This window comes from Bos javanicus, chromosome 23, assembly GCF_032452875.1.
Source record: "Bos javanicus breed banteng chromosome 23, ARS-OSU_banteng_1.0, whole genome shotgun sequence".
Taxonomy (NCBI): domain Eukaryota; kingdom Metazoa; phylum Chordata; class Mammalia; order Artiodactyla; family Bovidae; genus Bos; species Bos javanicus.
Window position 1 is genome coordinate 14,234,375 of NC_083890.1, and position 103,412 is coordinate 14,337,786.

The 103,412-nt window shown below is 49.3% G+C and overlaps 1 long non-coding RNA gene across 1 annotated transcript; it reads right to left on the reverse strand.

The window, feature by feature from the left end:
- Positions 1 to 1,329: 1,329 nt before the first annotated feature.
- Positions 1,330 to 64,246, reverse strand: LOC133236219 (uncharacterized). The gene is made up of 6 exons (XR_009732790.1): positions 64,084 to 64,246; positions 44,196 to 44,292; positions 38,969 to 40,672; positions 38,318 to 38,427; positions 4,383 to 4,611; positions 1,330 to 3,404 (listed from the first exon to the last, which is right to left on the reverse strand). It is a non-coding gene; the product is annotated as an uncharacterized LOC133236219 (long non-coding RNA).
- Positions 64,247 to 103,412: the final 39,166 nt, after the last annotated feature.

The following is a 103,412-nucleotide window of genomic DNA, read 5'->3' on the forward strand; positions in this document are numbered from 1 at the left end:
CAGGTGAGGAAAAAGAATTGGTTTAGAAGGATATATTGCACAGCATGGGGAATAGAGCCAATATTTTATAATAACTCTAAATGGAGTAAAACCTTTAAAAATTGTGACTCACTATATTTTACACCTGTAACTTATACAATATTTTACAGCTACTATACTTTATTTAAAAAATAACTGGTCACAGAAACTTTCTCCAAATTCTGGACTAGAACTTGAATCAGGTGGCCACTGACCCCACTTGTAGCACCCAGACCAAGTCCCCTTTGCTTTGGGGACCCTTGACTCTCACATGGAAGTGGCCACAAGATGGTCATCCCCTTACTAAACAGATTCTCCCTCTTACTCCTGGCCCTTTTCAAGGCTGCCACTTACTCTTCCACTCACGAATGGCACAGCCAGGGTTGATGGAAGCCGCGCTCCTCGGGGCTGGAAGGAGCCCAAGTAATCACTCAGCCCACGCCTCTCATTTTACAGGTGAGGAAGTATGTCACCTAAAATACAGCTCGCCACTAAATCAGCACAGGCTTGATGCACGGCACAGTGGCTGAGGCCCAACGATAGAGAGAAAAGTCCGCACGCTTACAGCAAAGGCAGAACCACAGAGTGCCGTCTTCAGCACGTGCAGTCAGGGAGCACCCCGGCGGGTCAGGAGGCCCCCACCATGGCCTCCAACACCTTCCAAAGGCCACAGAATCAGGAGGAATTCACGGTGGAGGGAAAGGAAGCCTGAGGTTTTACCTGATTGTAAGCTCTGGGTTCCCTCCTGAGAATCAGCATTTGCCAGCTGGAACCGAGGACGCAGAGGGGGACGAGGTGAGAAGGACCCGTAGTGAAAGTCGCTCAGTCGTGTCTGACCCTCTGTGACCCTGTGGACTGCAGCCTGCCAGGCTCCTCTGTCCATGGGAGTCTCCAGGCAAGAATACTGGAGTGGACGGCCATAACCTTCTCCAGGGGATCTTCCCAACCCAGGGACTGAACCCAGGTCTCTCGCATTGCAGGCAGATTCTTTACCATCTGAGCCACCAGGGAAGCCTGAAGGGCCCATAAGGGGAGATGATTCCTGTCTTTGAAACTAAGCAGGACCCTGTGGGGCACCTAGCCATGAAAGCTTTCAAACAGTTCCTAATCAGGGAAGGGAGGGAGGCAGGGACGAGGGAGAAGCGGCCAAGAAACCACATTGCAGCCTTGGGGCAGCGTCCTGGTTCACTCAAGGGATACACATAATCCTTGCTCTTTACAGAAATAAAACACCCGACAAATGGAAGATGTTAGCGTCCTTCATTCCAGAGAAGACCACAGTTTGATAACCCAGAGACGCTCATCAGGAGACCACCTGAGACCAGATTAAAGGCGTGCAGGCCCTGCTCCAGGTGGCGCTAGTGGTAAAGGAACCCATAAGAGATGCGGGTTCGGTCCCTGAGTTGGGAAGATCCCCCAGAGAAGGGAACGGCAACCCACTCCAGTATTCTTGCCTGGAGAATCCCACGGACAGAGGAGCCTGGCAGGCTATAGTCCATGGAGTCGCACAGAGTCGGACACGACTGAAGTGACTTAGCACAGCACACGCACACAGGCCCTGCACACACCTCAGTCCTTATCAGCAACTCCATCCTTGAACCATCGCTATAAAACTCCTCACCAAATCCCCCTGGGGTGGGACACACAGTTTTTCAGGGTTCTAGTCTGCTGTGTTCCTCTTCGCGTGGCAAAGCAATAAAGCTGTTCTTTTCTATTTCACCCCAAATTCTGCCTCTGAGATTCGATTTGGCACCAGAGCACAGAGGCTGAGTTTCTAGCTTCTTCTCAGTGGCTAAATCTCCTTTCCCAGTCCCTCTGGCCATGACCTCCAAAGTGGGGAGCATGGAGGATTAGAACACAGAATTGAGGGAGCAGGAGGGAAGAATTACAATTTCTATCTGTGTTTATTTTTATCCTTAAAAAATGTTTTCCTATTATTTAATATCCTGGATTTCAGGATTACATGTATAAAACTTACACGTTAATACCCTTATTTTGAGGGTGAGAAGTAAAATGTGTTCATCCTTGGGATACAAATCCGCACAGGTTCCAGGTCGCTGCTCTGGAGAACCGGGGGCTCTCAGAGTGTGGGCTGGGTCACCATCACCTGGGGAGCTCTGTTCAGGGCCCAGGTCAAACCCGCTTCAGCAGCTTCACTGGACCAGGAATCTGCATGTTAAGCAAGCTCCTCTGGGAAATCCATGGCCATGAGCCTTTCTTTGTTGAGGGTCACTCTGGGCTTTGCCTCTGCAGCAGTGGGAAGAACCCACTTAGTCCACAGCAGTCCTCTGTCTTCCCTCCCCAGGGCTGCGTCTCACAGAGAAATCGGTCCTGGCAGCCCCAACTTCCACATGCGCGTGCAGGGTGTCTGGCCAAGCGGGGAGCCCGGGGACAATGAAGTCCTCAGAATATGTGCCCTGACATGGGAGCCGCCTCTGTCTCCTTTAGCTCACGTTTACCCAGAGCTGCCCTGTGGCCTGGCGGTGGCTCTGGAAGGCTCTCAATCTGCCTGCTGGAGGAGCCTGGCCTTTTACTGGGACCAGGTTGGGAACTTCAGGATGACAGCCCCTGTGAGGGCAGGAGGGGAAGGCCCCAGGACTGGCCTAAAGTTAGGGAAGTAACCCCCAAGACTGGCCCAGGGTTAGGGAGGACTTTCTGATGTGAGGATATTGAAGTGGAAAGTTACGAAGGACCCACCTCGGGGAAATGAAGAGAGAGAAAAAGAGGAGGGGAGAAAGTGTGACAGAGAAAAAAACAGATGAGAGAGAATAAGACAGGCAGAGACTGGAAGAGGAGAAGAGAGAAACGGACAGACAGCTGCTCTTGAGAGGGGGCACGGTGAGGGGTGGGGAGTAGGCACCATAGCACACCCGCCCAACAGAGCTGGGGAGAGGGCAGGATCTGGCTCATTTTAGGAAAGAAACTGTCCCCTGCAACCTGTTAGTCTCCATATTCCTTTACAGTGGCCCCAACAATGGCTGCAGGAGAGAGGAAGGCTCTCTGACCAGCGATGCTCAGTGTTTCTGGGACTTTTCCTGGAGAAGGTGAGGAAAAGCATTTTGCACTACCGATGCTTTTGCATCGGAGCCTGTTTACATTCGCGTTTTAGCATCTGAGCCATAAACCAGCAAATTACCTGTTGGGCTGTTGTGGCCAGGATGCTTGCTGCTGATGGCATTTGCACGGGTGAGAAGCACCAGGTGGGATTCTCCAGGGTGACTGCTATTATCGCAACATCAGGAGTTTATCTTGGGAGCGTTTGGGTTTTGCTGATTTAATAACCAAGGCCTGGAGCCTGTGCTGTGGGGGAAATGTTTCTTCTGATGAAGGGAATTGGCGAGTCCAGCGTCTCCTCCACGGGTCAGGCCAGAGCTTATTTAAGAGAGCTAAAGGAAAAGGTGCGGAGAAACATTTGCTTGTTTAATTGGCCATAGATTCCCTGGCAATAACTTGCAGCAAGATAAGGGACCTCTTCAAGGTCATGTATCTAGGCTGGCTGGGTGAGGAACAGGAAATTCTGGGTGCTTGGTTTTTTAAATGAGTTTGCTGATTTCTCTCGGACTCATCCATCAGCTGATGAATGTCTATTGTTTACCCGAAGGTTCCTGCCTGGCTGGCCTGGCTCTCTGCCTGGACCCAGTGTGTCTGCATGAAGGCAAAGTTGAAGGACTTACCCTGGGGTTTGGCGTGTCAAAGGCCTTATATCCAGACCCCAAGGCACAAACCCCACCCCAAGGTCAGTCAGCCACTGAGCCTTGAAGTGGAGAGACAGCTCTGCAGAAGAGTGATGGGCAGCAGTGCCCGTGTCACAGCTTGCACAGGTCCAGGCTGGGTCTCTCCCTGGACCTACACCCTAGTCCCAGACTGGTGATCTGCTGGAGCAGATTCTGTATTTCCAGGGTCTTAGCACATGACTTGACACTCAGCAAAGGCTCAGTAAGTGCTGGAACGAATGAATGATGTAGCAACTTGCCCAAGGACATCTAGCTGGTAGAGGCAGAGCCAGGATACCCAAGACTAGTGCTGTGTTCCTCATACTCCCGCCTCCCTCCTCCACACTGTCCACCAAGGCGTACAGCAAGAAAATATACAGACATCTGGCCCCAAACCCCTGGGGTCTAAATCCTGATTTACTTCCTAGCTGTGAAATGGCCTTAGAGGCACACCTCTCAGATCCTTCTTCAAGGAGGAATTCCCTGTTCAGTGACAAGGAGGGCAGTTAGCTGACAGCCTCTGGTTATACACCTTCAGGGGGCCATCCCAGCTCTGGAGCCCAGGCCAGTTCCTCCCAGTCAGGCCCAGTCAATGAATGACAGCATGGCAGGTGTTGGGGCCCGGTCTTTTCCACCCAGAGCCAGACTTACCTAATGGGCATTCTGGTCCAGAGCTCCTCACTGGGCTGCCCGAGATGCTGCCGTAGTGCATGACCTGGTGCAGTGGTCTGGGACATTCCGACTCCGTTCCCCGTCTCAGCTCGCAGGTCTGCATTGTGTTCTGAAGACTCTCTCTGCCCTCGGACCATAGTTTACTGTGTAATAAATACGATGATACTGTCCAGGGATAACTATACCATCACCTGGACCACAGTGATTGCTGAAGGAGGAAAATGATGGGAACACATTATCCAGTTTTGGTCAACGAGTTATGAGATGTTTGGGGTTGGGGGGCTTCTTCAAAGCTACTTCTTGTATAGGAACCTCTTAGAGAGAAGCTATTTATCTACAGGTGGTTCTGTAGCCACCAGTGTGATAGGGGCTGGTGGGCAGGTGGTCAAAAAACCCATGTAGGAGTGGAGCTGAGCCCAGGGAATCACAACGAAATGGAGCCAGAGTCCCGTTGACAGTGGGAACCCCTGGATCAAAGCATGCTGGAAGCCAGCAGAACTATCTCTGAACTTTTCAATAACTAATTCATTCAATTATATTACCTAACACTAAGCTAAGTGTTCTGCCTATCATTTATAATAAAAAATAATCCTGATGTAATTAGGGGGAAAAAAAGAGGGAATCAACCACCCATCCACTGACCTACCCCAGGCCAGGTCACAAAGCAATGAAATCTCTTATGGTAAAATTTCAAGCACATGGCAAGGAAATCTCAGGAAGAGGTTTGGGAACAGAGGATTCAGCTGGTGTTCTCCAACTCAGATTACATAGAGAATGGATGCTCCAGAACCCACGTGTGGCCTGAGAGCTGGATAGACAGAAGCCAGGGTTACAGTGGTGGTATTTCCACCAGGTGGGATACAAACCAACCCCTGGGGCAAGAAGAGAAGAGAGCCAGTCCACCTGCCCACACATATACACACACCCCCAAAGTGAGAGGAAGGTTCAGGAGCTGATCTGTGTTGGGAACCAGAGTAAGCCCTAAGGTACACCTGATATCCAGGCTGAGGCCAGGGTTAAACAGAGCTATGACAACCCATAGCTGCCCGAATCCAGGGCTTAATCTTTGCCCCTCTGCCCCCAACTCCCAGGGCCCAGCACCCTCACCCCTTGGCTCAGCTTCCTCTCCCAAATGCCATGCAAATTGCCCTGTACAAGCCACTGACGGGTCCTGCCGAGCTAACTGCACTGCAAACGCCTAGAGCATGGATTGTCTCAATCAAAAGGAGAAAAGACGCACAGCCAGTCAGGCCCTGCGTTATTTGACTAAGTGTACCAGCTTAATGGCAATTATTAATGACACCGTAGGGAGGGCAGAAATGTAATTACCATCATCGACAACTTCTTTTTGTCAGAGGTGGCTGTGGGTGATGGGAATCTGAGAAACCCATCAAAGAAACCCAACCAAGTTCATCTTTCAAGCCAGGGCTGGGAAAGGTGTCAAAGGCCACAGCCAGTGGCTTTTGAGGGACACACCAGCCCAGGGCGGCCATCTGGCCTGACCCTGAAGGTGGTTGAGATTTTGGTGTGGGTTCTGTATGGTGAAGTGATGGTCAAGGTGAGGATGTGGCTGTGGTCCTAGCTCTGCCCTGATGCACCAGGTGAGCCTGGACTAGTCACCTTTCTTACCAGGGACTCAGTCTTGAATTTATCAAAGAGGGGTTGTTCTAGAATTAGTGTTTCTCAAAACAGGAGTCCGTTGGCACTTGAGGGGGTCAGTTCTTCCCGTATAGGACTATTCCACACGCTGCCCCATGGGGATCCCCATATTCACTAGAAACACCCACTTCCCCACCCCCTCATGGCCCCAGCCACTGTGACAATCAAAATCCTATATCTCAACATATTCCCTTGGGAGACTGTCACCCTGGCTAAGAACCTTTTCCAAGAGCTGGGGCGGGGGGCTTCCCTGTACCTCAGGGTCCTCTCATGAACAGTGGGGATTATGGTGCCTTCCTCACTGGGCTATGAAGATGAAATGAGATACTGCTTATAAAAGTGCAGCCCAGTGCCTGGCACAGAGAACAGTAACTGTTACCATGGTGACACACAGAGCCCCCTCCCAAGTATCTACTGTCTAATGTCAACTCTGCAAAGTACATGCCATTATTCCCATTTTAGAGCTAGGGAAACCAAGGGCTTGAGAGGTTATATAACTCAACTGGTTTCAACAAAGGCTCAGGTTGACTTCCCAGCCTGGCCTCTTAAGAGCCCATCTGGAGGGCACGTGACAAGGCCAGGTACTCACTGGTGTGTGTTATAGGATGTCTGCATTGTGGGGTGGAGACAGGATGAGGCTTGGGGCTGATCACTGTCGGTCCCTGAAGACGGACTGGAGGCAAAGCCTTGCTGAATTTGCCCAACTACACGCTTCTCCTGCCCTGGTTTGTGAATTCCAAGTTCAGGTCAAGGAGATTTTCTCCTTGCTGACTTAAGATGGTTCTAAGGAATAGGAAGCGAGGGGCTAGGCTCCAGAGCCAAGGTCTGCAAGAGCAAAGCCAGGGCAGGGAGTTCACAGACTGGATGGTGGTGGGGGAGGGGGTGGGGGTCAGAGGTGGCTGCAGGAAGGCATTGCACTGGCAGGACACCCCCTCCATGATATTCTGGAGTGACAGAGGAAGGTGGCAGGGGACGGAGCTCAGAGCCCCGAGTTGGTATCACGGAGAAGCCACAAAAATCTCAGGGACATCCATGGGATGGTAGTCAGCACCCCTGAATAGTCATTGGAAGGACTGATGCTGAAGCTGAAGCTCCAATACTTTGCCACCTGATGCGAAGAGCAGACTCATTGGATAAGACCTTGATGCAGGGAAAGATTGAAGGAGGGAGAAGGGGATGACAGAGGATGAGATGGTTGGATGGCATCACTGACTCAATGTACATGAGTTTGAGCAAGCTCCGGGGGATGGTGAAGGACAGGGAAGCCTGGTGTGCTGCAGTCCAAGGGGTCACAGAGAGTCAGGAATGACTGAGCGGCTGAGCAATAGCAACCCCATGACCTCCCACTCCTCACGGTATCTATGAGGCCCTGTGTCATCCCCACGTGTCCTCCTCCCCAACCTCTGACCTCATCTTGTGCTACTGTGTCCAGATACACAGACCATTCTGTTCTTCCCCACTCAGGGCCTTTGTACTGTGGCTGGTTCTGGCTGGAATGCTTCTCACCCAGACCTTCCCATGGCTGATTCCTCATTATCTGATTTCTTGGCTCAGAAAGGCCTTCCTGGAACACCTCAGCTGAAAGAGTCAGAAACTCCACCCTACAGAATCGTCCACTCTGCTTTTCATTTGCTTCTTAGCGTTTAGCAATGGTAAGCTTTGTTATCTTACACTGTTTGCTATTTATCAGTGTAATATTCTGAGAGCCTAGAACAGTGTCTGGCACTAAATAGGTCCTCAGCAAATGCCAAATGAAGGACAGAGACACAGTTTCTGATGGCAGGGTTCCGAGTCTGAGGGGAGACACAGCCCTGCCTCAGGGAGCCCCAGTCTGAGGGGAGACACAGCCCAGCCTCAGGGAGCCCCAGTCTGAGGGGAGACACAGCCCCTCCTCAGGGAGCCCCAGTCTGAGGGGAGACACAGCCCTGCCTCAGGGAGCCCCAGTCTGAGGGGAGACACAGTTGCTTTTCTTGAGGCAGTGCAATAGCTACCAGCAAGTACTGTCCAAATACGTAAGCCCTGGAGGAAGTGTGGCCGAGGAGCCATGTGCTTACGGACTACCTGGAAGGCTTCCCACAGGAAGCCACCTCTGAAAACTGGAGGCCCCACACGTTAGACCCCTAGTGAACCAACTCCATCCTTTTAAATCAGAGCCAAATAAAAGTGGTTGTACTCAGGGCAACTTCCTGGAGGTCCAGTGGTTGGAACTCCAGGCTCTCACTGCTGGGGACCCAGGTTCGATCCCTGGTCAGGAAACTAAAATCCTACAAGCCACATGGTGCAGTCGGAGAATAAACAGCAAAGCACAGCGTGGTCCTGCTTAGACGCAGGCCGCGAGTGTGACTAGTGACAGACCCCTCGGATCTCTGACCACAGGTCCTGACACACCTACCTGACTAGTCCTTTTTGTGGTCTAAATACTTGTCTGCATCTTGATCGGAGAAGAAGTGGTCACAGGCCACCATCTGCTTGGAACTTCTCCCCTCTTCTCTGCGCTCTGGTGCTTTCAGTCTGTATCCCCACTTACAGATTCCAGGACCACAGAGCGGGATGCAGTGCCCAGCTTACACCACAGTCTACAAGGGGCGCCTATGTGGCGTTGTGCGGTTCACAGCCTGTTTAGCTGTGCAGCAGCCCTGGTAAATTCCCAGTCTCAGGGCTGACGGGAACCTCAGAAAGCTTAGAGTGCAGTCACTCAACTTTAAAATGAAGAAACCAAGGCTCCTGGTAGACACAAGGCTTTCCCGGGGCCATGCAGTGCTGCCTCAATGAAATGGCTGGGCTGCGTGTACCCATAGCTCTTGGCTCTGAGAGCAGCACCATGAGATGTCCCTTCCTCAAGGACTGTCAGAGTACCCCCTTCCCTCCCCTGCAGCACACCCTTGAGCCTAGCCTCTGCTCTCATTCAGACTCAGTACACGCCATGCTTGGGGTCTTGCTCCATGAACCACACCACCAACCTGTGACCCCCACCATTGGTCTACTCAGAGAGGCGGGCCCCAACAGAGTGGGATCCTCATCTGTATGTGGGGTGAAGGGAGCAACAGGGAGGCAGAGAGGGCCCCAGTCCTCCTGGCAGAGTAAAAACACATAGTCAGACACACTTGGATAGGAACTGCTCTGCACCACCCCTATCTCTGCCCCTGCCAGGGGTATGACTTTGGTGGTTCACTCAGCCTTTCTGGGCTCCAGATTTCTTGACTATAAAGGGGGGTAAAGATAACCCTGGTTTCTCCCCTCATCTCTCACCCCAGTGCAGTGAGGAAATTACACAAGGTAAATGATGTGTGGGACCGAGTGTGGCCCACACCACGGCTCTGCCTGCCCCTTAGAAACAAGCCCTCCTTCCGGACGACTTTCTCAGCCTCTGTTCTGCACGTGTGTGTTATGGCTCTTTCCCGCGGAAGCTGTTTAAAGGCAGGAACTGTTACTGGGAAGAGATAAAATCCTTGGCACAGCTCAACCATTACCAGAGATGTTTAACCAGCCCGTGTTCAAGGCAGGAGGACACGCATGGAAGCGTTTTATCTTCCTCCCACAAAGGGAGAGCAGAGCCCCGCGCCAAGCTGAGATGAAGGCTTGATTTCTTTTTAAAATAGACGTTTAGGATTCTACTGATGCTTTGCTAACTCCCAGTCAAATCACGACATCAAGGAAAGAAAAACTCCATTTTCTGTTAAGATGTTGAAATGGCCCTTTCTAATTAGGCAGTGGGCTCTGGGAGGGGGAGCCCAGGAAGGTGGCCCAGAGCTGGGTCCACTCATCATACATTTCTGGGTCTGTGAGCCCCTCGGAGCTGAGCCTGCAAGTGCTGAGTGAGGGGACTGGCCTCCTAGCCATCCCGCCCTCTGAGTCTCCCACCAGACTAGGCTCCTGGTTGTCCCCCCGGAGGGATGTGAAGTCTGTTAATTACTAATCAGATACATGTTTTGCATATGTCAGTTGGTCTGATCATCTACTTTGAATTAACAGAGACAAAATTGCCCGCAAAATGCAACTATGTGCAAATAACACCATGCATCTGGCCCACTGCTCCCGAGCTCCTTGTCTACCCGGAGGACATAGACTCATCTATTAAAGCTCAGCTCAACGCTGGTGGTAACAGCAACAACGAGCACTGCAGGTCTCTTTTGCTGTCAGTCACCACACTAGCTGCTGTCCACGTGTTAACTCGTTTCATCGTCACATAACTGTGGTGCTTAAGAATGGCCACAAATTCTTCCCACTGGAGAGTTTTGAGTCTAAGTATTTTCACCTTGAATCTGGACAGACCCTGGGTCCACTTGACCAGTCCAATGTTGGGGAAGTAATACCATGCCAGTTTCTAGACCCAGTCTAAAGACGCAGCCTCCACCAACATCTCTAGGCACGCTTTCTTTGGCAGCCTCAGGCAGTGGTGGCAGGAGTCTGAGTAGCCCAAGACTGCCACCCTGGAGGGGCCACATCCGTGCACTCTTGTGAACAGTTCCAGCTGGACCCAGCCTTTCGGCCATCCTGGCCAAGGTGCCGGGCATGAGACCCTTGAGCTGAATAACCACTGAGTGACCTCAGCTGATGCCAGGTGGGGCAAAAGCACCAAGCAGCCAAGCCATGAGTAACTGACCCCCAAATTGTGAGGTATAATAAAATGGCAGGAGAACTTTGTTATGCAGCAGTAGATAACAGAACAACCTTCTGAGATAGGTCCAATGGAATACCGTTTGACAACGGAGGAAATTTAGACACAGGGAAGTTATGTAGTTTGTCCAAGGTCACACAGCTCATAAGTGCTGGAGCCAGGATATAAAACCCAGACATCCTGGTACCAAAGCCCAGGCTCCCTTTTCTCTGAACCTTGAATGGATTACTGCTCCATTGTCTGAGCATCTCTTGAACTTCCCCACTGGCAGGTCTTCTCCCCTACTGGATATAAGGCTGCTGGCAGGCAGATACCAGCTCTGAGTCAGTGCACAGCTCTGTCCTTGCACAGAGGAAGAACAGTCAGTGTTTGCTGAGAGTGGAGGCTGTAGCAGGGAGGATGGATGGATGGATGGAGCGATGAACAGGTGAATGGACCTGAATGGGATAGAGCCTAGAGTATGTGGAGCTAGAATTGTTTGGGATATGAGTTTATTAGAGGTGCTATGTGAGAATCAGCATGAGAAGGGCAGAGAGAAGCTAATCGTGTGGTTCTTCACACATTCTTCTCCAGGGTCTCATGAAGAGTCACTCTTTGAGGCTAAAGATTAATTTTTAAAAAACACTTCTACTTTAGTGTTGCCTCCGTTATTTTTTTTTTCTTTCTTTCTTTTTCTAGCACAGTTTTAACAAGGACCAAAACCAGATTCACTAAGAACTAGATGTCAGGAGCCTGAAATGTCTAGTCACTATTTGCACACTAATTTTGCTTCTGAATGTCCTGGTAGCCCAGGTTAAAGGGAAAATGCATTGAGTTCTTGTTTGGGGGAGATTGGCTGGTCTCTTAGTTCCAGAATCAGAAGCCCCAATAACTGCCTTGCAGAAGGCTCACCTCCAACCCTCAGGCAGGGAGCCCCTCCACACTCAGCCTCCAGACACATGCACCCCATGTGTTCACTGCCAGTCCACCATGAATGCAGTGGTGCTTATTCTGACTCTTCCTCTGCTGCTCTCATGGACACTGGCTGGAGTCCATTCATCTCTCAACCATGAATCCTCAGTACTCCAGGTCCTGTGCTTATTGCCAGAATAGTCCATGACCTTCAGATCTTCCAAACCTTCTGGAGAAACAAGAGTCCCTGGGCTCCTTTCTTCAGCACTCTTTTAAGAGTCCAGGAAAACGAGAAGATTTCTATTAGTGTCCAAGAGTATTTTTTCAGGAAGAATGGTTACTCTGAACCTCAATGGAAATTTCCACTGGGGCTTTTCTGTTTTCTAAAGCCCATTACACACACAGAGCAGCATGAAATTTACAGGATGCAATCTCTTAGATATTGATGGTTAGGTTATACAGTTCACACGAACAGATAAAAAGAGGCCGAGATTCATCTGGTGAGATGAAATCTCTCCTGCAAAGAGGGTGGTCTCTGCTCAGAGTTCAGAAAGAGAAGTCTGCACTTCCTGGAGGGATCTATTGCATAAATGGCTCTTACAAAGTATAACTGGATAACAGACCAGTTGACTCAGAGACGTTCATTATCTCATCAACCTCCTGAGAGTGACCGGGACAGCAGATTCTGAGCTCCTAGAGAAAGGGACGAGGACAACCACGCACAGTGCTCATCCCTCCTGCCCTGCTGCCACCAGCCTCTGCCACGTAGCCTTGCTCAAGGCAGACAATTAACAGACCCCAGGAAAATGCTTAATCCTAGACCCGAGTCTCTCTACCCAGTCTCCTGTCTGGCACCCCCCACCCCAACACATACACACACCTTCCCCAGTCTCTGTGTTCATGGAACTAATCCATTGTACTACCACCTTGAGGAACATGTGAATCATCGAGCAAAGACATACACAAAGCTGAAGATAAGTTATTTTTGAAAACTCATTTTGAGGCCCCAAAAGCAGGCTTCTCCAGGGTCAGGGAGGCTGCGGAAGATGACAGCCAGACGGGGCCATTGGCTGTTTCCTGCATGCATCCCTTTCTCCCCGACTCTCTGGGCCTTTGCACTGTCTGTTCCCTCCACCTGGGATGTCCTTTTCAATTCCATCTCTTTCCGGCAAAATGCCATCTGTCCCTCAAAGCCCAGATATTCTCAATCTCCCCACCCCAGCATAAGCTTTTTGAGTTTAGGGCCCTCACCTCTCATGTCATAAAGTTGCTTCATGGTAAGTAGTGTGGACTCTAGAGCCAGTAGCCTGGGCTCCACTTAAGGCTGCTACTTAGTAGCTGTGTCAGAGGGAAGAACAAATCTGACTCCATATTGAGTCTATTTCTTTTATTTTAACCTTTGTATTCTATTGCTTTGGCTACAAGAATGTTGCCTCTAGCCTGAAATATACAGGACAGCCCTTTCTCAAGGCTCTTACCTTTAAAGGTATATAACACTTTGCCATTCACATAGAGATAAAAGTTGCAGAACAAACATTCTCGTTGTTGTAGGTTTATAGGAACATAGCGACCAGACCTACAGCGATAGCTGCAGGAACAAAGGATTTTGACACCGAGCAGTCTGCAATAGCTAACCACACCCCTCTCCTTTTACTATAAAAGAAGCCTGAATTCCAACTGGGGTAAGATGGGTCTTTGCAATACTAGCCCACCATCTCTTCATCTGCTGGCTGTTCCTTGCCCCAACACCTCATCACTCAGTTTACTGGCCTGTCATGCAGTGAGTAGTACTAACTTGGATTTGGTACCAGGTGTGCAACTTTGCACAAGTTACTAAAGCTCTCTGTGCTTTAGATTCCCTTTCCATGAGATGAGGAAGATGACAATGTCTACCTGATCAAGGTTGTTGAGAGAATTTTAAAAGCAATGAATGTAAATTGCTACATTATCACCACCCCTGGGAGGCTGCAGGCATGGGGCTGGGCACTCCAAGGAGTTCAGACTGCCTCCTGAGCTGCAGTGTGGGATAACGAGTTGGCTGCTGTTCACTCTGGAGGGAGGACAGACAAGCATGCAGTCAGGGCGGCTCCAGGGCTGGAGACCCTGCCCAGCATACCCTAACTGCCTCTGCCAGGCCCTGACATTGTCCTCAGCACCAACTCCCATCTCCCCCTCCTCCAGACTCAGAGGCCATCTGAGAGCAGACTAGAAAGGGAGCTCCTGCCTCAGATCCACTCTGCAGGGGGCTGCCGGCATTGGTAGGCTGGCAGTCCACTCTTTGGAAGAGGGGAGGACCAATTGTGATTTACAGTGTTTGTCAATTTCCAAGGTATAAATATTCCCAGCAGGGCCAGTTTCAAGCTCCTGATATGATGCCGTTGACTGCAGAGTGGAGAAGAGGCAGTTGCCTTCTATCATACGGCAGTTCCACTCTGTGCCTATGGTAGATGTAAATAACTGGAAGAGCATGGATCAGAGTGAAACACACAGAATTAGCTGAATAATTAGAAAGGGATAAGGTGTTAAAGTGAAACTTCCCTGGTGGCTCAGATGGTAAAGAATCTGCCTTCAATGCAGGAGATCCAGGTTTGATCCCTGGGTCAGGAAGATCCCCTGGAGAAGGAAATGGCAACCCACTCCAGTGTTCTTGCCTGGAGAATCCCACAGACGGAGGAGCCTGGTGCGCTATAGTCCAGAGAGTTGCAGAGAGCTGGACACAACTGAGCGACTGAGCAGGCACACACGCAAAGTATCTACAGCTGTTTCTAGTCTGCCAGGTGCAGCCACAGAGATCTCATTGGCAGAGTGTTTATGATGACCCCTAGTTTACAGAGAACTCCCGCCCCCACACACCACAGAAGGTATGAGGCTTCAGGATAAAGTGACTCCTCCAAGATCGCAGCTAATCAGACCACCCTGCCAGACCAGTGTTCCATTCCTTTGATGACAAACCTGGGTTTCACCCTCAACCCTGCAGGGACCTCCCTTCCCTGTCAGTCCTGAGTTAATGGGTCTGCCTCAGAATTCAAAAACAAGTTGAAAGGGGAAGAGAGGGAGCGGTTCACTTTTCTGATGACTGGTGGGCCCAGAGCGTGCTCAGCTCTCCTTGTTATTCTTAGCGGGGATGCTCTCGCCTGGCAGCGGGGAAAGCAGGAGAGTGGGAGCTGGTGGGGAGGGGCGGGGAAGCCGGGCTCCACGGGTCGGCTTCCAGAAAATGAGATGTCAGCTGGCAGGAAAGAATTAATAAAAGGAAGTAGCCCCTGCTGACCCAGGCTCATTCATAGTAAATTTTGGATTCTGGAAGTTTCTCCATGGCCTCTGCTGCTTCTTAGGGGAGCACTGGGAGCCAGGTATGGAAAAGTGGTTGTTGTGAGCAGGTTGTGAGGTGGGGGTTTCAATTACCGGGTCCCCAGCTCTTTTGAAAATTACTTGCTTGTAAAAGGGAAATCAGTGACTGTTTATTGGATACCCTTTTTCTGGAGAAGACCAAAGGCAAGCTGAGGAGTAGCCACGCCTTTTGGGAACCTTGGGCAACAGGAGCTGGATGAACCTCGGTGATTGCAAGTCTTCCCAACCCTGTCCAATGCTACCAACCACCTGCTGTTGTCATTAAGCAATTCAAATCCTGGGCCACGGCTGTCATGTTAGCAGGCATCAGACTCACCTGGAGAGCTTGTTCAAGCAAATGAGGGCCCTGGCCCTGGAGATTGAGCCTCAGGAGCCAAGTGTGGGACCTGGCATTGTGCAAGTGTAACAAATCCCCAGGTGTGCCGGCTCCTATTGCAGCCGGACTCCACTTTGAGAGTCCCAAGGCCAACTCCCCAGACCCGAGCCTCCAGGGAAGAGATCTGTGCTTTTCACAACTCCCCAGGTGGTTCTTCACATCAAGACAGCTCAGGAAGCTGCTCATATGAGGGCCACCTGTGGCTGAAGCCCCCCCGGACCCTTGTTACATGGCAGGTTCCCAGGCTTTGCCTTGATTCTGAGGACTTAGAACCTCTGGGGCTGGGGCCCAGGAATCAGCATTTAACCATATCTCTGTGTGATTCTGAGCTAATTACAGCTTGAGAGTCCTGACCCTGTATGCAGAGGAGAAAACTGAGGCCCAGAGGGGTGAACTGGCTGGAAAAAGCCCTTGCTACCACTTAGAAATCAAAGTGAACCCCAAACCAGGTTGTTTTCCAATAGAAGAACAATAATTCAAGGTTCAGGCGAGCTCAAGTTTGCCCTGGAAATCTCAACATCTGCCCCTGAAGCCTGGACAGGTTGGCCAGAGCCCTCTGGATCCTGGAGTTCTCTCTTCTTAGGAGCAAGAGTCACGGGGCACCAGCCCCCAAACACACCACCGGCCCTCACGTTGCCAAGCACTGTGGCCATGCCCTTACACCTGTGCACAACCTGAGGTCTTAGCCTTAGGTTCCCTCTCTGCCTGGGATCTCTCACATCTCAGCCCTCACTCACCCTCCATTGAAGCTCCGTCACCTCCAGCCAGCAGTAACGCCCTCCCCTGGACTCACACTGATTTTGCACAATTGTCCACTGCTGCTCTCGCTGCGATGGCAGGGCCAGCCTACTGAAGGATCACAGCTGTCCCCACCTTCCAGAGGTTTGTCCTGCTTGCTGATGCCTCTGTCGTCCTGGCCATAGTAACAGGTGGAGAGGAATACTGGAATGGTGCTACCGATCTGGTAGTTAAATCCCCTTCATCTGCCTTCACTTATCCAGGTTGTTTTAAGACTTACCTGTCCTCCAAGCAGCAGGTATCCTAAAAGATAAGATATCATCAAACTGTTTCCCAGGAACTTGGAATCAGTTGCCTATCTCAAGCTGAACAGTTTAAGATCGAATGGGATTCCTGACCCTTCAACTGGGCATGCACCAGCGTCCTTAGAGCACTTTGCACATGTGAAGCCCTGTTCTTTAGTTACACCTGGGCAGAAGGTAATTACTGCACCTTTTTCCAATCACCTTGCCCCAACGGCCCCATGTCCACAGGCCTGAGACTGCCCTGCTTACTTTTTCTTTATCCCATAAACACCCGAGGCCCTTGCCTTGAGAGAGGAGGATTTGAGATTTCTCCTCCTGTCTCCTTGAATGGCTGACTTGCAAATAAACCCTCTATTTGCTGCAAATCCTGGTGTCTCAGCGTTTTGGTTTGCTGCGCATTTGACAAAACAAACGTGGCTTAGTAGCACTACCCGTGGAAGCATCGTGGAGGCATGACACAGGTGGGCTAGAGCTCTGGAAAAAGCAGAGACATCTAGAGAGCAATTTTTAGAAGGAAGAGGAGGTTAAAGGAGATTTTTAAGGAGTTTGGGTCTGTGTGCTGAGTTGCTTCAGTTGTGTCCCACTCTTTGTGACCCCGTGGACTGTAGCCCACCAGCGTCCTCTGTCTATGGGATTCTCCAGGCAAGAATACTGGAGTGGGTTGCCATGCCCCTCCTCCAAGGGATCTTCCCAACCCAGGGATCTAACCCAGGTCTCCTGCATTGCAGGTGTATTCTTTACCATCTGAGCCACCAGGGAAGCCCAAGAATATTGGAGTGGATTGCCATGGCCTCCTCTAGGGGATCTTCCCAACCCAGGGATTGGACCTGCATCTCCACCGTTGGCAGGCGGGTTCTTTACTACTGGCACCACCTGGAAAGCCCTTGGGCCTCTTCTGTGAGATATAATTCTTACCTTACTCCTCTCCCAGAGAATTTTCAGCAAAACTGCCCAGTATTTCAGAGAAGGCAATGGCACCCCACTCCAGTACTCTTGCCTCGAAAATCCCATGGACGGAGGAGCCTGGAAGGCTGCAGTCCATGGGGTCGCTGAGGGTCAGACACGCCTGAGCAACTTCACTTTCACTTTCATGCATTGGAGAAGGCAATGGCAACCCACTCCAGTGTTCTTGCCTGGAGAATCCCAGGGACGGCGGAGCCTGGTGGGCTGCTGTCTATGGGGTCGCACAGAGTCGGACACGACTGAAGCGACTTAGCAGCCCAGTATTTGCAAAAACTTCCGGATACAATTTATTCTGTATCATTAGTGTGATGCTGATGTGATTCCTTAGATAGAAAAAAGAAGGCCCATTTTTAATAGGTCCTGACACTCGGTCCTGTCCTGTATTATTAGTTATTGCTGCTTGATGAGTTACTTGAAGACTTGGTGGCTTAAAACAATAGGGGCTTCCCTAGTAGTCCACTAGCTAAGACTCTACACTCTTCTAAGTTCGGTCCCTGGTCAGGGAACTAGATCCGACATGCCACAACTAAAAGATCAAAGATCCTACATGCCACAATTAAATAAATAAATGAAAATAAAATAAGTAAAAAATAAAGTAACAATGAGTACCTACGGTTTCTGGTTCAGAAACTTGGCTGCAGCTTAGCTGGGTAGTACTGGCTAGAGATCTCTCACGAGGCTGTCTGTAAGACACTGGCCAAGGATGTTTTCACTGAAAGGCCTGGCTGGGGCTGGAGGAGCCTGGGAGGAGAAGCAGCAGCTTCCAGCATGGCTCCCTCATGAGGCTGCTGCGCTGATGCTGCGCTTGGCAGGAGGCATTGTTCTTCCTCAGGGCAGCCTCTTTCTGGCCGCATGAGTGCCTCGAAGCTGGCTGGCTTTCCCCAGAGTGAGCAACTCAAGACAGTGAGGCAGACAGAACTAGCAATATCTTTATGACCTAGCTTTGGAAATTATAAAGTTATTGGCACTTCCACTACAGTTCTACTGACCAGGAAAGAAGAATCACGAAGTACAACCCCCCTTCAAGGGAATTTGGCTCCTCCTCTTGAAAGGAGGGGTGCTAATGATTACTTGGGCAGATATAAAAAAATCCCCCGGTTGTAGTATATGGGACACTGGGTGGCTGAGTCTGGTACTTAGGAGATGCTAACTAAATGTCTGGTGAACTGGACAGACAGTCACTCTTTCTCTGATGCCACTCTGCAGCTGAGATGGGACAGGAGGCAGCAGTGACTGGTGTGGGGCATCTCTAGCTGTCTGATGCCGCTCTTGGCTGCTGACCTATGCTGACATATGGAGCCACCCTTCTTGGTCTGGGTCTCTGACCAACGGTGTCCTTCCTGCCCTGTGCATCCTTCTGGCTCCCAGCCTCCTGTGTATTGCCTCCTACGTGACTCCTGTTGACTCTAAAAGGCCAATATGGGCAGTCACTTCCACATGGGCTTGCTGCTAGGCCTGGATTCCTTCCTTCTAGAGGGAAACTCAAGAATTCCCATATGACGTGGGGTGGGAATGACCTTCCTCCAAGGCTACAATAACATGGCTGTTAATCAAACCAGCTCCTTCCCTTATCATCTTGACATGTCCATTTCAGCGAAGACTGTTTGTTGCTCTTCTCCCACCCGGAATGCCCTTCATCGTCCTCTCTGCCCTACTAGCTCCTACCCTTTGGGAGACAGTGTGGTGTCATGGAGAGAACACAGGCATTAAAATCTAAAGCCAGCAACTCAAGACTCTGTTTCTCTACATTGTACTTGAGCACCTTGGACAAATCAGCCCAGGACCTTTCTGAGCCTCAGTTTTTCTCATTTATAAAATGGGTATATTATACCACCTTAGGCTGTCATGTTAAGGCTTAAACGAGAAAACAGATGGGAGTCTGGTTTTAGTGCAGCACTATAGGGAAGGAATTTTTACTTTTTCTTCTCATCTTCCTGAGCCCAAGTCAGTTTTCTCTCCCCCAGGAGACATTCTTCACATTTATGAACCTTTCCAGTCATCACAGTAAAGAATCTGCCTGCAATGTGGGAGACACAGGTTTGATCCCTGGGTCTGGAAGACCCCTTGGAGAAGGGAATGGCTACCCATTCCAGTATTCTTGCTTGGAGAATCCCAAGGATGGAGGAGCCTTGTGGGCTAGAGTGCATGGGGTCACAAAGAGTCAGACACAACTGAATGACTTTCACTTTCACTTCTTCCAGTCATCACATTTCAACCACTCAATTCTGCATTTAATCTGGGCACCCTCCCGTTTTTCTTTTCACTGGCGTTAGGTGAGTTTCTGACATGGAATGTTGATTCCTGTGTCTCTACCACAGCACGGGATACAGTGCTGAGTCTACACGGGTGCTTGGAGAATCCTCACCCACAGACCACACATGGGCATGCTGACTTCTGGGGGCTCCATTTTCTATTCTGTTGACCCCCATTTAGTGGAGATTCTGTGCAGCCAGACTCCAGCTTCTATTTAGTTTTTTTTTTTAATTAATGTATCTGTGTCTGGCTGTGCTGGGTCTCTGTTGCTGCGTGCTGGCTTTCTCAAGTTGCAGCAACCTGTGGCTCCTGTCCAGATGTGCTGCTCAGCCTTCTCATGGCGGTGGCTTCTCTTGCTGCAGAGCACCAGCTCTAGGCACACGGGCTTAGCTGCCCCACAGCATGTAGGATCTTCCCCAAGCAGAGATCAATCCATGTCCCCTGCATTGGCAGGCGGATTCTCAACCACTGAACCAACAGCGAAGTCCAATGTAGCCTCTAATGGCCCATGTCTGCTATTCTCATCAAAGACCTTCCTTTGGGAATTGCTTGGTTCACCCTACAGTCAGCAGTCAAGTGCCCAGGAGTTTACACCATTTCTGGCTCCCAGCAGTCTTTAGCCAATGACTGACCCGTGCAGAAGTCTGAAAACCCACCTCCCTTGCCTTAGAGAAGTGAAGGTGTCACTTGTTCTTTAGAGCTCCCTGTGGGATCAGGCTGAGGCTGGGATGTGCCCTGAAATCGCACCTTGCCTTGCCTTCCTTGTTTCCCTGATACGCTTCCAGTTTCCTAATTAGATCTTTTGCGTCTGAATCCTCAGTTCCAGATCTACTTCTAAGGAATCCACCTAAGAGATCCCCATCCGTAAGAATGAGCAAGGCAGCACGGATAAGCCATGTGCACCAAGCTCTGCAGAGAGGAAAGGGAGGGAAGAAAAACACATCCCTTTCCCTCCTTTTGGTTGCTTCTTGATCACCACCACCACCACAACTCGGGGAAGAAAAAGTGATTCATTTGCAGTTTACCTTTTCTTTAACATAATAAACTTCCATGTTTGGAGGCTTAATTGGATCTATTCTTGGATGTGACAAAAAGTTAGTGGGAGATGAAAGGGGCACATCAAGAAAAAAAAAAAATCCAAGTGAATAATTTAAGATCACATCCATAATTAATGGCATTTGGCATGTTTCCCCTGGAAGCCTAATCACAGCATGGAAGTGCTAATTAGAGTCGTTTGGTGCAAATCAGTCATTGCAGGTGTGGAGAAGCTGCCTCTGTTCTTTCCAGCACCAGTGGAGGCTGAGGTGCTGGCTCCTCAAATAGGGCGGGGCTTGAATAAATGATAGGCCTCCAGGATGGATGAGCTTCAGCAAATGATGGAGCTCCATTTGGAAGCATTTAATGGTGTGAAATTAGTTTATCTTCTTGTTGAGGAGAGGGACACATACATGGTGTGTGTGTGTGTGTGTGATGGTGGTACACAGTGGGTTGGAGCTGGAGAGACATTTTCTGTGACTTCTTTCCTTCTCTTGTCTTTGGGGAAGACTAGGGAATGAAACAGGGCTGGAGCTGGAAGGAGGGGAGTGAGGAGAGGAGGCAACCTCTCCGCCAGCCCCTGCACCCACCCAACACCCAGCAGGATGGGCGAGGTGACCTGTCGCAAAGACAGGTGCATCTGGGAAAGGGAAGGCACCAGAGTGTCTTCAGTTTACTCTTCCGTGTCCACTCTCCTCCCCAGGAGGGTGAAACCATGCACTCAGCCCTCCCTGGTGTGGTTACTGGTTGGATTCAACACATGGGGAGCACCTACTAGAGACGGGCAGGGAGGAAGGAAGAGAGAGCAAGCTCAGGTGACTTACTTCCCCTCTCCTTCCTCTCCTTTGCAGGGGTCTCCCTGCCCCACTAGGACTGAGATTCCACTTCTTGTAGGGCAGCGCTCTACTCACAGCCCTCAGATCTCAGGGCCCAGGTGACCTGGGGCTTCGGGGCCTGGGGCACCCACCCCACCCTCCCCCTGCCTGGGCTACAGTGTTCCCCCTTGTGGTTCCCTCCCTACCTGCACCTTTGTAAAGTGAAGTGAACTGAAGTCGCTCAGTTGTGTCCGACTCTGCGACTCCATGGACTGTAGCTGGCCAGTCCATGGGATTTTCCAGGCAAGAATACTGGAGTGGGTTGCCATGCCCACCTCCACGGGATCTTCCTGACCCAGGGATTGAACCTGGGTAACACTCCTTTATTAAAGTTGCCTCAAATGACCCTAATTTGAGACTGACATTGCTTAACAGCTCTGTCAAGACTCTGAAAAAGAACTCCTTCACAAGAGTGACATTCTTTTAAAATGGAACTCTCTCCCTGAAAAGCCAACATTTTCGCCAATATTCTTTGGCAGTCTTTATAAAATGCATCCATCATTTCCCTGCCATCTTAAAGAGAAGTAACTTCACATGATTGAAAGCCACTCTTGCTAATTCTTTATGAACATCAACTGTTGTCCTGTGCTAGGCACTGCAGACTTGGATGACTGTTACGGGCTGAATAGTGTCCCCACCCAAATTCATATGTTGAAGCCTTAATCCCAACTCACCGTATCCAAGTCTAGAACCTTTAAGGAGGCAGTTAAGGTTAACAATGTCATCAGAGTGGGTCTCCATGCGGTAGAACTGGTTTTCTTACAAACAGAAGGGCACCAGAGCTTTCTGTCTCCCCCTGCGCCCACAGAGAAAAGGCCGTGTGAAGACACAGCGCTGGGACTTCCCTGGCGGCCCAGTAGCTGAGGTGCTGTGCTCCCCATGCAGGGGGCTGGGTTCAATCCCTAGTCAGGGAACTAGATCCCACATGCCACAACTAAGGGTTCACAGGCAGCAACTAAAGACCCTGCAGGCCACAACTAAAGCAGATGCGATGCAGCTGTTGCAGGGAGGAAGCCAACTCTGACTCCAGGTTGGAAACTGTTTCTCTGACTTGCTTTTAGTTGCTTTTGTGATTATAATCATGATTACTGGCTCGCCTGGAGGACCCTGCCCCTCTGCCTGCCTGTGAACTACAGTGCCCTTGTTCAGCTCTTAGAGAGATGGTTTGTCCCTGCCCACCTGTGATCAGGACATGAGTTTGAGTGAACTCCGGGAGTTGGTGATGGACAGGGACGGCTGGTGTGCTGCAGTCCATGAGGTAGCAAAGAGTCAGACACAACAGAGTGACCAAACTGAACTAAACTGACCTTGTGAACAGGAGAGGTTAACACACCCCTTCCAAACGCTGGCCATTCCCTTGGAGATGTTTTGCAAGACTGAAGACCCTTTCACTTTACTTCCCCACTGCCCCTTCCTCTCTATTCTGTCTTCTGACTTTAGTTCCTCATTGCTTCTTTCTCTCTGATCTATAAAAGAACCTTGTATCCAGACCCCAATAAGTTGGCTATTTTGAGGTGCTAGCCTTCCATCTTCTCAGTCTGCAGGCTCCCCAATTAAAGTCTCTCCCTTGCCTCCACACCTCATCTGTCGGATTCATTGGCCTGTCATGGGGCTAGCAGAGTGAGCTTGGACTTCGTAACACAGCCAAATAAATAAATAGATAAATACTAAAAAAAAAAAAAAGTATGGAGACCGCAATCTATAAGCCAAGAAGAGAATCCTCACCACAAGCCAATCCTTCTCACACCCTGATCTTGGACTTTCAGCTTCCAAACTTATGAGAAAAATCAGTGTCAGTTTAAGCCACCCAGTCTACGGTGTTTTGCTTTAGCAGCCTGAGCACAGACTCATACAGAGACTCCAGAATGTAGAGAGGTTTGCCCTTATCCGAGTGACTCCAAATTTCAGTGTCCACCCCACTCTGGTTTTATAGTCTCTTTGCCTCAGCTCTTAGCTATTACCTCTCGCCACCAATAAGGTCATTCCCTTTAGCACAGCCACCCGTTCCTCACTTAAATCTTACTCGTTTTCTAGTATTAAACTGTCCTGTGCGATCAGAAAAAGAAAGCTTGTTAGAAGTGTGGATAAAGCGAGAGTTCATAGGTTCCGAGTGAGGGTCTGAATTCCTCTCCCTGAAGAGTACATGTGTTTTAATGCAGAGACTTTATCGCGAGGACTTTTTAGATGCCTGGAAGCCATTGCTTTCTTACTCTGGCGTCCTTGTTATACTCTTGTAAAGCTGAGGTTGCCGAACGGTGGCCTAAGAAAAAACGCGGCATCATAGTAACGTCTCACTTTCCTGAACTGGATAGAACTCAGTGAAATTTCTTGTAAAATCAGGTCTTCACCTCACACCTGAGGATCCTCTGGCTTGAAATTATTAGAAACTTGGCTTCTGGCCCCTGCTACAGGCCCCCTGGTAAGAGAGTGGCCTCCGGATTCATTTGGCCAAGTGGGTTCCTGGGGTGTTTGCTTAGCTTGCAGGCCCCACAGTAGCCATGCTTTGTCTGGGCTGAGACGGCCCTGCAGCCATCGATGGGCCGATTTTATGAGGGGCCGCCTGTGGAACGGCGTGTACGACTCCCCTCCAGCCTCCTCGGCTTGTAATGCTCATTGACCGAGACAGCTAATCGATTGTTGCTCCTTGCCAGCCCCCAAGATATCGACCTGGGGCTCAGGAAGACTTTATAAGGAGTCATCGGGGGGATTCTTTCAGTTCAAATTGAATTGTGGGCCATTAAATCTCTTTAGTTGAAGACTGTGCCTCATATCGTATGCCAATGTGCCTTCTGAATTTTTAACCAGCATAGGAGAACCACCACCTTTCCTACAGACTTCTCAAGCAGGTCTCGGGTTTTCTTTTTTTTTCCCTCCAGCAGATCTGGTTAATTGTTATGGATTTTTCCAGCAAGTAAAAGCCTTTGGAGTTTGGAAAGAGCAGGCTTTGTTTTTTCTCCTAAAGAAAACCAGCTCCGGTGCTTCTGCCTAGAGACACAGGTAGGAGGGAAGGAGGACAGGAAAGGAGAGAAGGTGGGACCTGGGGAGCCGGCCATCCAGGGCATCGCAGAGGAAACTATTGATCAGATGTCACAGGTGTGTACCCCACACTTGCAGCTCAATACACACAAGCAGACTCACATGCACAAACACACATTCACATCAACAGGCACATATATGTAAAACGAACTTCCCAGTAGCTCTGCGGTAAAGAATTTGCCTGCAAAGCAGGAGACGTGGTTTCGATCCCTGAGTCGGGAAGATTTCCTGGAGGAGGGCATGGCAACCCACTCCAGTATTCCTGCCTGGAGAATCCCATGGACAGAGGAGCCTGGTGGGCTACAGTCCATGGGGTTGCAAAGAATCAGACATGACTGAAGCGACTGAGCACACACACACATAAACACACAGTCATGTGTGTACACACACACTTGTGCATGTACACACGCCAGCTCCATCACTGTTAGCATGTGACATTAGGTGAGTTATGTAAATTCTCCCAGTCTTGATGTTCTCATCTAGAAATCTGGAAGCAATCCAGGTCACGGTGCAGAATAGATTAGTCCATGGAGGAGAATCCTCAGGCATGTAACAAGTATTGAATGTCTGGCCCTCCGCTTGCAATCCTTGGTAAGGTCTACTGTGGAATCAGAGATGGGAGGAACCTATAAACATCCTTGTTGTATCCGTGAGGACACTGAGGCTGCATAGAAGACATGCTTCATCCAAGGTCACCCAGTGAGTCAGTGCAATCATGTAAAAGAAAGCCCCTGTCTATTTGGTTCCTTGTCTTTTGAAGTAAAATGCTGACTCAAGAATTAATGATTGGGAAATGTGAAGATGTAGAAACAAAGAACAGCTGCTGGGCTAAGGTACTGGTAACAATTTAGACTATAATTGTGCCACATAACAGAATCACCAACTCCCACTTCCCTGAAAGGTATAGATAAAAGCCTGACACGTTCCGAAGTTTTTACAGGACGAGGAAAACTGCTGACCCCAATAACAGAGACCCTAGACTGGTAGAAACCCGAAGGCTGATGATGCTTGAAACCTCACCTTGATGCCAACCAATCCCTGAATTGTCCACGAGCTGATCACGCCCTGCTCCTTGAGCACTATAAAACTCCTCCCTACCCCCTCCAGGCAGGGTTGCACGGTCTTCAAGGAGTTAGCGCACTGTGCCCCCCTTTGACTAGCAAAGCAATAAAAGCTACTCTTTTCTATTTCACCCAAAACTCTCTGCTTCTATTTGGCACCAGTGAACAGAGGCTGAGTTTCAGCAACATCAGTACTAGGTGGGAAAACTCCTGGGCTGCTTTCTTCCAGGACTGTTTTCTATTACTCTGCCTTCATCAAGGAGAAGGAAGAGGCTCTGTCGGCCACATGATCAACCACAACAAGATTAATAGTTCTTATTAACAACTCACGTTTGTGTAGCATTTTACTCTTTTCAGAGAGCAGAGGCTAATTAGAAACTTCAGTCCTAAGAGAGGCTGCCCTGGGCCTCTGGTGGGCACCCCTGGCCAGGGTGAAGGAAGGGAAGGGGAGCCAGAAAATAGGTCTCATTGAATACAAAGACGTCACCCCAAGTCTGAGCTCCCAGGCCTGTGTGCGTGCCTAGAGAGAGCAGGGTTGCCCAGAAACAGCCTCGGGCTCCCCTGCCCAGCAACACCACTGATTTTAGCACAGTGGCCGGGCATCATGGGGACAGAGGCTGGGCTGGGAACCAGAGTTCAGATGCACAACACAGCATGCAGCCAGGAGCAGAGGAGGCGCCAAGGTCAGGAGCACTGGGGTCAGAATCAGGATGAGAACTCCATTCAGTAGGTATCGCCAAGCACTCTGCTGGTCTGAGAGTGGCTGACAACATACACAAGGTGAGCGAGTGGAGACACCCCTGACCTTGTGGTTTAGTAACATTTGAGCACTCCCACATGCCAGGTGCTATTGTCAGGCTGTCAGTGTAATCTCCCGGCTAATCCTCCGAACAAGTTTATGAGGTAGGGTCTGTCATTATGCTCATTCTACATGTAAAGACACAGAGGCAAAGACAGCTTAAGTCTCTCACCCAAGGTCTAAGTGGAGGAAATGGCGTCCATATCCATACGCTAATGGATATGGACATGTTCACTTGGGTTCCCCTACACAGGCCTGACCTGAGTCAAGGACTTGTGTACAAGTAGCTTAGTTAGGAGCTGGTCCTGGAAAACTCAGGCAGAGGAGTGGAGAGGTGGCAGGGAAGGGAAGGAAGCCAGGGCCGTGTGCATGGACAGTCAAATCCCCAGCTGATCCTGCTTCATTCAGTTGGGGGTCCAGGAGCCAGTGCAGTACCTGCGCTTTGGGCTTGTATACCCCTAGAGATGAGGGAGCTAGGGCATTTATATACCCTGTTCCTGTCAATCATGGGCTGAACTGCTCCTGGGCTGGTTATCCCCAGCTCTTCCAGCCTGTAATGTAGGGGCACAAAAGCCTTCCAAGGTCAAGAAAAGCCCTCAGCCAAAAAAAATTTGAAAAAAGCATTGGGAAGTGGGCTGGCATGCACCAGAGGGGACATGGGAGGGGGCACTGACAGTGCTCAGTGAGGCCACTGTGATGTTCTAGGTGGCGGAAGAGGACAGGGATCCCCACCTCTAGCTCAGAAATTGAAGCAGGTAGACCCCGAGGGGTGAGCGTTTGAAGATCTGAAACAGCTGATACACTGGATGCTGTCCCCACCCAGTCTTGTCCAGGTTAACAGATCAGCCCCTGCAGCCCCATTCCATGAACTTCCCCAAGTCCTGACACAGAACACGCCTATCAGGCCTGAACACGGAGCACTTTAAGTTCAAGGATGAGACAAAGACCTCGCTTGATCCAACAGCTTCACCTAGCCTGCCCACACCCTTGACCTTGAGAGACACGATAACGCCTGCACCTTGAGTCCTGTTTAGGTTCCTAATTCGCCGACCCTGGCTGGGGAGCTCCCACAAGGCGAGGCATGCAGGCTGGAGAAAGAAGGGACTGGATGTCCTGCTGCACAGGGCCACCCACCCCTGAAGTTGTGAGCCCTGATGCGCTGGGAGCAGCAGCCCAGCTCAGGAGCTGAGGGCCGGTGGCGATGAATATATACATCCCCGTTTGCTGCGAGTTGGTGTAACTGGACTGAGTATTGGAGAACACTAGTGGAATGTGGAGAAAAGTCAATAGACATATGTAAAAAGAAATCATTACATTTAAAACGATTTCTCCCCTGCAGGCCTTGGGAAACTGTCGCTATCAAGGAGAGAAGTGGGCCTCTGCTGAGCCTGGAAATGCTTCTGGGCCTGGGTGGCTGTGTGGTCCTGCAGACAAGACCGGCCTTCCTTATCTGCTCAGGCACGAGTTGTCAGGCACCACCCAGGGTGACACTGTTACTGGGTTGTGGATAAGGAAGGAGCCTGTTCACAGTGACTCCCAGCCCAGGGAAGGGTCAGAGTCTCTTGATCTTGCTAGAATTTACATATATACAACTTCCAAGTACTCAGGGCATCACTGAGTTTCAAAAGTCTGTGGCTTCATAGACACAACAGCTTCTTCATTTGCAGGTTGGAGATTAAAACGACCCCCAGAATTGCCGTCAGGAATAGCCTACGAAGTACCTAAAACACAACACGAAGCTTGGCGCTGGGTGTTATCATAACTACACTGTCTGGGCTGTTTCAGCTCTTTCCATCTGGAAAGTGGGCTCCTCGAGGGAAGAGGGGTGACTTTGACTTCCTCTTCACCAAGGCCACAAGCTTGGCAAACTGTGATTTTTGGTAAGGAGTGAATGAATGAATGAGTCAATGAGTGGAATTGTGACAGCTGCTGATACATAGTAACCTCAAGCTTTACTGTGTAAGATTTTAACCCCTGATTAGGTAAATCTCCCTGAACTTTTCTCTCAAATACCCATCTCAACCCTATTTGCTAATATTTTCTATTGTCATTTGCTTACTATCTGTCTCTTTAGTTACAATCAAACTTGGTGAGGGTGGGGCCGTGTCTCCCTCCTCACAGTGTATCCCCAGGGCTGAGCATGGTCCCAAAGCTGGTGCTCAGTGGTTGATGGAAGGGAGGACAGGAAGTGGGGCAGGGAGACAACGAATATGAAAAGTGTGAGAGAGACTTGGAAAGCCCTGAGGCACCAGGGGCTGTCGCTGCCCTTGTGATGGGAAGGCAGGGTCCTTGGCTGGGACTGGGGGTAGGGACGGAACAGACCAGCAGGAATGAGTCTGAGATGAGGAGGCCTTGACTGCCCTGCTTGGGCTCTGTGACCGTCTTCCCTAGCCCCAGCCCCCCACCTGGCATGCTCTTCCTGCCGTGGCCTCTGTGTTTGCAGGGAAGAGAGTTGGTTTGGGGTCATGGATGCCTGTTACGAATCTGGCCTGTGGAGGGATTTCATTTCCTCCCTGCAAAGGTCACTCTCTCCCCCATCACAAGGTAGAAGGTGGGCAAAACAGAGAGGGGACCAGGTGGCTCCTCGGGGGAGCGCCCCTGCCCAACACCGTGGAGCCTGTGCCGGTGCTGTACACCCACAGCTGTGCTCGGGAGAGGCACAGAGGGCCCCTGGGGGCACAGAGCTGTCTCTTGGTGAAAAGCTGCGCTTTCCACCTTGTAATTAGGATGGCTCTGCCTGCAGCACGATGTTCCTTCTAATCACCAAAGGATAAGCTAGGAGTTAGCATAATGCAGCGTGTTCCTCCTCACACACACAGGCAGAAGGACAGAGAGAGAGAGAGAGGATGAGCAGCAGATCCAGAGGTGGCAGGCTTGCCTGGGAGAGAAGAGACATCTTCTGGAGCAGAAAGAAGACTAGAGCATCACCAGGGCTGGGGGCGGTGAAGAGGGGGAGACAGCTACTGAGCTGGAGGAAGGCAGGGGCATGCTCCCGGCCCTGCCCTCAGGAGCCCCCGTCTGAGGGGAGACACAGCCCTGCCCTCAGAAGATCCTCAGACTTACGGCAGAAGGGAGAGAAGTGAGCTCCATGAAGCTCCTACCTTGCGCCAAGGGCAGGCTAGATGCACCCAGCACCTCACATCGCCCTGTGGGGTAAGCAGGGCTGCATGTCCTGCACCAAGGGCATCCCTGGTGAGGGCGGTGCCCTGAGGGAGGCTCGAGGCATGCCTTCTGCCAGCTTACAGACAGGGGAGGGGAGGCTGAAGCTATGCCCGAGGACTCACAGCGCAAAGTACAGACCCAGGATTTGGTCTCGGAATTCAGGTCAAGGGCCCCTTGGGCAATGGCTGGTGTGTGAGGGAAAGTGGGACAGAGAGAGTGAGGCCTCCCTGCAGAGCCCACATCTCGGCTGACCGGGGACTAAGGCTCGCAGACCTTCCCTTTCCTGGGAAGTGGTCCCTGTGACTGGAGAAGGGGAAATGGAAGGGAAAGAGCAAATCCAAGTTTGCATTGCTGTCCTGGCCCCGGAGGTGAGCATCTGGTGCTTGACTTCCTGGTTCATCTCAGGAGGCCTGGGACAGATATCTCAGGGCTAGAAACCAGGCAGTGAGAGGGAGGAAAATTCTCAGTCACCGCTATCCCCTCTTGACCAAGGGTAGCTGGTGCTTGCTGGTTGCAGGCACCTGAGCGCCAAGTAGGTACTCTTGATATAATAGGGACAAAACCTATTCCATATTGGATCTGTTTCTTTACTTTAACCTCTGTACTCTAGTGCTCTTGCTACAAGTGAAAAATGTTGCCCATAGCTTGAAACATACAGGATACTCCCCTCCCATCCAGGCTGCCACATAACATTGAGCAGAGTTCCCTGTGCTATACAGTAGGTCTTTTTTGGTTATCCATTGTAAATGTAGCAGTGTGTACATGTTGATCTCAAACTCCCCAACTATCTCAGAAGGGCTGAGAGCTCTTGAAACTGCCCTGCTCTCTCTTGCCTCCTGGACTTTGCACCTGCCAGTCCCTCTGCTGGGCATGCTTTGCCCCTTTCCCATTTTGCTTTTCTAGATGACTTCTAGATCTGAACAAAGACAACATGTCTTCCCGGAAACCTTTCTGGAAGCACTCCCTCAGCCCGTGCAGCCTCATCTAGAAAGGCCTTCCACACTGACCTCTGTGAGGTCGCGGACTGCATGCCCTTTTACTGTGGAAAATGGTGCAGGCAGGCACTCGGGGGCTGTGGGGGCTTCTTGCACTGCCTCAGAACTTCCCACAGGAGTGGACCTGGGAAGTCAGGGGGTTTTGAAAGGATCAGACAGCTCAGTGCCGGCCACGGATCCCAGCCCCCGTGCCTCCAGCCCGTCTTCCAGCCCATTAGCGGTCTTCTGCCCGCTCTCCCCTGGTCCCCAGCTGACTCAGCAATGCCCTGGCAGGACTGTTTTTCTGCTCTCAGTGACCTGTGACCAAAGCCACTTGCAGCTAATTAGCACCGGCTGTGTGTCTGACCCCTGCCCCTGGCTGGCGCTCACCACCCCAGCTCATTCCCATTTAATGGGCTCAGCACCCGCCTGGCAACCTCCATCCTCTCTCCCTTCACATGACTGAGCTTCCAGCCTGAGGGTTTGTTCCTTCTTTCTGGCTTGCTTCATTTTATAATTAACACTTTCTTCTTGCTGTTCTCTTCCCTCCTCCACTCACTGTCCATGTGATGCCAGCCTGGGTCCCCCAGAGACAGACTGAGGCAGTCGTGGGCCCTACGCCTGGGGCACCTTCAGTTGGGGCTGACATGGTGATGTGGCGGGACAAGGACAGGGCACAGGGATGCATAGAGGGAGAGCATGCGGCCCCAGTCTACCCACTGTGCAGAGGAGAAAACTGAGGTCCAGAGAGGGTGAGCATGCTGACCGATGCAGCGATCTAAAATGTCTTAGGCCTGGGTTCCCCCAGCCCCCAAAGCAAAGTCTGAAACAGGGTCTAGGGGTTAGGGAAAGAACAGAAGTAGAGATCTGGGAAGAACAAAACAGGAAGGTGAATAAGCTGATTTGAACACTCTACCATCAAACTGGGGGCCTCTATGTGCTCCTAAAATGTCTACTCAGGGTCGGGGTGGGGGTGGGTGGAGGGCACCGCTTATCCTTCAGTTCCTGACCATCACTGAGCGATGGCTGTGTCATGCCACAGCAGTACCGATACTTTTCACATTTCAAGGTTGTTTGTGCATCTGCATGGCTGGGCAGGCTCTAGGTGTCCACTGCCAAGGTGGGGAGAGGGCGGGACTGAGCAGACAGGGTGCTGTCGGAGGATGCTGTGAGAAGCTGGTTCCCACAGCAGCAGCCGAGATAAAGAGCTGGAACGAGAGGCTGGGCATGTGATGGACTTGACACATGATGAAGCCACACAGGGGTCAGACAGCATGGCCAACTGCCTCAGTTGGTCAGGAATGTGTTGGGCAGCAGTGATCAGAAAACCCAACTTCAGTGTCCAAAAAAGAAAGAAGTTCATTTTTCCTCCCATAAGAATAGGCTACAAGTTCAAGGATGTCAGCACCAAAGTCTGAGATTTTCTTCAGTTCAGTTCAGTCACTCAGTCGTGTCCGACTCTTTGCGACCCCATGAATCGCAGCATGCCAGACCTCCCTGTCCATCACCAACTCCTGGAGTTCACTCAAGCTCATGTCCATCGAGTTGGTGATGCCATCCAGCCATCTCATCCTCTGTCGTCCCCTTCTCCTCCTGCCCCCAATCCCTCCCAGCATTAGAGTCTTTTCCAATGAGTCAACTCTTCACATGAGGTTTTCTTAAGTCTTTCCTTTATGAGCCCAGGATGATTGCTGCAGTTCCAGCCATCACATTTGCATTTCCGGCAGGAAGAAAGTGGAAGTATGGTGGAGAGGAGAGGGGCAGCATCTCTATTAGGTCAGCAAGAGCTGTCCCCATGGTCCTCCCAGTACACATTGATTGGATAGAAGGGTTGTCCCTTAGTACTCTTGGGTGGAAAGGGAGGGGGTTGGATTGAGGGCTGGGGCAGTCAACCAGTTCTTTCTGCCACCCAGACATGGCCCCTTTTCCTTTTCTTTGTGGGGCAGCTGGCCCATTCTATTTCACTACCCATGTCCTTTGTTATTTGTAACTCATGGCTAGACCTGAGTGGCTCTGGTCTTTGGGACCATTTAGGCCACACGTTGGATTTTTTTTCATTGAGGCTAGTCAGAAAAGAGATGGAAAATCACCATGGGTTGCTCCTGTTTTTTTCCTTCCTCCACTTTTATCTTCCTTTGAAAAAGAAGCCCCTGGGAGAGATGAAGTGACCATCACCACTCCTTCAGTGGCTGAGCACTAGCCATGATGAGAAGGATGTGTTTTGATGTGTCTGCTCTCCTTTCCTGGCCAGTAGGTGATTTCACCCAGCGATGTACCTAAAGGCGGATGCTGAGGAGAGAAATGGGATCTGGGTCCCCAAGCTGTCCCTGTGTCTGCTCAGGACACCGGGACCCTGGGCAGCGTGGGGCACCTGCCATTCTGTGCTCTTGACCCAGCCACTTCCTCCCAGTTAAGTTCAAGTCCCAAGCAGTTATTCAGACTCCCTCCAAACTTCAGGTGGGCAGGGGCACTCATCTTCCTGTCTCCCTGGATAGCTTAGCAGGAAAGTCTTTGACTGGACACCCCCAAGCCAATCCCAAGACAAGAATTCAAGTAAGAATAAGGGACCTGGGAGATAAGACAAGGAAGGGAAGAAGCCCATGTTACCATCCTAGGTCCCACTGTGGGTGATGAAGGCTGATTCCACAGGCGTCCTCTGGGAGACTGAGTGGAATGCAGTTCAGTTACCCGCCTGTGATATATACACCTAAAATCCTAACCCTCAGTTACTGGCCAGGGCTGATCCCAGGGCCCATTAACTCCCAGTGTTCTGGCTGCCACGTGAGCAGGCAGAACAGAACCCAGCTGCCAGGGAAAGTCCTCTGGTGAAGAAATGCAGGTGCTGCCAGCTGAGAGTTAACCTGGGAGAGGCTAAAACAGTCAATGCCGGGGGGAGCGGGTAGAGCGCCAGCAGAGGCTCCCACAGGCAGGCGGATGTCCCAGCTGAGGGGCTGCCCCAGTGGGTGCTACCAGCATTCTGGTGGAATGACTTTTCTTGGGTGGAATAATCTCTCTTTGCAGGAGGCGGACAACCCTGGCCCATGCCACCTCCTTGTCACTGTGACAACCAAGAAGCCCCCACACACTGCTCACGACTCTCCCTGCATTCGGGTAGGAAACATCCATCTAGTCAACCCCTTTGTTTCCCAGATGAAGGCAAGTGACTTGTCCAGCAGCATACAGCTAGTTCTGAGAGGCCTAGATGGGTGTGGAGGGCAGGCTTCCTGAGCCGTGAACTGGCTTGTTCGCAAAACCACTTGGGCGGTTCGCCCTTGCTTTTTCACACCTTAATGAAAAATGATTGCGATGTTCTCTGAGCCCGGGGCCATGTCCCCTCCCTAACCTGGCACTCTCCTGCTAGGACCCACGCCCCTCCTGCTTGTTCCAGCCTCCCTGGAGGGGGCCCGTGTGCCCTATGGCCGATGGGCTCTGTATGAGGACAGGGTCTAGCATGGGCTGTCACTGGACAGGAAATTCACTCTTGAACAAGGCTTCCCCGATGCCCTTTCTTGCCACTAACAAGGGCCCCGCAGCTGCAGTGACGGTAACAAGGCCCTTGACTAGGAACAGAATGCTCTGGGGACGCTGCCCGGCAGACCCCTCGTCCCTGCCTCCAGAACATCCATCTGCTGTCGGCCCCGGCACCTGCATCCAGGCCCCTGGCTCCTCTGTGATTGGCAGCCCCGCTCGGGCCTGGCGCCGGCTCCTGGCATGGGTGCCTGTGAGCGCGGCACCAGCCTCGGAAATGATGGCGCATCCCTGGCTGCCGCATTGAGGGGCCCAGTTACCCTCCCCGCCTCCAGGCAGGATCCACCTGGCCTGGCTCCCTCTCTTCTGCTAAGGCCCCAGACCAGATGGAAAATTATCGGAGCTGATTTACAGCCACAACGAAGTCAGCTGAGGGCGAGGCGTGGATGCTAGCAGGCCCTGCCCTGCAGGAGGGGCCTGCAGGGTAGCGATGGGGGGATGCTTTGGGGAGAGACAGGACGTGCCCTAAGGAGAGAAAGTTGGACCAAGAGCGAAGGAGAAGTGCGGGGCCAGGGGAGGAGAGAGAGGAGATGGAGGGCAGAGGCTGGGGGAAGAGAGGGGGCAGGCAGCCCGTGTTTATGGAGGCCTTGCCATATGTCAGGCTCGCATTTTCTCGTGGGCTTTGCATTACTGCCGGGCTGTCCAATCTGGTAGCCACTAGCCTCGGGTGGCATTTTAAATTAAAATTGAGATTAATTATAATTAACTATAATTGAAAATTCAGTTCCTGAGTCACCCGAGCCATGTATCAAATGCTCCATAGGCACACGTGACTGGCGGCGGCCGCACCACACGGCGCAGATACAGAGCGTTTCCACCGTGGCAGAAAGTTCCACTGCACAGGCTGGCATGGGGAGGGCCGGTATTAAACAACAGTGGACACCTTCATGTTGTTGAAAGGCACCTATCTCTCTCTCCATCCATCCATCCGTCCATCCATCTACCCACCTATCTACATATCTACCTAACATCTACAGCTAATCTATCTATATATAGATATCAAGCACAACATGTAATAAATCATTTATATCAAGCCTAGATGGTATTTATCCAAAAGGTCAGCAAATATTTGCTGTTAAGAACCAATAGTAGATACTTCAGGCTTGACTAGTTTAGGCTTTATGGACCCTGCAGTCTCACAATGTCTCCATTCTGCTATGGCAATAAGGAAGCAGTGGTAGGCGGTAGCTGTGTTCCAATAAAACTTACAGTCACTAAAATTTTAAATTTCATGTAATTTTCACAAGTCACAGAATATCCTTTTGACTTTTCCAACCATTTAGAAATGTAAAACCCTTCTTAACTTGTGGGTGAATAAAAAACAGGTGATGTACTGGATTCGGCCTGTGGGCAGGGTTTAGATCGCCCCATTTCACAGATGTGGAAACTGAGGCACAGGCACACCATCTAGGTTTTCTGAGGTCACACAGCTAGAAATGGCAGAGCTGAGATTTGCACCCAGGTAGTTGGGCTCCAGAATCTCAGTTCTTAACCTCCTGACACATTAATGAATGATGTCATTTTAGGGAGGGGAGATTGCTTGGAAAACGACAAGTGCGATACGGTAGCAAACTGGCAGTGGGTGAGTGGAGTGGTCACCTGGAATTGATGAACATGGAAGAACTTACTGAGAAGATGCCTTTTGACCTAACACAGGGATGACTAGAAGGATCCAGCCAAGGGATGAGCCAGGAGAGCATCCTAGGCGTGGAGGGGACAAGCGTGATGTCCTACAGCAGGACCACAGGCTAGTGTAGCTGGAGCACAGAGGCACAGACAATGCAGGCAGAGATGGGTGTGGCCACAAAATTCATGAACCACGATAAGCAGCAGCACTATCGTAAGTGGGATGAATAACCTTTGATATTTTAGCAGGAGGAGGATTGACACGATTCACATATAAAATAAAAAACAGCCCTGGGTGCATAAAAGAGTTGGGCAGCTAGTTAGGAGGCTATCGCAAGCATAGGCACCAGCAACGAGCGGCTTGTAGAGGTGCAGGGGCCGCGGAGATGTAGGTGCAAGGATAGTTACGGGTAATGTCTTGAATTGGAACCAACAGAATGCATTATTCATGTGGAGGTGAGGGGAGAGGGGAAAGTCTGGAATTGAGATAAAAACCAGTCAATCCTAAAGGAAATTAATCCTGAATATTCATTGGAAGGACTGATGCTGAAGCTGAAACACCAATACTTTGGCCACCTGACACAAAAAAACTGATTCATTAGAAAAGACCCTGATGCTGGGAGAGATTGAATGCAGGAGGAGAAGGGGACGACAGAGGATGAGATGGCTGGATGGCATCACTGACTTGATGGACATGAGTTTGAGCAAGCTCTGGGAGTTAGTGATGGACAGGAAAGCCTGACAGGCTGCAGTCTATGGGGTCACAAAGAGTTGGACACAACTGAGTGACTAAACTGAGCTCATGGGGTTTGAGTGATGTGTGGCAGGTACTGCCATGTGGAGACTGGAAGAACAGGAGAGGACCAGGTCTCGGGTGGGGAAATCAGGACTTCTGCTTTGGGACATGCTAAGGTGGAAATGAGGATCTGAGTAGTGATGTCAAGTAGCTGGCTCTGTAAAGGGGTCTGGAGCCCAGTGGAGAAGCCAGGGCAGGGGTTCTACACCTGGGACCAAAGAAGATGGGTCCCAATGGGTCCTAGACCCGCACGCAGCGTCTAGGGGACGGCCAAGATGGAAGCTCCAGCAAAGGAGGGCAAAAGGAGGAGGAAGCAGAGCACAAGTGTGAGGTCACGGAAGCCAAGAGAAGAGACAGTTTAAAAGATCTAAGAGAACTTAAGAACATGTCAGAGGATGCAGGATGGCCCAGCAAGATGGGGTCAGGTGACTAACCGATGGGATTCAGCCACATGGCAGGCAAAGGTGACCTTCAAAGAGCAGCAGCAGGTGGTAGAACTAGAAATTTCCAAAGAATTGCCTCCTGGTTATGTGGAGGCCAGAGCAGGGCAGCGGTGAAGGCGGCAGCTTGGGGGAGCCCTGTGGGTGGCTGAGGGTGGCAGGGATTAGGTTCAGGCCAGTCTTGTGATGCTCTGACCCTTGCGGGAGTGGCATTCCTGGAGCTCATTTCAGGAGCTCCAGGTTCCCTTAATTGCCGGAGCCGCAGCTTCCAGAAACCTCCACCGCCCCTTGCCTTGCTCGCTCCACATCCACCCCATGCCCCAGGAACCAGGGCACAGCTGGCAAGTGCCCTTCCACAAAAGACCTGCGTTGCTTTCCCTGCTCACCAGCGCCCCCTCCAGGTGAAACTTCTCACCTCCCGAAGCGTGCGGGTGGAGGGGTTCTCGCCTTCCTCCGTCAGCCTGGTGACCCAAGTCGTGTGCTTCCCTCCAGCCATGGGGTGCGCTCTCTGCCCCGAGGCCAGGTAACCGAGGAACCTGTGCAAGGCTGCAGGTCACTGCAACCACCAGGGCAAGGGGACAAGAGTCACCTATGCTTCCTCCTGGAGGAGCCACTGACCACGTCGCAAGGTCCAGGGCAGGAGGTCACCAACGACCTCCCTTTCTGGCAGCAGTATGCGCAGGGGTGGGCAAACTTGGTCTGCGAAGGGCCACACAAAATACTGTCGATTAAATGGGGAGCCCTGTGATCTCTGTCACAAAGACTTAACTCTGTCTTTGGGTCTTGAAAGCAGCCACAGACAAAAGATAAAGCTTCATTTATTAAAATCAGGTGGTGGGCTGCAGTCTGCAGAGTCAGGAAACTGGGGCAGGAAGGGGTCTCAGGGGGAGAGGGGTGGGCGCTGGGCTCCAGCAGAGAGGATGAGAGGGCCTGGGAAGGACCTCAAACTGGGTGCTCGAGGTGGGGAAGTCAGAATGCCAGCCGGGTATTGGCCAGGGCCCTCGGAGGGAGGTGATGTGGTGTACAGTCTGGTGCTGACCTCCGAGCTTAACTTTTTGGCAGGAGGCAGAGAATCTAACCTGCGGGTACAGGAGAGACGGAGGGCAGGCAGGGTGGGTGTGGGCCCACGTGTCAGGGGAGGGCTAGCAGGAAGGGCTAGGGGTCGATCGAGGCTGGAGGAGACACGGGCTGCCCATCAAGCCACGTCCCCGGGAGATACAATTGTTTCCTGTGATTCAAGTCATCGCAGGCTTTCTGCACAGGACAAGCGTATCTGTTACCCCTTCCCACTGAAACGGCAACAAAGACAGTCCAAAGGGAGAGTATCCAACACCTGCAGGCAGGAGGGACCCGAGGTCTCAGTGGAGAGCAAGGGTGAGATTGAGTCAGACCAGGGGAATCCAGAGCAGAAGGGCCACCGCCCAAACTCACCAGGACTCGGAGGGCAGCGGGGAGGAAGAGACTCCTTCCCTTGCAGCTGACAAACGTGGGGCCAGATGAGGACGGCAGGTCACAGTCGAGGTGATTCGCTGGGGGCCTGTCTGGAGAAGGGCTGTGCTGTGGGCTGCCCCAGGCCCCAATGTGGAGAATGGCTGCAGGGGCGGTGTTTACCCCAGGCTGGAACCAGAACGGTGCTAGCCGCAGAATGACCACCTAGAGACGGCTGGGATGTAGGGGTCACCCTCACACCTTCCTTGCTGTGTCAGCATCCACACTCTGTGTGTTCACAGAACTCACTGGAAGGCCTCTCATTCTGGGGACATCTGACTCTCGTTTTATCATTTTATACTCTTCTTTATTGAGGAATATTTTACTACAAGCATGTATTACATTAAATTTTTTAAAGATGAGCTACGATAAAACATACCATATTTAATGAAATTCTAATGTTTATACTATCTGAAGAGTTTTTATAAATAATCATAAAGGCAATGCTATGAAAACAGTCAAGGAAGATGAATAGGTGATTTATAACAAGCAAAAGGCTGGTGTGTCAGAGCCCAGACAAGACAATGAGTTCACCCCCAGAGGGTTCAAATGGCGCTAAGGCCAGGTGGTACAAGAGGTAAAGAACCTACTTACCAATGCAGAACATGTCAGAGATGGGCTTCGATCTCTGGGTCAGGAAGATCCCCTGGAGGAGGGCATGGCAACCCACTGCAGTATTCGTGCCTGGAGAATCCCGTGGACAGAGGAGCCTGGTGGGCTATAGTCCTTAGGGTCACAAGGAGTCGGACATGACTGAGCAACTAACACTTTCACTTTTCACATAAAGGATCAGCTTGGGGGGGGTGAACAGGGTTAAGGGAATAAGCAAGGGATGGGGAGGCCCCCAGAGGCTGTCACCACTCAAGGCTAAAGGGATTTAAGTTCCACAAGAGGTAGAGCATGCAGAGGGGCCACCCTGTGGGAGCTGTGGGCTCAGAGAAAGCAAATGCCAGGGACATGGGGCTGAACTAGGGGAGAAATTCCCCACCCTCTCTCCTGCCACCCTTGACTCCTCAGCCAGCATTTCAGAAAAATACTCCATAGGCAAACTCACACACAAAATCTTCACTGTAGCATTCTTCGTAACAAGAGACTGGAAATAATGTTAGCCTATTGAGAACAGTGATGGTAATGCTGGTAAAGATCCTGAGAGAGAACGTGTGAATGTATATGCACATATGTGCCAGGATTGATTCTAAGCTATTTCCATGTATTATCTCATCTAATCTCGCAATAATCCTATGTGGCAGGTACTATTACTATCTACATTTTACAGAGACTAAACGGAATATTAATAGAGCTGAAGTGAAATTACAATATAGCCACACTGCAGAACATGGTACAGCCATTTAAAAAGAGGAAATAGGTCTAAATACGTGAATCTGGAAAGAAACACACTGAAGAAGAAAAGGTCATAGAAATATTTGTATACCGTAATCTCTATTTTTAAAGTAGCAGCTGTGTGCATGTGTGTATGTGTGTGTGTGTGTGTGTGTGTGTGTAGTAAAAAGTCTGGAAGGACACACTTGAAAAAAAATGGTGGTTACCAATGGGGAGGGGGCTACCAGGGGTTTGAAAGAGCTTCATTTTTATCTTATGTATAATCAGAATGTACTCACATGTTCCCTGTGCACAAAAAATGAAGGAATAAGCAAGTGAGACCTCCTGTTGACACTGGGGTTTCAATCCAGCAACTTTGTTCCAGTGCTGACTGGTTCCCAGTCTGTGTGTGTTCTTAACCCTTTGCTTCTCTAGAAGTTTGTCTGTGAAGCGGGGTACTACTGGTACTAGCGGGGTACTGTACTCCCCTTACAGCTGGTCTCATGAGGAGTGGATGGGTAGCCCGTGAGGAGAGCCCTGCAGGCCTGCCCAGGAAGCGCTGTGCTTCCAGCCCCGGGACAGCTGGGGAAGGTGGGGGCCCAATTCTGGCCTTAAGGCTCCCTAGTGCCCACAGAACACTGTCCTCCCTGCCCAAACAGACCTCAAAACCCAGACCAAGACTTCTCTGGTGGTCCAGCGGTTGAGAATCTGCCTGCCAATGCAGGCAACGTGGGTTCAATCCCTGGTCGGGGAGGATTCTGCGTGCCTAGAGCAAGAGGAGCCGCTGCACGAGAAGCCCACACTCCGCAACTAGAGAAAGCCTGTGTGCAGCAAGGAAGACAGCAAAAACCCAGACCCAGTGTCTGACCCACCCCAGCGCAGCCAGGCATGGCCTCTGTCCTTGGCTCCTCAGTTTGGCAGAAAATGGCCTGAAGAGTCACGTCCTGGCAATCAGCAGCTATATCCCCTGATGAGAGCCTGAAACAGAGGCCAAGGGCATTTAGTAGCAAGTGGACCCCACACATTCACTGCTATGACTTCCTAGACCTCAATGGTAATTATTTACAGAGTGCTGCCAACCCCCGCTGAAGGTCTGCTTTTACCAAAGCTCACATGCTCTGGGCACTCTGATGAGTGTTGATAGGGACCTAAGCACCGCCTGGGAGAAACAGCTAGTCTGCACCTTCTCCGGAAGCTGATTCTAACAGGAATGCTCACCTAACACCGACAAGGATCTGAATTTTGCATCTCCATGGACTATCCTATAAACACACGAGTGTGCAAAGTCTGGAAAGGTAAGCACTAAGCTTGCACAGAAGTTACCTCTAATGAATGTTGTGTGTGGGGTGGCTGGGGATGAGGGGTAGGGGGTCCATGAAGCAGTTGCTCAGGAAAGATATTTGTACTCTACTTCAGATATTGAAGCAGTGCTTGACTCTGCTACAATGAGAATGCAAATATTTCTTGCAGAAAAAAAAGTTAATAAGAAAAAAAGGAGGAATGCACCAAATAGGATTTTTCTGTGGAATAAATAAGATCACAGATTAAGAATGCATGGTTGGCCCTTAATAGTTATAAAAAACTGTTTCAGGCTGTGTGTGCACTCAGTTGCTTCAGTCATGTCCAACTCTTTGCAACCCTATGCTCTGTGGCCCGTCACGCTTCTCTGTCCATGGGATTCTCCAGGCAAGAATACTGGACTGCATTGCCATTTCCTTCTCCATGTTTTAGGCTATTTAGACATAAAACACACACTGTTTATTGAACTCTGATGGGGTGCCAGCTGCTGTTAGACGTATTATCCTGTGTTAATCAGATGACCCTACCGGGTAAGTATTATTTGCCCCATTTGCAGATGGAGAGAGTCAGGGCACAGGTGGAGCTACACCCAGAGCCCTCAGCTGCACATATACAGGTTAGTGAAATCCCAGAGTCATGGGAAACGGATTTTCTTCTCCCAGAGAAAAGCAAAGAACCTCACGGAGAAGATGCCGCTCTCCCTACCTGGGAGTCCTTGGAGAGAACCATGCACATCTGTTCGCATGCTATTAGGAGCAAAGTGCTAGGGACACTGGAAATCCTGCAATTCCACCTCGCTGGAATGAGTCTGGGAGGGCAGTCAGTCCCCCAGCTGGGGAGGAAGGGGCAGGTCCTGGCAAAGGACCACCCAGAGGAGCGTGCCAGCTTGCCCCTTTCAGTGGGCACTGAAAGAAGACTCCAAACAGAGGGTCGTGGCAGTTTTGCCCCCCGGGATGGTCCAGGAGCTACTGCCCAGGGGATGATGAGCAGGGTTGGGATCTGAGCAACTCCCCTTCTCCCCATAAACTGGGGCCGGCAGCCAGCTAGCTCACAGCTGCCCTCTCCCAAAGCGAAGATGGATTTAGTAACAGCAGCTAAATGGGCACAAACCACACACAGATAGGTTGTTACCCTCTCTCCAGACTGGCTGTGCTGAACGCAGGGCTCAGCTTTCAGAGCCAACTTCCTGCGTCCTCCCCTGCCTTCCTCACAGCAAGAGGCAGATGGAGCCTTAAATCCCCCACCGCTGCGCCTCACGGCGAAGAGAAAAAGTCCCAGCTGGAACTACTCTCCTGGTGGCCGTGCCAACCCCAGCTCTGGGACTCCCTGGAGCCCTTGATGGGGGCCTCTCACCCTGCCCTCACTCAGCTGCCCTCCAAGTTCCTGGGGGCTTTCCTTTCCCTCCCCAAAGCCTGTAGTCACTGGGTGGCAGCCAGCCAGAGGTCCCCACCACACTGTGAGTCACATTTAGCACAGTGGACAGTGTGTGTGCTCAGTTGTGCTCGACTCTTTGCGACCCCATGGACTGTCGCCTGCCAGGATCCTCTGTCCACGGGATTTCCCAGGCAAGAATCTTGGAGTGGGTTGTTATTTCCTCCTCCAGAAGATATTCCCAACGCAGGGATCGAACCTAAGTCTCCTCCATTGGCAGGTGGATTCTTCACCTCTGCACCACCTAGGAAGCCCTTCGGTCAAGTTTACAACCCAATTATGTGGGCTTCCTGTGGCTGCAGACAGCCCTGTAGTTGAGACTACTCTCAACCTTGACTGGATCCTTTGGCGGGGCGGCGGGGGCTCTGCCTGCTAATACAGGAGATGCAGGAGACGCGGGTTCAATCCCTGGGTCAGGAATATCCCCTGGAGGAGGAAATGGCAACCCACTCCAGTACTGTTGCTGTTAAAATCCCATGAACAGAGGAGTTTGGCAGACTATTCATGGGGTGGCAAAGAGTCAGACACGACTGAGCAACTGAGCACACACCTGGATGCATCTACGAATTCACAGTCCCTGGACCGGGTTAGTGTCACTACTCCACCTTGTGGACATTATTGGAACTGCACCCTGAGGAGGCAAACAATGTGAGAGAGGCACTGAGAGCATCGAAGAATTGATGTTTTTGAACTGTGGCGTTGGAGAAGACTCTTGAGAGTCCCTTGGACTGGAAGGAGATCAAACCAGTCCATCCTAAAAGTGATCAGTCCTGAATATTCATTGGAAGGACTCATGCTGAAGCTGAAGCTCCAATACTTTGGCCACTTGATGTGAAGAACTGACTCATTGGAAAAGACCCTGATGCTGGGAAAGACTGAAGGCAGGAGGAGACGGGGACGACAGAGGATGAGATGGTTGGATGGCATCACCGACTCAATGGACATGACTTTGAGCAAGCTCCAGGAGTTGACGATGGACAGAGAAGCCTGGAGTGCTGCAATCCATGGGGTTGAAGAGTCAGACACGACTGGGCGACTGAACTGCAACCAACCAGTGAAGATAAGGAGGTGGGTGGGGCACTTGACATGCTGATGTTACTGACGACCACAGTGACGATGCTGAGTCAGTGAGTCTGAAATCACTTGCTTCTTTCCGCTTTCTCCCCACATCACCTCCTCACAGAGACTTCCTCTGACCACCTTAAAATAAGACCCATCCATCTTTCTGCCCCTCCACATTGCTTTATTTTTTGTAGCAGTTATCGTCACCTAAAATATTATTGGTCGGCTTACTGGTTGACAGCGTGAGCTCCAGGAGGGCAGGAACTTTGCTTTGTTAACTGACATATCCTCTCCGGCTAAGAGTACCTGGTATACATGCAATAGGTGCTCAATAAAAATGTGGGGAATGAAGCCATTAACCAATGACTCACTAACCCACCAGTAGTCCCCTGAGCCCCAAGCAAGCTCACATAGCCCTCTCCTGCAAACCCAGCTGTGCACCCCCTGCTAGGACCAATTCCCATGTTGGGCCGCTAGGCTCAGCTTCCAGCCAGGCTGTGCTGGTCTGGCCCTTCATGGTCAAGCCCCTGCCTCAGTTCCCACCTTTAGTATCTGCATCCCTCAGCATCATTCCCTGTGCTTTCGGCCCTGCCCAAGCCAGAGTGGCTTCAACTCACTGTTCATCCATTGTGTGCCTGGCCCTGGGCTGGGAGTTTTGTGTACGCTGCCTCTAATCTTCATAACAACCTGCAAGGTGGGTGTTAATTACCTTCATTTTTCAGATGAGCAATGAGTTCAGAGAAATCAAGGATTTTCCACATGTGATTTCTGCCACCCCGGTATTTCCTAGAGACTGCTCCGTGATGCTAATGGGCAAAACAAGAAAAATTTGTATGAAACAGAGTTTCCATGGTGAGAAATTTTAGACAACATGACACATGGCAGGATTGCTTATACCAGGACTTCTCAGAACCTATACAATACCCACAGGAGCTACAACCCTGCAAGTGGGAAGGAGCATATGGACGACACAGCTTTCCAAACTTATTTGACTTCGGAATCCCCTAATGAAGGAGCACCTCACCAGGACACGGCTTGGGATTCGACGCCCGTAACCCTGGAAGCATCAAGATCCATCTCAATTGCTCTGACCAGGGGTGCCCACAGGGTGGGAGTGGACATGTGTCCACCATTTCTGCATGTACCCTGCTTGACCTAGTGACGGGCTCGTGAGGAGGACTCATTTATCCTCACCACTTTCTAGGTGTGGAAACCGAGGCTCAGAGATGGAATCTGCTCTATTTGCCTCACAGGTATTTGAAGCAGGTAGAGCATGACTCTTCCCTGGGATGATGAGGGTGAAAATAATCATGAAGGCCCATGAGGAACCTGAAGGCAGCCACAGGGCTGCATGGAAGCAGCTGGGGGTAGGGGTGTGGCTGCGCCCAGCCCTTGAGGGTGCCCCCCTCACCAGCCCTGACAGACAAAAGCCTACAGCCACAGCCCTCCACCATCCTTGGGTCCACGTTCCTGCATGCTCCTGCAGTTTTAATTAAACACCGCGTATGGCGGCTCATTAAAGAGAAAACAGTTGTTCTATTTCTAAGTAGCCTCAGGACTCCTGACTACTTTTACTGCTTGAACAACATTGCAGAGAATTTTATAGTGTTTGAACTTGGCTTTACCTCTGAGCCCAGCAAGACCTCCAGGCCAGGGCTGAGAGACCATTCTCCCCGCTCCAGGACACCTCCCTCACGGCACCAGGGATCCACCACAGGCCCCTCCTCCCGCCAGCAGCATCCTTCTCATTACTGGTGGTCCTGTAATTACTGGAGGTTCGCCTCACTTAGGAGCTCCAGTACACACCATTCGGCGGTTTGGTTCCCCCTTTTGTTCTTAGTGCTTTTCTGGGAAGCAGCCCATCAACAGTATTAGCTTATCCTTGGATAGCACTTCCTGGGCACCAGGCACTGTTCTAAGCTCTTTAACTGCATAAACTCCCTGAAGTCTCACAACACACCTGTCAGCTAAGTAGTGTCATTCTCCCAGAAACTGATGGGGAAACAGAGGCAAAGAGGGGTTGGGCTCCTTGCCCAAGATTATAAACTCTTAGTTGGTGAAGCCAGGGCTCAGACACAGGCTCTAGAATTGGTACTCTTAACCACTATATTATGCCATCTGCTAATAATCTCCCAGGTTTGGCCCTGCTTGTGTCTACGACCTGCTTCAGGGCTGTAATTCTGCCACCAGATCCCAGCCCAACGATGGCAGCAGGCTGGGTCACCTGCCTAGGTCTCCAAGCATCACCTGATCCTGTACTGGCCTCACCTGTGGCACACTGCATTTCCTGAAGAGGTGCAACAGCACCTCTCATTCCACATGCTCTTGGAGAACCTCCCCACTCCCCCCACTCCTTGAACCAGGGCAGACCTTTGTGACAGCCTCAGCGAATACAGTGTAGCTGAAGTGACACCGTATGGCTTCAGAAGCCTGATAACAAAAACATCACAAACATCTGCCTTCTCTGCGGGGCCTCAGCCACCAAGGTGTGAGCAAAGCCACATAAGTGTTGGAGAGACCCATGTCTCCTAGCTGACAGACAGCACCAACCAGCCAGCTGGGGTCCGGGGCGGGGGCACTCTGAAAGCTAACTATTACCCCTCCTTGAGTAACTTAGTAGATGCTATGAGAAGTAAAGGCCAACTTCCCCACCCAACCCTGCCCAATAGTTGAGTCCTAAGCAAAATCAATGGTATTGCCGTTTCAAGTCCCTAAATTTTCAGGTGGTTTGCTACATAGCAATAGACCACCAGAACACCTGTTGTGACTCTTCTGAAGCATTTCGTGGCTCTGGGTAGTCCTCCCTGATGTACTGTGCTCTGTCTACCAGAGCAGACATCCCCCTGTTTTTCTGTCTCCATGACTCCTGTCCTCCCTAATAAAGAAAGTGAAGGCTGATGCTCTTCCATCTGCCCATCTCACTTCAGGGAACAGGGCACCACCAGGCTGGGTCCAGACACCACCCTTCCCCCAGGAACTGAGATCCATTCTCTTCATGACAAAGACTAAATCTCCTAGGCAGTGGGGTCAATTCCCATCTACTTTCTAGATCACCAATTCTCACGGCCGCAATGCCTCACTCTGCCGTGAGTCCCTTCTTTAGAGTTTTACATTTCATTTATGGAAGGTGTATTCAGTTCTTTTGCAAATTGGTCAATTTTGGTAGCTGTTCTTTGCTTCACACCATACTTTCAATCCTTTCATTCTTCAAACATATTAAGCTTCCTACTTTTGTACTTGGTATCACGATTACAAAAGTTCCCATTTGGGGGATCTGATCCTTCAATTTGTTGCTTCTAATAACTCTTGCTCATGGTGGCTTGTTTCCTTGTGTGTTTGGTGGTTTTAAATTGTGAGCTCATGTTCTTTGCAATTTTTATCTGTGAGAATCTTTAAGATTAGCATTTAAAGTGTGTTCTCCACACCAGTCAGAATGGCCATTATTAAAAAGCCTACGAATAACAAAAGCTGGAGAGGGGTAAGGAAAAGGGAACCTTCCTAACTATTGGTAAGCTGGTGCAGCCACTGCGGAAAACAGTATGGAGGATCCTCACAAAACTAAACATAGAATTACCGTAAGTTCCAACAATGTCACTCCTGGGCTTACATCCAGACACAACAATTCAAAAAGATGCGTGCATCCCTGCGTTCACAGCAGCCAAGATGAAGAAACAGCCCAAATGTACATCAGCAGACAAATGGACAAAGAAGATGCGGTGCATATACATGCGATGGAATATTACTCAGCCACAAAAAGAATGAAATAATGCCATTTGCAGCAACATGGAGGCAACTAGAGAGTATCATACTAAATGAACTAAGTCAGAACAAGAAAGACAAATACCATATGATATCACTTATATTTGGAATCTAAAATACGACCCAAATCAACCTATCTACAAAAGAGAAACAGCCTCCTGGACACAGAGAACAGAGGAGGTTGGGGGAGGGATGGAATGGGAGGTTGGGACTAGCAGATGCAAACTGTTATCGAGAGAACGGGTGAACAACAAGATCTTTGTGTATAGCACAGGGAACTAGTAATATATTCAATACCCAGTGATAAACCATTATGGAAAACAGTATGAAGAAGGATGTTTATATACATTTAACTGAATCACTTTGCTGTACAGCAGAAATTAATATGACACTGTAAAACACTATCAGTTCAGTTCAGTCGCTCAATCGTGTCCGACTCTTTGTGACCCCATGAACCGCAGCACGCCAGGCCTCCCTGTCCATCACTAACTCCCGGAGTCCACCCAAACCCACGTCCACTGAGTCGGTGATGCCATCCAATCATCTCATCCTCTGTCGTCCCCTTCTCCTCTTGCCCTCCATCTTTCCGAGCATCAGGGTCTTTTCTGACAAGTCAGCTCTTCACATCAGGTGGCCCAAGTAGTGGAGTTTCAGCTTCAACATCAGTCCTTCCAATGAACACCCAGAACAACTATACTTCAATTTTAAAAAAAGTGTGCTTTCCAGAAAAGATATGGTTTCTGCAAGGCTCCTAGGGTACCACCAATCTGGAATCACAGGCAAGTTTCACAAAAATTTACAGGTCTGTCTTATTGCACTTCACTTTTTTGTGCTTCTCAGATACCGTTGTTTTTTTTTTTAAACAGATTGTAGGCTTGTGGTGGTCCCGCCTCCTGCAAGTCTATCAGTGCCATTTTCTAATTAATTTGCTCACTTTGTGTCTGTGTGCCACATGCTAGTAATTCTCTCAATATTTCAAGCCTCCACCAGCAGAAAGATCATGACTTGCTGAAGGCTTAGGTGACGGGCAGCATATTTTTAACAATAAAGTATTTTTAAATGAAGGTATGCATATTGTTTTCTTAGACATACTGCTATTGCGTACTTAGTAGGCTACACTATTGTGTAAGCATAACTTTTATGCACTGAAAAGCCAAAAACAAAAAAAATGTGTGTGACTTGCTTTACGGCCATGATCTGGAACCAAACCCACAGTGTCTCTGAGGTGTGTCTATATTAGATTAAATATGAACCTTCAAGGACATGCTACCACGGCCACAGTTGGCTCTTTTCAGGTGCCCCAGGTCCACCTTTCCTCTAAGGGTAGAAGTACTTTTTAATCGGGGTATAGTTGCTTCACAATGTTGTGCTACTTTCTGCTGTGCAGTGAAGTGAATCAGCTGTATGTGCACAAATATCCCCTCCCTTCTGGGTCGCCACAGAGCATCGAGTAGAGTTCCCGGCGTTATACAGCAGGTTTCACCAGTCCTCTGCTCCGTGCATAGCCATGTACACACATCAGCCCCTCTCTCCCAACCCATCCCACGCCCCTCGTTCCCCCTTTGGGGTCCATACATTTGTTTCTATGTTTGTGTCTACTTCTGTTTGGCAAATAGGTTCATCTGTACCGTTTTTCTAGATTCCAAGCATATGTGTTAATAGACTATATTTGTTTTTCTCTTTCTGATTTACTTTATTCTCTATGACAGTCTCTAGGTCCATCCACATCTCTACAAATGACCCACTCTTGTTCCTTATAATGTCTGAGTAGTATTCCATTGTGTATACATAACACATCTTTTTTAGCCATTCCTCCGTCCATGAGTAGAAGTATTTAGAAGAAAAGTCTGCTTCAACTTCCACTCTCATTCCAGTGCCCCAATGTGCAAAAATTTGCCACATTTTAATCTGAGTTAGTTTTCTTATTTTCTTACCCAAGATCCCCAAGACATGCTTAAGGCTCTGTGTACCCCTGGAAGAGAAGAGGCCACTAGAAATGGAGGAGTTAGGGTTAAAACAACAAAGGAAAGACAAACATTTTTATGGAAAAAAAAATACACAAAAAACTGGATCGGTACCCATTGCAAGAAAAATATTTCATGTAACTAACAACTAAAATTGTTTTCTAAATGACTTGGCAGTTCTCCCTGACATATCAATTAATTACAATTCAATTTTATCTTTCCATGAAGTACATTCTTCTACCTGATAACAAGTGCTTACTATTTACTTCAGTGACTATAGGCCCTAAAAAGCAATTCTCAAAATACTCTTTTCACTTCAAATATCTTAACTCAGTGGATCTTTCAGTGGTTCAGCATTTTTATCCACCTGGTTAATCTGCATGCATCTGGTTTAACAGTCTCTGCATTATAGCAGATGTGTGATCTATATGTTGCTACTCCTGAATCTAGTGGCTTTAAACCATAACATTTAAACAGTCTGTGAGCCAGTCTGGGCTCAGCTGGGTGGTTCTTCTGGCCTCAGTTGGGTTTAACTCACATGTCTGGAGCTGGGCTGGGTACTGGCTGACAAAGACTGGTCTTGGCTAGGAGGACTGGGCTGACTGTTCTGCTCCATGTGGCTCTGTTCCAGGCTGGCCTAGGTGTGTTTTCAAGAGAGCATTTATGCAAGCCTCAGAGGGGTCTCACCCATGGATATTTCACTGGACAAAGCCAGTTACATGACAAGTTGAGAGTCAAGGGATGGGTACCACTCTCCCAGCTGAGAACATACAACAAAGGGTGTGAGTATAGGGAGAGGGAAGAATTGTGGCCAAATGATGCAGCCTGTCGCAGCCAGCGTCAGCTCCCCCCCTGCAGGAAGCATGTCAGGCAGCTGGTGTAATGGACCATCAGGGTGTCCCACTGGCACTCAGGAGCAGATGGACAGAACTCTCCTCCCACCAACCACTTCAGTCATGGCTTCAGAGTCAAGGTGTCTCACTCTCTCACTACACACATGTTGCTCCTGGTAACACAATGTTAGGCTGTCACAGACCTAGGAAGACAGCAGTCAGACAGGGCTGGTCTTCCTGGGGCCAAGGAGTCTATCCCCAGCTCAGGAGAGGGAGCGACTCAAGTCTCTGGACACATTGCTGAAAATAAATGTGGCTAGAGTTCAATCACTTAAAAAATGAACATCGTTTCTTTCCTATATTAACTGGTGATACCTTAAAATATATGACCTGGAGAGAATCTATCAAATCTTGTTTGTCAATATCATACCAAGGAAAGGAGCATAATTCAGAAAGCAATTATGAGAAATTGTGTAAGGCAGTGCAGAGCTCAAGGTCAGGGGCCAGGCTATCCACTTGCCTCCATGCACCAGAGCTCACCCAGGGCTGGGGCACACCAGGTGTGTGCTTAACAAGTGCACACTGTCCTTGGCTTCAGAGAATATACTTGTGATGTTTTGGTGCAAAGAGAACCACCAAGTAGATGAGCCTGAAAAAGATTAGGGGAGTCCCTCAAGGGCCTTTGGTCTGAATCTAAGGTTCATATGTGGTATATTTGTCAGAACTGTCACAGGAGCAAGTGACAGAAACCTAACTTGGGGTCACCTGAAAAGAATGGGGGATTTATTGTCTTAGAACCCTCCCTGGGGATTTTCAGACAAAAATCTCAGGAGAGAGAGGCCTTTCCTGGTCACAGAATTTCCAGATGGAGGTGAGTCCAGGGCTGGTTATTGATCAGCTCCTCAACAACTGCCCCCCTTCCACCTACAATGTGAAGAAAAAAGGTCAGTGAGATTAGAGTTTAGGCAAAGAAAAGCTGGGAAGCAGATGAGAGGGAGGGAAAAAGACAGAGCTGCTGTATCCAAGTATTCCTGAAGCCAGCTTCTTTGCCAACTTTCCTGGTTATTTGGTCACCTGAGACAATAAATCCCCCATTCTTTTCAAGTGACCCTGAGTTAGGGGCCCCAAACTAGCAACAAGAGAATATCAATCAACAGAATGGATACAAAATCTGTGGCAGGTTCACAAGTGGAATACTCCCTAGCACAGAAAATGAACACTTGTACACAACAGATATTTTGTTAAAAGCTAGACACACACAAAAAACATACTGTGTGCATGCATTTACAGAAGCTCAAGAAGAAGTAAAGCCAATTTTGGTGACAGAGATCAAATAGTGGTTACCCCGTGGGATAGAGACTGGAAAGGGGCACGAGGAAGACTGAGGATGTGCTGGAAAATGGGTTATACGGGTGTAGTCTTCACTTTCACTTTTCACTTTCATGCACTGGAGAAGGAAATGGCAACCCACTCCAGTGTTCTTGCCTGGAGAATCCCAGGGACGGGGAGCCTGGTGGGCTGCCGTCTGTGGGGTCACACAGAGTCGGACACGACTGAAGTGACTTAGCAGCAGCAGCAGCAGTCACAAATAAGAAGGCATCAAGCTGTACACTACAGACCTGTGTGCTCTATTGTATGTACGCCATACCTCAATGTAAAAAACTATTCATTATCAGGTTTGACTGAAGTTCCAAGCCCTTCAAATGGCACTTGTTCTTTAATTCATTCATTCATTAAAAAGAGAACCTGGGGTTTCCCCATCTAGGCTTCCTACTGGATTTCTCAGTTTATCTCCCTACAGGTGATTTAGTGAGACCTCACTCAGGAGACCATTCTGGGGTTCAGCCCTCCCCTTACCCAGTTCCCAAATTCCAACCAAGTAAACCCAGAAGTTCCAGAGGGGCCCCCAACTTTCCTGGGCTCAACCATCAGCTCTCGAACCCCATTCTCCTGAGCCAGGTGGCCCCTGTGAGGCCAGGAGGGGCTGGAGCTCCCTGGAGGAGCTGAGGAGGCGTGCCTGAAGAGGTAGGGTGTGGGGAGATCAGTCCTCCACACTGATGGAGGAGGACCATCAACAGAAAAACATCTTCATAGAAGGTTCTGGAACCAGACAGAGGACCATGTTTACAGGGGCCCGACACTGGGGAAAGGTCTCTGTTTTGGACTTGCTTTGCAGGTTGGCTAATTCCTTACTTTCCCACTAGATGACTTTGATCTTGCCCATGTCAACTTCCTCATAGCAAAATGAACCCCAAACACCCACTCACAGACTTAGCTTGACAGATAGGATGGGGAGCGAGGTGGGAGGAGGGTTCAGGATAGGGGAGACACATGTATACTTATGGCTGATGCTGATGTATGGCAAAAAACATCACAATATTGTAAAGCAATTGTGTGCTTAGCCACTCAGTTGTGTCCAACTATGCAACCTCATGGACTGTAGCCCACCAGGCTTCTCTGTCCAGGAGGGATTCTCCAGGCAAGAACACTGGAGTGGGTAGCCATGACCTTCTCCAGGGGATCTTTCTAACGCAGGTATCGAACCCAGGTCTTCCACACTGCAGGTGGATTCTTGACAATCTGAGCCACCAGAGAAGCCCTCTAAAATAATTATCCTCCAATTAAAAAAAAGAGAGATGCTGCAGAAGGACTAATCTAGTTTACACAGTACCTTTTGTGTGGAAATAACCCTTCCTCAAGAGGTTGTAGTACCTTACATGGAAATTTATCATAAAATACTGATTTTCTTAGAAAAAGATATAATTGCCATCTGTTGTAAAAATTATCATATTAAGTCTTCAAAGCCACAAAGTCTCCAATGTGACTGATAAACCCAGGTATTGAACCCAGGTCTCCCACACTGCAGGTGGGTTCTTTACCATCTGAGCCACCAAGGAAGCCCTCTAAAGCAATTATCCCCCAATTTAAATTTTAAAAAAAAGAGACGTTGCAGTTTACACAGTACCTTTTGTGTGGAAAGAACTCTTCCTCAAGAGGTTGTTAACATGGAAATTTATCATAAATTACATGGAAATTTATCATAAAATACTGATTTTCTTAGAATAAGATATATAATTGCCATCTGTTGCAAAAATTGTCATATTAAGTTTTCAAAGTCTCTAATGTGACTGGTAAACAGTAGGACTGTGCAGTGTACAGCCTGAGCAACCATACATATATATCCCTGCCTGAAGGATATGAGGCCCTATGAGAATATATGAGGTTTGCCTTATTTTTCTAGCCAGGACACTTAAGTTACCTCCTTTATTCTTGCAGGGCATTATTCTTTCTATGGACTAAATTGTGGTTCCCAAATTCACCCCTCCCAAAAAAATTCATGTGTTTGAGGCTTCAGGAGAGAATTAGGTTTAGATGAGGTCACTGGTGGGGGCAGGGGTAGATGGACTCATGATAGGATTAGTGCCCTCATAAGAAGAAGAGGGGGACTTCCCTGGTGGCTCACACAGTAAAGAAACTGTCTGCAATGCAGGAGACTGATACCTGGGTTCGATCCCTGGATCCGGAAGATCCCCTGGAGTAGGGAATGGCAACCCACTCCAGTATTCTTGCCTGGAGAATTCCATGGACAGAGGAGCCTGGTGGGCTACAGTCCATAGGGTCGAAAAGAGTCAGATACAACTGAGCACAGTAGCACAGCAGGAAGAGGAGGAGACACTTGGCTCTCTCTGTGCCATGTGAGGACACAGCAAGAAGGCAGCCACCTGCAAGCTGAGAAAAGAGCCCTCACCAGGAGCCAACCAAGCTGGCACCCTGACCTTGGGACTTCCAGCCTCCTGTGAAATACTGTCTAAACCACTCCGCCTGTGCTTTTTGTTATGGCAGCCCAAGCTGAGTAAGGCGCATACTGGTACCAAGAAGCGGGGTGCTGCTGCCACAAATACCTAAAACTGTGGAACTGACTTAGGAACTGGGTAATGGATAGAGACTAAAGAGTTGTAAGATGCCTTCTAGAAATATGTATGTTAAGGGGGATGTGGTGAGGCCTCAGACAGAAAAAAGGAACACGTTAATGGAAACCGGAGGAAAGCCATGACCCCTGTTTTAATGTGGCCAAGATCTTGGCTGACTTGTCTCCAGTGTTTTGTGGAAGATAAACCTCCGGGGGATGAAATCGGACACTTAGCTACTCAGATCTCTAAGCAGAGCACTGAAGGAGTGGTTTGGTTCCTCCTGACTGCCTACAGTAAAACACAAAGGAAAAGAGGTGACTTGAAGCAGTTGTTAAGCAAAAAGAAGCCAGAACTGGACAATCTGGAAAATTTTCAGCCTGTCTGTATTACAAAAATGAGATGCCTTGACCTGAAATGAAGATTAAGGGTGTGGCTGAACAAGCATTTGATTAGGAGACCATGGGCACAACTCTAGGACTTAATCAGACATCTCAGCAGAAGCCAGAAATGGAGATGGGATTACAGTCATGCCTCAGTATCCACTGAGGGCGGGGAGGGGGCAAGTTCCAGAAACTTCACATTTAACAAAATCCAAGGATGTTCAAATTCCTCATATAAAATGACACTGTATTTGCATATAACCTATGCACATCCTCCCACACACTTTAAATCATCTCTAGATTACTTGTAATATCTAATACAATGTAAAAGCTATATAAATAGTTGTAAATACAATGTAAATGCTCTGTAAAAAATTACCTGCATGTGGCAATTCAACTTTTGCTTTTTGGAACTTCCTGGAATGCTTTTTGCTGTTGTTCTGTTTTGGAACTTTTTTTAAAAAATACTTTTGACCTGTGGCTGGTTGGAACCTGGATATGTAGAGGGTTTACTGTATACAATTACACTGCCCATTTGAACTACAGGGGACAGAAAAAACAAGATGAAATGAAGGAAAACTGCTGGAATTCTTTGATGAGCCAACAGGGCTGGGTCATAGAGCTGTTTGACTGTGAGCATGCACTATTCTCCAGGGAAAGGAAAGATGGACCCCAAAGGCAGTTCAGAGGTCATCAGAACCACCCTCTAAGTTTCAACAGGCCAGACAGCCCCCAACTGAAGTCTAGAGGCCAGGACAGCCTTGTGGGTTCAGGACAACCTGTGGAACCTTGGGGCCCAGGCTGCCCAGTCTTGGGGCCATGACCGCAACTCAGCAGAGCTGCAGAGAAGGGACTCCTGGCCCAGTGGTTCTGGAAGGCAGGGCATCGAACCAAAAAGGACTACCTTGAGCCTGAAGATCTAGTGGTGTTTCCCTTGCCAAGTTTTGACTTGCTTGGGATCGGTTATTCCTTTTTCCTTTTCTGTTCCTCCACTTTGGAATGGAAATGCGTAACCTTTGCTTGTAAGCACATCACTTGTGGATTCACAGGTTCACAGCTGGAGAGGAACGTTGCCTCGGGATGAACCCTACCCAAGTCTCACCCACATCTGATATTTAGGTGAGACTTTAGACTTGATGCTGGAATTAGTTAAGGCTCTGGGGGCTGTTGGAAGGGAATGAATGCATTTTTTATGAGAGGACACACATTTGGCGGGGGAGCAGGACTGGAATGTTATGGATTGAATATTTGTGTCCTGACCAATTCATCTGTTGAAGCCTTGATGGGACGGGATCTGTACATAGGGCCTTTGGAGATAATCAGGTCACAAGGGCTGGAGCTCTTGAGATGGGGTCAGTGTCTTCACAGGAAAGAGACATGGTAAGAGCTCTTTCTGCCTGGTGAGCACATAGTGAGGAGGAGGCTGTCTGCAAGCCCAGAAGAGGGCTGTTACCAGAAGCCAACCAGGCTGGCACCTGGGTCTTGAACTTCTAGCTTTCAGAACTGTGAGAAACAAATTCCTAATGCTCATGCCACCCAGTCTGTGGTATTTCGTTATGGCAGCCACGGCGGATTAAGACAGTTCTCATCATCTGTTAAAGTAAATACCCCTGAAGATACAGAGCTAATAATGGCTGAGCTATATTATCCCTCAGAGGGACACTTGAATTCTGGGGTGTAAACCCAGCCCCCTAAGAGAAAAGTGCTCCTGGTGGGCCTTTGAGCTGCACGGCTGTCACTGGGCAAGGGTGTATTTAAGGGAGAAAGGAGGCGCTGCCACATACTGAGAGACTCCCTCCCTCATCAGAAGGCAGCCAACATCCCCATCCACCCATGCCCGAAGATGGCCTGGCTCTGGGTTCCGAGGCCTTTCCCTCTGGGAAGGAGGCTGATCCATCAAGATGCCAGGGTATGAAAGTCCCTGAGGCAGGAGTGTGCCATCCCTACAGCCTCCTCCTGGCTGTAAAATTAGCCCTGCCTGTTTCAGGGAGCCATCTGGTGGGTAGGAGGAGTAGGGAGTAGGCTCTGACCCTGCCGGGGGAGCCTGGCTTAGAGACAATAAGAAAAGTCACTGAGCGGCTTCTATACACTTCCTTCCTGCTTTCGTATTCTGGGAGAAAGAAAAGGCATTCTGGTGATGACAGCGGGCCCTGCTAGGGGAAGAACGTGGCTGCTCTTGGAGGGGCCGGATCCCTGGGGAATCCACGGCCTCCTGAGCTCCACAGGGCTTCCTGGAGGCTGAGCCTCTTTGGTCCCTTGTTCATTCGGCATCTCCCAGGGGTGCCCTGGTGTGTGAGCTGAGGGGAGACAAAGATGTGCAGGAAAACACCCCCTCTCCTGCCAGGAGCCCACAGCCTGCCGTGGGAGTCAGGCTCGCAGCCAGTCATTGCCAAAGGCTGTGTGGAGTCCTGTGAGAGAAACGGCAGAACAGTGATACTGCGAGGAGGATGCGGAAGAACGAAGAAAGTCTTCCTGACCCTCAGGGAAGGCTCCCGAAGGAGGTCACGTTTACACACCGTATATCAGAGTTCAAAGGCAGAGACAGAGTGGTCTGGGAACAGCCGAGGGGCTTAGGATGGGCTGGCAATGGACAGACCAGACACCCAGGTGGGGCGAGGTCCTTCTGGGCCTGTGGGTGGCACCGTGTGGTTTGGATTTTATCCCAAGTAGGTGTTCATCCAAAGATTTTGGGCAAAGGCAGGGGGTAACTTCCCCAGAGAGCAATGGCATGCCCTCACCTGAAACCTGGACTCTCCCAGGAAGGAGCTGCAGGGGTCCGAGCCCTTAGACCCTCCTCCCTGGAGCCTGGCTGAGGCTGGTGGCCAGGGCCTTGCAAGTCCAGCCCAACCCTGATCGTGCTCTGAGTGGGTTTGGCCTGCATGTGCTGCCATGATTATATACCTTCACTCATTCGGGAAACCTTCGGTTCAGCTTCTCCGGTCATGGCTCAGGTTTTGTGATAACATGTGAGAGTCCAGGAGTAGGTGAATCTTGAAAGAAGAAATCACTGGGTCATACTGAGAAACTCACAGAGCTCCCTGCCCCACGCAAGGCTGGGGGTCGAGCCAGAACTGGGTCCTGGGAAGGTCCAAGTCAGGGTCTCGGGCTCTCAGACAAGGCATCTGTGTTCCTCTTTCTCTCCTGAGAATGTCTACAGGAAAATACACATATGCAGGCATGGAGCTCGGGCCACACACAGCATGACTCACAACCAAGGAAACAGGCTGCCACCTTCCCTGCTATGTATGTAGGGACTCTTGACTTCCTGCAAACAAATGAACCTGACGTTAACTCCATTACTAGGGCTAATCTGTCCCACCTCCACCTGCCTGGCACAGGACATGGGCTTACTCATTAGGAATGGTGTGTGCACTCTGCTGAGTCCTCTGGAGGGATCTGTTATGCGGTGCGTCATGACAGTTCACCCAGGAAAGCGTCAGGGGCAAAGGGTTAAAGGGTAAAGCGCTTCCTCTCCACCCTGCCTGCCCCCCGGGGCAGCTCTGTGCCCTTGGCCCCTCCACTCACTGACCCAGTGGTGAGCTCAAGGCCACTTGAGCAGCATCTTCCTGGGCTGTGCCCATTTTGTCTGTAGCCCTTCTGGGTTTACAGGAGGGAGAAGAGGGAGTCTCAGAGAAAGAGCTCAAGTTAGATTGTCTAGGGCAGTGACTCTCAACCTTCAGGTACATCAGAGCCCCCTGGAGGGCTGGGAAACTCAAGATAGCTGGGTCCCACCCCAGAGCTGCTGCTTTTTTTTTTTTTTTAATTTTTACTGGAGTATAGTTGATTTGCAATGTTGTGTTTAGTTTCAGGTGTACAGCAAAGTGAATCAGTTAAACATAAACATATATCCACACTTTTTCAGACTCTTCTCCTATATAAAGCATTGAGTAGTTACCTGTGCTACACAGTAGGTCCTTATTAGTCATTGATTTTATATACAGTAGTGTGTATATCAATCCCAATCTCTCAATTTATCACCCCCCGCCACGACTGTCCCACCTGGTAAATGCAGCCATGAAATTAAAACACACTTACTCCTTGGAAGGAAAGTTATGACCAACCTAGATAGCATATTCAAAAGCAGAGACATTACTTTGTCAACAACAGTCTGTCTAGTCAAGGCTATGGTTTTTCCAGTGGTCATGCATGGATGTGAGTGTTGGACTATAAAGAAAGCTGAGCACTGGAATTGATGCTTTTGAACTGTGGTGTTGGAGAAGACTCTTGAGAGTCCATTGGACTGCAAGGAGATCCAACCAGTCCATCCTAAAAGAGATCAGTCCTGGGTGTTCATTGGAAGGACTGATGTTGAAGCTGAAACTCCAACTTCAAACTTCAACTGATGTTGAAGCTGAAATACTCTGGCCACCTGATGCAAAGGGCTGACTCATTTGAAAGGACCCTGATGCTGGGAAAGATTGAGGGCAGGAGGATAAGGGGACGAGAGAGGATGAGATGGCTGGATGGCATCACTGACTTGATGGACGTGAGTCTGAGTAAACTCCAGGAGTTGGTGATGGACAGGGAGGCCTGGCGTGCTGTGATTCATGGGGTCACAAAAAGTCGGACACGACTGAGCGACTGAACTGAACTGAACCACGTTTGTTTTCTACATCTGCGACCATTTCTGTTTTGGAGATAAGTTCATTTGTACCATTTTTTTAGATCCCACACATAAGTGCTATCATATGATATCTGTCTAGAGAAGGTCTGGGTGGGCCTCAGACTCTCTAACAAGCTTCCACGTGATGCTGACGCTGCTGGCTGGAGGCCCACATTTGGAGAATGTGGTCCAGCTCCTTACCTGGCACCTTCCTTACAGGTAATGCTGGAAACACTACATGTGCGTCTTCCTCTTAGATGCCTTTTTCCAGTCACCACTCTCTACTGTGTTCTTTTCTTTCCTGTCTGACCTCTTCCCAGACTGTTAGTCCCTACAGAGCAAGATCTGTCTTAATTACCTGTGGATCTCCAGAAAAATCTTAGCAGGACTCCAGCTGCTTGGAGGGCAGCGGGTCTCTCGGGGAAGAAGTGGGTGGAGGAGGGGCGGGTCCCAAGAGGCACTGTCACTTTTCCTTTCTATACATTGCTACATTGTTTGCAGTTTTCAAAGGAGAATGGTTTGTGTGTTACTATGTGATTAAAAAATTATGTCAAGAGAACGAAAATACAAGTCATAGACTGGGAGAAAACAATTATAAAAGACATCTGATAAAAAATAAAACTGTTTCCAAAATGCACAAAGAACTCTAAAAACTCAAAAATAAGCAAAGAACCCAACTAAAAATTGGGCCAAAGACCTTAACAGATGCCTCATCAGAAAAGATATTCAGATGGCAAAGAAGTATATAAAAATAGGTTCCACCTCATCCTCCTACACTGTTGATGGGAATATAAGTTGGGGCAGCCACTACGGAAAACAGTATGGAGGCTCCTCAGAAGACTAAAAACAGAATTACCATATGATCCAGTAATCCCCTTCCAGGGAATATACTCAGACAAAACTCTAATTCAAAAAGATACACACACCCCTAAGTTCATAGCCACACTATTCACAATAGCCAAGAGATGCAAACAACCTAAATGTCCATCAACAGATGAATGGATAAGGAAGACGTAGCACATACATGCAGTGGAATATTACTCAGCCATGAAAAGAACAAAATAATGCCATTTGCAGCAACAAGGATGCAGTTAGAGATGATCACATCGAGTAGATTAAGTCAGAAAGACAAATACCATATGTCACTTATGTGTGGAAACTAAAATACAGCACAAGTGAACCTATCTATGATCCAGAAACAGATGCACAGAGAGAGAACAGACGGCTGGCTGCCAAGGTTGGGGAGGAGACGGATGGACTGGGAGTCTGGGGTTGGAAGATGCAAACTGTTACATTTAGAATGGACAAACAACATGGTCCTAATTCATAGCATAGGATATTCAGTAGCCCGTGATAACAAAAAAGAATATTAAAAAAGAACATATATACATGTATTACTGAGTCACTTTGCTGTACAGCAGAGATTGGTACATTGTAAGTCAACTATACTTCAATAAAAAATAAATATGCTCCACCTCATACCGCCAGGAAAATGCAAATTAAAACAGCAAACTACTACTACACATCTATTCGAATGGTCAAAATCTGGAACACTGACAACACCAAATTCAGGCAAGGATGTGGAGAAACAGAAACTCCTGTTCATTGCTGGTGGGGATGCAAAGTGGTACAGTCTCTTTGAAAAGCAGATTGGTAGTTTCTTACAAAACTAAACATACTCCAATCATACAATCCAGCAATCATGCTCCTTGGTATTTACTCACAGGAACTGAAAACTTATGTTCACATAAAAGTCTGCACATGAATGTTTATAGCAGCTTTATTCGTAATTGATGTCCTTCAGTAGCAACCAAGATGCCCTTCAGTAGGTGAATGGATAAGTAAACTGGTACATCTAGACAATGAAATACTATTCAGTGCTAAAAAGATATGAGCTATCAGGCCATGAAAAGATGTAGAGGAAACTTAGATGCATATTATTAAGTGAAAGAAAGCAATCTGAAAAAGCTACCTACTGTATGTTTCCAACTTTAAGACATTCTGGAAAAGGCAAAACTATAGAGATAATAAAAAGATCAGTGGTTTCCAGGGGCTAGAGGAGAGGGAGGTATGAATAGGTGGAGCACAGAGGATTTTTAGGGCGTGAAAATGTTCTGTATGCTACTGTAATGATGGATACGTGCCATTGTATCAAACATTTGTCCAAACCCATAGAATGTGCAACACAAAGAGTGAACCCCAAGGCCAACTATGGACTTTAGGTGATAACGATGTGTCAGTATAAGTTCATCAGCTGCAACAAAGGCACCTCTCTGGTGGGTGATCTTGATAATGGAGAGGCTCTGAACACGTGGGAGTACATGATAAATCTCTGAACCTTCCCTTCAGTTTTGCTGTGAACCTAAAACTGTTTTCAAAAAAGTTAAAAAAAAAAAAAAGAAAGAACGGATAAAGGACCAACCTTTGACTAAAGCATCCTCTCTAAAGATACTAACTCTGCTATCCCACACCCCCGCTGAGTCCTAAAATGTATCTAGCTAATAGCATTACTAAGCGCCAGGTGCTGCTGAAACACTTTCAGATACACAGACTTATTTAGTCCTCAGAACCACCACATGAAGTGGGTACTTTTTATTAGCCCTGTTCCCCATGTGGGGAAACTAAGGCACAGGGATGTCAGTTACCTTATTCAAGGTCACTTGTCTAATTAGCAGTGGGGCTGACATTCACCCCCTGCTGGACTCATTCTGGGATGTGTCCTGACCTCTAGGAGGGCTGTACCACTTAAGTTATGGATACCTTGAGGATGGTCAAAAGATGGACTCGTATTTATTCACATCTAACCCACTTTCTTCTAAAGAAGATTTGAGGGAACTGCTACTTGATTTTGTTATCCAGAGCGTACATTGCATAGAAAAGCTACCTTTAATTAAATTTCTGCTAGAAACACAATACAGAAACATAAGCTTAAGCACAATGGCTTACCGCCCCTACTCCCTCCAAAAAAAAAAAGTCATCAGAGTAGATGCAATCTATGGCTTCTGAGAGTTCCTGTTCATAGTGGTCTCTCACTCGCTACTGGCAGGTAAGCGGCAGCAGGTGCCAGAAGGAGTGGCAACGTTTATGGGGAGGGGGCAACTTTTAAACACAGAACATTCTCTACGTTAACTTGATTTCTTCCATGCGTGGGGAAAAGAGCTGTATGATTCGACTGGAGTGGAGGAACCCTTGGCCCCGCTCTCAGAGCCCCCAAGTTCTCAGTGGAGCCTGAAGCTGAGAGACTGGAGGGCCTTAACAGGAGCTCTTCCTCTGAGCAGCTCAGGCCCCATCCAGCCTGAGTCACCATCTTCAGCAGTGAGAGAAGGGAGGAGCCTGGCTTTGCTCTCTCTTTTCTCTACAAATGCCCTCCAGGTGATCCCACTGTGCGGCTGGGGCTGAGAACCCCAGGAAGGCCCACTGCAATTTTAAAGTTCCGATTCTTACTCTAAAATCCCTCGGTTTTTTAGAAGTACTGTGTGTTCTTATCCTCTCCCACAGCCCCCAAGTCCTTGCCCTGCCTTTCCGGGGGGGCGGTGCTGGGTTGGCTTGAAATTTAATCACCTCCTTGGAACCAGCACCCAGCTCCCCAGCGGGCTGCTTGTTCACCTCCGGTGAGGCCAGTGGGTTTATTTATGGTTTCTGATTTTATTTATTTCCCCGCCTCAGAGCTGTTCTTCTGCATACAGAGAACTTGGGCTGTCTGCTGCCTGCCGGCCCAGGGCTGCTGTGAGCCAGGCCAGGATGGATGGCAGAGTTAGTCCAGCCCATTGGCTGAGAAGCTGGTCTCCTTCTTGGGGTGATTTATGCCATGCGGCAAGGCCCTGCCTGTGCCCAAACGTCTCCCCTACGAGCTTTCCCAGCACAGGGCTTTGCAGGGGGCGGGGGGGGTGCCTGGAAAATTCTGTTTTAATTCAGAGGGCTCGGCTCTGCCTATTTATTCTTTTGCTTGAGCACCAGCCCAGGAGGGCGTCAGCCGGATCTTGTTTTAATGCCTGTTTACCCCCCTCCCCCACCTTCCATGGCTAAGGACCAGTCTGGAGGAGTGAGGCCAGGAAAATCTGCGTTGGAGGCGACAAAGAGGGGACAGGCCCATCATTTGTACCTGATTTCTATTTTTCCTGCTGTTAATACTTCACTTGACACCCACTCCTGCCCACCCCCTCCCACCACCCTAACCAGGGTTCTGCCAAGTAGTTGGCATATCAGGCAGGATCTAAACAGGAAATCAGAAATCAGTTCAAGTACCCAGTGGAGGGAATGTAATGCTGGGGCTTGGTCACATAGACACTGGAGGAGTCAAGAGTCAAAAAAGGGTAGGAAAGCAGCTTAGAAAGTGTTGTGGTTGTTTAGTTGCTGACTAAACAACTAAAAGAGTGGCCGACTCTTTTGCCACCCCATGCACTGTAGCCCACCAGGCTCCTCTGTCCACTGGGATTTTCCAGGCAAGAATACTGGAGTGGGTTGCCATGCCCTCCTCCAGGGGATCTTCCCAATTCAGGGGTCAAACCTATATCTCTTATTTCTCCTGCATTGGCAGGTATATCCTTTACCACCGAGCCACCTGGGAAGCCCAACTTAGAAATTAGCAGCATCCAGAAGCCATGGTCAGCTCTGAGGCTGGGGGGTGATGGGAGGGATGAGTCAGGGGAGAAAGGAGAGGGTGTGTGTTGGCAGAACCTGGAAGCTGGAGCCACCAGGACAGCTGGAACAAGAGCGAGGCCACAGCTAGAGCCAGAGCTAGGCCAGAGCTGACCCCTGGCAGGGAGAGAGGGGCCCAGACCCCACAGCGTCTTTCCTTACCCTGTGCTCCCAGCCTGCAACATGAAACCCCGCTGACAAGGAGTCTGGAGAAGGCAGATGGAAAACCGGGGCAAGGACTGAGGCTAACAGGCCCAAGACCAACCCAACGGGATCACAAGACCACCCTGCACCTGCTGCGAGGCCAATGAGCCAAAACCCCACGGCTAGTTGGGGGTTGGACCCAGGCCTCTGTTGACCGCCACAAGGCTGGGACCTCCCCATCGCGGGCCTTTCCCTGGACCAGACATAGCAGGCCTCTGGCCCTGGCCCGCTTCTTTAGGACCAAGAACTGCCTTGAAGGCAGATGGTGGAGGAGAAAGGGTTGACTGTGGTGATGGAGGACTCACCGAGCTTCTCGTTCTGGGCTCTGGCCACGTAACTCCCTGCAGGAGAGTCAAGGCCATCCGCTCACCAAGCCGTTTCCTCCTCTGAGCCCCAGTCAAGGCTGCATCTCCCAGCCCCCCCTGCGCCCAAGCAGGGCCCACGTGACCAGAACCAGCCAATGGCGTGTGAGCAGGAGCCTTCCGCGTCTCTTCCAATCCAAAGCGTTTAGAAGCAGGTGTGACGTTCTGCGTTCTTGTTTCTCTGCCACAGTCGCTCAGAAGCTGGGGCGTATTGAACACGACGCCTCAAGACAGAAGCAGCCTTGATTCCCGTCCAGAGGATCACACAACTTACAATGGAATGTGTGTGTGAGAAAAATCTGTATTGCATTAAGATACTGAGATTTGTGACTACTGAGAACATGCCGTATAGTACAGGGAACTCTACTTAAATAAAGTTCTGTGGTGACCCCACTGGGAAGGAAGTCCCGAAGGGAGGGGATATGTGTATATCTATGGCTGATTCCTTTTGCTGTACAGTCGAAACTAACCCAATATTGTAAAGCAACTGTACTCCAATCAAAATTAATTTAAAAAAAAGATACTGAGATTTTGAAGGGTTTTCTGATTTTTTTAACCAGGGCATACTTGACATTACCTCAATATAGATGCTGTATGCTATAATAGGTCCTCCCACCATATCAGCTCCCCTCTTATATGCTTCTGTATCCAGCAGGGCAGCCCTGGTTGCATTTCTGTGGTCCTCGCTGAGACTGTGATCTCCACGGAGGTCAGGAACTGCTTTAGTACCATGGCATTATCCCTAAGCTAGCAGAGTGGCTGACACCAAGGGGGAAAGTAGCTGTTGACTAAATCGATGAGTGAATAAAAAATAAATAAATAAAAGCAAGACCGGAACTAGAACTTGGCATTTACCGGAGCACTAGAAGGAAAATACTCAATCCAAGGGAGGCAGAATATAGCTCAGGAGAAGCTTGATGGATTAGAAAAAAACTTAGGACAGATGAAATACAAGGCAAGGCTTTCAAAAGTTAAGCACAAACCCCTCTGGGTCCAGAAGGAGGGGAGGAGAAGACCCAAGGGGACCCAGGGTCATAGGGACCATGAACCTGATAATATCCTCAGGGAGGGGCCAGCCTCCACCACTGGGACAGGGCCCAGGAAGGCGGAAGCCGCACATGCAAGACATGGTGCGATCATCCCACTGCACTTGGCCTTCTCCTGGAGTCTTATTTTAGCTGTCACATTTAAGAAGGATTTGGAGGTTTTGGAGGGGAGCCAGAGCCAATAGGAGAAATGATGAAAAGTTGGGAAAAAAATAGAACTTGTAGAAAAAGCTGAGGGGGTGGGTGGGAGTTAAACGGGGCTGGGGGAGGCAGGCAGAGGCTAATGAGCACCTCTCTAACTCAGGGGGACAGAATGAGGGGATCTGGGTTCCTATAGCAGCAAGAAAGACTCACATTAGATTCCAGGCAGTGAATCTCCATTTAAAGGGAGTGATAGGTTGAAGGAGGTGATTGGGCCTCTGGTGACGTCAGCACCTCCCTTGGTTGTCCCTCTTCTTAGGACACCTCAGTGGGCCCCTCCTTGGTCCCATAAAGGGCCGGACACAAAGGGCGCCTGGGAAATGTGAGGCCCTAGAGGTGTCGGAAGATGAAAGAGGTCTGATGATGCCAGTGGTGTCACATGACAAGAAAGGAGAAGACCCTGACCAGTGGCTGCCTGCTCTGGTTTATGTGAGTCTGGGGCAAGGGGCTGGACAAGATGACTTCTGTGGGTTTGGAAACTCCTCACATGACCTGAAGACAAGCATTGTGTGAGTAATTTGATATTTGACACGTTCCCCCTCAGTTTTATCCTGTGTGGTTATATCCCTAGGAAACGTCTTAACGTCTGTTGGAGCAGATGACACGTTCTAACCGTAGCCCTGGGACAGGGTTTAGAGAAGGGGTCATGGAGAACTAAGGAAGGCTATGTATCCCTGGATGTCAGGACTGGAAGGAGGCTGGGTAGAGCTGGGGGCTTTCAAGTATGATTTTCCTGCAAGAGAAAATGGATCCAGTCCCCCTAGCTGAAGGACTTCTGGTCTTCACTGGCCTACATCAAGATCTGGGCAGGAGATGCGAAGTCCCTGGGCCAGAGATGCACCTCACCTGTAGGATCTTTGCTCCATCCTGCTCTGGGCACTGCCCTGAGGCACAGCCAGGTGGCTGCCTCTTTCTTTCTCTCCACAAGGGGGCAGTCTATGGGCTCCCTCTTGATTATCTGGTGATTTTAAGCCAAACCACGGCACCTACTTGGGTCTATGGAGGCCAAAAAGGCTAATATAGTGCACTCCCATCAGCTGACTTGCATCTAGGGATAGTTATTGGTCTTATCGGGCTCCTCAATCCCACCTGACCCCTACCATCTTTCTCCCGCCTGAATGCTGCAGCCACCACTGCACCTGGCCACTAGAGGGCACCACGCCATCACCACCACCCTAGAAATCCCACCCTCTCCTTTTTCCCCCTTCCTTATAGCACAGGAGGGTTCATACTGGCACAGCTAGGAAATCTCAGGGTAATCTAGGGAGCTTAAATCAAAAGGCATAAAATCTGAAGGATAGACAAAAATGCATGCCCGTCACTGTGCCAGATGCCAGGGATTAAAAAGTGAATGAGACCCACACCTGTCCAATCAATTCCCAGTCCTAAATGGGAAACAAGGCAACAAGTAATTCCTATGCAGAGCAGTGAGCCTAGGGAGTTAGAGAAATGTGCCCATTGAAAGAACACCCGAGAGGGACCACTGCTCCCCAACTGTGGCAAGAGCCTCAGGGAAGATTCCTGAAGGAGCCGAGTCTTGAAAGGTGAGCAGGAAATAGGAGCTGGAGGAAAGGGCATCCCAGGCAGTGGGAACAGCATGAGCAGAGGCTCAGAGGCTGACCGTTTTCACTGGAATGGGGGGTGATCAGAGCTATGCCATAGTCTGGGCAGCAGGCTCTGCTCCTTTCCTTGTCAGTCAGAGGAAACCCCAATTGTTATACCAAGAGCTCAATGGGGTACCCAGACTCTCTTGTAGACCGACCCTCCCTGCTTCTCCTCTTCCTCCCTTCTGTGGGGGGTGGGTACCACTCTGTCCTCAGGTCCTCAGGATTCTGACCTCCTGGTTTAGGTGTTATTATCATTTTCAGTTTGCTGACGAGGAAGCCAGGGCTCCCTGAGATGGAGGACCCTGCTCTTGTTTGACAGCTAGTGAGGGACAAGGCAAAACTCTCATCCAGGCTCTCTGACCCCAGGGTCTGTGGTCTGTGCTGGCCAGGAGAAGGGACAGCGCCAAAGGTTCTCTCTCCACACTGGCCTATAAAGCTGGTCATCTGTAAGCAGATTTTTTTTTAATGGAGGTTTTTATGGTAAATGGTTCTGAAAACTGTTTTTTTTTCTTAAGTTAATTTATTCATCTTAATTGAAGGATAATTACTTTACAATATTGTGGTGGTTTTTGCCAAACATCAACATGAATCAGCCACAGATGCACATGTTCCCCTCATCCTGAAGCCCCCTCCCACCTCCCTCCCCACCCCATTCTTCTGGGTTTTCCCAGCTCACCGGCTTTGAGTGTCCTGCTTCATGCATCGAACTTGCACAGGTCATCTATTTTACATAAGGTAATATACATGTTTCAATGTTAATCTCTCAAATCATCCCACCCTTGCCTTCTCCCGCAGAGTCCAAAAGTCTGTTCTTTACATCTGTGTCTCTTTTGCTGCCTTGCATATAGTATCAGTTACCATCTTTCTAAATTCCATATATTTCCATTAATATACAGTATTGGTGTTTCTCTTTCTGACTTACTTCACTCTTATAATAGGCTCCAGTTTCATCCACCTCATTAGAACTGACTCAAATGCTTTCCTTTTTATAGCTGAGTAATACTCCATTGTGTATGTGTACCACAACTTTCTTATCCATTCATCTGCTGATGGTCATCCAGGTTGCTCCCATGTCCTAGCTATTATAAACAGTACTGCAATGAACCTTGGGGTACATGTGTCTCTTTCATTTCTGGTTTCTTCAGTGTGTATGCTCAGCAGTGGGATTGCTGGGTTGTATGGCAGTTCTATTTCCAGTTTTTTAAGGAATCTCTACACTGTTCTCCATAGTGGCTGTACCAGTTTGTGTTCCCACCAACAGTGTAAGAGGGTTCCCTCTTCTCCATACTCTCTCCAGAATTTATTGTTTGTAGACTTTTTGATGGTGGCAATTCTGACTGGCGTGAGATGATACCTCATTGTGGTTTTGATTTGCATTTCTCTAATAATGAGTGATGTTGAGCATCTTTTCATGTGTTTATTAGCTGTTTATATGTATTCTTTGTAGAAACGTCTGTTTATTTCTTTTGCCCACTTTTTGATTGGGTTGTTTGTTTTTCTGGTATTGAGCTGCATGAGCTGCTTGTATATTTTGGAGATTCATTCTTTGTCAGTCGTTTCATTTCCTGTTATTTTCTCCCATTCTGAATGCTGTCTTTCCACCTTGCTTAGTTTCCTTCGTTGTACAAAAGCTTTTACATTTATTTAGGTCCCATTTGTTTATTTTTGCTTTTGTTTCCATTACTATGGGAGGTGGGTCATAGGGGATCTTGCTATGATTTATATCAGAGAGTGTTCTAGGTTTTCCTCTAAGAGTTTTAAAACTGGTCAGCCACATGTAAAAAAATGAAAGTAGAACACTTTCCAACACCATCCACAAAAATAAACTCAAAATGGATTAAAGATTTAAATGTAAGACCAGAAACTGTAAACTGTTTTATTTATTAGTTACGCTGGATCTTCACTGCTGCGAGAGTCTCTCTAGCTGTGGCGAGTGGGGGCTACTCTCTAGCTGCGGTGCAGGGTCTTCTTACTGCAGTGGCTTCTCTTGCTGCTGAGCACGGGCTCTAGGGCGCGGGTTTCAGTAGTTGTGGCATGAGGCCTCAGTAGTTGTGTTCCCAGGATCTAGAGCTCAGACTCAATAGTTGGGTGCACAGGCTTAGCTGCTCCACCGTGTGTGGGATCTTCCCAACCCAGAGATCCAACCCGTGTCTTCTGCACTGGTGGGTGGACTCTACCACTGAGCCAACAGGGAAGCCCTAAATGGAGTTTTCAGATTACAAAAGTAATGCACACTATTTAAAAAATCAAACAATATAGAAACCCATAATATTGACAGTAAAAAAGGCCCTCCTAATCTCTTCTCTCCCTCCCCAAAATAACTACCTGGGGTCTATTTTCTTGTAGACTTTCCCATGAGTTTGCAAATGTATGTTATTGTATGTTTTTAACAGAATTAAGTTTCTGCAGTTTGCTTTCTTCACTTGACAGTCAACCCTGGACAATCTTTTATACCCATGCACGCTGCTCTGTAAAGCAGTGGGTGGGGAGGGGGACCCCCACTTAGTGCTGCGGAAGCCAGGCTCAGGGCAGGTTAGTTGCCCCTGGGTACACAGCCCACAAGGGACAGGCCTGCCAGCCCCCCAGGATCCAGGCATCCAGTGGGGACTTGCCCACAGCTACACCCGCCCACTCATCACTTTTCTCCCAGCAGCCTTGGCACCATCGTCAGCTGCTGGGAATTTTTAGGAATGGATTTCTGTGTCGTTTGTAATAGATCAGGAATATCCCAGCAAGACAGATTGCCTGAGACTTTTGGGTGGTTTTTTTTTTGTGTGTGTGTGTGAGCTGATAAACTCCTGTCAGTTGAAAATCAAGACTCATCCCTCTTGCAGGTTGATGATTCCTTCTTTCAGGAAGGCAGCTTCCGGGTAGGGGTGGAGGGTGGGGGTGTAGGGAGTGGGGGTGGTTGGGGCAGAATGCAGCAGTGCCGACCTGCTGACCCAGCAGCCTCCTGAAATAGCCCTACACCGGACTGGAGAAGGTGGGCACCAGGGGAATTCAACTACGGAGCATCCCTTTGCCTCTCGCTACTCAATGTGTGCTCCCAGCATCACCCGGGAGATGGTTAGAAATGCAGAATCCCGGGCCCCACCAGAGACCTGCTGATTCAGAATCTGCATTTTAACAAGATCCCCAGAGGACCCCTGTGCAGAGCACAGTATGAGTAGCACGGTTTTGGCAGCCTTCCGGAGCCTGTGAAGCCAGCCCGTGGCTTCTTTTCTAGATGTTTAGCTGATGTGCTCAGTATTAGAAACTTAATAAGAGCTAGCAATTACAGGGACATGTCTATGTTCCAGGCAGCACTGCGAGTGTTTTACTTGTATTAACTCATTTAATCCTCACAAGGACACTGCAGTGAGGTGCCATGACTGTACTGATCTTACAGTGGAAGGAATGGAGGTGCAGAGAAGCTTCCTAACTTGCCTGAGCTCACACACTAACATGTGGGGGAGCTGGGATGCCACACCTGGCCCCCAAGATCTCAACCACTACATGCCACTGCCTGTAGGAAGAGGAGCTGGTCTGACACCACAGAGCTGTTCTGACAGGCACCTCCTGAGCGGCATTTCCCAGCACTGGCCAATACGTCTTGTTCTATCCCTTTCTGCCTTCTGCCGCCCCAAATACTGATCATCTAAGGGAAGCCAGAAGACTCAGCACTGGTGTCACCGCTGCCTTCACAGTGACGCTGGGACTAAGAAGTAGTGACCGCACACTACATTCGCAGAACGCTCCATCATCCATTATCTCCCTTCATCCTCCCAAGGACCAAGTGAGATGAGACAGGCATCATTTTCTCCATCAGACAAGTGGGCCAAGGAGGTCAGAGACGCCAAGTGACTTAGCCAAGGTCATACAGAGCTACGCCGCAGATGGGCCTGCTGGCTGGCTGAATGTGCTCCTTTCATCTCCCCAGGCTGCCTGCTTTTCTAGAAGACTCCGCCCCAGTCTCCCCACCCCAAAGACAGCCCACATCTCCTCTCTGCTTCCGCAGCTCTGTGGGGAAACCTGGTCCCTGGTGGAGCCTCAGCCTCCCTCCCAGGCTGCCTCCTGCCTGAAGCAATTATAAATCACGGCGTTTTCCCTTCATTCAGACCTGATGTTTAATTCATCGCTATTCCGGCTGCTTTAATGCAGAACATTTATTCAGTGGAATAGCTTTGTTTTGCCTCCCAAGCTTTATTCTGTTTAGAATACCATTTCCATTGCCGGGAGTGGGGGGCTTGCTATTAGCCAGCTTCCAAGAGGCCCCTCCTCCCATTCCTCAAGAAGGCCCAGCTCTGCCTTCTCTGGGGACCACCCCGAGGCTATGAGTCAGCTTCTGCTCCTGATGAGGGGTCCAGACGTTTCTGTCCTTGGTCCAAGCACCTGACATTTTCCATTTGTTCACTCTCCCTCTCTCCCAGACCATGTGCCTGGTGTAAGGAGCAGCCTGGCTCCTTGTTTACTGGCTCCCAAACCCCACAGCTGGTGAACTTGGTCCCTGAGGTTTGGACCTGCCTCAGGCCCAGGGCACAGGAACTTACAAGGTCCTGGGCAGGCAGCGTGGCTGTCATGTGACACCCTTGAAGTTCCTGACTCATGCCATTGACCACATCTTCAACTACCCCCAGTCTAGATAAGTCTAGAACTCTGAGATCCTGGCCTTTGATGCTTATAGGACCCACCTTCTTGATATACCTCCCAATGATCATTTCAATCAACCTGAGTATCAACACATTTAAAGTCGAGAAAATGGCAAAGACAGCTTAGTGTCTACAAAATATCCATTTCTTCCCTCTTTCATAGCAACAAATCCCTTAGCTGAGCACAGGGCTTGAAACTCAGCTTATGTATAAAACTACATTGCCATCCTTCCTGTAGTCAGCTATGTCCATATGACTAGATTCTGGCCAATGAAACCTAAGTGGAAGTGTTATGTGGGACTTCTGTGAAGCCTTCCTTAAAAGAAGGCACAGTTTTCTTAATTTCTTTTCTCTTACTTGCTAGTTGGAATATGGATGCAAAGGCTGGGGCTCTAGCTGGCATCTTAGACCACGAGTTAGCAGTCACACGCCAAGTATAGTTAGTGTTAGTCACTCAGTCGTGTCCAACTCTTCGAGACCCCATGGACTGTAGCCCACCAGGCTCCTCTGTCCATGGAATTCTCCAGGCAAGAATACTGGAGTGAGAGCTATTCCCTTCTCCAGAGAATCATCCTGACCCACAGATCAAACCCGGGTCTCCTGCATTGCAGGTGTATTCTTTACTGTCTGAGCCACCAGAGAGGGACCCAAAGTGGAAGGACCCCAGGTCCCTGACACTGAAGCACCCTGCGTCCTTGGTTCATCTTTGAATTTTTTCTGCAACAGCAGTAAGCGTCTGTCTTATTTTAGCTATTATTATTTTGCATCTTTCAGATATAGAGAGTTGAATTGATTCCTCATTAATGGAGATGCAGCCATTTGATATGTGTGATGGGAACTGCTTAACTGCCAGGCCCAGTGCCTGAACCAGTTTCTGATACAACACCAGTGGATGTGATGTCTGATAGGATTGAAGAACAAGAGGGAGACAGTGGAAGGGAAAAGGAGTCTGGGACACAGAATGAAAAGTACGTGAATACAATTCAATCTGCTCACTTTACAGATGAGAAGACTGAGTTTCAAGGAGTATGAATCATTAGTCCACAGTCACAGACTCCATCTACCCCTCCGCTACCACTTAGAGACGCTTGGAAAACATCAGAGAAAAACTGACATGCTTTCCGATTCTGCCATGGGCTGGGCCTGCTCGGGCGAAGCTCTGTTCTTTTTCTCTTGTGAGGTGCATTTATTTATAAGATACCCGTCTTCCCCTTATTATCACACAAAGCAGATGCAGGGGAAAGAATCGATCCTTCTTGGGTTGAAGCTGCCTGGTAGGAAGTGAGTTGCCTCCACCTGCCTGGAGGTGGAGGTAACTGCCTGGAGGGAGGCAGTTTCTATTTTCCCATACCGAGCTTCCGAGTCTGTCTGCAGAGGCTGACCGTAAAGCATAAGCTGGGAGAACAGGCTGTTCTGGTTTGAATCCTGGCTGTACCACTTAGTGATGGCACGAACTTGGGACAATTGTTTAACCTCTCTTCACCTTTCTTCACCTAGAAAAGGAGGTTAGTTTATATCTGCCTCATAAGGTTATAGTGAAGATTGAGTTAGTCAGTAAGGACCCAGCATAAGGGATGGCTATTACTACTGCCCAGGAATTGCCGATTAAGATCCCCCTGCAAGACAGACCCTGACATGGTTGACATTTGCTCACTTTTAAAATTATCATATGCTCCTGGATGGTTCTCCGACAGCAGAGGGTGACTGTTAATAAAACAGTACTTAGAATGGTACCTGGCGAGTCTCATGATCACGTGGCCAGTTAGTCCCAGAGCTAGCAATTGACCCTGGGCTTCCCAACTCTCCACCCAGGGTCCTTTTCCCTAGAACATCTCCTGAGGCAGACTGGTGGACACATAGCAAAACTACATGGAGCATTTAATGAATGAATGAATCGTGTCAGGAGGGAAGAGTTGCTCCAACACCACCACCTCTCTTTCTCTGGAGCCCCTCCTGAGCTCTGGCCCCTGCCCCAGCAACGTAAGAACAGATGCAGTGGGGAGGAAGACTGACCCTTAGTGTGGGTCCCCAGACCACGTCCCGTCCCCACCACTCATGTGGGCCAGGGTCCCTCTCCCCCACCCACATTCTCTCCTCCACTGGCTCCCATGTGCTTGAAGGCTGTTTTCATTGTTCTCCCTGGAGTGATCTTCAGAGGTCCCAGGCCCTTCTCTGAGCCTCAGCCTCATTCCAGGAGTCATGGCCCAGGCCCTTGTCTCTGGGGCTCACTCTCTGCTCAGAGTCACCTATTCTGGCCTCAGCACTGACAACAAAATGACTCCTGTAGGAACCCTGTAGACTGGTGCTGGCTTGCCCTGGTTTTGTGTGTTTGTCTGGCTGCACTGGGTCTTGATTGCTGGGTGCAGGCTTTCTCTAGTTGTGGCACCTGGGCATAATTGCTCTGCGGCCTGTGGGATCATCCCTGAACAGGGATTGAACTTGGGCTCCCGACAGTGGAAGTGCGAGGTCTTAACCACTGGACCACCCGGAAAGTAGTCCTCTGTTTTTTTTGTTTTTTTTTTTTTTACTGCAAAGGTGGCACCCCACTTCCTCTCAAGGAGAAGAGGGGAATGACTTGACCCTCCTTTCCACAAAGCCCTCCCTGCAGGCTCAGCCGCCCCCTCTCCAACATCTTCCTCGCCGGGCCTTCCCCCGCATTTCCTGAATGCTACCTGGCTCTTCAGTTCCTCCTTTAACTGTTCTTGTCTTAATTCCATCCCCTGCAATTGGAGCCTGAATAATGAGTTATTTTACGGGAAGATGGATCTGGGTATTAGGGCACCGTTTAGTTTGCCATTACAACAGCCAATTTTGGTTACACGCTCAGCTGTGAAGGGGGAAATGGGCCAGGTGGCTGGAGCTTTCTAAAGCCGGGTGCTCGTGGGTGGGCGGAGGGGATGCAGAGCCAAGGGGCAGAGGAGGCGGAAGGGCAGAGGGCATGGAAATCTGTCCTGCTTTCGCCCACAGTCTTTATTCTTAGACTGTGACGCGGGGGAAGAAACTGCAGGACTGAAAAGGAATGGAACCCTTCCGGGAAGGGCAGGAAAGATCAGGGTTTTGAGGCTGCAGAGGCCAGGAGTGGAAAGGTATTTGTTAAATAACTGAGTGAAGGACCCCCCCCCACCCCGACCACCTTCCCAAATTAAAGAACTTTTCAGACTCATCAATATTTCAAAGCAACAGAGGGGCTGAATATGCCTTCCCTCCATGGCACATACTAGACCCAGTGGAGGGCTTGTGGGTCCCTCCCTGCTGGGTCTCCAAGTATGACAGCGGAGACGCAGCACCTGCCCTTGGGGAGCTCCCAGTCTGACAGAGGAGGGACGTTCTCTCTCATGTCACCTGCACAGGGGGACCTTCCCCACCTCCCACCTGTCTCTCAGTGTCCCGTCATCCTCTTTATTCCCTCACGTCACTTCTCACAACCAAGCAGTCCCCTTTTATTTTATTTTGACTCACTTGCCTGTCTCTTCCTCAACTAGAACAAAGCCTCCCTGAGGGCAGCGACCTTGTCTACCCCGCTCACCTGTTTCCCTAGTGCCGAAAATAGTGCCTGAACCTCATGGTGCTCGATAAATACTTACCAAGTGAATGAATGAGCCCCGGGGAAGGCCTGGTTCAGGGGGCTGGCCGTGGGAGACAAGATGTGGTCCTAACACTCCTGCACCCCTCCTGAAGGCGATAGACCCTCGCCCTGGGGGAACTGCGCACACATCCTCATCAACGGTCTGAAAATAACCTCGGGGCATTCACGGAGAGCCCTGCGGGAGCTGCAGTCCTCCTTGGAAGCAGGTTAAACAGAGCCCCCAGCACTGAGTGTGGAGTCCGCAGACTTGAGGTCTGCCCTTTGGAGACGTCACCACACGTCTCTGAAGTTCAAGGTTCTCTCCTTCACTGAGCATCCAGTGCAGTCGTGTGTGTGATAATGCTGTCCCTGCACAGGCTTGTATGGGTGCTGTTATTAGTGGCATCATTCATCAGCGTGGTGACAATCTCAGGATCTGTCTGTGTGTGACCAGTGAGCCCATGGGCACTGAGAGGAACCAAGTGAAGGTTACCCCATCAGGAGGCTCAGCTCAGCCAGAACTGAACAAAGTGATCTCTCCAACTCTGGGCACAGAGGGGCCATCCTCTGAGCCTCCGAGGACCTCAAATATCCCAGTGACCAGTGTGCTTCCGGTCTGGTCCATCTGGTAGATAACCAGAAGACCAGGGCTTGATTTGCCTGAAGCGTTTGGGTACCAATAGCAACAGAAGTTGAACAGGCTTTAGCTACATTACCAAAGCTATTAAAGTTAAAAACCACTAAACAACCACAGCTTGCTTCCCATCATCCACCCCACAGGCATCCAAAACAAAACCAACAAGAATGTGTTAGAAGAAAGCAGACACTGAGATTCATTAATACCTTGTGTTTGCCCTGAGCTTTAAAAGCCAGCCCCCGGGCACTGCTGAACAACTCAGTGGCCTCTCCCAGGGCACCCTCAACTCCTCCACCCTAGAAATCTCAAGGGCTGAGGTTTGTTTCAAAGACCATTATCAGAGGAGTTTCTGAGCATAGCTGTGACCTAGGGGAAGGGTGGGTGGGGGGTACCTTTGACGTGAGTGGCTCATGGGTCAGAGTTGAAGACTGCAGGGGCAGGCAGAACCTTCAGAGAGGGGTCGTACAGTGGGAACTGGGATCTGGGGATGACGGAGATCCTCTGTGTGGGAGTGGAGGCACTGACTGTGAATCCCAGGGGCAGAAGTAAGCCAACAGCATCGGTCTGCAAATAGCCCTCATCCTGCAATTGTTAGAGGGCTCTACAAACAGAGGGAGGTTCTGCAAACAGCACAAGTGGGCAAGTGTGTCAAATAGCTTTGGACTCTCTGAACAGCAGCTTGCTCTTACACAGAGAAGGATGCAGTCATCAGGGACCTGGTGAGCAGACGGTCACAGGATTCATCCCCAGGATTAAAGTCACAGACAAAAAGACCATCTGCCCATGCCCATAGGAGACAGATCGGGGGTCAGTGTCAGTGTCCCAGTGATGCTGTCATAAACAGGATGGTCTGAAGACCCAAGCCACCCATCTCTCTGCAGGACACTCGTTGCCCTTGCCTTGGAACAATCGGATGGGGGGCAATTTTCCAATCCTTCTCCACAGTTTCACCTTGGTCCACAGAGTAACACAGCTCCTCGTTGGGAATCTCTGGGTGTTTGACTGTGGCAGGCCTGGACCATACATTTAATAATGTATGGTCGTAATAGAGGGAGGTTGAGCTCCTTGCAGAAGGCAGAGCCTGGTGGTGATCACATCATGCGGCATCGTTGAGTCCTTCTGGTTTACAGTCCATTTGGACATCCATTATTTATAGCAGCAGAGTGGCTGTGAACAAGCTGAGACTCAATTAAGATAACGTCTTCCCACACAGAAGCAGTGGTTAATGCTGAGGAGTTACTCCAACTCACCCTCTACACTGCACAGAGCCAGAGATGCAAGAGACCAAGAGAGACTCAGAGACACAGGCGGGAGCAGAGAACGGAGAGACAGGAAGAGAAAGAGGGCAGCAGACACATGCTGAGCCAAGAGCGGGCACCTGTCCCCCCAGCCCATCTCAGCCCTCACCCTCTGGCCTCCACACTGAAAGCCCTGCTCCCTGTCCGGAGGAGAGAGGGTTTCCTGGAGGCGACTCCCCGCAAGTCCGCTGTTGCCCTCTCCTCCTTCCCTTGAACTGTCCGTTTGACACTCGGCTTTTACAGCACATGGGAGAATTTGATTTGTCCCCTGAGAACTGTGACGCATCTCCTGCAAGGAGAGGGGACGCCAATACCACCTGCTGTGCCTGTCTGCCTGGAGTTTCTGAGCTAGAAGACAGGGGAGGCGGGTGGGAAGTGAGGCCAGCAGGGGTCCTGGGAAAGAATGGCTGGCGGGAAAGGGGAGGAGGGGCTGGGGGCCAGGGTGGAGAGAAAGTAGGTGGCCCACTTACTCTTAGTATCGGCAAAGAGTGGTGGGGGAAGGGGGAGAGGGAGAGGGAAGAAAAGGGAGGGAGTAAGGGGGCTGATGTGAGCAACCTGCAAGGGAGGCAGGTAAGAGGGCACAGGCAGACAGTGAGGTGCGGAGGGGAGAAGCAGGGCGGGGCCTCCCCAGGCTGCATTTCAGAGCAGGATGGGCAATGAAAGCCCAGCATGGGCAATGACTGCACTTTGCTGAGAAGCCGCCAAGGGCACACAGAGTTGAGCATGCTGAGGGCAACGGCAGCCAAGTTCCCCGAAAGTCCTGGGCCCCACACGCACGCTCGGCTCACGGATGAGGACAGAGGCCTGGCTGAGCACTTGGGGCAGCAGCTCTGCTGGTGGCAGGGGCCGCTGCAGCCGCCAGAGGACCCAGACCTGGGAGCTGGAAAGGAGTCTTCTGCGGGGCCTGCGTCCTGCTCAAGGGGGCAGCCCGAGGCCCCGTCTGCTGCCGTGGGTGCGGACGCTGAGGCATCTCCTTCCAGCTCACCCCTCGTGCTGTGCATTTCTGGGGGTTCCGGAGGGGCAGTCCTCCAGGATGCCCTGCAGAGTCCCGCTGAGTCTTGATCACAGCCACCCTCCTCCTGCTGCTCAGACTGTGCCCCTTCCCATCACCAGCACCACTTCTTAGTTGGTAAGCTTAGGACTTCCCTTGTGGTCCAGTGGTTGAAAATCCACCTGCCAATACCGGGGACTCGGGGTCGATCCCTGGTTCAGGAAGATTCCACAGGCTGAGGGGCCACTAAGCCAGTGCACCACAACTACTGAAGCCAGTGCACCCTGGAGCCCGTGCTCCACAACAAGAAAATCCACTGCAATGAGAAACCTGCGCACCACAGCTAGAGAGGGGCCCCCGCTCGCTGCAACTAGAGAAAAGCCGGCGGACAGCAACGAAGACCCAGAGCAGCCATAAATGAGGAAATAAAATTTAATTTGTAAGCCTAAGGGCAGTTGTTGTATGTCACTCACTGCTGTGCATGCCCATGTGGACACCCACCCCCCGACCCCCCCCCACACACACACACACAAAACACACACACAATCAACAAGACTCCAGACCTACTCCAGGGAGTGCCGTGTCAGTCGGGGTGTTTGCAAATCAACTCTGGGTAGTTTAATCAGAACAAGACATCAGGACTTTGTGGGAGCCAAACTCTGACATCAGGAATGATGCCCACAAGTCGGCTCTTCTCCCACCAAGACCCCATGGCTGTTTGGTGAGGCACACGTGTCACGGCTCCCAGTGCTGGGGTGCAGGGTCCTGGACCTCCACCACTGGCCCCCTGAAGCCAGACACCTCCGCCATGGCTCTGACCAGGAAACAGACACTGCCTGGCACCTGTGCCAACACACCTGTCTCAAGCCCAAGCCTCCTGCCAGGGAGTCCCTTTGGCAGAGTCCTGCTCTACCCCTGTGCCTCAGCTGTCATGGGGGCTGGGAGGAAAGCCTGGTTTCTCACTGCAAGAGCAGGACTCCCAGACGGGGAAATTTTCAAACAGGACAAGATCTGCAGATGACCAGGGAAGTCCCCTAGAGGCTCTGAGGGGTGGCTAAGTGCAGGAGTAGAGGGGGAGGAGCCTTAAGCAGAGGGACCACTCACTGAATTAATCCCCCACATTTATTCCAGCACTCCATGTGGGGAAAGCCAAAGGGGTACAGCAGACATGCTTCCAGCACTCAGCAAGGTACAGCCCCGAAGATAGGATGGACACAGCCCATCATCAGTTGCCATGGAAGCCATGGGAAGGTCCTGCTAAAGCACCTGTGATTAGACAGAGCTGGAGGAACCAGCAAGGATGAGGTGGCTGAATCCAGCAGAGTCCTGCTGGGAAGCAGGTGAGGTGTACCCCTGGTGTCTTTCCACCTGTAGGTCACGTGCCTGGGAGCTATCCAGTCGAGCTGGAGAAGGGCGGATGGATGGGAGCGGCAGGGGTGCCCCTTAACTAGGTGTGTTTGCTGATAAAAAGCGAAAAAAAAAAAGTTACCCAAAGAACCAGCCCAGCAGGCACGGAGCAGGACAGCCTGGCTGTGCACAAATCACTGTCGACCTGCTGTCAGGCTACTTCTGCCCATCGGCTGCCTGTGTTTCCTCTCCGCCCAGCTTGGAGCAGGCCCATAAAAGACAAGAACACTCCCCACTGGATGCTCCAGAGGTGGAAGACACTTGTGCTGGATAGGGACCAGGAACTGGTGGGCATGGGACCCCTTGCCTTGCCCCAGGCAGACATTCACCCCACCAGCCTTCACGCAGGTGGTAGGAGCTGTCGTCTGCCCACCCTTTCACGTGTCTACCCTAGACCCTTCGCAACGCGTCAGCAGGCATCTTCCCGGCATGAATTACTCCCCACTTCCTTTTATCTTTGTGGTTTCAGCTTTAGGGATCCGGGAGCAGCAGGCAGGTTCCCGGGCCTCATCGAGCCGGATGCATCTCCACCCAGACAGGAAGTGTGTGTGTCTGGATTTGTCGCCTAACAGGTACAGATGTAGGAGGCTCTCACTCATGAGACGGAATCGCTCCTGGGGACTGAGAGGCTCAGACGGCTCAGTCAGAGGCAGGCTGCACGCCTCAAACAGGGGGCAGATTCTGCTGGTGGAACCCCCTGTAACAGACCAAGGTCAGCAGGCCCAGCACTTCATAAACTGAATTACGGCAGCCTCCGCCTGGGAGTAGAGAATTTCTAAGGAGGCATTTCTCATCATCTCCTCCCTATCACCAAGGAGTTCTTCCCAGCCAGTGCAGACAATGGGATGAACAAAATCTCGGAGACAGAACACCAGGGGTGAAAACCCAGCTCCACTCTCTGCGCGCTGAGTGACTTTGGGCCGCTCACTTACCTGCCCCAGGTCTCTGTTAAGTGTCTTGCGCAAGTGGGCCTGTTGGGAGCAGCCAGTGGACTCTGGGTGGCTGTCCAGTCTCCGGTGCTTCTGCTCCTACCTCTGTTAGGTGATGTCAGGGAAGAAACCTGGCCTGTACGTGCTGTATTGCATGGGGTAAATTACTTAAGCTCTCTGAGACCCAGTTAGTCGACTATCTAAAAAAGAGATGGTGACAGTACCTACTTGGTCGTGCTGTTGAGGTAGTTAACACCTGCGAAGCCCCAGGACAGGCGGATGCCCCTAGCCCCTGGGAAAGGCTGCTGGTTGTCTTGTTGGTGGCGGTGGTACAGGAGTCCTGTAGCACCCACCTATGAGAGTTAGAAGATGCCCACTTGTTCATCTGCCTCTCCCATCAGCCTGGGAATTGGCCAGGGCCCTGGACCGTATCTGGCCTGTATCCTAGGGAGGGGGACACATTCCATGAACCCAGCTTTGATGAATCAGTGAAAGGGAGGCTGCCACGTGAAGATACATGTCACACAGTGCTGAGTAGAGCTAGCAAGACCCCCAATGGCCTCCAGTCCACTGTGACTCCTCCTTTCTGAATCTCAGTTTTCCCATCTGTGATGTGGGGACAATTGGCTTAAATGATGTCTCTGAAGCACTCAGCACCTTCCCTGGCTCGTGGTGGGTGCTTAAAAAATGGTGGCTGGAAGTCATCCCATGAAGACTTGCTCCAGAACCTCCCACCTGTCCCTTCTGCCGCCTGCTCTAGTCCAGGCCAGTGTCCCAGGCTCCAACATGACCCCAGCTCACTGCCGACCCCCAAGAGTCCTAGTCAACTGGTTATTGGAAGATGACTGTGAAAAATGAATTCTCACAAGGAATTAATAGGTTCTACCTTTCCCAGGGCCACCTGCATTTACAAGAAGTTTGGAGATGGCATTATTCACAAGGTAGCGGACAGGTGAAGTACACGGTTAGAGCAGTAAGAAAGACAACAGGGAGTGATAGGAACCAGAGAGAAAGAGAGAGCGCAGCACTCAAATTCAAAATCATGAAATGCTGGTTGACCAAACCAAGCACCTGGCTATGAGTCTCTGATTTGCCACCCATGAGATAAAAGCGGCTGCAGCGGTGGAATTCAGGCTGAGTTGAGGATGGAGCATGAATCGGGGAGGAGCATGTCTCCCCTCTGCCTTCAGACCAAACCAGGGCACTCTAAGTCTCCACAGCCGGCAAAGAAAGCCTCTTCCCCATTCTCTCAAAGGAAGCCCTAGAGTGGCCAATGCCCCACATGCTGCTGGAAAGGCCCATGTCCTCAGTGGCCACTGCCCCACAGCCCAAGCTGGCGCCTACCTTGTCCTTTCCGCCTTTAGAAAAGCAGGGCCTAAATGTCAGCCGATGGTATCAGAGTGCATGGCAGCAACCAGCTTCAACTGGAAGGAAGGAAGGAAAAGCCCCGCCAGCACCTACCAAGCCAGGCCGGAAGAGGAGCAGAGCCCTTCACGGCCACATGAATCCCTCGCCTGCCTGGCCCTGGGGAGGCAGCAGCTGGGCACAGGGAAGTGGCATGCTCAGGTGTGAGTCTCGAAGGCACTTCCCTCTCTGGGCACAGGCATGCCAGGCAGGGGCCTGGGCCCTCACCTCTGAGCCACTTAAAGCCCTGCAGTGCCTCCTCCTTCCAGACCGACCTGCTTCTGAGCTCCCTGGAGGCACTGAGATGGTGGAGGCAAGCCCTGCGGGGCCAGCACAGCCTGGGCAAGTTCCCAGGAAACGCTCCTGACAGTGCACACACTTCTCCAGCCAGCCTTCTTGAAGGGGGCTGCTCACTGGGCACTATCTCCTCCCCGGGATGTACTGGGACTATCTCCACAGCCTGATCAGCTCAGTCCTCAGACTCACGGTGAGCTGTGGTCTGGATTTGCTTTCCTGCTCCTTTCAACCCTCTGGAGGAGGGAAGGGCCCTTGGCCTCTGAATGAGGGCAGTACTGGGTTGTTTTTGAAAGGCTCTAGCTGGAATTGCCACCATCTTTCTTTGCTCCGGCATCCACATCAGCTGGGTCAGTGAGTCCAGCTGGCAGTCCCTCCTGGCCACTCTGAGGGCCTCTGATGCTGGTTTTCCTAACACCTGCAGCTGCTTCTCCAAGACATCATGTGCTTATCACAGACACCAACCCCATCAACTCCCCCACTCCAACGCCCAGGTCCCCTTAGCCCCAGCCTAGGTCCCTTGGGGCTCCTTTGATATGGAACCAAATCCAAAGGCAGTATGTCCCAGAGGGCACCGGGCTGGGAGTCAGAGTTCAGAATGCCTGGGCTTTAGCTGTGCACACATCATGTGGCTTCTCTGAGCCTCATTCTCAGTAAATTCATCCTTTATGTCCTGACTGGTGGTGAGACCTGAGATTTCTAAATACTGTTTTTATGAGCTGAGTGGACTTGGCCACAGAAATACACACATGCAAAGCCCCCAGGAAGCTGGGCACAGCTTTGCTGGGTCAACACAGAGTCACTGGCCAACTACACTCAAAAAGGGTTGGGGGATGAAAGGTGCTGGGGAAGGAGTGCAGCTGGAGATGAAGGTGGGCAGAAAGCCAGAACTGCCTCCAGCTGATAACCCATCCCCGTCTCCTGACAATACACCTCCCCACCAACCCATCCCCCACCTGATAACCCACCTCTCATCTGACAATACATCCCCTCAACAATTCATCCCCCACTACAATCCATCCCCCCAACAACCCCTTACTTGATAACCCATCCCTCACCTGATAGCCCATCCCCTCACCTGACAACCTGATCCCTTAACCAAGGCCTTGTGGTTTGAGGGCCCCTGGCCCAGAATGGGCTAAGAGAACCTGCTGAGGGCAGGCTGGAGGGAGGGCAGAGGAAGTAGGCAGTGGGAGAGACTTAGAGAAAAACTCTAAGCAGGTAAGAACAGGAGTGAAGGATGCGGTCCACACAGGAAGAGAGTCTATGCTATGCTAAGTCACTTCAGTCGTGTCCAACTCTGTGTGACCCCATAGACGGCAGCCCACCAGGCTCCCCCATCCCTGGGATTCTCCAGGCAAGAACACTGGAGTGGGTTGCCATTTCCTTCTCCAATGCATGAAAGTGAAAAGTGAAAGGGAAGTTGCTCAGTCGTGTCCGACTCTTAGCAACCCCATGGACTGCAGTCTACCAGGCTCCTCCATCCATGGGATTTTCCAGGCAAGAGTACTGGACTGGGGTGCCATTGCTTTCTCCAGAGGACAGTGTGAACTGGGTCAAAGCTGGGCGCTCAGGTCTCTGCTTCCCCGCCATTGCCTCCTTGGCTCCGGTCTCAACGAGACCCTCCCAGAGCAGTGGATGCCATAGCAATGCCCATGACCTTGAGGCTGCACCTCCAGCTTAATCCACATCAGTGTCAGACTGAAGGCCTCACTGTCAGTCAGGGATATTTTTAACCTGCCTGCCGGGCCCCACTACCTGGTGTCTGTCTGGAAACTAGGCCACAGGAGCCATGGAGGAGGCAGGTCCTGACCCCTGCTCCAGCCTCAGAAGGCTCCCAGTGAGTGGGACGTGAGTGAGGGGACAGAAGGGGCTCGCTTGCCCAGCCAGAAAATTTGTGCCACCCACCAAGTGAGTGGAGCTTCAAGAAAGGGCTTCCCATGCCCATAGTAAGCGTGGGTTATTAGGCTGTATCTCCCACCCACTCCTAACAAGCGGCCCCTCGACAAATGCCCCAGCTGTGTGCATCCTCCTGGTGTGCTGGGGGGCGCGCAAGCCTGCACACTTGAGCACCATGTCCAAGGCTTTCACCCACACCACCTCCCCGCCAGCTCCTTGTGGAGGGATGGTGGGCTCACCGAGGACTCAGACGGCCTAGGGCCCAGTGCAGACTCCACTGATCTCTGTGACCCCAAGTGACTGCATGTGAAACTTTCTGGCTCTTAGTTTTCTCATCTGTAAGATGGGCTTAACAACAACATGACTAGAAGGCTCAAGATGGTGCCTGGCACATTGTGAGCACTAAGTGTGTGCCAGATTGTATAGAAAAACTAGTTAATTAGGAGGATAGGCTCCAGACCAAGGCTACTTGAGTGTAAATCCTGATGCTGCCACTCACTGGCTGAGTGTCATTGTGCGTGCGCGCATACTTGGTTGTATCCGACTCTTTGTGACCCAAAGGACTGTGTAGCCCTCCAGGCTCCTCTGTCTATGGGATTTTATAGGCAAGAATATTGGAGTGAGTTGCCATTTCCCATTCCAGGGGACCTTTCCAACCCAGGGATTGAACCCGTGTCTCCTGCATTGGCAGGTGGACTCTTTACCACTGAGCCATCTGGGAAGCCCCAAGTGTCCTTGTCCCCATTACTTAGCCTCTCTGAGCCTCAGTTTCTTCCTCCCTAAGATGGGAAGTCTCTCCACTTCACAGGATCATTGTGAAGATTAAATGAGCTAATATGTAAAGCTCTGAGAATGGTGTCTGGAACACAGCAGGTGCGCGGTTAGCGTTAGCGCTGATGATTAATGGCGATTCTGGGCAGATTTTCCTCCAGCCGGGCTCCCCCTCTCCTTCCTGCCCCTGCACTCAGCTGGCACAGCTGCCCTCTGTTTGTTCTCTTTCCTTCTCTCTCAAGTTCTGCGCTTTTTTCAAATCCCACCTCCTCCAGGCTGCCTTCCCCAGCAACTCTGATTTTGCACTGCTTCCCTTCTCCCATCCCCTAGGCCTGACCCCCCCCACATTATTCCTCTGAGAAAATTTCATCTGCTAGTCTGAGGCAGGGGCTCAGCCGGACCCACCTCTCCTTCCCACCTCAGTGCACAGAGCCCAGCCTTGTGCGGGGGGAGCAGCAGCAAAGCCAGAGACTTAAGTCACTCGTCCTTGCCGAGTCTGCACCTGTCTGCTCCGTGCAGGCATCTATTCCCAGATGGGGGAGAGTGTGTCCTAGGCCCCAGCACACACACGTGCATTCACACACATGCGTGCATGCACACACACACACTAGGCTTATCCCCTGGTTAAGGCAGAGTCAGGCTGTTTCCCCCAGAAGAATCCCCCATTCCCACTAATGGCAACCAAGATGCATTTTCCCAAGCCCAGGCATTTTCTGGATTTCTCGGTCCTCCCCACCCCTGAGAGATGGGGCACACCTAGGAGGCCAGGTGGGGCTGTGGTCGGGTGACACCTGACCCCACAAAGGGGCACCAAGACAGGACACCCCAGGGCCCAGGGCCCAGTGCGGGGGCGGGAGGTGATGGAGGGGCCAAGGCACACAGTCCCCCTTCTGGGCTGGGAAGGACGCCAGAACGTTACTGTTCTCTCTCCCCTGAAGGCCCGACAGACAGCAGGTCAGCCTTTCTGACCCTGATGCTGTTCATGCTTGCTGTCTGCAGGCCACACTCAGCCCCAGGCTCATCAGAGGGCTCTGCTGACCAGTCTCCCCCACCTAGGAGCTCCCCACTCCTAGGAGCTCCTTGTCCCCCCAGGACCTGTCACAATGGCAGGCTGTCCCCCCAGCCCCACTTCCCTGCCTCCCCCAGTGACTGCCTCTCCTTCTGGGCTGAGTCCTGACTGAGGCAGTCTCACTCGTCCCACAGGAGCCTCCTTTGGTGGGTGGCCCCCTTTTTCCTGTGACCCAGGACAAGGAAAAGGGAAGAAGGGGGTTCAGCAGGGCCGGGGTGGGGGGAGTGTTTCCCTGAACTCATCATTCTCTCTGGGTGTCAGAGGGCCGCTGTCATCCCCCAAGTGCTCAGCCCTCTCTAGCCTCCATGTCAGTCTGCCTCCAAATGAATGGGGATGGGAAGAGGTCACCCTGCAGTCACCTCAGGGGAACCTTGAGCCTGTCTGCTCGGCCCTCATGCTGCTGTCTTGCTCTGGTCTAAGAAGGTCTGAAAATGGTCCTTACACGCATCTATGAATCTATGAATGAGAACCAGAAGTTAACCCTCTCCACTCTGTAAATTATCCCCAAGGATAATACCTTCCCCAAAGGAGGTTTGCTTGACAGAGGGAGCCCAAGGCCAGGGGAGAGGGGGATGAGAGAAGCCTATGAATTGAGCCAAGTGTTGGTCTGTGCACTCCAGCCACACACAAAGTTAAACTTGAGTCCTCTTCCCTAAACCACATGGGGTTAATGCAGTAATACCAGCAGGCATTTATAGAGCACATCACAGCTAAAGGATGCCTTCCACGCGCTCCATCAATTAGCTATCCTTCTGCTCTACAAGACAGCAGTGGAAGACTGTTTACTCCTCTTCCACGTGGGAGGGACCTGGGCCTCAGAGTGGCTGGTTCAAGTCTCAGCGTAGAAGGGGGATCCAATGTCTCTGGTGCCCTACCCAGATCTCCACCCGCCAGGCACCCGCCCCATGATGCTGCGGTGTTGGCTGCTAATGACTCACACTGTGCTCTTGTCCAGAGGACTGTCTGTAGACGTCAGGAGCCTCTTCCCTGGGAGATGACGGCCAGGAGGTTAAGGCCTCTGCCACATGCCCCTCCCCTGGGAACGGCCCTTGGCTGATGACACTGGGCAGGGATGGAAAGCCAGCGTCTCGTCTCAAGGTGGGACAGCTCTGCATGCCATTCAGGTCCAGAGCTCCCCGTGATCAGGCCTTGGCTTAGCCTCACCTGAAGTGACTTCTTGGCCCAGATTCTGCTCCTCCTGTTCCCCTCACTCCCTCACAGCTTCTCCTGAGAGCACTCTCTCAGCAAATCACACACACTCAGGCATTCCAGTGAAGACCCCACTTCCGGGGAACCTGAAGGGCTGGAACACAGGGCTTCTGACCCGAAACCTGCATGTTCTTAAGACAGTTCTTGGGGCATCCTGGGGTGCTGTTGTGATGACAACCTAACTTTCTGCCAGTGTCATCTACCTCTCCTTCTCCCAGAGGAGAAGTGGGTTCTTAACCCCTTTCTAGGAACCTGAGCCCTGGCACCTCCCACAAGCTCCCTCTCTCCCTGCTCTGTCCCCAAGCTGTGGCAGCCAACACCATGACTCCATCCATCCACGTCCTCCTGGGCCCCCAGATCACTGCCTGGTGCCCTGACGTGTTAAGCAGTGCAGATGGCAATTAACTGCATGATATGAAAGTATCCAACCCTAATTATTTCAGGGACGAGACCAGGGACCATAAATAAACGATGAGTCTTTCCAGCGTCTCCTCAGCTGGCCCCTGCCTAGTGTGTGGAAGGCTGGGGGGTGGTGAGGGGGACACTTCCCCGCATGGAGTTCATCAGCATGGGGGTGGTGAGACAAGGGGTGATGCCCAGGGAGGGGGCATGAATTTACCAGGGGAAGGCAGGCCGCTCTTCTGGGCATAGAAATACACAACCATTAGGGCTACTGTCCTGGTCCTGTAAACAGGAAGCAGACGGTAGTGGGCTCCCTGGATGCCCTCGAATGAATAATTGATTGTAGAATGCGATCTAGTGAACGAATTCCAGGAGGATTCCCAGTCACCTCCTTCACCCACATCTGCCTCTCCTTTCCTGTCCCCTGCCAGGCGGAGGCGAGATTTTCGTTTTTCCCAAATGATTTATTTCCCTCTCTGCCCCGACCCGGAGGTGGGCTCCCTCGGGATATGCCCCTAGGGAGCCGTAGTGGGACACCAGGGAGGATAGGCCTAAGGCTCAGATAGAGATTTGAGCTGCTCAAGGGGCTGCCCTTCGCTAAGAACAGTGTGTCTTTTTCCAGCAGCATATCACAACAAAGGCAGGAAGAAAAGGCAACAATTTGTATTCATGGATTCTTTTATGTGCCAGAGTGAATGCTGATGCACACACACACGAAGACACACATGGGGACACAGACACACACACACACACACACTTGAACAGATGGGGCTCCCACACTTTGAAAGCCTGAATATGAACATTGATATTTATGGAGGGAGAGCTATTTACTTCACAAGAGGATTTGCAACAGGGTTGCTTTAAACAGTAAGCAACCAAACCGCATTGAATAGAATTTGATTTACAAAAAATGTGACTTACCTGTACATTTTCAGAAGCCTGTGCACTGAAGGGGTGTGGATGTGTGTCTGTAAATAAGCAGACCTTGTCAGGGCCTCTGGTCATCTAGCTGTGGGAGGAGGCATTTCTGATGCCTGGCTACACACCTGAGAGGTCTGGTCACAGTCGGGGCTCCTAGCTGGCCCTACATGCCAGTTCCTGCTCCATTTTCAGCTGGTAAAGAGGGAACCAAACCCCAACCCAGGGCTCATCTCCAAAGAGGTCCCCCACCCCTGCATGCTCTTCTCATACGCCTGAGCACCCCAGTGGTTCAGACTCCCGTGAATGTTTTGATGCGAGCAGCTAGAAAAGAGCTTATTAATCGTATCAACCAACTCCCTCATTTGACAGATGAACAAAATGAGGCAGGGGCTTCCCTGGACATCCAGTGTTTAGGACTCTGTGCTTCCACTGCAAGGGCTACAGATTCAATCCGTGGTCTGGGAACTAAGATTCCGCATATAGCTGCAGTGTGGCCAAATAAAAATGAAAGAAAAAAAGAAGAAGAAAAAATGGGGCAGTGGCCTGTCACAAGCCCAGAGCCCACTTGATCTCGGGTCTTTCCTGCCTTACCCCAGCCACCTTCACCCTGCATGGTGAGGCCAAGAATGATAAAGAAGGCTGCTGGGAAGTAGCCTTGCTGTCTGGTTTCCTCCAGGCCCAAGCCTGCCCCTCATTTCTCTACCTGCCTCCTCCCCTTTCTCCAGGTGATGGATGTGTCTTTTGAGGGTGAGCAAGCCTGTGACTCAGTTGGTAAAGAGTCCACCTGCAGTGTAGGAGACCTGGGCTCAATCCCTGGGTCGGGAAGATCCCCTGGAAAAGGAAATGACTACCCACTCCAGTAATTTTGCCTGGAGAATTCCATGGACAGAGGTGCCAGCGGGCTACAGTCCGTGGGGTCGCAAAGAGTCAGACACGACTTCATGACTAAACTACGAGTATATGACAGTCCTTTGATGAAATTAAAACTCACTCCCTGGAAAACAATCTTATCTTCTTGTTAAGGTCTAACCTTTCAGAACCAACTTCCATGTCAACTGCTTAGCTGGGGTCCCACGAGATTGTCCTGGTAACCCTTAGAGGAACAGGATACCCACGGACTTGAAGACGGAATAAGGAGTAAGATGCAATTCTCTCCTAATTTCCAATCCAGGACTTGCACCAGCAGACAAACGCACACACTTCCTAAAATCTAAGCTTGTTTGTGTAATGACAATAAGGCTTATTATAAGGGCAAACACTTATTAAAAAAGAATAGGTGACGCATTTGCACATGGCCCCTATTATGTGCCAGGTGGCGTTCCAAGCCCTTTACATATGTTAACTTACTATCACAACAACTCAAAAGGTGATTCTATCCTTCAGTTCAATTCAGTCACTCCACTGTGTCTGACTCTTTGCTACCCCATGGACTGCCAGGCCTCCCTGTCCATTACCAACTCCAGCGGTTTACTCAAACTCATGTCCATTGAGTCGGTGATGCCATCCAACCATCTCATCCTCTGCCCTCCCCTTCTCCTCCCACTCTCAATCTTTCCCAGCATCAGGGGCTTTTCCAATGAGTCAGTTCTTTGCAGCAGGTGGCCAAAGTAGTGGAGTTTCAGCTCCAGCATCAGTCCTTCCAGTGAATATTCAGGACTGATTTCCTTTAGGATAGACTAGTTGGATTTCCTTGCTGTCCGAGGGACTCCAACACCACAGTTCAAAAGCCTCAATTCTTCAGTGCTCAGCTTTCTTTACACTCCAACTCTCACCCCCATACATGACTACTGGGAAAACCATAGCTTTGACTAGACAGACCTTAGTTGTTCTATCCTTACTGCCCCTTCAAACCCAGAGTGGTTAAGTAACTTTCTCAAAGTCACACAGCTGGTAAGTGGCCCAGTGGGGAATGGGGCCCAGGGGATGTGACTGCGGAGAACAAGGTCTGACTCCTTGAACCCTGTCGACATCTCTGGCCTCAGATCTTACCATCGCTCCTCACCCAGCTCTGCTACTGTTCTCTAGCTACCATGTCAGTTCTCACATAGGGCTTCTGTCTTTGCTCTTCATGGTCTTAGCTCTTGGTTTACTGTTTCTGCCACTAAGATGTAAAGTCCACGGGCACAGTAATCTTGCCCTGTACTTCACTGCAGTGTGTGCTGCACCCAGATGGGCTTGGCCTGGCCCTAGTGGGCACACACTGCTGTGGACTAGAGCATGCACAGGGAGGCCTCTGCACCAGGAGCAGCCCACAGATGGCCGTGTGTGTGAGACAGTGCTCTACAGTGTAGCATGAGCCAGAGGTGGTAAGACCAGCTTCTGGCAGCCCGTGCTAAGCGATAGAATGCGTCTGCGGTCAGATCCATAACCACCCAGCCCAGAAGGATGCAGAAGAGAAAAGAGAAGCTCTGTCTTGAAGCCCGAGCATCTCTACCACCTGGCCCAGGCCTTTTGTGTCGGTTGCCTGGAGAAATATAAGACTTGATTAAAAGCGGGGAGGAATCAGCCGCTCCAGAGTCCTCGGAAGGGACAGGGGCTGGGGTGGTCCAGTCACTCTAGTTACTGAGCTGAGCTTCTAAATATAGCCAGGCCAGGCAACAAGTCTTGGGAAGGCAGGTCTGAGAACAGACAGGATGGAGGGGGCAGCCTTCCCCCTAGCTCTCTCCCGAGAGCCTCAACCACTTGAAGCAATGTCGTTACATTTTGTGGAGGAGGTCTGTTGACACAAAAGAAGGGGCTCCCCACCAGCACCAGGTACCAGGCAATGCTGGGGGCGAGACGTGGGCAGTGTTTTTTACCCGTGGTTGCTCGGTGATTGTGCTGAGAATGACTAGGTGACAGAGTGACTCCCAGGTGACAGATGAATGTGGCGGGGATGCTGACGTCACCTGGGGAATGTGATCAACGGGGAATCGGGGTCCTGCGCCAGTGACGTGTGCTCTGGAGTGTATCAGGGGCTCTCTGGGGCCTGTCAGGTGATACTGGGCCAGTGGGTCTGGAGGAGTGGGCCACCACCCCACCCACCGTGCCCATCTGCCCTTTTCTTCCCTTCCTGGGGTGAGAGGATGGCAAACACAAAGTGTTCCAGTCCAAGTCCTCACCCAGAGCTGATTTTCCTATTCAGATGGTGACCACAGACCACCCTGGATGCCAAATCTCTCTGTGCTTGGGGTCCAAGAGGACAAGAGTGGATCTAGTCAACCAGGGCTACATGGAGGCAGTTCCGCACAGACCCCCCTCCCCTGGTCCCTGGATGAATTCTCAATTCCACATGCCCATTAGTACTCAGGACGATGTCAGTACTGCAGACACAAATATTGATCATGGAATTCCAATATCCGAGACGAAGCTGGATGGCCTCTGAGGCCCTTACTCTGTCATTCCAGCGATTCTAGGTCCCAATATACCCAACATTATCATTAATATGGTGTAACTGATTACAGCGTGTTCAACAGTGCATTACTAGGAATGTGATGAAGGTTGTTAGTCTTCTGTTTCTCCAGTTTTGTGTTACAGACTTTACTCAGTGTTTCTCAGCTATAAAAGCGCAGCCCTCTGAGCTCAGTCTTTCTCTGTTGCCATTTTACCAATTAAGGAACTGAGGCCACAAACTAGCCCCACCCTCACACTACAACTCATAAACAGACGTCAGCCCCTCGCTGTCAGCCCATCCACTGACCTTTGACCCACTGCTGCTCCCTCCACAAGCCCAGAGGAGCACCTTCCCCCAGAATTTAAAGCTAGGTATTGCTCCCTCAGGGCTCCTCTTCCCTAGAAACAACTGCCAGTCTTAACTGACACCTGGGTAGACTCAAAGCAAATCTCTTCCCCTTCCAAGGCCTCAATCACTTTCTCTGATACGTGAGGCGTCCGGGTCTGGGGCCCTCAAACCGTGCCACGAATCCTCAGTTTAGTGCCACCTTGCACCATGCAGTCCTCTGACCAGTCTATTCTTGCCCAGGCCAGCCATTCCTCAGACACAAGGGGATGGGAGGAGGGGGTGCAGGGATCCCTGAAAAGCACACCTGTCCTGTCAACTGGAGATGGTTCCTCAAGGAGAACTGTGAGGACCCTGGGGGGCTGTGCCTGTGTTTTCACTTCTCACTGTGAGGCCAGAACGTCTTGTACTTAGCAGTGTGCACTAAGTCGCTCCAGTTGTATCTTGACTCTTTGAGACCCTAGGGACCATAGCCCACCAGGTTCCTCTGTCTGTGAGATTCTCCAGGCGAGAATACTGCAGTGGGTTGCCATGCCCTCCTCCAGGGGATCTTCCTGACCCAGGGATCAACCTGTGTCTCTTACGTCTCCTGCATTGCCAGGCAGGTTCTTTACCACTGGCGCCACCTGGGAAGCCCACTCACCAAGTCACTGAACGTGAACTGTTCTGACTTCCAGCGTTCCGGCACTGCTGACCTCTGCCTTCTTAAAGTTCACCACCCAGGTGTTAGGACTTTAGGAATTAAGGAATTTTCTGGGTTCCCTGTCAATTCCAACACAGGCAACTGTGTTTATTGAGGGATTCCTCTGACCATCACTTACCAGGACTGTGATCTTGGACACAGAGGTTTGTTTAACCATGCTATGCCTCAGTTTGCTCATCTAAAACATGGGTGTCCTACCCTACGTCACAGGCTTAGTGAAAATTAACTGGCAGAGCACATGCATAAAGAAACACAAGCTTTCCCGCTCCCTACTCAGAAAACCCTTTCTGCATTGCTAAGAACCTTCCTTTTCATGGAACCTCAGAACCAAGGAAGGCTAGCAGTGGCCCCACCTCCTGGGCTTCCATCTTTCATCACAGATGCCATGGCTTGGCCCATCCAAGTGTCCTTTGGAATATTCCAGAAGACCAGATCTTGGAACTCCTCTCTGCTCCCCCTTTCCCTGATCTCCAGCTCAGCCCTACTCCCCATACCCAGGAGTCACAGCTGACCCAGGGATAAGGAGAGTTTCAGGTCTTTGGAGGTCAAGACCTGAGTGGGATGATGCATAGAGCCCAGCTACAGAATATTTATTTACAGGCTTCTTAACTTGTCCCAGATGTGATAGCTGCTGTGTCCCTGAGAGCATGTGAACCCCCACACCCATTGATCCAGGTTAAAAACTGACAGGTAAGAGTGGTAGGTATCAGGAGCCCTCAGGTGCCCAACATGGGGGATACAGCCTCCAAAGCAGGAAGAAAGCACACCCTGAGGCCAGAGAACAGATTCCCCTTCCTCAGAGGCCTGGCCCCTGCCTGTATGCTGACACACACACATTGGCCGCCACATCCACTCCGGCCACAGACTCCCTGGCGCCTGGGACAAGAGAGTGGAGGGGAAAGAAAGGAAAAATCAGGAGTCCCTCCCCATGTTCTGAGCTTTATGTGTCCCGGCTTGCATTGCTCTAACCAGGAGCAGGAGGATGCTCTAACCAGCATCTCTCTCTTTGTACTAAGCGCTCACTTCTAGGTTTCAGGCTGTGCAGAGTTCTGCTCGGGGAGGCCCAAGGAACAAATAGGCTCAACTCATCCCTAGTTTCTAGTTTGATGGTTCCTGGAATATGGTTCCGCCCACCTCCCAAGCCGCTTTCTGGTACTTAGTGTTCAGAGACTTTCTTTCCAGAGGCTGTATGGTACACTCTGCTCAGGTGCTGGAGTCAGTGAGAGACAGGGGCTGCCATGTGCTCACTGCACCTCTCCTGAAATGGAACACAGTAAGCTTTCAAAGCCCCACCAAGTTATAACACCCCTGGTCCCTCTCCTCCCTCCAGGAGGAAGGAGACAAGTCCTGGCTGATTGTCACATTGTCCTGCCTCCCCCTCACACCCGTTCACTTATTCATCCCTCTCACAAATATTTCTCGGGCACCAGTTCTGTGCAGGGCCCCTTCTAGACACTGAGAATTCAGCAGTGAAGAAACAGACAAAGCCATTGTCAGGCAAGGCAGTCAGAGTATAAACAAATAATTAAATGTATCATACACAGGAGATAAGTACTACCGTGAAAAGTTAAAATAAAGTAATAGGATGGAAGTGCTTTTTTATAAAGGGTGCACAGGCAGAGCCTCTGTGAATAGGTAATGAAATCTAAGGAGAAAGAAGAAAAAAGTGAGCTCTCTAAATATCTGAGGCCGAAGTATTTCAGGAAGAAGAAATTGCCAGGGTCTTTTGAAGGCAGAGAGAGCAAGACTGCAGGTCTGAGGAACAGCCAAGGGACCTGGGTAAGTGGGAAACACAAGGCAAGGGGGCGGGGGCGCTGTTGAGGATTAGGTCAGAGGTCAGAGGTTGGTGGGACGGGGGTGACAGGGAACAGATCACATGTGATCATGCAGGCCACTGTTAGGACTTTGGGGAGCAGGGAGTTTGACACAGAAGAGTGACACTGCCTGACATAATTTAAAAAGATCAACTGACTATTCTATTTTGAGAATAGACTGAGGTAAGAGAAGGAAATGGCAACCCACTCCAGTGTTCTTGCCTGGAGAATCCCAGTGACGGCGGAGCCTGGTGGGCTGCCGTCTCTGGGGTCGCACAGAGTTGGACACGACTGAAGCGACCTAGCAGCAGCAGCAGCAGCAGCAGCAGGAGAGTGGGGGGCCAAGAGGGAAGCAGAGGATCATCTAGAAGGTTACAAAATAATTCAGGAGGGAGAAAACATAGACTGGTCCAAGGCAATTCATATGGAAGAAGTTAAAATCGGTTGGGTTATGAAAATATGTTGAAGACAGAGTGGACAAGAGCTGTTTACAGTGAGCATTCAGATAGAGAAAATGAATGGTCAACTTGGAGTTACAATGGAGACCGTCTAATCATCCCTCTGCTGACCCAGGAATCTCCAACCCAACATCTCTGATATCATGATACTCAGTCACTTAATGCGCATTCCCCTCCTGGGGAAAGCGGATTCACCACTTCACACAACAATCTCACCTGGTCCTTGAAGTTCTTTCTTATATTCACTTGAAGTTTGTGCTTTCTCTCACTGCTCCTAAAGCAACACAGGACAGGGCTCCACCACCTCCCACGGACAGTCCTCCAGACTGTTTGACCTCTCCCTTGGTTCGAATCCCTCATCAATGCTGTTTCAGTCCCTCTGGATGTGAACAAATCCCTGAAGGAAGTAGCTTTGCTTGTTCTACCTAGGCAGTAGGGCCAGGGGGCTGATTGTTCTCTGAGCTCCTTCTATAACATCTTTCACAGATTTCGGTAAATGACTTTCCGCTCAGGACACAAATATAAATTTGGCAAATGCACTCTTCCCCTACCCTTTTTCAGGTGAGGGAGTTAGAGAATTAGCTTAGATCTTGCTTCTCACCACTGAGAATGCCAAAGCCATTATAAAAGAACCTCCTGGGAGTTTCCTGGCGGTCCGGGGGTCAGGACTCCATGCTTTCACTGCCAGGAGCCTCGATTCCATCCTTGGGGAAAGAACTAAGATCCTACAAGTTGGGGGACATGGCCAAAAAAGAAAAGAAGAGCACTTCTTTAGGTATCAACTGTCAACATCTATGTCCACACTCTCTGTTTTCCTTCCCATAACATAAATGGACCATCCATGTTCCTATCTAAATCCAGTCCCTCCACTTTTCTGCTATATCCACCCCTTCTCTCATGTTTAAGAACACTGGTGACCCTAAAAGTTGGAGGGAATAATAGAAAAGAGCTAATATTTTTAAAACAAAACTCGAGAATCCTTTATACAAATAAAAGAAAGCCTGTATTTATTTAAGTCAACCATATGCCTGGGAAAATTGACTGAGAATGATCAACTCAGAGACACAGCCTAAAAAATTATTAAATTTTAAAAACAAAGAAACCATACCCAAGAACTCCAGGCACAATACCCATAATACCTACAAGAGTATGAAAAAATTAGATTGGCATCAGTATATCTAAGAGCTACTTGCAAAACAAGGCAAGAATGGAACATTATTCTGAAGTAACAAAGAAAAGAAACAAATTGTGAGCCAAGGACTTTATACACAACAAAGCCATCATTCAATTATCAAGGCTATAGAAAAGTAAATTATATATGCAAAGAGTGAAAGACTCTGTGCATGTAAGTCCTTCTTGGATGACCTGTTAGAGGATGAATTCTATTTAACCAAGAGATAACTGGGGAACATTTTTGGCAAAAGAATGATGGAGGATGTAGTATATTTAAAGTGTATTTAAAGCATGTCGATCTAAAATTTATACAAGGATTATGAACAAAGGTGGAAAATACTTTGTAAATGTTGTATGTTCTGATAAAGTAGAAAAATGCAACTTAAAATTTGAGCTAAGAAGAAAGACAGAGGAAAGTAGGGTAAAATCACTGTTGCATAGGGAACAGTTAGAAATCAAATGATATCATTTTGAATTGACTATCCAGATAATAGTGAAAAATATTGACTATCCATATCTGGATAGAGTGAAAAAGCTGGCTTAAAACTCAACATTCAAAAAACAAAGATCATGGCATCTGGTCCCATAGCTTCGTGGCAAATAGATGGACAAAATTTGAAAACAGTGACAGATTTTATTTTCTTGGACTCCAAAATCACCATGGATCATGACTGCAGCCACAAAATTAAAAGACACTTGCTCCTTGGATGAAAATCTATGACAAACCTAGACAGTGTATTAAAAAGCAGAGACATCACTTTGCAGACAAAGGTATGTAGAGTCAAAGCTATGGTTTTTCCAGTAGTCATGTATGAATGTGAGAGCTGGACCATGAAGGTTGCTGCTGCTGCTGCTGCTAAGTCACCTCAATCGTGTCTGACTCTGTGGGACCCCATAAATGGCAGCCCACCAGGCTCCTTCATCCTCGGGATTCTCTAGGCAAGAGTACTGGAGTGGGTGGCCATTTCCTTCACCAAAAGAAGGTTTAGCACTGAAGAACTGATACTTTCGAATTGTGGTGCTGCAGAAGGCTCTTGAGAATCCCTTGGATAGCAAGGAGATTAAGCTTATCAATCCTAAAGGAAATCAACCCTGATTATTCATTGAAAGGACTGATGCTGAAGCTGAAGCTCCAATACTTTGGCCGCCTGATGTGAAGAGCAGATGCATTGGAAAAGACTCTGATGCTGGGAAAGATTGAAGGTAAGAGGAGAAGGGGACAACAGAGGACGAGATGGTTGGATGGCATCACTGACTTAATGGACGTGAGTTTGAGCAAACTCCGGGAGATAGTGAAGGACAGAGAAACCTGGTATGCTACAGTTCATGGGGTCACAAAGAGTCGAGACAATTTAGCAACTGAACAACAACATCCAGATAGTAAAAGGTTAAGTAAGGGTTTATCTTACTTTAATTTTTATCTCCTTAAGTAAGGATATTGAGGATATTTTAAAAGATATCAATGCAAAGATAACTATCAAAGCAAAATGTACACTTTTATAAATGTCAAAGCAATTTTTTCAAGAAAAAATGAGGCATACAGAGAAAGAAAAAAAGATACAGAAAAAAGAAAAAAAGAAAGAAAAAAAATATAACATAATCATAGATTAATTATAATATAAAATGTTGTAAACAATTTACACCCAATATATTTGTCATATCAAGAAATGTAAAGATTAACTTGTTTAGTAAAAGAAATAGATTTTCAAAATATCTTACAAAGGAAAACTTTGGAGTCTTCCATATATAGGGGAAATATTTAAAACAAAGTGATTCAAAGGCTAAAACAATGAAAGAGGATGGGAAAACTTATGCCAGCTAAATAGAACAACTCCAAAGCAAGGATAGCAAGCCTAATATTAGGTAATGCAGAATTTAGGCCAAAAACATCAAACAAGACAAATAAAAACATTATATGGTAAAAAGTCACAATCTGAAATACAATAAAATACAGACTATGTACCTGATTACCAAAAGTGAAGTGAAAGTCGCTTAGTCATGTCTGATTCTTTGAGACCCCATGGACTACATGGTCCATGGAATTCTCTAGGCCAGAAAACTGGAGTGGGTAGCCTTTCAGTTCTCCAAGGGATCTTCCCAACTCAGGGATCAACCTCAGGTCTCCTGCATTGCAGGTGGATTCTTTACCAGCTGAGCTACAAGGAAAGCCCAAGATTACCAAAAAAAAAAAAAAACCCATCTTTTTGTAAAATAGAAATTAGAGCAATATAAGGAAAAATAGAAATATTGATAAGAGAGCTTTACACACCACTCAGGATGAGAAGGGCATGTGAACAAAAAATAAGTATGAAGAGAGAAGACTTTAACATGAATAATAAATTAGATATCATAAAATGTATTAAATGCTGCACCCTTTAATAAAAAATATCCTTTCTTCTCAAGCAGACAGGAAACAGTGAAACTGATCATATATTATATCACAAAAGAAACATAAGTAGGTTCCATAGTAGGAATATTACAAACAGAAATTTCTGATCACAATGCAGTAAAAGTAGAAATGAAAAGAAAAAATAAAAAATTAAATGCCCTTCCAAAGATGGAGAAAAGGGGACTGACTTTACTCTCCTACCTAAAGCAATAGCAAAAATATCTGAACAAAATACTGCATGAAACAATGGTTTTCAAGACACCAGACATCAAACCCTGAAGAATAATGATCCCAAAGAGCTGGGGAACAAATGAGATGCGTTCTACAATCCCACCGGTTTGGTGCCTGGAGAGGGTTTCCAGGCACAGGAACGTTGAAGCCAGGCAGAGCCAAGTGAACTCCCTGATTTGAGAAATTTAGAGTTCGAGGAGATCAAGGTCGCCAGAGTTCATAGGACAGACTACCAGAGACAGAACAATCGATGAGAGTTCCCCTCAAATATTCAGCAGGATGCTGATCGGCCCACACATGTGAGGAAACTCCTTAGTCTAGTCAGACCATTGTAGCAAAATACCAAAGACTGGGAAGCTTGCACGTAACAGGAGCTTATTTCCTACAATTCTGGAGGCTGGAAGTCTGAGACCTGGGTACCAGGATGGTCTGGTGGGAGCCCTCTTCAGGTCTCAGACTTCTCACTGCATCCTCACACGGTGGGAGGTGCTAGGAAGCTTTCTAGAACCTCTCTTTTAAGACAGGAGAGTTCGATCCTCAGGACTTAGGCACCTCCCAAATGCCCCACCCACTAATGCCGTCACCTCTGGGGGCTAGAATTTCAACATAAGAATTTGCCAGGGAGAGGTTGGAGGCTGACACAAACAATCAAACCAAAAGCACTGCCCAAAGCCTCCTAAAATGATAAAAAGAAACACTGCCAGATATTCTCAAAGAACGAAGAGTAGTGTCTGGTCTAGCTAGCTGAACTGGAAAACCCCATAATATAATTTCATGTAAATTATATAGTGTACTCAGAAGGATCTTGCCTCAAAGGTGGGGAATAATTAGCCCTAGACTAAACACTGCAATGGCTCTATCTGACAAATCTTTAAACTAAGACCTGAAAGGACTGAACTTTTTCCAAGTAACTTAACTGAAACCCAGAACAAAGCTCAGGAATATTTATAGGAATACAGAAATATCCAAAACACAATAAATTAAAATTCCTAATGTCTAGCATCTAATAAAAATTACCTGATGTACAAATAAGCAGGAAAATATAACCCACAATGAAGAGAAAAAATCAATTAAAACCAACCAGAATTGGCAGCAAATGTTAGAATTAACATGGGATTAATACAGAATAAACATTAGAGAAGATTAGTAAATTTTTTAAGACACAGCAATAGAAACAACCTAAAACAAAACACTCAGCAAAATCATAATAATAAAAAAATGAAAAGAGCATCAGTGAGCTGTAGGACACCTTCATGCTGCCTATTATACCTATGATTGGAGTCCCCAGAGGACAGGATAGAGAGAGACCAAAAAAATCTGAAAATAATACTGGCTCAAAATATTAAAAATATGATTAAAAATACTAATCCACAGAGTCAAGAAGGTCAACAAACCCCAAGCACAAGAAACACAAAGAAACAAGACTAAGTCAAATCATAACAAATTTACTCAAAAACCAAAGGTAAAGAGAAAAGTTTAAAAACAACCAGATAAAAGTCAAAAACAATACAAGCAAGACTTGAAGCACAATCTTCAAAATACTGAAAGAAGTTAAATGTCAACCTAGAATTCAATACCCAGTGAAAGTATCTTTTGAAAACTAATGCAAATGAAGAATTCACGCCCTGCAGGACCACACTGCAAGATTTGCTGAAAGAAGTCCTTCAGGTAGAAGAAAAGAATACCAGATGGCAATACAAATTACACAAAAAATTGAAGAACACTGAAAATGGTTGCTATATGGATAAATAATAAGATGTATTTATTATTTAAATCCCTTTGAAAGATAATCAGTTTTAAGAAAACATTGTAGAGTTTATAATATGTGTAAAAGTGAACTCTGTGACAGAGATATCATAAAACCTTCAAGTAGATAAACGGAAATATGCTATTGAGAGATTTATAATATATATGATGTAATATAAAATCATTTGAAGATAGGTTGTGGTGAGGTAATGATGCATACTATAAATCCTAAAACCACCACTAAAATAGCAAAACAAAGAATTATAAACCACATGCCACTGAAGGATAGAAAAATGGGAGTAAAAATTCAAATAATTAAAAAGAGAGCAAGAAAAGAAGAAAGTAAAAATAAAGTTTATGGGGAAAAACAGAACAGATTGCAAGATGATGTACTTAAACCTAACTATATCAATAACCACATTACCTGTAAACAATAAAGAGGCAGAGATCGTTAAAATGGATAAAAAAGCAATCCCCAGTATTGCTGCCTACACAAAACTCACTTTAAATACAAAGACACAAAGAAGTTAAGGTAAAGGAATGAGAAATGATAAAACCAACTTCCTTATCTTCTTTCCTTCTTTTCATGGGAAAGTATTTAGTTTTTCACTTTTAAGTGTGATTATGTTTGTAAGTTTTCCAATGGTTTTCTTTATCAGGTTATGGAAGTCTTTTTCTTTTCTTACTTTGCTTAGAGTTTTTATCAGGAATGGATGTTTGACTTTTTTCAAGTGATTTTCTGAATCCACAAAGATGATCATATAACTTTTACCTTTTAGTTTCTTAATATGATAAATTATATTGTTTTTTAAAAATGTTAAACCAGACTTGAATTCCTGGGATAAATCCCACTTGGTCATAACACATTATCTTTTTAATATTTTGATGAGTTTGATTTAAAATATTAATAATTTTTGCATCTGTTTTTATGACAGATATTAGTCTTTTATTTTCCCTTACTTTTTGACTGCATCATGCAACATGTGTGATCTTTCCTAACCAGAGTTTGAACCTATGCCCTCTGCACTGAAAGCACAGAATCTTAACCACTGGATGACCAGGGAAACCCAACAGATATTAGTCTTTAGTTTTGCTCTCTTATAATGTCCTTGCTTATTTTTATCAAGGTTATACTGGCCTCATAAAATAAGTTGGGTAATACACCCTTCTTTCTAATGTTCTGGAAAAGTTGCTGTTGAATTGCTATTATTTCCTCCCCGAGTGTCAACAGGATTCACCAGTGAAGCTACTTGGGATGAAAGGATTTTTATTTGAAGGTTTCTAATTAGAAGTTAAAATTTTAAAATAACTCAGGTTATTTTTCTTCTTGAAAGTTCTGCTACTGCTGCTGCTTCTAAGTCGCTTCAGTCGTATCCAACTCTGTGTGACCCCATAGATGGCAGCCCACTAGGCTCCCCCGCCCCTGGGATTCTCCAGGCAAGAACACTGGAGTGGGTTGCCATTTCCTTCTCCAATGCATGAAAGTGAGAAGTGAAAGTGAAGTCGCTCAGTTGTGTCTGACTCTTAACGACCCCATGGACTGCAGCCCACCAGGCTCCTCTGTCCATGGGATTTTCCAGGCAAGAGTACTGGAGTGAGTTGCCATTGCCTTCTCCATACTTGAAGGTTCTAGCCAGAGCAATAAGGCAAAGAGAAAAAAAGCATCCAGATTACAAAGGAAAAAATAAAACTGTCTGTATTTGTAGAAGATTTCTACATTATTTTCTATGTAGAAATTCTATGGAATCCACAAAAATAGTTACTAGAATAAGTGAGTTTAGCAAGTTTGTATGACACAAGGAAGTAGAAAAAATCAATTTTATCTCTATATATTAGTAACGAACAATAGAAAATTGAAATTAAATCAATACCATTTACAATGGTATTCAAAATGTGAAATACTTAGAAATAAGTTTGACAAAAGATGACCAAGACCTGTATACTGAAGCCTATAAATCACTGCAAATTAAAACAGACATGAGTAAATAAAGAGATATGTTATGTTCATAATTTAGAAGACTCAATATTGTTAAAATGTGAATTCTCAAATTTACCATTAGACTCAAAGCAATTCTAATCCAAATGTCAACAGTGTTTTGGGGTTTTTTTTTTTGGTCAGAATTCACAGGCTGACTTCCTATATCACATGGGAACTAAAGAACCTAGAATAGCCAAAACAACTTTTGAAAAGAAGGATAAAGTTGGTAGATTAATGCTACCTGATTTCAAGACTTATTATAAAGTTGAAGACAATGTAGCATTGTTATGCGTGCTTGTATGCTCAGTTGCTTTAGTTGTGTCCCACTCTTTGTGAGGCTATGGACTATAGCCCACCAGGCTCCTCTGTTGGTGGGATTCTCCAGGCAAGAATACTGGAGCGGGTTGCCATGCCCTCCTCCAGGGGATCTTCCCAAACCAGGGATCGAACCTGGGTCTCCTGTGTTGCAGGAGGATTCTTTACCCACTGAGCTACCTGGGAAGCCCAGCATTGGTATAAGAATAGGCAAATAGGTCAGTGGAACAGAACAGAAAGTCTAGAGATAAGCCCACATATATGTGAACAAATTACTTTTGACAAAGATGCATATAACAATTAAGTGGAGAAGGAATAGCCTTTTCAACAAATGGTCTTGGAACAATGGATATCCATATGCAAAAAATAATAATTTTCTGTCCATACCTTGCATCATAGACGAGAGTTAACTTAAAAATAGGTTGTATAACTAAATGTGAAATCTAAAAGCAAAATGCTTCTAAAGAAA